Source organism: Aotus nancymaae, unplaced genomic scaffold (assembly GCF_030222135.1).
Source record: "Aotus nancymaae isolate 86718 unplaced genomic scaffold, 86718_ANA_hifiasm-v0.15.2.pri h1tg000059l, whole genome shotgun sequence".
Lineage (NCBI taxonomy): Eukaryota > Metazoa > Chordata > Mammalia > Primates > Aotidae > Aotus > Aotus nancymaae.
Genome location: NW_026988473.1, coordinates 57,638,240 through 57,769,677, shown reverse-complemented (window position 1 = coordinate 57,769,677; position 131,438 = coordinate 57,638,240). Strand labels below are relative to the sequence as shown.

The 131,438-nt window shown below is 42.0% G+C and overlaps 1 protein-coding gene, 1 non-coding gene and 1 pseudogene across 5 annotated transcripts; 1 reads left to right on the top strand and 2 right to left on the bottom strand.

The window, feature by feature from the left end:
* Positions 1 to 16,848: 16,848 nt before the first annotated feature.
* LOC135270251 (U6 spliceosomal RNA) lies at positions 16,849 to 16,954 on the bottom strand. Its single transcript, XR_010338419.1, has one exon. It is a non-coding gene; the product is annotated as a U6 spliceosomal RNA (small nuclear RNA).
* A 23,671-nt stretch (positions 16,955 to 40,625) lies between these two features.
* RAB6A (RAB6A, member RAS oncogene family) lies at positions 40,626 to 125,576 on the top strand. Of its 4 annotated transcripts, none has more exons than XM_021675077.2 (8): positions 40,626 to 41,137; positions 73,687 to 73,745; positions 86,021 to 86,074; positions 88,460 to 88,565; positions 90,791 to 90,902; positions 103,706 to 103,799; positions 121,719 to 121,785; positions 123,532 to 125,576. In XM_021675077.2, exons 1-8 carry the CDS (start codon positions 41,068 to 41,070, stop codon positions 123,594 to 123,596), a joined length of 627 nt encoding a protein of 208 aa, XP_021530752.1. In that variant the 5' UTR covers positions 40,626 to 41,067; the 3' UTR covers positions 123,597 to 125,576. The 4 variants fall into 4 exon arrangements, with proteins under 4 accessions (XP_021530752.1, XP_021530753.1, XP_064221348.1 ...); XM_021675078.2 differs by lacking the exon at positions 88,460 to 88,565 and adding an exon at positions 88,288 to 88,393; XM_064365278.1 differs by lacking the exons at positions 88,460 to 88,565; positions 121,719 to 121,785; positions 123,532 to 125,576 and adding exons at positions 88,288 to 88,393; positions 115,705 to 116,010 and having other exon boundaries at positions 40,950 to 41,137.
* LOC105720409 (ADP-ribosylation factor 1-like) lies at positions 54,653 to 55,227 on the bottom strand (annotated as a pseudogene).
* Positions 125,577 to 131,438: the final 5,862 nt, after the last annotated feature.

Sequence of the window (131,438 nt, the reverse complement as noted above, 5' to 3'; positions counted from 1 at the left end):
AGGAATGCGCCACCATGCCCAACTAATTTTGTATTTTTAGTAGAGACAGGGTTTCTCCATGTTGGTCAGGCTGGTCTCAAACTCCTGACCTCAGGTGATCTGCCTGCCTCAGCCTCCCAAAGTGCTGGAATTACAGGCATGAGTCACCATGCCCAGCCAATCATCTCTTAAATTGAGGTTAGAAGTCAGATTTCCAGTCCTGTGCCAGATGCTAGAATGAATTAATCAAACAGGATATCAGTCCTTGAGGAACACAATCAAATATGGAGAAAATATAGTAACAAATAGTTAGTATCTAGTATGGTAAGTGAAATACCAGAATTGTGTGCAAAGTACTGAGGTAACGCAGAGATGACAATTAATTCTACTTGGAAATATAATGGACCAGTCACACCTCCTCCATTACAGGGATTGAGTTTTGCCTAATAAAAGCTACTGGGGTTTTAGAAGTGAAATATTAAATAAGAAAAAAACAACAACAATGGGCCATGCGTGGTGGCTCACACCTGTAATCCCAGTGCTTTGGGAGGCCAAAGCGGGTGGATCACCTGAGGTCAGAGTTCGAGACTATGGAGAAACCCCATCTCTACTAAAAATACAAAATTAGCTGGGCTTGGTGGTGCATGCCTGTAATCCCAGCTACTCAGGAGGCTGTGGCAGGAGAATTGCTTGAACCCGGGAGGCAGAGGTTGCAGTGAGCCAAGATCGCACCATTGCACTCCAGCCTGGACAACAAGAGCAAAACTCTGTCTCAAACGAACAAACAAAAAATTCAATCAAATGCTAGTATGTGGCAGATCGGTTCATTTTGGGTGTATGAGTTCATTCAGTCTTTCCAATAACCCTATGAGACTGAGGATCATTATACCCATTTGTTTATTTTTTCTTCTTCTTTTCTTCTTTTTTTTTTGAGATGGAGTCTCACTCTGTCATCCAGGCTGGAGTGCAGTGGCATGATCTTGGCTCACTGCAACCTCTGCCTCTAGGGTTCAAGCGATTCTCCTGCCTCAGCCTCCTGAGTAGCTGGGATTACAGGCACATGCCACCATACCCGGCTAATTTTTTGTGTGTTTTTAGTAGAGACGGGGTTTCACTGTGTTAGCCAGGATGGTCTCCATCTCCTGACTTCGTGATCCGCGTGCCTTGGCCTCCCAAAGTGCTGGGATTACAGGCGTGAGCCACCACACCTGGCCCATTATACCCATTTCATAAATGAGGAACAGAGGTAGGAAGAAGGTACCTAGTTAACATAATGTTATATAAGTGGTGAGCTGTTTCATTTCAGTCCCTGTGTTTCATCTGTTTTATGGGACTGTGACTATATGTTTGCAAAAGGGTAGGTTGGCACCAGAGAGTTTCTTTCCTTGTCTAGTCCAGGTAAATACAATGTAATAAGATACAAATCCATCTTTGTGTTAATATACTCTCTGGGATAGGAAAGGTGAAAGGAAAGGGAAAAGGAAGAAGGAGATGGTTAGTCGTTTGTATGAAGATATAAGGACTCACAAAACAACTAGAAATTTTTTTTATTTTTTAATCTATTTTCTATCCTTAGAGGAGAACAGCTAGAATGATTTTAAAGGTCAGGAATCTAAAACCCAAAAGCAAGGTGAAATCAGCATATATAAATACAAAGTCACCTTAGCAAAATCCATGAATGTATTGGAATGGATATTTTTGTTGCCAAGCTCTGTTAATGATGTTATGTGTTATAAAGGAATGAGTTTACTGAGCTTCCCAGAAGGACAGTTTCATATAGATGTAAGCAGAAATCCCTGCATACCTAATATTCTGTAGCTTCTCTGGCTTATTTTGTCTTCAGCTAAAAACAAAGCCTCCTCACCCATTTGGGGAAACCAAGACAGCTCAACAGAGGCCACTTTCCAGGTACCAAGTTCTTCTGATTTTTACTTCATCCTTCTATAAATCATGAGCTCCACCGGGTGCAGTGGCTCACGCCTGTAATCACAGCACTCTGGGAGGCCGAGGCGGGCAGAACACAAGGTCAAGAGATGAGACCATCCTGGCCAACTTGGTGAAACCCCATCTCTACTAAAAATACAAAAATTAGCTGGGCGTGGTGGCACACGCCTGTAGTCCCAGCTACTTGGGAGGCTAAGGCAGGAGAATTGCTTGAGCCCGGGAGGCAGAGGTTGCAGGGAGCCGAAATTGCACCACTGCTGTCCAGCCTGACGCCTGGCAACAGAGTGAAACTCTGTCTCAAAAAAAAAAAAAAAAATCTCCTGATCTATCATGATCTATTTGATTTAAAAAAAAAAAAATCATGAGCTTTCCAAGGTTAAGGATATGTGTATCTTATTCATCTTTTATTGTTTTGTGGTTTTTGTTTTTTTTTTTTTTGAGACGGAGTTTCACTCTTGTTACCCAGGCTGGAGTGCAATGGCCCGATCTCGGCTCACCGCAACCTCCGCCTCCTGGGTTCAGGCAATGTCCTGCCTCAGCCTCCTGAGTAGCTGGGATTACAGGCACGCGCCACCATGCCCAGCTAATTTTTTGTATTTTTAGTAGAGACGGTTTCACCGTGTTGACCAGGATGGTCTCGATCTCTTGACCTCGTGATCCACCCGCCTCGGCCTCCCAAAGTGCTGGGATTACAGGCGTGAGCCACCGCGCCCGGCATGGTTGTTGTTTTGAGACAGGGTATTGCTCTGCTGCCCAGGCTGGAGTGTAGTGGCGTGCTCATAGCTCACTGTAACATCAAACTCATGGGCTCAAGTGATTCTTCTGCCTCAGTCTCTTGAGTATCCGGGACTACAGCCGTATACAATTATGCCCAGCTTAATTATGTATTTATTTTGCAGAGAGGAGTTTTGCTATGTTGCTCAGGCTGGTCTCAAACTCTTGACCTGAAGTGATCCTCCTACCTCAGCCTCCAAAAGCACTGGGATTACAGACATGTGCCACCACACCTGGCCAATACCTTATTTATCTTTGTATCTCCAGCATCTAGTCCAGGGCTCAGCCCATGGTAATATGCATCTGGTGAACTGAATTGAAAGCTCTCTCTTCTTTCTCTTTGCTCCTACCTATAACCCATTTCTACAATGATATTAGACACACAGGGATGGGAGAATATGCATAGAATATGGGCTTGGATTCATTCCTGCCTCTGCCATTTACTCACTGTGTGGTTTTGAAAAAGAGAGTGGTGGCCTAGCAAGGTGGCTAATGCCTGTAATCCCAGCACTTTGGGAGGCCGAGGTGGGCGAATCACGAGGTCAGGAGTTCAAGATCAGCCTGGCCAATTATGGTGAAACCCTTTCTCTACTAAAAATACAAAAATTAGTCGGGCGTGATGACATGCACCTGTAGTACCAGCTACATGGAGGCTAAGGCAGAAGAATCACTTGAACCCGGGAGGTGGAGGGAGGTTGCAGTGATCCTAGATAGCACGACTGCACTCCAACCTGAGCAACAAGAGCAAGACTCCATCTCAAAAAAAAAAAAAAAAAGAAAAAAAGAAAAAGAAAGTGGTGAATGTTTAGTTGTTTAGGGGACTTCAGGTTTGGCTGAAATGTAGATTTAGAGAGAAAACTATTGAGAAAAGAAATTAGAGAGGCAGAATAGAGTCAAATTGTTGAATGCCAGGCCAAAGATTTGGAGAGGCTTTGACCAATCAGGAACCAGTTAAGAGTGGAAAAGTGGAAGAGAGAACAGAGCCAGGGAGTCCAGCCAGAAGACTAAAGTGGTAATTTAAGTGACAAGGAGAAGGGCGTAAGTTAAGGCACTGATAGAGATGGAGAGGAATCAATACGAGAGATAGAATGGGCAGACTTTGGTGACTGATAAGATGTGAGCAGTAAAGGAAATTCTAAGTTATATTCTGAGATGAATATGGAGCATCGGTCTGCAGCTAGGTAGCAGTAAGCCAATTTCCCATTCTCCCAGGCACGTGACCACTTCTGCCCCTCTTTTTATTGCCCAGAAGACCTTTTGCCCATCAGCCTAGAGTGAGAAATAGAATGAGGCTCACCAAATGCCTCCTGAGCTCTCTAGTGGGAAAGAGAGAAGGAGAGGGCTGGAGCATGTGGATGCCACCTGAAAAGGGCTCCCTGAAGTCAGTACTTTGGGCCTAAATTCTGGATGGTTTTGTCCTTCATGATGAGTGGATATCAGAAAAAAGGCAGCTATGACCATAGGGTTAAGAAAGAGAGAACCAAATCGTAATTTGTGATCACTTCACTTTAAAATGATTTTGACAAATCCCTTTCTCTCCCTCCTCCAGGCCATATTTTTTTTTTTTTTGAGAGAGTTTTGCTCTTGTTGCCCAGGCTGGAGTGCAATGGCATGATCTCAGCTCACTGCAACCTCTGCCTCCCAAGTTCAAGGGATTCTCCTGACTCAGTCTCCCAAGTAGCTGGGATTACAGCCATGCACCACCATGCCCAGCTAATTTTGTGTTTTTAGTAGAGACAGTGTTTCTCCATGTTGGTCAGACTGGTCTTGAACTCCCGACCTCAGGTGATCTGCCTGCCTTGGCCTCCCAAAGTGCTGGGATTACAGGCGTGAACCACCTTGCCTGGCCATTTTTTTTTTTTTTTTTTGAGACAAGGTCTCACTCTGTCCTCTGTCACCAACATTGGAGTGCAGTGTTACAATCATGGTTCAGTGAAGCCTTGACCTCCCAGGCTCAAGCAGTCCTCCCACATTGGCCTCAGAAAATGCTGGAATTAAAAAAAAAAAAAAAGAAAAGAAAATGCTGGAATTACAGTCAAGAGCCACTCATGATTTCTGGGCCTTGGACAGTAGCAACACAAAGGATTCTTCCTAGTCCATAAGAAAAGGTTTTTTGTTTTTTTTCTTTTAATATATGGGGTCTTGCTATGTTGCCCAGGCTAGACTCGAACTCCTGAGCTTAAATGATCCTCCTACCTCAGCCTCCCTAGTAGCTGGGACCACCAGGTGCAGCCAACCATACCCAGCCTCTATGCATTCCTTATGCTATCAGAGTGATATTTCTTTTTTTTTTTTTTTGAGACGGAGTTTCGCTCTTGTTACCCAGGCTGGAGTGCAATGGCGCGATCTCGGCTCACCGCAACTTCCGCCTCCTGGGTTCAGGCAATTCTCCTGCCTCAGCCTCCTGAGTAGCTGGGATTATAGGCACGCGCCACCACGCCCAGCTAATTTTTTGTGTTAGTAGAGACGGGGTTTCACCATGTTGACCAGGATGGTCTCGATCTCTTGACCTCGTGATCCACCCGCCTCAGCCTCCCAAAGTGCTGGGATTACAGGCTTGAGCCACCGCGCCTGGCCTTCAGAGTGATATTTCTAAACATAAATATGACCATGTCACTTATGCCCAAGGTTGTTTAATGCCCTTCACACACTGCCTATAGCAGTGCTGTCCAACGGAACTGTCTGCGAATATGTAAATGTTCTATATCTGCTCTGTCCAATAGATAGCTATCAACCATATGTGGCTATTGAGTACTTGAAATGTGACTAGTGTGATTTAGAATCTGGATTTTAATTTAATTTTAATGTAAATAACCACATATGGCTAGTGGCTTCTTATAGTGGCCTATAGAATCACATCCAACCTCCTAAATACCAAGTCCTTTGCTCTCTATTTCCCATCTACCTATCTAGCCTTATTTCCACCCTTTTTTTTTTTTTTTTTGAGACAGTCTTGCTCTGTCACCCAAGTTGAAGTGCAGTGATGTGATCTTGCTCACTGCAACCTCAAGCTCCTGGGCTCCAGTGATCCTTTCACCTCAGCCTCTCAAGTAGTTGGGACTATAGGCACATGCCATTGTGACTAGCTGATTTTTTTTATTTTTTATTTTTTACTTGTGTAGAGATGGGGTCTCCCTTTGTTACTCAGGCTGGTCTCCAACTCCTGACCTCAAGCAATCCTCCTGCTTCAGCCTCCCAAAGTGCTGGGATTACAGGTGTGAGCCACTGAGCCTGGCTGGCCTTTCCACCCTTTTCAACACAAATATTACTCCACAGTCAATATTAAATCCTGTAATTCTCCAATCATGATATTCTCTATCACACCTCCCTGCCTTTTCTTCTGCAATATTTCTGCTGAAATGACCTTTTTTTTACTCATTCACCTGGAAAACTCCTACAGCTATTTCCAGACACAAGTCAAATGTTATCTTTCCTGTGTAGCCATTTCCAACCACTTCACAGGAATAATGTGGTCCTTTCTCTGCACTTCCGCAGCTCATTTCTCATACTCTCAACACAAACTATAGTAACTGTTTGTTCACTTGTGTATCTTCTCCACTAGATCTCCACTGGATTCACTAGAGGACTTTTAGAGGAATATTGTTCATTTCTCTTTCTATCCTCAGCATTTGGCACAGGTCATAGAACATAATGAAGCTCCAACAAATGTTAAATGAAATAATGAATGTATTTTTTAAAGGTCCTAGAAGCAAATATGGATTTTAGATTTTTATAAGATCTTGCATCACAAAAAAAGCATTGAGGATCTTTGCCTTTCTGGTTTTATTTTTACAGGCTAGCCTTCCTTTAAAGCTTTAAAAAAAAAAGAAAAAAGAAACTGTCCTGGTTCTCAGCATGACCACATCAGAGAATGCCTTAGGGAGCAAGAGAATAAAGGGAAGCTCTTTAGAAAGACTATGTTTGATCTCTGGTTAAACTTCCTTTAAAGTAATAATTCCATGATCATGTATTATAAAGTTTCCCCATAGTACCAAAAAGTTCTAATCTATGGCTTAAGTGAAAATATATACCTTAAGCTACCTCAAACTGAAAACTATTTTAGCTTCAGTAGAACTTTTCTGCTTCTATTTTTTGGTATGGTTTTGGTACAAAGAAAATCATACTTAAAAGGAAAAAAATATATAAAAGGCCAGAGGTGGAAGAGGACTGGCTACCTAGGAAACGCCAGAAAGTGATGGTGCTGAGTCCCCAGCCTGAACTTTATCAGGAGTTTTCTTCTTGTGCAGGGCTGGGCTGAGTGAGTGGGAATTACCTAACCCTAGAGAGAAGGTGCAAGGATGATGAAAGAGGCATGCAAGAGGAAAGCTTGACTGTTTAGTAAGATCACAGAAGCCTACAGGAAGGGGCAGGGCACAGTGGCTCACACCTGCAATCTCAGCACTTTGGTTGGCTAAGGTAAAGAAAAGTTTAAAAAATAACTAGGAGTGGTGGTACCAGCCTGTAGGCCTAGCTACTTGAGAGGCTGAGGCAAGAGGACTGCTTGAGCCTAGGAGTTCAAGGCTGCAGTGAACTAGGACCGCACCACTGTGCTTCCGCCTGGGGGACAGAGCCAGACTCTGACCCCCACCTTTTTTTTTCAGAGTCTCACCCTGTCACCCAGGCTGGTGTGCAGTGGTGCAATCTCAGTTCACTGCAACCTCTGCCTCCCAGGTTCAAGAGATTCTTCCACCTCAGCCTCCCGAGTAGCTGGGAATATAGGCACCCACCACCATGCCTGGCTAATTTTTGTATTTTTAGTAGAGATGGGTTTTGCCATGTTGGCCAGGCTAGTCTCAAATTCCTGACCTTTGGTGATCCACCCACCTTGGCCTTCCAAAGTGCTGGGATTACAGGCATGAGCCACCTTGCTTGGCCCAGACTCTGGCTCTTAAGAAAAGAAAAAAAAAAAGAAAAAAGAGGGAGAGGGTGCAGAGAACCACTCACCAGGCAGTTAGGTGTGCAACTTAAACAATAATCTTTGTGGAAGCCCAAAACCTGTGTTCTGGTTAGTCCAGCCCTGAGAGAGAACCTCTTGCACAGAGCTCCTCCAGCACAGGGATACTGTGACACCTGAGAGGCTATCCTTATCCACCTCTTCCCATCAGGTTGACCTGCACTGAACCATTTGTTATCACAAACACATTATTCAACATAAGAAAAATTTTCCTCCAGGTGCGGTGGCTCACACCTATAATCCCAGCACTTTGGGAGGCTGAGGCAGGAGGATTGCTTCAGCCCAGGAGTTTGGGATCAGCCTGGGCTATAGTGACACCCCCATCTCAACAAAACAAAACAAAACCCTTTTCTTATAGAAAAGTTCTTTGTGTTGCTGCTGTCTAAGACCCAAATATCATACAGGTACTGGAAAACAGAAATAGAAAAGTTCTAGTTCCACTCTAGCATACCACCCATAGCCTCTAGTGTAATTCTCCTGCCTGGCAGGCTGGGATTAGGAGACAGGGGTGCAAATTTTACAAAATCATAATGTGGAGGTAGTTTTTGAAATACATTATTCGGAGGATGGTAATAACTCCTTGACCTAATGAGATAGGCACTTCTGACCTCCATCTCCAACTATCCTCTCTATCTCTTCAATTGAATGCCCCTCCTCTTTACCTCCACATGTACTAGCCAAGGTCCATTTTCGTTATCTCCCATCTGAACTATTGTGCTGGCATAACTAATTGGTTTGCCAGTCTTTAGTCTCATTCCTATTCCAGTTTATTTCCAAAAACAGTTTCTTGAAGCATATTTCATAGAGATCATGATTTAAAAAGCAAAAAAAACAAAGAGGTGAGGGATCAAAGATGGCCGATTAGGAGCAGCTCAGGATTGCAGCTCCCAGTGAAAGCACAGAGCATGAGTGGATGCCGAATTTCCAGATGGATTTTTATTGCCCACAGACCAGGAGATTCCAGGCGGAGGAGCCCCATGGGTCGCCAGCGCGGCTGTTTTGGCTGGCGTGGCTGTTTTGGCTGGTGCAATTGTTTTGCCAGCGCCCCAGCACAGCAGTTCTCCATACAAAATACATGAGTCTGTGCACCATTTTAGCTGGCGATTGGAGCTCCAGGAAGGCAGAGTCACCCATTCATCTGATTAAAAAGTAGACTGAAACAGGGAGCCAGGCCAGGAGATTCCCAGGCAAAAAAGCACCACAAATCTCAGTGCCACTGTTTCAGCCAGCGCAGTGGGTCGCCGCACAGGAAATCACACAGATGCCGGTGGCTTTTCAACAGGCGACTGAAACACCTGGGAGAGAGTCAACCGTTCAACTAAAAAAAAGGCTCTGAGGCAGGGAGCCAGGTGATCAGGCTCAGCTGGTTCCCCCCTACAAAAAAACAGCAATTGGAAATGCTCTGGGTTGAGAGTTTCACAACAAGCACAGCTGAACCCAGAAAGGTCCAGCTCTGTGGGGGAGGGTTGTCCACCATTACCGAGGCACTCTACCACTACAGAGGTAGTCTGCCATTGCTGTGGCAGCCTGCCATTGCCGAGGCAATCTGCCATTACAGAGAGAGTCTGCCATTACAGAAGTGGGCCACCATTGCCAAGGAAATTCTAACTACACTCTTTTTATTTATTTATTTATTTTGAGACGAAGTTTCGCTCTTGTTACCCAGGCTGGAGTGCAATGGTGAGATCTGGGCTCACCGCAACTTCTGCCTCCTGGGTTCAGGCAATTATCCTATCTCAGCCTCCTGAGTAGCTGGGATTACAGGCATGCGCCACCATGACCAGCTAATTTTTTGTATTTTTAGTAGAGACGGGGTTTCACCATGTTGACCAGGATGGTCTCGAACTCTTGACCTGGTGATCCACCCACCTTGGCCTCCCAAAGTGCTGGGATTACAGGCGTGAGCCATCGTGCCCAGCCCTAACTACACTCTTATAAACAGGACTGCAGGGAAGTTCACACAGCAGGTCGGCAGAGCCCACAGCAGCTCAGCAAAGCCTCTGCAGGCAGACAGTGACTAGGCTGCCTCCTTGCTGGGCAGGGCAGCCCTGAAAAAAAGGTAGCAGCACAACAGAAACTCATAAATAAAGCCCTAACTCCCCGGGACAGAGCACCTGGGGGAAAAAAAGGGGTTTATGAGTTCTGCTGCAGCAGACTTAAACGTACCTGCCCAGAAGCTCCGAGTAAACAATGGAGCTCACAGCTCAGCACTTGAGCTCCTATAAAGGACAGACTGTCTCCCCAAGCAGCTCCCTGACCTCCGTATATCCAAAGAGTCACCTCATAAAGGAGAGCTCAGACTGACATTTGGCTGGTATCCTTCTGGGACAAAGATAGCAGCAGAAGAAACTGGCAGCAACTCTTACTGTTCTGCAGCCACTGCAGGTGATCCCCAGGCAAGGAGGGCCTGGAGTGGACCTCAGCAGTCCTACAGCAGAGGGGCCAGACTGTTAGAAGGAAAACTAAGAAGCAGAAAGAAATAACTTCATCATCAACAAACTGGACATCCACTCAGAGACCCAATCTGAAAGTCAACATCTACAAAGACGACAGGTGGATAAATCCACAAAGATGGGAAGAAACCAGTACAAAAAGGATGAAAACACCTGAAACCAGAACACCTCTCCTTCTACAAGGGATCACAACTCCTCACCAGCAAGGGAACAAGGCTGAATGGAGAATGAGTGTGATGAATTGACAGAGTTAGGCTTCAGAAGGTGGGTGATAAGAAACTTCTGTGAGCTAAAAGAACATGTTCTAACCCAATGCAAAGAAACTAAGAACATTGAAAAAAGATTTGATGAAATGCTAATGAGAATAGACAACTTAGAGAGGAATATAAGTGAATTGATGGAGCTAAAAAACAACACGAGAATTTCACGAAGCATGCACAAGTTTCAACAGCCGAATTGACCAAGCAGAAGAAAGGATATCAGAGGTTGAAGATCAACTCAATGAAATAAAATGAGAAGGCAAGATTAGAGAAAAAAGGGTAAAAAGGAATGAACAAAGTCTCCAAGAAATATGGGACTATGTGAAAAGACCTAATCTACGTTTGATAGGTGTACCTGAATGTGACAGAGAGAATGAATCCAAGCTAGAAAATACTCTTCAGGATATTATCCAGGAAAACTTCCCCAACCTAGCAAAGCAGGCCAATATTCAAGTCTAGGAAATACAGAGAACACCACAAAGATATTCCTGAAGAAGAGCAACCCCAAGGCACATAATCGTCAAATTCACCAGGGTTGAAATGAAGGAGAAAATGCTAAGGGCAGCCAGAGAGAAAGGTCAGGTTACCCACAAAGGGAAGCCCATCAGACTCACAGCAGATCTCTCAGCAGAAACCCTACAAGCCAGAAGAGAGTGGGGGCCAATATTCAACATCCTTAGAGAAAAGGACTTTCAACCCAGAATTTCATATCCAGCCAAACTAAGCTTCATAAGTGAAGGAAAAATAAAATCCTTTGCGAACAAGCAAGTACTCAGAGATTTCATCACCACCAGGCCTGCTTTACAAGAGCTCCTGAAAGAGGCACTAAACATAGAAAGGAACAACCAGTACCAGCCACTCCAAAAACATACCAAATGGTAAAGAGCATCAACACAATGAAGAAACTGCATCAACTAATGGGCAAAACAGCCAGCTAGCATCAAAATGGCAGTATTAAATTCACACATAACAATATTAACCCTAAATGTAAATGGGCTGAATGCCCCAATCAAAAGACACAGACTGGCAAATTGGATAAAAACCCAAAACCCATCGGTGTGCTGTATCCAGGAAACCCATCTCACATGCAAGGATACACAAAGGCTCAAAATAAAGGGATGGAGGAAGACTTACCAAGCAAATGGAGAGCAAAAAAAAGCAGGAGTTGCAATTCTCGTCTGATAAAATAGACTTTAAAGCAACAAAGATCAAAAGAGACAAAGAAGGATATTACATAATGGTAAAAGGATCAATGCAACAAGAAGAGCTGACGATCCTAAATATATAAGCACCCAATACAGGAGCAGCCAGATACATAAGGCAAGTTCTTAATGACTTACAAAGAGATTTAGACTCCCACAAAATTATAGTGGGAGACTTTTTAACACCCCATTGTCAATATTAGACAGATCAATGAGACAGAAAATTAACAAGGACATCCAGGACTTGAACTCAGCCCTGGACCAAGAAAACCTAATAGACATTTGCAGAACTCTCCACCCCAAATCCACAGAATATACATTCTTCTCAGCACCACATCGCACCTACTCTAAAATTGAACACATAATTGGAAGTAAATCACTCCTCAGCAAATGCAAAAGAACGGAAATCATAACAAACAGTTTCTCAGACCACAGTGCAATCAAGTTAGAACTCAGATTTCAGAAACTAACTCAGAACCGCACAGCTTCATGGAAACTGAACAACTGGCTCTTGAATGTTGACTGGATAAACAATGAAATGAAGGCAGGGATAAAGATGTTCTTCAAAACCAACGAGAATGAAGACACAACATACCAGAATCTCTGGGACACATTTAAAGCAGTCTCTAGAGGAAAATATATAGCAATAAATGTCCACATGAGAAGCAAGGAGAGATCTAAAATTGACACCATATCATCAAAATTGAAAGAGCTAGAGGAGCAAGATCAAAAAAACTCAAAACCTAGCAGAAGACAAGAAATAACCAAGATCAGAGCAGAACTGAAGGAGATAGAGACACAAAAAACCCTTCAAAAAATCAATAAATCCAGGAGCTGGTTTTTTGAAAAGATCAACAAAATAGACCACTAGCCAGATTAATACAAAAGAAAAGAGAGAATAATCAAATAGATGCAATTAAAAATGATAAAGGGGATATCACCACAGATTCCACAGAAATACAAACCACCATCAGAGATTATTACAAACAACTCTATGCACATAAACTAGTAAACCTGGAAGAAATGGATAAATTCCTGGACACTTGCATCCTCCCAAGCCTAAACCAGGAAGAAGTTGAAACCCTGAATAGACCAATAACAAGGTCTGAAGTTGAGGCAGCAATTAAGAGCCTACCACCCAAAAAAAGCCCAGGTCCAGATGGATTCACAGCCGAATTCTACCAGACATACAAAGAGGAGCTGGTACCATTCCTTCTGAAACTATTCCAAATAATCCAAAAAGAGGGAATCCTTCCCAAATCATTTTATGAGACCAACATCATCCTGATACCAAAACCTGGCAGAGACTCAGCAAGAAAAGAAGACTTCAGGCCAATATCCATGATGAACATAGATGCAAAAATCTTCAATAAAATACTGGCAAGCCAATTGCAACAGCACATCAAAAAGCTTATCCACCATGATCAAGTAGGATTCATCCCAGGGATGCAAGACTGGTTCAACATACACAAGTCTATAGACATAATTCACCACATAAACAGAACCAAAGACAAAAACCCCATGATTATCTCAACTGATGCAGAGAAGGCCTTTGACAAAATTCAACAGTGCTTTATGCTAAAAACCCTCAATAAACTAGGTATTGACAGAATGTATCTCAAAATAATAAAAGCTATTTATGACAAACCAACAGCCAATATCATACTGAATGGGCAAAAACTGGAAGCATTCCCTTTGAAATCTGGCACTAGACAAGGATGCCCTCTCTCACCACTCCTATTCAATATAGTACTGGAAGTTCTAGCCAGAGCAATCAGGCAAGAAAAAGAAATAAAGGGTATTCAAATAGGAAAGGAGGAAGTCAAATTGTCTCTATTTGCAGACGACATGATTGTATATCTAGAAGACCCCATCATCTCAGCCCAAAATCTCCTGAAACTGATAAGTAACTTCAGCAAAGTCTCAGGATACAAAATCAATGTGCAAAAATCACAAGCATTCCTATACACCAATAACAGACTTAAAGAGAGACAAATCAAGAATGAACTGCCATTCACAATTGCTACAAAGAGAATAAAATACCTAGGAATACAACTAACAAGGAACGTAAAGGACCTCTTCAAGGAGAACTACAAACCACTGCTCAACGAAATAAGAGAGGACACAAAAAGATGGAGAAACATTTCATGTTCATGGTTAAAAAGAATCAATATTGTGAAAATGGCCATACTGCCCAAAGTAATTTACAGATTCACACTATCCCCATCAAGCTACCAATGACCTTCACAGAACTGGAAAAAACCACCTTAAACCTCATATGGAACCAAAAGAGAGCCTGAATAGCCAATTCAATTCTAAGCAAAAAGAACAAAGCGGGAGGCATCACACTACCGGACTTCAAACTATACTACAAGTCTACAGTAATCAAAACAGCATGGTACTAGTACCAAAACAAAGATATAGACCAATGGAACAGAACAGAGGCCTCGGAGGCAACACAACATATCTACAACCATCCGATCTTTGACAAACCTGACAAAAACAAGCAACGGGGAAAGGATTCCCTGTTTAATAAACGGTGTTGGGAAAACTGGCTAGCCATGTGCAGAAAGCAGAAACTGGACCCCTTCCTGACACCTTACACTAAAATTAACTCCAGATGGATTAAAGACTTAAATATAAGACCTAACACCATAAAAACCCTAGAAGAAAATCTAGGCAAAACCATTCAGGACATAGGCATAGGCAAGGACTTCATGACCAAAACACCAAAAGCATTGGCAACAAAAGCCAAAATAGACAAATGGGACCTAATCAAACTCCACAGCTTCTGTACAGCAAAAGAAACAGTCATTAGAGTGAATTGGCAACCAACAGAATGGGAAAGAATTTTTGCAGTTTACCCATCTGACAAAGGGCTGATATCCAGAATTTACAAAGAACTAAAACAGATTTACAAGAAAAAAACAAACAAGCCCATTCAAAAGTGGGCAAAGGATATGAACAGACACTTTACAAAAGAAGACATACATGAGGCCAACAAACATATGAAAAAATGCTCACCATCACTGGTCATTAGAGAAATGCAAATCAAAACTACATTGAGATACCATCTCATGACAGTTAGAACGGCGATCATTAAAAAATCTGGAGACAACAGATGCTGGAGAGGATGTGGAGAAATAGGAACAATTTTACACTGTTGGTGGGAGTGTAAATTAGTTCAACCATTGTGGAAGACAGTGTGGCGATTTCTCAAGGACCTAGAAATAGAAATTCCATTTGACCCGGCAATCCCATTACTGGGTATATATCCAAAGGTTTATAAATTGTTCTACCGTAAGGACATATGCACACTAATGTTCATTGCAGCACAGTTTACAATAGCAAAGACCTGGAACCAACCCAAATGCCCATCGATGATAGACTGGACAGGGAAAATGTGGCACATATACATCATGGAATACTATGCAGCCATCAAAAACGATGAGTTCATGTCCTTTGTAGGGACATGGATGAACCTGGAAACCATCATTCTCAGCAAACTGACACAAGAACAGAAAATCAAACACTGCATGTTCTCACTCATAAGCGGGTGTTGAACAATGAGAACACATGGACACAGGGAGGGGAACATCACACACTGGGGTCTGTTGGAGGGAAATAGGGGAGGGACAGCAGGGGGTGGGGAGTTGGGGAGAGATAGCATGGGGAGAAATGCCAGATATAGGTGAAGGGGAGGAAGGCAGCAAATCACACTACCATGTGTGTACCTATGCAACAATCTTGCAAGTTCTTCACATGTACCCCAAAACCTAAAATGCAATAAATAAATAAAACAAAGAAAAAAACTTCAATACAGCTAGGTGCAGAGGCTTATGTCTATACTCCCAACACTTTGGGAGGCCAAGACGGAAGGATCCTGTAGGCCCACGGTTTTGTGGTTATAGTGAGCTATGATCATATCACTGTACTCTAGCCTGGTGACAGAGTGAGATTTTGTCTTCAAAAAAATTAAGAAATAATAAATTTAGGCCAGGCACACTGGTTTATGCCTATAATCCCAGCACTTTGGGAGACCAAGGCAGAAGAATTGCTTGATCCCAGGAGTTTGAGACCAGCCAGGGTAACATGGCAAAATCCTGTCTCTACAAAATATAAAAATAAAAATTAGCTGGGTGTGGTGGTACATACCTATTGTCCCAGCTATTTGGGAGGCTAAAGGTGAGAGGATAACTTGAGTCTGGGAGGTTGAGGCTGCAGTGAGCTGTGATTGTGCCACTGCACTCCAGCCTTGGTGAGAGAGCGAGAACTTATCTCAAAATAATAGTAATAATAATAATAGGCCAGGTGTGATGACTCATGCCTGTAATCCCAGCACTTTGGGAGGCCTGAGGTCAGGAGTTCAAGACCAGCTTGGCCAACATGGTGAAACCCCATCTCTACTAAAAATACAAAAAATTAGCTGGGCTTGGTGGTGGGCACCTGTAATCCCAGCTACTTACGAAGCTGAGGCAGAAGAATCACTTGAACCTAGGAGGCGCAGGTTTCAGTGAGCAGAGATTGCGCCATTGCTCTCCAGCCTGGGCAACAAGAACAAAACTCTGTCTCATAATAATAATAATAATAACAATAATAATGATAATAAAAGTTTAAAAACCCTTCAATAGCTACTTACAGCTCTCCAATTTAACAGTACACTCCTTACCCTGGCATTTATAGGTTTCATGATCTGTCTCCAATTTACCATTCAGCCATTTCTATTCAGATGCACATTGCACATAACATACCACACTAATAACTGTTCAACACATTTTCCTATACCTCCTCTATATATACTTTATAGTTTGTTTTATAGTTGTTTGAAGATGTGCTTTTTGAAACCACTGGACAATGCTCCTTGATTTTAGGATCCTTGTCTGATCCCATTCTGCATTTCCTTCAATATCTTTTTAGCATCTACACATTGTAGGCACCAGAAATAATTTGTGAATGAACAATTGGGCTTGCTGAAGAATACTAAGAACTTTGGCTCCAAGTTTTTTAAATCAAAATAAAGATGATTGTCATGATTAGCAACTCCTATTTTAGCTCCTGAGAGCTAAAATTCTTCAAAAAAGAAGTAATTAACTGTAATACATAATTAACTGTAATACATTTGGAAAACACAGAAAAGTAAAACAACAGCAAAAATCGACACAACCCAAAGGCAGCCAGAATGTTAACATTTTATATATTTCATTATGTTTCTCTTTCTTCATGTCTCTTTTTTCCTTTTTGAGAGAATTTCACTCCTGTTTTTTTTTTTAATAAAAAAATTTTAAAACATGGAACGCTTCACGAATTTGCATGTCATCCTTGCGCAGGGGCCATGCTAATCTTCTCTGTATCGTTCCAATTTTAGTCTATGTGCTGCCGAAGAAGCACGAGTTTCACTCTTGTTACCCAGGCTGGAGTGCAATGGCACAATCTTGGCTCATCGCAACCTCTGCCTCCCGGGTTCAAGCGACTCCCCTGTCTCAGCCTCCCCACTAGCTGGGTTTACAGGCATGTGCCACCACACTCATCTAATTTTATATTTTCACTAGAGATGGGGTTTCTCTGTGTTGATCAGGCTGATCTCAAACTCCCAACCTCAGGTGATCTGCCCACCTCAGCTTCCCAAAGTGCTGGGATTACAGGCATGAGCCACCGCACCCGGCCTCTTCATGTCTTTTATTATGATTATTTATTTTTGAGATGGAGTCTTGCTCTGTCTCCCAGACTGGAGTGTAATGGCGAAATCTCAGCTCACTGCAACCTCCGCCTCCCAGGTTCAAGCAGTTCTCCTGCCCCAGCCCCCCGAGTAGCTGGGAATAACAGGCGGGCTAATTTTTGTATTTTTAGTAGAGATGGGTTTTTGCCATGTTGGCCATGCTGGTCTCAAACTTCTGACCTCAGGTGATCTCTCCACCTCGGCCTCCCAAAGTGTTGGGATTACCGGTGTGAAGCACCGCACCCAGTCCATGTCTTATTTATTTATTTATCATTATTATTTTTTGAGATGAGGCCTTGCTCTGTCACCAGGCTAAAATGCAATGGCACGATCATAGCTCAGTGCAGCTTTGACCTCCTGGGCTCAAGTACTCCTCCTGCCTCAGCCTCAGCCTCTCAAGTAGCAGGGAATACAGGTGCATGACACTACACCCAGCTAATTTTTAACTCTGAGTAGAGATGGGGTCTCACTCTGTTGCACAGGCTGGTCTCAAACTCTTGGGTCCAAGTGACCCTTCTGCCTTGGCCTCCCTAAGTGCTGGGATTACAGACTTGAGCAACGGTGCCTGAACCCTTTTATCTTTAGTGGTTTTATGCATTTATTTATTTTACTTTATTCGTTTACTAGAGATGGGGCCTGGCTATGTTCCTCAGGCTGGTCTTCAACCCCTAAGCTCGAGTGATCCTTCCTTCTCTGCCTACCAAAGTACTGGGATTACAGGCGTGAAACTTGTCCTATAATGGTCTTAGATTTCATTGTTCTGCCATACATTGTTAATGATCCAGTTAGAAAACAATTGTATGGTTATTTCCATTTTACAGATGATGAGACTGAGCCTCAGTTTGAATGAATAGATTATCCATTAAGTCTGGCTGCAAGGAAACCAGACCTTCCACCTTTGTTGTGGTCCCTACTCTTTCTTGAATCCAGAACCACCCTCTTTTTGAATCCTAACTCTTTCTGAAACTGGGCTGCTTAGCATCTCAAGGCCCTCCAACATGCATATTTTTATAATGAAATGCACAACAAACTTTTACCCTAAACCACTTGAGATAACCTGCTCCTTAGCACCAAAATAACAATTCGTCATTTAAAACAAGTCACTCTGAGTTGATAATACTATTTTGGCATGAAAATTGTTCTGGCCTCAAGAACTATCCTATATGCTCAGCCATATAGGCCTATGGGAATTACTATTACCATTTGACTTTTGCCATACCTCCTCTTATAAATTTCTTTTTCTTTGCCTTCCTTCCTTCCTTCCCTCCTTCCCTCCTCTCTCTCTCTCTCTCTTTCTATCTTTCTTTTTTTTGAGACAGACTCTTGCTCTGTGGCCCAGGCTGGAGTGCAGTGGTATTATCTTGTTTCGCTGCAACTTCTGCCTCCCAGTTTGAAGTGATTCTCCTGCCTCAGCCTCTCAAGTCACTGGAACTGCAGGCATCCACCACCATGCCTGTCTAATTTTTGTATTTTTTTAGTAGAGACCGTTTTTGCTTTGTTTTGTTTTTTAGAGTAAAACTATTTGGTAGAGGCTTGGATTTGTTTTTTCAGAGGTCCTTACCAGCCCAAGATGTTACGATTCTGAGTTTCTCAATTGTACTACTTTAGAACCCTAAGATCCTAAATTGTTGAAAGACTCTAAAATCTTGTAATTCTCGTAGAACAACTTTGCAAAGGGAGCCTGAAGCTGTGGAATAGCCAGTTCTTAGCTGTCTCTCCTTCCTGACCTGCCCCACCTCCAAGAGGCTGTCCACTCAAAGTTTGGTTTATTTATTTATTTATTTTTGAAATGGAGTTTCGCTCTGGTTGCCTGGCTGGCGTGCAGTGGCACGATCTTGGCTAACTGCAACCTCCGCCTCCCAGGTTCAAGCAGTTCTCCTGCCTCAGCCTCCCAAGTAGCTGGGATTACAGGCATGTGCCACCACGGTCAGCCAATTTTGTAATTTTAGTAGAGATGGGGTTTCACCATGTTGGCCAGGCTGGTCTCAAACTCTTGACCTCAATTGATCTGCCTGCCTTGGCCTTCCAAAGTGCTGGGATTACAGGTGTGAGCCACCGTGCCAGGCTTCAAAGTTTAGTTTAAATGCTCAATGGGAAAATATAAAAATTATAGTATATTCATCCATGGAATACTTTAAATGAATCCTATACATTCAGTTAAAATTACAAAGAAAAACAATATGCGAACAATATATAACTTTTACAGCATTGTCCCAATTGTGTTAAAATAGATACACAGAGGGGAAAAAAGAATGACAAAAGTTAATCATGATTGTTTCTGGCTGATGGGACAGTAAATCACTTTTATTTCCATTACGCTTTTCTTAATTTCCCAAAATATCCATACATTTTTATAATCAGAAAAAAAGATTTTAAGCTCCAACGTGTCAGGCCACACCTGGAGCCGCCAATTTATCGCGTTGTTGGGATACAGAGATGAGTCATCTCAAAGGAGAGGGAGGGGCCAACAGGGCTTTGACTTGGGCTGGCTAGGAAGGGGAGGGACAAGCACTGGGTGGGATGGGATCTGATCAGCTCAGCAGGACTTTAGCCCGGAAGCGCTGACGGTGGCACACCACCAGGCAAAATCCACCTCAAAAGCTGGGAATAACGTGGCAGCCGCTGCGCAACAAAACCCGCCGGTCCAAGTCAACCTCACCGCCCTCCGGCCGATGACCCAGGCCAACCCCGCCCCTTGCCTCTCCCCATTGGTCTGCAGAAGCTCGTTCGGCTTCCCAGGGCCTGCCCCTCTGGAGCTGCGAGAGGAGGCGCGCGCCCTCTCCACTTAGGCGCCGGCGGCCATAATGAGTGTGGCATGTCTGGGGAGGGTGGGTCTATTCTCTATTTTTGCCACCGCTGACTCCATCCCACACACTCTGGAAGTGTTTCCCTTTAGTCGTGGGCTCTCGGGACCCGAAGTAAACAGGTGATTTACTACTGAAATGATTCTCACCTGGGAGCTGGGCGTTTGTGTGAAGTGCACACATCTTCCGCCCCGCCTCCATTTCCCTGGAGGCCAGTGGGTTCTGATTTTCTAGAGGTGATGTCATCGCAAAACCTTTCAAAGGTCCTAATGCCCGAGGTTAGGATTGCAGAACCGTTCACAATGAGAACCTAAGACTGGGTGACTGTATAGTTTACTGTTCAAACTGGGATAGCTTTGCGAGTCTAGGGGTATACTATCAATAATTACAATCCATACAACAGTAGTAAATGTGGACTGTTCTGGAGTTTATAGTCACTTTACTTAAAGTCACCCTACTTAGAGTCAGCTCTTTTTTGTTATCAAATATATATGGAAATTTCCACTTTAACAATATGTGTATAATTCAGCGGCATTAATTACATTCACAGTGTCGTGCAATCATCGCCATTTTCTATTTCCAAAATTTTTCATTACCCCAAGCAGAATCTCTGTGTCCAGTAAGCAATAACTCTCCATTAACCTCTCCCACCAGCCCCTGTTAATCTCCAGTGCCCTTTCTGTCTCTGTGAATTTGCCTATTCTAGGTATTTAACATAAGTGGAATCATACAATAGTTGAGGTTTTCTGTCTGCCTCATTTCACTTAGCATGTTTTCAAGGTTCATATATATTGTAGCATGTATTCATAATTTATTTTGTTTTCTAGTTAAGTAATATTCCCTTTTATAGACATACAACAATTTGTTTATCCATTCATCTGTTTACGAACACTTGGGTTGTTTCTACCTGTTGGCTATTGTGAACAAAGCTGCTGCAAACATTTTGTACAAATATTTGAAGGTCCCAACACTTTTTTTTAATTGCATTTTAGGTTTTGGGGTACATGTGAAGAACATGCAAGATTGTTGCATAGGTACACACATGGCAGTGTGATTTGCTGCCTTCCTCCTCATCACCTATATCTGGCATTTCTACCCATGCTATCTCTCCCCAACTCCCCACCCTCTGCTGTCCCTCCCCTATTTCCTTCCGACAGACCCCAGTGTGTGATGCTTCCCTCCCTGTGTCCAACACTTTTTTTTATAAGCCATCCTAGTAGTGTGAAATGATATCTTTGTGGTTTTGGTTTTCATTTCCTTAATGATTAAAAATGTTGAGGCCAGGCATGGTGGCTCACCTGTTTAATCCCAGCACTTTGGGAGACCGAGGCCGGTGGATCACCTGAGGTTGGGAGTTCGAGACCAGCCTGACCAACATGAAGAAACCCCCAAAATACAAAATTAGCCAGTGCGGTGGCACATGCCTGTAATCTCAGCTACTCAGGAAACTGAGGCAGGAGAATCTATTGAACCTGGGAGGCGGAGGTTGTGGTAAGCTGAGATTGTACCATTGCACTCTAGCCTGGGCAATAAGAGCAAAACTCCATCTCAGAAAAAAAAAAGACGAAAAGATGTTGAGCATTTTAAATTATTTATTTATGTATCGAGATGGAGTCTCGTTCTGTCGCCCAGGCTGGAGTGCAATGGCACAATCCTGGTTTACTGAAACCTCCCCCCTTGGGTTCAAGGGATTCTCCTGCCTCAGCCTACTGAGTATCTGGGATTACAGGCACCTGCCACCATGCCTGCCTAATTTTTGTATTTTTGGCAGAGATGGAGTTTCACCATGTTGGCCAGGCTGGTCTTGTGTAGGGTTCAACCCTACAGGGTCTTTTGAGCCCCTCTCTGCTGGTGTGGAGACCAGAAACTGTAGAAATAAAAGACACAAGACACAGAGATAGAGAAAAGAGAGTTTGGGCCCAGGGGTCCGCTGCCAACAAAAGTGCGGAGTCTGGCGGTGGCCCTGAGTGCCTGGACACTCTGACTTTTATTGAGTACAAAGCTGGGGGCAGGGTAGGTAGGGCGTGGCACTGGTGGTCAGTGATAGGGTTAAGTACATTACGTGTCATATAGGTAGGGGCCCAAGGCTTTCTAGTAGCCGAGATGAGGTAAGGAGCATAAATCATCAGCAGTTTTCCATACTTGTCAAGAAAGAACAAAGACATTAAGATTTATATTATTTTTACTGATTATCTCTTCTAAGAAAAAAGGAACCAGGTGCAGAAACGGAACATGAGAGTGGATCTGAAATGTGACCACTGAAGCACAGCATCACATAGAGACAATTAAGCCCCGGGATGTCTGCAGGCCTACCTGACCACTGTCAGGCCTACCGCAAGAGCTTGGAGGAGCAGCTTTTCTCCTAATGCCCCCAAGGAAGGAGACGTCTTGGACATTTTGAATATCTCCTTCCCTAGTTGGCTAAACATTGGGCGCTTTCCCAGTGCTAGCGCTACCACACAGCCAAGGTGCCCTCCAGCAGCCCTTATGTGGGTGTGACAGAGGGCTTAAAGTATCTTGCCTTAGGGTCATTCCTTTCACAATGTCACCCCAGGTTCACACTTCCAGACCTGAAAGGCATTAGTAAAAGAACTAAGATCTGGCTGGGCACGGTGGCTCAAGCCTGTAATCCCAGCACTTTGGGAGGCTGAGGTGGGCGGATCATGAGGTCAAGAGATCGTGACCATCCTGACCAACATGGTGAAACCCCGTCTCTACTAAAAATACAAAAATTAGCTGGGTGTGGTGGTGTGCGCCTGTAGTCCCGGTTACTCAGGAGGCTGAGGCAGGAGAATTGCCTGAACCCGGGAGGCAGAGGTTGCAGTGAGCAGAGATTGTGCCACTGCACTCCAGCCTGGTGGTGCCTGGTGACAGAGTGAGACTCTCTCAAAAAAAAAAAAAAAAAAAAAAAAAAAAGAACTAAGATCACATATGAATAGCTAAAATCACCTATTGTTGGGGGCCGGTGAGAACGGCACGTCTGCCGGGGTCTCTCGACCTGCAAGAGGATCCCAATACCTGGAAGAGAGAGTGCACGGAAGAAAAGAAAAGACAGGACAGCTGGAGTCTGGAGGGCTGGCCCTAAAACCAGCCACTTTATTGTACACTGAGTTAGTATATATATCTTTTCCTACCTCATTTTACAGGAACATTCTTTGCCCCACCTCATTTACATAAGCATTCTTAGTCCCATCTCAATTATCAGAACAGATGCCATTATCTTAATAAAGGGAAGAGAGAGCCATCCGGCTACAAGCTTAGGCAGCGGAAAACACACAATGGGTACAATCAAGTCACACAATGGGTACAATCAAGTCATGGAGGTGGGTCTCATTATCAGGGTGAGGAAACCTATAGTTAAAATGTTAATGATCTATGCAAGTCAGAGAGGCGATAGACCCATTAACTTTGCAAATAGCAGTCACAGGAACAAGCATGGGACCCATCAATAGAGGGTAAACAAAGTCATAAAACTAGCCCAGAGCAGGTACTTCAAGAAACAATGCCTAGTAAAACCACACAGCCTTCACCCAGCCTTTTAGGTCAGTGGACCAGAAATAGGCTTCTGCAAACTCAAACTTCTATTAAATCTCTCTTTCACTGGTCTCGACTGCTTCCAGGGGGTGAGAAACATGTCCGGGCTCAAGCTCCATTATGGCGGGGACACCGAGTGGTCTCAACGCTGGAGCGATCCCCACAACCTATGAATAACTAAGATCGTCTAAGAATACCTCTAGTTATGTTTTTCTTCATTATTTATATGGGAATAGGCTGAGGTTTCTGGCTCCTGCCTCGGCACTTGCGGAGTCTTCCTGCCTCAGCCTCTCAAAGTGCTGGGATTACAGGCCTGAGCCACTGTGCCCACCCCCATGCATTATTTTATGCACTATATTGGCCATTTGTATGTGTTCCCTGGATAAATGTCTATTCAAGTCCTTTGTGCCTATTGTTGGACTGGATTGTCCTTTTTTTTTTTTTTTTCTGAGACGGAGTTTCACTCTTGATACCCAGGCCGGAGTGCAATGGCGCGATCTTGGCTCACCGCAACCTCCGCCTCCTGGGTTCAGGCAATTCTCCTGCCTCAGCCTCCTGAGTAGCTGGGATTACAGGCACGCGCCACCGTGCCCAGCTAATTTTTTGTATTAGTAGAGACGGGGTTTCACCATGTTGACCGGGATGGTCTCGATCTCTTGACCTCATGATCCACCCGCCTCGGCCTCCCAAAGTGCTGGGATTACAGGCTTGAGCCACCGCGCCCGGCCTTTTTTTTTTTTTTTTAATGAGACAGGGTCTGGCTTTGTCAAGAGTGCTGGAATGCAGTGGGAGGATCATGGCTCACTGCAGCCTTGACCTCCCGGGCTCACGTGAACCTTCCACCTTCCACCTCAGCCTCCCGAATAGCTGGGATTATAGGTGAATGCCACCACGCCCGGCTTTTATTTTTTATTATTTATTTATTTTTTAGAGATGGGGTCTTGCTGTGTTGCTCAGGCTGGTATCAAACACTTGGGCCCAATTGATTGGCCCGATTTGGCCTCCCAAACCCGATTTGGCTGGGTTTTGGGTGTGAGCCACTGTACTTGGCCTTGTTTGTCTTTTTGTTGATGAGTTGTGTGAGTTCTTTTTTTCTTTATTTATTTTTTATGTTTTTGGAGACAGAGTTTTGCTCTTATTGCCCAGGCTGGAGTGCAATGTCGTAATCTCAGCTAACTGCAACCTCCACCACCTGGGTTCAAGCAATTCTCCTGCCTCAGCCTCCCAAGTAACTGGGATTACAGGCGTGCGCCACCATGCCTGGCTAATTCTGTATTTTTAGTGTAGACAGCGTTTCTCCATGTTGGTGACGCTGGTCTTGAACTCCCAACCTCAGGTGATCTGCCTGCCTTGGCCTCCCAAAGTGTTGGGATTACAGGCGTGAGCCATGGCACCCGGCCAAGTTGTATGAGTTCTAGATTCATATTCTGGATATTAAATCCTTTTTTTTTTTTTTTTTTGAGACGGAGTTTCGCTCGTTACCCAGGCTGGAGTGCAATGGCGCGATCTCGGCTCACCGCAACCTCCGCCTCCCGGATTCAGGCAATTCTCCTGCCTCAGCCTCCTGAGTAGCTGGGATTACAGGCATGCGCCACCACGCCCAGCTAATTTTTTGTATTTTTAGTAGAGATGGGGTTTCACCATGTTGACCAGGATGGTCTCGATCTCTTGACCTCGTGATCCACCCGCCTCGGCCTCCCAAAGTGCTAGGATTACAGGCTTGAGTCACCGCGCCCGGCCTTAAATCCTTATAAATATATAATTAGCAAATATTTTCTCCCATTATATGGGTTGTCTTTTCAATCTCTCTATAGTGTCCTTTGATGGACAAAATTTTTTTATTATAGTCAAGTCCAATTTATTTATTTTTAGTTGTCTGTGCTTTTGGTGTCATATTTAAGAAATCATTTTCAAATTCAAGGTCATACAGCCCATCTCATTTTATAGGTGTAGAAATTGAAGCCTAAGGCCAGGCACAGTGGCTCAAGCCTATAATCTCAGCACTTTGGGAGGCTGAGGTGGGCAGATCACCTGATGTCAGGAGTTCGAGACCAGCCTGGCCAAGATGATGAAACCCTGTCTCTACTAAAAATACAAAACTTAGCCCGGCATGATGGCCCATGCCTGTAATCCCAGCTACTCAGGAACCTGAGGCAGGAGAATAGCTTGAACCCAGAAGGTGGAGGTTGCAGTGAGCTGAAATCACATCACTGCACCCTAGCCTGGGTGGCCGAGCAAGACTCTGTCTCAAAAAAATAATCCCAGCAGTTTGGGAGGCTGAGGCGGGTGGATCACAAAGGCAGGAGTTCGAGACCAGCCTGACCAACATAGTGAAACCTCATCTCTACTGAAAATACAAAAATTAGCCGGGCATGGTGGTGCACACCTGTAGTCCCAGCTACCCAGGAGGCTGAGGCAGAATTGCTTGAACCTGGGAGGCGGAGGTTGTGGAGCTGAGATTGCGCCACTGCACTCCAGCCTGGGAAACAAAGCGAGACTCTGTCTCAAAAAAAAAAAAAAAAGAAAAGAAAAGAAAACAAATTGAATCCTATAGGGAAAAGACCTGAATATGCAAGATTTCTGGGAGTTAAGACAGCTGGGACTAAGGCCTACAGTGAGCTATGCATTCCAGCCCATGTAACAGAGTGAGACCATTTCTAAGACCTTGTTCTTTTCACAACCAGTGCTATAAAAACAACTTTAAAAACCAGGCGTGGTGGGGCACACCTGTAATCCGAGGACTTTGGGAGGCCGAGGCGGGTGGATCACCTGAGATCAGGAGTTTACGACCAGCCTGACTAACATGGTGAAACCCCATCCCTACTAAATACAAAAAAATAGCTGGGCATGGTGGCATATGCTTGTAATACAAGCTACTTGGGAGGCTGAGACAGGAGAATCGCTGATACCTGGGAGGCAGAGGTTGCAGTGAACCGAGATCACGCCATTGCACTCCAGCCTGGGCAACAAGAGTGAAACTCCATCTTGAAAAATAAAATTTAAAAATTATTAAGTAGAGTTTTATTTGTAATAATAATACGCTGTAATCAAGTAAATCTCAGAACAACTTTGCTCCTAGAATAAAGAGAAAAGGTTGTACATATAGTTCAAGTTATTAGGACAGTAGACTATTTGGATTGAGTAATTTTGGGGTCAGTATTAAGCAAACCAAGTTGCTGTTGTTGATAAAGAAACAAACAGGATTCTAACTTACCTCAAGACAAAAAACTGGCCAGGCCTGGGGGCTCACACCGTAATCCCAGTACTTTGAGAGGTCAAGGTGGGTGGATCACCAGGTCAAGAGTTCAAGAACAGTCTGGCCAACATGGTGAAACCTCGTCTCTACTAACAATACAAAAATTAGCCTGGCACAGTGGTGGGAAAGGAGGATCTCTTGAACCCAGTAGGCAGAGGTTGCAGTGAGCCAAGATCACGCCACTGCACTCTATCTCCAAAAACTTGCCATCACACCTGGCTAATTTTTGTATTTTTAGTGGAGACAGGGTTTTGTCATGTTGGCCAGGCTGGTCTCGAACTCCTGGCCTCAAGTGATCTGCCCGCCTCAGCCTACCATGGTGCTGGGCTTACAAGCGTGAGCCACCACGACTGCCACAAACAACATTACATTTATAATAATATACATAGAGCTGGCCAAAAATCTTTGCATTATATCTTTGGATTTGGGGTATTGGTTCTTTCCAGGTATTTGTATTTATAAGAACAACAGAGTCCTTCCTCTGTAGTACAGCTCTTAGAATCAGCATGGCTGATTGCCATTGCTACCAGAGCAGAAATATGTTATTGAACAAAACTATCTAACATTGCCAGGCGCGGTGACTCAGGCCTGTAATCCCAGCACTTTGGGAGGCCAAGGCAGGCAGATTATGAAGTCAGGAGATCAAGACCATCCTGACCAATATGGTGAAACCCCATCCCTACTAAAACACAAAAACTTAGCCGGGCGTGGTGGCAGGCATCTGTAGTCCCAGCTACTTGGGAGGGTGAGGCAGGGGAATCACTTGAACCTGGGAGGCGGAGGTTGTGGTGAGCCAAGATCGTGCCATTGCACTCCAGCCTGGCATCACAGCGAGAGACTCCATCTCAAAAAAAAAAAAACTCTCTAACATTTTAACTCTCCATAGTGTAAAGTGGGCCAAGATAGGAGAATTGAAGCCAGGAAAATCTTTTTTTTTTTTTGAGACAATGTCTTCCTCTGCCTCCCAGGCTGGAGTGTAGTGGTATAATTATAGATCACTGCAGTTTTGACTTCTGGGCTCAACCCTTCCTCCTACCTTTGCCTCTTGAATAGCTGGGATTATAGGCACGCACTACCATGCCCAACTAATTTTTCTTTTTTTCATGTTTTTTATTGAGATGCAAACCTCACTATGTTGTCCAGGCTTGTCTCAAACTCCTGGCCTCAAGCGATCCTCCTGCTTGGGCCTCTCAAAGTGCTGGGATTACAAGCATGAACCACCGTGCCTGGCTTTAAATAAATACCTTTTCTTCATTATTTTGAATTTGCTTTATTTTATGGTTGAGGTTGATCAATGATTTTTAGCTGGGCGCAGTGGCTCATGCCTGTAATCCCAACACTTTGGGAGGCCAAGGTGGGAGGATCACCTAAGGTCAGGAGTTCCAGACCAGCCTGTCTAACGTGGTGAAACCCCATCTCTACCAAAAATACAAAAACTAGCTGGGCCTAGTGGTGCACACCTGTAATTCCAGCTACTCTGGAGGCTGAGGCTGGAGAATCTCTTGAACCTGGGAGGCAGAGGTTGCAGTGAGCCGAGATCGCACCACTGAACTCCAGCCTGAGTGACACAGCGAGACTATCTCTCAAAAAAATATATATATGTGTGTGTGTGTGTGTGTGTGTGTATATATATATATGTATATGTATATATACATATATATATATATATTGTTGGGCACAGTGGCTCACGCCTGTAATCCAGAACTCTGGGAGGCCAAGGCAGGTGGATCACCTGAGGTCAGGAATTCAAGACCAGCTTGGCCAACATGGTGAAACCCTGTCTCTACTAAAAATATACATACATATGTAAAAATAGATGGGCATGGTGGTGGGTTCCTGTAATCTCAGCTACTTGGGAGGCTGAGGCAGGAGAATTGCTTAAACTTTGCAAGCAGATGTTGCAGTGAGCCGAGATCACGCCATTGCACTCTAGTCTGGGTGACAGAACAAGACTCTGTCTCAAAAAAAAATAAATAGTGGTTTGTTATGCTTTTGGTTTTGTCTTCTCTTCAGAATTTAGGCTGGGCATGGTGGCTCACACCTGTAATCTCAGCACTTTGGGAGGCCAAGGCAGGTGGATCACCTGAGGTCAGGAGTTCGAGATCAGCCTGGTCAACATGGTGAAACCCCATCTTTACTTAAAATACAGAAATAAGCCGGGCATGGTGGTGTGCACCAGTAGTCCCAGCTATTTGGGAGGCTGAGGCAGGAGAATTGCTTGAACCTGGGAGGCGGAGGTTGCAGTGAGTGGAGATCATGCCACTGCACGGAGATCATGCCACTGCACTCTAGTCTGGGCAACAGAGCAAGACTTCATCTCAAAAAAAAAAAAAAAGAATTTAATGGGGTTGAGTGTGGTGGCGGTTCACGCCTGTAATCCTAGCATTTTGGAAGACCAAGGTGAGAGGATCGCTTGAGCCCAGAAGTTTGAGTCTAGCCTGGACAACACAGGAGGACCCTGTGCTAACCTACACTGTGTTAGCCAGACAGACTCCATTTTGCTGAGAGTCAGATAGACTCCATCTTAACCTCCACCTTGCCCCTCCCACCATTTCTCCTTTGAGTGCATATCTGGGTCATGTTCCTGTGCTGGGTCATGCTGTACTTAGAACTATAGAAACAGCCGGGCGCGGTGGCTCAAGCCTGTAATCCCAGCACTTTGGGAGGCCGAGGCGGGTGGATCACGAGGTCAAGAGATCGAGACCATCCTGGTCAACATGGTGAAACCCCGTCTCTACTAATACAAAAAATAAGCTGGGCATGGTGGCGCGTGCCTGTAGTCCCAGCTACTCAGGAGGCTGAGGCAGGAGAATTGCCTGAACCCAGGAGGCAGAGGTTGCGGTGAGCCGAGATCGCGCCATTGCACTCCAGCCTGGGTAACGAGCGAAACTCCGTCTCAAAAAAAAAAAAAAAAAAAAAAAAAAAAAAAAAAAAAGAACTATAGAAACATATAACTGTTGTAACCATATCCTACTTGACAAGCCCACTCGCTATTGTGAATACCCCCTTGATTGATTATATGGGAAGTACTGAATGCCCCCTCCCCTTGGTAACCAGCAATCATGGGAACTGCTTGTGTATACCCTCCTTAGTTAATCAACAATCATGGGAGCCTCCTGCTGCCTAGTTACCAGCCTCCTCCCCTAACTTGCTTGTTCTGCTTCTGTAAAATTTCGCTTCAGCTAGGTTTCTGCTCCCCTTTCTTAAGGTATAAAAAGGAATCAAGCCCCTTCCTCGGGCCGAGAGATTTTGAGTGTGAGCTGACTCTCGGTCGCTGGCAATAAAGGGCTCACAATCAGATTTCAGAGTGTGGCGCTTTCCTAACAACTTGCTCAATATAACAACTCTGTCCCTACAAAAAAACTTTAAAAATTAGGGCCAGGCGTGGTGGCTAACGCCTGTAATCCCAGCACTTTGGGAGGCCGAGGTGGGAGGATCATTTGAGGTCAGGAGATTGAGACCAGCCTGGCCAACATGGTGAAACCTCATTTCTACTAATTAGTTGGGCACAGTGGTGGGCACCTGTAATCCCAGCTATTTGGGAGACTGAACCTGGGAGGTGGAGGTAGCTGTGAGCTGAGATTGAGCCACTATACTCCAGCCTGGACAGAGCAAGACTCAGTCTTAAAAAAAAAAATAGAGGACATCTGGTTATCTTATAAATACTAGAAATAGGAAGCATAACAGCACACAACATTTTTTCTTTTTTAAAAATACATATTATTATTATTTTAAAATAGAGATAGTGTCTTGCCATGTAACAGAGGCTATTCTTGAATTCCTGGGCTCAAGAGATCCTACCACCTCAGCCTCCCAAAGTGCTGAGATGACAAGTATGAGCCACCACACCTAGCCACATCTGTTATTAAATGAGAAGTTTTTTTTTTTGTTTTTTTTTTTTGAGACGGAGTTTTCGCTCTCATTACCCAGGCTGGAGTGCAATGGCGCGATCTCGGCTCACCGCATCCTCCGCCTCCTGGGTTCAGGCAATTCTCCTGCCTCAGCCTCCTGAGTAGCTGGGATTACAGGCACGCGCCACCATGCCCAGCTAATTTTTTTTGTATTAGTAGAGACAAGGTTTCACCATGTTGACCAGGATGGTCTCGAGCTCTTGACCTCGTGATCCACCCGCCTCGGCCTCCCAAAGTGCTGGGATTACAGGCTTGAGCCACCGCTCCCGGCCTGAGAAGTTTTTTTTTTTTTTGAGATGGAGTTTCGCTCTTGTTACCCAGACTGGAGTGCAATGGCGTGATCTCGGCTCACCGCAACCTCCGCCTCCTGGGTTCAGGCAATTCTCCTGCCTCAGCCTCCTGAGTAGCTGGGATTACAGGCATGTGCCACCATGCCCAGCTAATTTTTTGTATTTTTAGTAGAGACGGGGTTTCACCATGTTGACCAGGATGGTCTCGATCTCTTGACCTCGTGATCCACCCGCCTCGGCCTCCCAAAGTGTTGGGATTACAGGCATGAGCCACAGCACCCGGCTTAAATGAGAAGTTTTAAAGGACTCAACTTTGAAGAGAGATTCGTGTTAGTTAAACACTAGGAAAAGCTTCCAGATAATGAAGAACTGGAACAGGGCATAGTGGGAGAGTAGAGAGAGATTCTTCACTATATGTACTAAGGAATAAGTTGATGTTGTTATACCCAGAAGGTGATAGAGATGAAGTCCTATGGATATTCTCCGAGCTCAGTCATTCTGGAAATGGAGTTTGCCTAGAGACCAGGTGGGACCCTTTATCTGCTGTGCTGCTGTCTTTCCAACTTCATCCCAATGCCCGCCTGTTGTGGAACTTTTGTACTAAGCAATCTGCCACAGTTCCTACTTCTAAAACAAAAGGGAATAATTGTCTACTAGCTATATGGAGTCTTACCTCAAATGGAATATATCTAAAACTAAACTTACCACCTTCCTCCCCTTCTTGACCTTGTGGGTCTCTGTAGGTATTACTTTTTTTCTTTTCTTCGTTTAGAACCAATTTCCTTAAATGGAAGAGTCTTCACTTCTTGCCTCCATTTCTTCATTTCAAATTTATTCCTAAATCCAAATCTGGCTTCTTGTCTCATTACTTCATTGAAACTTTTCAGACCCAGGCCACCAATAACCCTCTTGAAAATACTGTTTTGGCCTGGTGCAGTGGCTTACTCCTGTAATCCACACACACTGGGAGGCAGAGGCAGGAGGATTGCTTGAGTACAGGAATTCAAGACCAGCCTGGGCAATGTAGCAAAACCCTGTCTCTACTGAAAATACAAAGTATTAGCCAGCTTTGGTGGCTCATACCTGTAGTTCCAGCTACTCAGGAGGCTAAGGTGGGAGAATCACCTGAGCCTGGGAGGTCAAGGCTATAGTGAGCTGAGATTGTGCTACTGCACTCCAGCCTAGGGATCCAGAGTGAGACCCTGTCTCAAAAAAAAGAGCCAGGCATGGTGGCTTATGCCTGTAATCCCAGCATTTTAGGAGGCTGAGATGAGCGGATCACCTGAGGTCAGGAGTTCTAGACCAGCCTGGCCAACATGGTGAAAACCCATCTCTACTAAAAATACAAAAATTAGCTGGGCATGGGGGCAGGTGCCTGTAATCCCAGCTACTTGGGAGGCTGAGGCAGGAGAATTTCTTGAACCTGGGAGGTGGAGGTTGCAATGAGCTGAGACCATGCCATTGCACTCCAGCCTGGGCAACAAGAGCAAAAAACTTGGTCTCAAAAAAAAAAAGAATAACCCTCTTTTGAGGTATTACATTCCACAAAAGTCACTCATTTTAAGCATACAATTCAGTGATTTTTAGTTAATGTGCAGAATTGTGTGATCAACACAGTATAATTTTTAGAACATTTCTATTACCCTAAAAAGATTCGTTGTCCCCATTTGCAGTCACTCACCTTTGACAGCAGGATGCTTTTTAGTCTTTGACTTTTTTGACTGCTCTGATGTATTTGACTCCACTGACTAAGCCTTTCCTTTTGAAACATTCTCTTCCCTTGTCTTTCTTGTCACCACTCTCTCCCCTGGTTTTCTACCTAACTTTCTGGCATTTCTTTTTCTTCACAACTTACTTTTTAAATTTTTTTTTTTGAGATGAAATCTCGCTCTGTTTCCCAGGCTGGAGTACAATGGTGCAATCTTGGCTCACTGCAACCTCCACCTCCTGGGTTCCAATGATTCTTCTGCCTTAGCCTCCCAAGTAGCTGGGACTACAGGCGAATGCCACCATGCCTGGCTAATTTTCGTAATTTTAGTAGAGATAGTGTTTCACATATTGGCCAGGCAGGTCTTGGACTTCTGACCTCATGATCCATCCACCTCAGCCTCCCAAAGTGCTAGGATTACAGGCATGAGCCACTGTACCCAGCCTAGAAAGGGATGGGTTTAAAACTGTTGTCTATACAATCATTAATACAATTCCCTTGTTTTTGTCCTTGCTTTATCCCTACTTTATGTGGTACCTGATATTTCACATTCCTGAGCAGAATTTCTGCAGTTCTTCTTAGCTGATTGGCTTGCTTCTTGTGACTTCATCCTTCAGTAATCACTTTATATGTTCTGTTTAGTCAGTTACCATTGCCCTATCTTTGTCTCCCATCTTAAAATGTTATGTCTCTGGGTTAGAGATGTCAAAGACAGAGTTTACATTTTAATTTCTTTTTTTTTTGAGATGGAGTTTCACTCTTGTTACCAAGGCTGGAGTGCAATGGCGCGATCTCGGCTCACCGCAACCTCCGCCTCCTGGGTTCAGGCAATTCTCCTGCCTCAGCCTCCTGAGTAGCTGTGATTACAGGCACGTGCCACTATGCCCAGCTAATTTTTTGTATTTTTAGTAGAGACGGGGTTTCACCATGTTGACCAGGATGGTCTTGATCTCTTGACCTTGTGATCCACCTGCCTTGGCCTCCCAAAGTGCCGGGATTACAGGCTTGAGCCACCGCACCTGGCTTAATTTCTTTATTCTCATTTTGGAATGGTTTCAGAAAGGGAAGACAGAACATCTTTAATCTAGCTTCCTAAAACTGGAAGTTAGTTTGTTTTCCCTATGATGTTGGGGCTTATGATCTCACTGGATATTTTGAGCGACAACTTCTATAATTATTTTGATATCTTTTGATTTTACATAAAATAAAGTCCTAGTCACTTTTTGTTAATTGAAAAGCTGAAGAAATGGCCGGGCGCGGTGGCTCACGCCTATAATCCCAGCACTTTGGGAGGCCGAGGCGGGTGGATCACGAGGTCAAGAGATCAAGACCATCCTGGTCAACAAGGTGAAACCCTGTCTTTACTAAAAAATACAAAAATTAGCTGGGCATGGTGGCGCATGCCTGCAGTCCCAGCTACTTGGGAGGCTGAAGCAGGAGAATTGCTTGAACCCAATGTAAGGCCGATTGCCTCATTGGGAGCTCGGACGCACAACCCCCACTCCTTTTATCCCAAAAGCTCGGACAAGCTTGGGCATGTTACCTTCTCCCCTTCTCGCACAGCCTGGCCTTCCCTTAAAGAACCTAGTATGCAAGCAGGGTCTTGTGATTTTAGCCAATAGCAGCCGAGTCTTTCTAGCCAATAGCAGCCAAGCCTTTCTAGCCAATAGCGGCCAAGTAATTCTAACCAATAGCAGCCAAGTCCTGTATGCAAACAAAGGCTTGTAACCTTACCCAATAGTAGTCCTGCTCTCCCACAACCAATCGAGCTCCTTCACTCCCTATAAAACCCCACGTCTGAGAGGAGTCTGTGCGACTTCTCCTGCCTTTCCTGTTGGACTGCAGAACCTCGCCCGGGACCCTGAATAAATTCCTTCATATTGGATCTTCTTGTGTTGGCCTCAGTTTCTTCCGTTTAAACTCGGCAAGAACCCAAGAACAAACTTTACACCCAGGAGGCAGAGGTTGCGGTGAGCCGAGATCGTGCCATTGCACTCCAGCCTGGGTAACGAGCGAAACTCCGTCTCAAAAAAAAAAAGAAAAGAAAAGCTGAAGAAATATTCGCAGAAAGATACCTTCTCTTGGCTTCTTCGGCAAGTTACAATTTGGCTGTGCATTCTGTTGGTATTTCAGTGCAAACAGTGTTGGTCTCACTTTTCTATCCTAAGATGCTCTGTTCTTTATATAATAAACAGCAGTAGAGGCAGTTGTTCTCTTCTACTCTGAGTGATTATCACTTTAGTAGCAGGTGGAGTGATTCATTCTCTGGTACATCTTGGAGGAGACTTTATTATTTGTGGGGTTTAGAGTGTGGGGAGAGGAGAGCTCCAGCAATGTGTCAGATTTTATACATTCTGGATTAGCATAAAAAGCAAGTTCTTCCCCCACTGCAATTTCAAAGCCTGGAAGTAACACCACACTTACAAGGCTTTGAGAAATCACATTATTCATAATGGGGACCATGATTCACATGAACAGAACAAAATGGAATTATCAAAAATAGATTCTGTAGATCAATCTGTAGCAAAAATATCTTCTGACTTAGCTATTAATTGGCTGTAATTACAGGAAGGACCATTCCATTTAAATTCTACCACCTTCTCCACTTTGACAGACTAATCTTTATTCTCAAATGGCATGTCCTTATAGGTCAAAGTATTTGGAAAACAGGTTTTAACATGACTCCTTCCCCCTTTTTTCTTGTGGTCTTTTAAAAATGAGACTTACGGGCTGAGCATGGTGGCTCACGCCTGTAATCCCAGCACTTTGGGAGGCTGAGGCAGGTGGATCACGAGGTCAGGTGTTTGAGACTAGCCTGGCCGACATGGTGAAACCTCAACTCTACTAAAAATACAAAAATTGGCCAGGCCTGGTGGTGTGCACCTGTAATCCTAGATACTCAGGAGGCTGAGGCAGGAGAATCACTTGAACCTGGGATGCAGAGGTTGCAGTGAGCTGAGATTTCACCACTGGACTCCAGCCTGGGTGACAGAGCGAGACTCTGACTCAAAAAAAAAAAAAAAAAAAGAGACTTAATTCAACATATCTTGTGTTAATTGTACTCATTTAATTGGTCACCTTGAATTACTTGTCATTTTTATGCTTTGTATATTGACCCACTATTATTTTTAGTAGCAATGATTATAATAACCTGCAGTGTGGGTTAGAAGGGCTTGCATTTGATGCAATTTGAATTCCTGCCAGAGCTATTATTTGTTTCAAATGTGAGCAGTATGGTTTCAGTCCTTTTACCTGGACGGTTTTTCTCCTTCTATTGATTTCCTGCCTCTCCAACATAATAAATCCCTTTTTAGGGAGTAGTAAACAGAAAAAGGCAATTCCAGTTTGATAACTACTACTTTATATATACACATACAATATTGAGTGCCCAATATTCAAGCAACTATGCAAGGTGTTTTAAGGGATCTAAAGATAAGAATGTCAGCTGCTTTCAGCTGCGAGTAATAAAAAAATACAAAGACACATAAAGGCATTATTAAATATAAAGACGTTTATTATGTTAGTAAAAAGAAATCTAGAAGAAGGCCAGTTCCAGGGTTGGTACAGTGGCTCAATGATGTCTTTTAGCTTCCTGCTTAGCTATCATCAATGGATTGGCTTTTTTCTTTAGAATTATATATTAATGTCCAGAAGAGCTATCTTAGCTCTAAATATCATTTCCTTACACAGCCACATCAATGGCAGAAAAACGGCAGTCTTTTTCTCATTTATTCCTTTTCATCAAGGAAGAAAATATATTTCTCTCTCTTCTTCTCTTAGAAGAAAAAAGCCTCTAACACATTTCCTTCATCTCCCACTGGCTCAGATGGACTCATGTACCTACTATACCTTAGCTGAAGGAAGGCTGGAAACATATCTGTTATCTCTAGTATATATGGTGGAAGTATGTGTGTGTGTTGTGTGTGCATTGCTGAATATGCAACCAATAGTGTCTGTCACTAAGAATAAGATGAAATTGGCCGGGAACAGTGGCTCATATCTGTAATCTCAGCACTTTGGGAAGCCAAGGCAGGCAGATCACTTGAGGTCAGGAGGTTGAGACCAGCCTGGCCAACATGGTGAAACCCTGTCTCTTCTAAAGATATAAAAATTAGCCAGACATGGTGGCACATTTCTTTAATCCCAGCTACTTAGGAGGCAGAGGCAGCAGAATCGCTTGAACCTGGGAGGTAGAGGTTGCAGTGAGCCGAGATCGTCCCACTGTATTCCAGCCTGGACAACAGAGTAAGACTCTATTTCCAAAAAAAATAAGAAAGAAATTTCAGTCCTCCTGCAAGAAGCTTTGTGTTGCTCAGGGCAGAAGATAAGCTACAATTTTATTATAATTTCTGTGTGATAGATTCCCTGCACAGTCATGGGCTTCAATTTAGATATAACCTTTCAATTGATAGTGAAAGCTGCTTTAGGTACTTCGAATTTGGAGCTGTGAAGCCTGTCCTCTCCCATTGTTCCTAATTTTTAGTTACAAGATCTGCTCTGGCCATCTTTTTCATAAATAATGGTTTAGGAATGAAGTACCAAATTACATATTTTTAGGTGATGCTCTCTTTCTCCAAAATGCTCTTAACTTCCTTCTCTGCATGCCCAAATGCCATTTATCCTTCCAAGATAGTGAAAAATAATTCCTGTTTTATTTTGTCAACAAACATCTGCTGCGTGCTAACTATGTAGTAAGCACTCTTCAAGCAGTGGGGATACAAGATGAGATCTGACCTCATGGAGCTTACAGTCAAGTAGGGAAGACCGACAATGAACAACAATTAAGAATAGGGTACAATAGAACAGGCAAAGGTACTTATACTGTTGGTGGGGATGTGAGCAGAAGGGAGCAAGACTTGTAGTGTAGACCGAATGTTTGTGTCTCCCTAAAATTCATAAGTTGAAACCATAGTCCCCAATGTGATGGTATTAGTAGGTGGGGCCTTAGGTAGGTGATTAGGTCATGAGGGTGGAGCACTCATAAATGGGATTAGTTCCCTTGTAAGAGGGACCCCAGAGAGCTTTCTTGATCTCTTTCTGCCATGTGAGGGCACAGTGATAAGATGGTTGTCTATGAACCAGGAAGCGGGCCTTCACCAGACACCGTATCTTCTGGTACCTTGCTCTTGAACTTTCCTGTCTCCAGGTGTGAGAAATAAGTGTTTTGCTGTTTAAGTCAACCAGTCATGGTATTCTGTTATAGCAGCCTGAATGGACAAAGACAGCTTCTTTAACTGCTAAGTGATTTAAAAGAAAAAAAAAGACAATTTTTTTTTTTTTTGAGAGGGAGTCTCACTCTGTTGCCAGGCTGGAGTGCAGTGGTGTGATCTCGGCTCACTGCAACCTCCACCTCCCAGGTTCCAGTGATTCTCTTGCCTCAGCCTTCTGAGTAGCTGGGATTATAGGCACACACCGCAACACTCAGCTAACTATTGTATTTTTAGTAGAGATGGGGTTTCACCACATTGGCCAGGATGGTCTTGAGCTTCTGACCTTGTGATCCACTTGCCTTGACTTCCAAAGTGCTGGGATTACAGGCGTGAGCCACCGTGCCTGGCCAAAAAAAAGACAAATTTCTTTAACTGAAGGATGGGTAGGAATTGGGGAAGGGTGGGGAAGGGAGGGGAATAGTGTTTGCGGTAAAGAGAAGTAAGTGTAGGAAATCATGAAGGTGAAAATTCTCTTGAAAAGGGCCTCTCTAATTCCTCTTTCTCTTTTTTTTTTTTTTTTTTTTCCTTAGGCCCTTCTCTACCTGAAAATTCCTCTTTCTCTTAGGTAATTTTTCCATTTGCTATACCCTATAGCACTTAATATGCAATGTTTAGGCCATAAAGTCTCTGAAGACTAAACTTACACAGAGTGCGTGATAAATATGAAAGCAGCTTCAGAGGCTAATGAGGCTGTATATGTGTCAATGCAAAATGAAAGCTTAAAACATTAAAACATTTTAGGTAAGAGGTGGACTATACCATATGGCCCTTCAAAATGACAGAGAATAGTACCACCTGTCTAGGTGACTACAGAGACCGAAGTAGCAGGGAGGACTGATTCATAAAGTTCTGTAGGAAGTACAAAGTAATTATAGTTCCAATCCTCAGATGTTACTTTAAAGTCTATTTCAGGAAACATAATGAAAACCTGGTACCCATCAGAAGGAAAATAGCTACTCACTTTTGTTTGCATAAGCTTTTTTTTTTTTTTTTTTTTTTTTTCCACCATATTGGTCAGGCTGGTCTCGAACTCCTGACCTCAGGTGATCCGCCCACCTCAGCCTCCCAAAGTGCTGGGATTACAGGTGTGAGCCACCGCACCCAGCGGTTGCATAAGCTTTTTAAAAAGTTTCTTTGTTTAAACTGTTCTTTATATGTGCCAGGGTCTGGACTAATGGTGGAGGGGACTCTATTAGACCTGACAAACTGCTTGTAAAATCAAATGTCCATGCCACAAGTCAGGTTTTTACCAGTTTTCTTTAGATGCATATTCTACCTGCACGTGGCTGGCAGAGGAAACAGAAGGGAGTAAATTTTGATAGCGAGTGTTTGAGGATAGAGCTGTTGTCTTGACAGGCCAGAACAGATGATATTTTAAGAACTTCAGTTCCTCCCCGTGATTTATTCTAGGTCAGCAATTCATCCTTGGGTCTGAGAAAGCACTTTTTTGATCCTGTCATTTCTACAGCTAAGCAAATAACTACCCAGTAATGAGAAAATGTACATAAATGTTTTTGTGAATTATATAAGATACTGTACACAAACGTAAGGACTTTTTTTTTCTTCACCTGGCAAGTTTTTTTTGTTTTAAAAGACAGGGACTTGTTTTGTTGCCCAGATTTCAGTGTAGTGGTGACATACTACAGCCTCCAAATCCTGGACTCAAGCAATCCTTCTGCCTCAGCTTCCTGAGTAGCTGGAACTACAGGCGTGCACCACGACATTCGGCTAATTATTTTATTTTTAGAGATAGTGTCTTGCTTTGTTGCCCAGCCTGGTCTCGAATTCCTGGACTCAAGCGATTCTATCGCCTCGGCCTCCCAAAATGCTGGGATTACAGGTGTGAGCCATCGCGCCAGGCAGCTTTATGGATTTTACAAGTCATTTTTTACCTCTAGGCTTCGGCTTTCTCATCTGCAAAATTGGGAGGCCCTGATTCTGACAGTTATAAACTTCCTGGAAGTAATGGAAAAGAATGTTATTTAGTAAGATGCCGTGTGAGGAATTATGATAAGGTGGAGAAGGTGGGGTGTGTGCAGGGGTGAAGGACAGATCCGAGGACTGTGAGGCCGACTGAGGGTTTAGGAAAGAGGCTCCTATTACAAATCTTAGGGCTATAGGACCCCACTCACACTTTTTGGGGGATCATTCCACCTTAGTCCCGGCCCCGCCTCAGCCTCACCTTTGTTCCGCCTCCGCCCCATCCCTTCCCCTCCCCTTCCCTCCCTTCTTTTCCCCCTCTCCTCAGGCTGAGAAGCGCCACACTTCATATGGCCGCCACCGTGCTCCGCTTTCGACTGCTCGAGGGCTGCGCGCGCTCTCACGCCGCCACCTCACTCGCGTGTCGACCCGCCCTCAGCCCCTTCCGATTGGCTTAATATGTAAGTGACGTAAGGACTCCATCCACCCGCTAACTTATCCCTGGTTTGCCCCGCCTCTTCTTGGCTGCTGACGCGAGTGGAAACTGAACCTGCCCCGCCGCCGCCTCACGGGAGGAAGGCGTCCAAACCAGGAAGGCGATGGCGATGGCGGTGGCGGTGGCGCGCACGCACGCACGCACGTACGCCAGCGGCCGGCGGGGCAGCAGGCTCGCGCCCGGGCTCGCCCCGCGCCGCGCCAGAGGCTCGCGCACTCAGCAGGTCGGGCTGCGGCGGCAGCTGTGGAAGCTGAGGCGCTGTGCGTGAGAGGTTGCAGACAGGTCTGCGGTTCCGGCTCCGCCACCCTCCGCCTCTCTCACCCAGGTCTCGGAGCCGGGTGCTGAAGGAAGGAACGGCCCTAGCCTTGGGAAGCCAGAGCACACCCCTGGCTCCTGCCGACACCGCCCTCCTTCCCTTCCCAGCCGCGGGCCTCGCTCAGTGCTAGGCGACTCTGCAGGGAGGCGGCGGCAGCGGCGGCGGCTGCCAGTCTGTGGAGAGTCCTGCTGCCCTCCAGCCCTGCTCCTCCGCCGGGCCCTGCAGGGGCCGAGAGAGCTCGGCTCCCGCCCTTCCGCTCGCCTTTTTCGTCAGCGGGTTGGAGCAGCGTCGGTCCGGGAGGTCTCTGGGCTGAGGCGGCGGCAGCTCCTCTGGTTCCACCATGTCCGCGGGCGGAGACTTCGGGAATCCGCTGAGGAAATTCAAGCTGGTGTTCCTGGGGGAGCAAAGCGGTGAGTGCGTGGCTCCCCCACTCCTGGCAGCTGGCCGCAGCGTCCCCGCACCGCCCCCGGTGCGGCCTTTCCGTCCGCGGAGGCTCCCTGCTCGCGTCGCGCTGCGCTCGTTGCCACCTCAGCCCTTCCCGATGGGCCTGCGGTGCCACCGGCCCTCCGCCTGGATCCGTCGGTCGAGTTTTTACCCTGTTCCCCGGGCTCTTCGGTCCTTGACTCGCCGTCTCCGTTCTCCGCAGCCCGGCCATCTCCGGTCGATCTGCCCTCCCTCCCCAGCCCTCACCCCGCCCAGCCTCTTGTCCATCCCTTTCTTCCTCCGGTCTCCGTCGTCTCCCCTACCTCGGCCTTCTTTCTTGAGCCCCACCCTTATTCTTTGCCCTTTTCCCAGTTCCTCGGCTCTGTGAGGCCCACTCAGGGAAGCTCCACTCCTGAGAGCGGGCCCTCTTCAACCTTGGCCAAGGAGGGTGGGATCTGGGCGTTGTTTTCCCCAGAGGCTTGGCCCTGAGACGTGCTATGTCTTGGAAGGTGGGAAGAGGGGTGGTCGTAGAAAAAAAATATTACATGGTTTTCACCTGAGTGGGAAATTAGTCTGGAGGAAAACATCTGAATTGGAGGCGACTTGAGCATGGGGTAGTTGGGGGTGAAAGGGGTAGTAGCGTCGGCAGAGGAGATTTTTGCCCCTTAGGTTAAATTGTGCTGTGGCTTGTCGGAAAACCTCATTTTGTTCTCTTGACTTTCATCACTGACAATTCTTTTGGCAGTGTTGATTTTTCAATCTCTGCCAGATGCTATGTCATGATCATTTTACTTGGAATTTTTCTCATCTCACCTCCCCTTTTTCTCGTTTCAACATGAAGCAGCGTTTGAGTCTCATGGTGGTACAAATGGGAATTACTGGGGAAATGTTAATTATTCATTTCTTCTTGAGTATTTTCCAATGATAGATTTTTTGAGGATTCATGAGAGAGAAGGCTTGGAATAACAAACATCTTTGTTTTCTCGGATTTCCTTTGGAAAATGGAGTAGAGTAGGAATAGACTCATCATCTAGTTATCTGAATTAGATTTACATACGATTTGGGCTAAATGATTCTTTTATGCTTAATATTTCTTACTATCTGATGAGTGAAATTGTTATGTCATTTACCTGGTCAGGTTCTGTTATCACTGTACTTTCGTAATAGATACAAGAATCTAATTTTGTGATGGTTATTTCTACGATTACTTCGTGTAGTAATTCCAGTTTTCTGCTGTAGTATGCAAACTTGACACTCGACAGTTCAGAGATAATTACCCTCCTTTGTTTTTCCCACACTTTTCATGACCATCTTTAAAATTCAGACATTGAGAGATTAGTTCTGAGTCATCAAACATTGAATTCCTACTAGGTGTTTTAGGTGAGGTTATAGAAAACATTAGTTATTTGTTTCGACTGGAAGGCATATAAGTGATATAAATTCATAGATTTTATTACTACTTTGAACTACTTATACTAATTTGTATGCCATGACAGGTTAATACTCTTGAAAAATTGCCTCCAGTTAGAACTAGGAAATAATTTTCTTCTTTCATATGTAGATCATCCTCCCCTCCTCCCTTTTGGGAAAAAAATCCAATCTCTCTCCGTTTTGCTTATGTATTTTTCTGAAGTAAGTATAAACTTGTGTCTTTAGGTGAGTAACTTGGTAGAACCTATGGAGTTGATTCTGGTCCAGCTATTATATGTCAACTTCAGGATAGTTCTCAAAGATAAACTATAGTTTATTGGTCATTATTGATAAAAAGGATCCAAAGTGCTTATTGTGCATTCTAGGGATATTATTGCCTTCCTTATGTTGCGATGCACAGCTATTTAGTTTGCATGAAAAACCCATTAATCTCCCTGTCTAAAAAGATTTTAGCATGAATGGAGAGCTTAATTTCCTATCTTCAGGTTTCCTTTGAATTTCTTATTTGTATATGTTCTAATTCATAATGAAGAGTTTTATGGCTTCTGATTTCTTACCTTGTTTAAGCCTCTACTACTCTTCCCCCTCCATTACTGAAGCTTGGTTAGATTTTTTTGTAATAGATTTCATTTTTTTAAACAGTTTTAGACTTACAGAAAAATTGAAAAGATTGCAGAGTTCCCATATACCCATATATCTAGTTTCCCCTCTTATTAACATCTTGCATTAGTATGGCACATTTGTTACAATTAATGAATTAATATTGGTATGTTATTATTAACTTAAATCCATAGTTTATTCAGATTTTTAGTTTTAACCCAATGTACTTTTCCTGTTTCAGCATTCAATTCATGATATGAAGTTAAGTATCTTTTGAGGTTACTATATTGCCAAGTAATGCCATTCAGTAGCTTTGACAATGAAAGATTGATCTCTGTTTTCATGATCAGTGTCTATAGTTTTCTTATGTGTTAGTAGAGGTCGGTAGACTCTATGTCGTTTTGATGTAACTCTTCGTGAATTATTTATTTTTAGGTCTGTTAGAATTCCACAATCCAGCTTTCAAAGACTGTAATCTGTGGCAAAGCCTTGTTTTGTTCCTTAATAGCATTTGCCACATTTATAGTTATCTGATTTTTTTTTGGTGTTTATTTCCCACAAAAGAATGCAAATCCCATGAAGATAAAAACTATTACCTTTTTTGTTCATTGTATCCCCATTGCCTAGCATAGTACCAGGCTCATAGTAGCTGCTCAGACATGTTGGATGAATGAATGATGGCTGAATCTAATAATAACCAAAGCTAGTAGCCTATATTACAGTTTTTGCCATGTTGAAATTCACATTTTTTCCTTATGCAACTGATAATTTAACAATACTTAAAACTTACATCATTTGATTGTATACAGGAATATATCAGACACTTAAGAGAGTGGAGAAACCAATCATTTAGAGGCCCAACCATTAAATTTGAAAAATAGGACTGACCTGAATTTTGTACTTTTTTTCTTGAGTTGAGCAAATAGCCTTCGTTTGTTAAAGTTGTTGTTAAATTATTTGCTGTTAACATAACACATGAAAAGTATTCAAGTTATACTAATGATGTACTCATGTACTCATGGAACTGATTTGAAATTAGGTTTTATTTGGCTTATCAAAAATTTAAGATGCTAGGGTGGGCACGGTGGCTCACACTTGTAATTCCAGCACTTTGGGAGGCCGAGGTGGGTGGATCATCTGAGGTCAGGAGTTCAAGACCAGCCTGGCCAACGTGGTGAAACCCCGTCTCTTAAAAAAAAAAAAAAAAAAAATCTATGTGTATATATATATAGGGGTGTGTGTGTGTGTGTGTGTGTGTGTGTGTGTGTATATATATATTTAAGATACTATGCTCTGTAATGAAAATGGATTGTGTCAGTACATGAAGCAGATTGGGTTAATGACATCAATCTTAACCTTGGATAAATTCTTACAGTTTAATTAAGGAATATTCAGCCAGACATGGTGGCTCATGCCTGTAATCCCAGCACTTTGGGAGGCTGAGATGGGTAGATCATCTGAGGTCAGGAGTTCGAGACCAGCCTGGCCAACGTGGTGAAACCCCATCTCTACTAAAAAGATAAAAATTAGCTGGGCGTGGTTGCGTGTGCCTGTAATCCTAGCTACTAGGGAGGGTGAGGCAGGAGAATAGCTTGAATCTGGAAGGTGGAGGTTGCAGTGAGCCAAGATCTCCCCACTGCACTCCAGCTTGGGCCTCAGAGTAAGACTCTCTCTTATAGTTGTGTATTTCAACATTCTTTTATTTATTTATGAGACAGAGTCTCAAGGAAACTGTAAGTTTCCTTGAGAAGTCTCTTGTGTTATGACCTCTGGCTATTGTCTTGAGATGCAGAGGCACTTTTAGTAATGTCACTCAGTGGTTTACAGTAGAAAATTATATATATATATATGTTACCAATTATAAATTAGGAGATGTAATGGCAGAGAGAAGCACATACTCAGCCTGCTACTGCTTTTTCCCTTGTATATTGCTTTTTTTTTCTCACATCAATTCTGATCAAATTGCAATATGTTAGATAAGGAAAAGACATCTTACTGTTAGAAACCAGCAGTACTGACCAGTTGTTTTTTTTTTGAGACAGGATCTGGCTCTGTCACTCAGGCTGGAGTGCAGTGGTGCCATCTTGGCTCACTGCACCCTCTGCCTCCCAGGCTCAAGTGAGCCTCCCAAGTAGCCCAGACTACAGGCTAATCTTGTATTGTTTTGTAGAGATGGGGTTTTATCATGTTGCCCAGGCTGGTCTCAAACTCTTGAGCTGGAGAGATCCTCCCGCCTCAGTCTCCCAAAATGCTGAGATTATAGGTATGAGCCACCACACCCAGCCAGTACTAAACATTTTATATTGGCTAGATTGGTGGTTTTTAAACTTTTTTTCCCCAAGACCTCTTTCTGCTCTTAGAAATTTTTGAGGATGCTAAAGAACTCTGTTAATGTAGTTGTTGTTCTTCCTTCTCTTTCTCTTCTTCCTCCTCCCCTTCCTCTTCCTCCTCTTCCTTCTACTCCTCCTCCTCTTTTCTTTTTCTTCCTCTTCCTTTCCCCTTCCTTCTCCCTTCCCCCTTCCTTCTCCCTTCCCTCCGCCTTCCCCTTTTCTCCTTCTCCCTTCCTTCCTCCTTTCCTCTTCCTCCTTTCTTCCTCCTTCCCCCTTCTCCTTGGATGCAGTGACTGTTCACAGGGGCGATCATGGCCCACTGCAGCCTTGTGTTAAGCTCTCCTCCTGCCTCAGACTCCCTAGTAGCTGGGACTATAGGCACATGCCAGTGTGCCGGGCTTTTGTTTATGTAGTTTATATCAACATTTACCATACTGAAAACAGAAATTTTAAAAATATTTAATAGATTAAAAAATAATAGGGCCGAGTGCAGTGGCTCATGCTGATAATCCCAGCACTTTGGGAGGCTGAGGCAGGCAGATCACTTGAGGCCAGGAGTTTGAGACCAGCCTAGCCAATATGATGAAACCCCTTCTCTACTGAAAATACAAAAAAATTAGCCAGGCATGGTAGCGGGCACCTGTAATACCAACTGCTTGGGAGGCTGAGGCAGGAGAATCGCTTGAACCTGGGTGGCAGAGGTTTCAGTAAGCTGAGATTGTGCCTTTGCATTCCAGCCTGGGCAACAAGAGCGAAACCGTCTTGAATAAATAAATAAATAAATAAATAAAATAATAGTAATAAACCCATTGTATGTTAACTTTTTTTTTTTTTGACAGTCTCCCTCTGTTACCCATGCTGGAGTGAGTGCCTCCCGGGTTCAAGTGATTCTCATGCCTCAGCCTCCTGAGTAGCTGGGACCACAGGCACACAGCACCATGCCTGGTTAATTTTTACTTTTTTTTTTTTTTTAATGTATCTTTCTTGACGATGCAAAGGCAATGCCTGTTTAATTTTTTGTCCTTTTAGTAGAGACAGGGTTTTGCTATATTGACCAGGCTGATCTCAAACTCCTGGCCTCAAATGACCTTCCTGCCTTGGCCTCCCAAAGTGCTGGGATTACAGGCATGAGCCACCATGCTCAGCTTTCATGTTAACATCATTTTTGAAATGAAAAATAAGTATTTTCCAGACAGAGATACAGTGAGAGTGGCATTGTTTTACATATTTGCACTCTCTGTAATACCTGACTTAATAGAAGACAATTGGATTCTCATAGCTGCTTATGCATTCAATCCTGTAGTATTACACATCATATAGGCACTGGGAAACTCCATAATACATTACAAGAGAATAAGAGTGAAAAAATCAAATAACGTCTTTTTAAAAAAATTATATATTTGTTTTCCTCAGAACATGCCACTTTAAATAACATCTTAATATTATGAAAATGGTTTTGACATCCAGGAGTTTGTGGACCTCCTGAAGGTTCTTGGAAGATCCCAAGGGGTCAGTGGACCACTCTTTGTAAACTGCTGGGTTAGGTAATATCAAGCCAATTGTGTCTCCTATTACCATGTTGCCAGTTTTTCATATCTTGTTGTGAAGCCTTAAAACTAAACAGTAGAGTTAATGATTTAGAGCACTAGAGGACTAATAGAGATGGAGAGTGAATATAGGTTTCATGTTTCAGCAGTGGCTACTAACCTTTGGCAGATTACTCAACATCTCATTATGTTTCATTTTTATCTATGAGATAAAAGATAATAGACCTATCATAGAGTTATTGTGAGGTTTAAACTAGTCAAATATTGCAAAACATTTAGAACAGTGCCAGGCACATGAGAAGTGCTCAGTAAGTATTTTAATTTAGCAAATGTTTATTGAAAATTGCTACAGTGTCAGGTGATTTGGTGCCTACTCTTAAGAAATTTACATTTTATCAGGGAAGAAATATACAATACCTAATACTGTATAGTATGATGAGTGCAGCTGCTTTTAAAAGTAGAGCTAAGACTGGGTGCGGTAGCTCACACCTGTAATTCCAGGACTTTGGGAGGCTGAGGCAGGCCGATTGCTTGAGGTCAGGAGTTGGAGACCATTCTGGCCAACATGGTGAAATCCTGTCTCTACTAAAAATATAAAAAATTAGCTGGACATGATGGTGTAATCCCATCTACTTAGGAGGCTGAGGCAGGAGAATCACTTGAACCTGGGATGTGAAGGTTGCAGTGAGCCAAGATCAATCCATTGCACTCCAGTCTGGGTGACAGAGTGAGACTGCATCTCAAAAAAAAAAAAAAAAAAAAAGTAGAACTTAAAGCTACATAGGAGTAATGCAAGCATTGAGTTTTAGGGAAGGGACATTTACTAATAGTTTAAGCCTATTTAGTTGAAATTCTTGAATTGGAGCATTCCAAAGTTAGAGAAGACTGAGAGAGATCATCTAATCCATTTGTCTTAGGGTTTTAAACTGGGCCACTCTTTATTTTTCTCTACCTTCATTTTTAGTGGGTAATATAATTACATATTTTATAAATCAAAATTATATAAAAATATATACAATGAGAAAATTTACTTCTGTTCCTGTGACCCTGTTTTCTACCCTGAAATTTTCTTTTCTTTTTTTTTTTTTTGAGATAGAGTTTCACTTTTATCATCCAGGCTGGAGTGCAATGGCACAATATTGGCTCACTGCAACCTCTGTGTCTTGGGTTCAAGCGATTCTCCTGCCTCAGCCTCCCAAGTAGCTGGTTTTACAGATGACTGCCACCACATCCATCTAATTTTTATATTTTTAGTAGATATGGGATTTCACCATGTTGGCCAGCTTGGTCTCGAACTCCTGACCTCAGGTGATCCACCTGCCTCAGCCTCCCAAAGTTCTGGGATTATAGGTGTGAGCCACCGTGCCCAGCCAACCTTGTTTCTTTTTAGTAATTACATATATTAGTTTCTTCTGTATCGCAAGGGTTTCTACAAGCCAATATGAATATAATTTTTTTTTTTTGAGATGTAGTCTCACTGTGTCACCCAGGCTGGATTGCGATGGCGCAGTATCAGGTCACTGCAACCTCAGTGTCCTAGGTTCAAGCAATTCTCCTGCCTCAGCCTCCCGAGTAGCTGAGACTACAAGCCCGGGTCACCATGCCCAGCTAATTTTTTGTATTTTTAGTAGAGACCGGGTTTCACCGTGCTGGCCAGGCTGGTCTTTAACTCCTGACCTCGTGATCTGCCCACGTTGGAAGTGCTGGGATTACAGATGTGAGCTACTGCGCCCGGCCTGAATATAATTTCTTCTTCTTTTTTTTTTTTGTTGAGACCAAGTTTCGTTCTTGTCACTCAGGCTGAAGTGCAGTGGTGGGTGCGATCTCGACTCACTGCAACCTCCCCCTCCTGGGATCATGAGATTCTCCTGCCTCAGCCTTCTGAGTACCTGGGATTACAGGTGCCCACCACCATGCCTGGCTAATTTTTGTATTTTTATTAGAGACGAGATTTTACCATGTTGGCCAGGCTGGTCTTGAACTCCTGGTCTCAGGTGATCCATCCACCTCAGCCTCTGAAAGTACTGGCATTATAGGTGTGAGCCACCACACCGGGCCTTATTCTCTTTTTCTTACATAAAATGTATCAGATTTTTTTTCACTTAACAACATATCCTATTAGTACATATGAAAAGATCTCTAGGATATTAGTACATATTAGTACATGACTTTCCCATTGTTTTTTCTAAAATAAATTTTATTTTGGAGTAGTTCCAGATTTACAGAAAAATTGGATAGTACAGTTTTCATACACCCTACACCTAGTTTTCCTCTATTAATACCTTTTTTTTTTTAATAGAGTCTTGCTCTATCACCCAGGCTGGAGTACAGTGGTGTGATCTTGGCTCACTGCAACCTCCACCTCCCAGCTTCAAGCAATTCCCTGCCTCCCAAGTACCTGGGATTACAGGTGCCCGCCACCACGCTCTGCTAATTTTTATATTTTTAATAGAGATGGGGTTTCACTATCTTGTTCAAGCTGGTCTTGAACTCCTGACCTCGTGATCCACCCACCTTGGCCTCCCAAAGTGCTGGTATTACAGGGATGAGCCACCGCACCTAACCTTAACACCTTTCATGTATGGTATATTTTTCACGTTAATGAACCAATAGTGATACATTATTATTTACTCAAGGCCATATTTTATTCGTGTTTCTTTAGGTGGTGGGTTTTTTTTTTTTTTGAGACAAGGTCTCACTCTGTTGTCCAGGATGGAGTGCAGTGGCCAATCTTGGCTCACTGCACAGTCACTCCCAGGATCAAGTGATTCTCATGCCTCAGCCTCCTGAATAACTCAAACTACAGGTGCACACCACCACACCTGTCTGATTTTTGTATTTTTAGTAGAGACAGGGTTTTGCTTCTGACCTCAGGCCATCCACCTACCTGTACCTTTCATTTAATGAATGAGTTAATTAATTAACACTCTTTGAAATGATAAGGCCTGGAACGGTGGCTTATGCCCCTTATTCTAGCACTTTGGGAGGTCGAGGCTGGGCGGATCATATGAGCTCAGGAATTCAAGATGAGCCTGGGCAACATGGCGAAATGCCATCTCTACCAAAAATAGAAAAATAGCTGGGCTTGGTGGCACATGCCTGTGGTCCCACACCACTGCACTCCAGCCTGGGTGACACAGTAAGACCCCAGCTCAAAAAAAGAAAAAAGAAAAGAAAAAAGAAAAATTAAAATGATAGCAGAAAAAAATAATAGAATGGAAGAAAGTTGAGAAAAATCTTATGAGAATTAAAACAGAAGCATAAGAAAATGGAAAAGAGACCAGATGAAATAAAATCAGGAAGTCTAATAAAATGTCCAAACAAGGTGAGGTGGTACATGCCTGTAATTCCAGAATCAGGAGGCTGAGGCACGAGAATCACTTGAGGCCAGGAGTTGAAAACCAGCCTGGTAACACGGCAAGATGTCGTTGCTAAAAAAGTTTTTTTTTTTTTTTTTTTATCAGCCAGGGCCAATGACGTGTGCCTCTAATCCAAAATATTCCAGAGGTTGAGGTGGGAAGATCGCTTGAATGCAGGAGCTCAAGGTTGCAGTGAGCTATAATGGCACTCCTGTACTGAAGCCTGGGTGAGAGAGCAAGACCCCATTTTTTTTTTTTTTTGAGTGGGAGTCTCACCCTGTTGCCTAGGCTGGAGTCCAATGGCACGATCTCGGCTTACTGCAACCTCTGCCTCCTGGGTTCAAGCAATTCTGCTTCAGCCTCCTGAGTAGCTGGGATTACAGTCGAGTGACACCATGCCCAGCTAATTTTTTGTGTCTTTTAGTAGAGATGGGGTTTCACCATGTTTCCCAGGCTGGTCTTGAACTCCTGATCTCAGTCGATCCACTTGGCCTCCCAAAGTGCTAAGATTACAGGCGTGAGCCACCCATACCTGGCCTAGTGCTCAACTCTTAAATAGAAGCAAATAGCCAAGAAACATTAGTTTTTTGAAGACTACATCAAACAGGAAATAGAGATCCACCAGCCTCGGCCTCCCAAAGTACTGGGATTACGGGCGTGAGCCACTGCACCTGGCCAACAATTTTTTAAGCTCTTGTGTGGGTTTGTGGGTCTTTACTGCAGAATGATCTTGCTGAGTTCCTTTTTGGGAGTCTCTGATGTTAGGTCTTTAAGTGTTTGTGCTGGTCAGATTCCCTAAAGAAGAATTACTCATTGCCCTGCTGGAGAGAATCTTGGTTGTCAGTGTTCTTGGAGCTGAATGGAGAGAGGGTTTGAAGTCATAACATACAGTAAGTAGATTTGGTCTTCTTGTTGTTAATATTGTTTGTACTCTGTCCTTCAATTGTACCTTGTAATCTCTAGTCCAGAAACCTTGTTTTTCTTTCTGAGCAGCATTCTGATGAGATGGAGGAGGGACCCAGCTGTGCTGAACAGAAGAGAAGATAGAAGAGAGTGTTAATCTACTTGTTAAATAGACTTTTATCCCTTCCTTCTGTTTTTAGCGACATCTTCACCTTTATTTCTAGATGTACTTGGCCCAGACAATTCCTAAGCCAGTTGGGGTTCTGTGGTCCAAATCAGCTTTCTCAGTTTGCCCCATTGTTGGTTTAAAATTGATTATTATTGAGACTATTACGTCAATTACTACTTTTCCATTTGCTTTCTATCTTCTAACTTGGATGATTTAGATTTTCTTAGAACCAACACTTAATACTTGCGTAGGGTTTTTTGAATTTCTGTTTTTTTTTTTTTTTTTGAAACAGGGTCTCTCTGTGTTGCCCAGGCTGGAGTGGAGTCTATTCACAGGTGTGATTATAGCAAACTACAGCCCTGAACTCCTGGGTTCAAGTGATCCTCCTGCCTTGGCCTCCTGAGTGGCTGGGACTAGGCTCTCTTCTTTTTTAAAAGTACATCTTGGCTGGGGGTCATGGTGGCTCACACCTGTAATCCCAGCACTTTGGGAGACTGAGGCAGGATTGCTTGAGGCCAGGAGTTCAAGACCAGCCCGGGCAACATAGTGAGACCCTATCTTTCCAAAAAATAAAAAAAATTAGGTATAGTGGCACATGCCTATAGTCCCAGCTGCTTGGGAGGCTAGCTTGAGCCTAGGAGGTCAAGGATGCTGAGTCTTAATTGTGTCACCTCATTCTAGCCTGGGCAACAGAGCAAGACCTTGTCTCAAAAAAAAAAAAAAAGTACGTTTTATAAAATTAAAACCAACTTAGTTACCCCATATTCATAGCAGCATTCACAGTAGCCAAAAGGTAGAGGTTAATGAGTATCCATCCGTAGATAAATGAATAAACAAAATTTGACACATTTATACCGTGGAATATTAGCCTTAAAAAGGAAGGAAATTGCCGGGCAGGTGGATCACCTTGAGTCAGGAGTTTGAGACCAGACTGGCCAACGTGGTGAGACTCCTTCTCGACTGAAAACAAAAATTAGCTGGGCAGTTGGTGGTGCATGCCTGTAATCCCAGCTACTAGTGGGGCTGAGGCAGGATGATCACTTGAATCTGGGAGGCAGAGGTTGCAGTGAGACAAAATCATGCCATTGTACTCTAGTCTGAACAACAGAGAGACTCAATCTCAAAAAAAAAAAGGAAATCTTGGCCTGGTGCGGGGGCTCACGCCTGTCATCCCAACAGTTTGGAAGGCCAAGGTGTGAGGATCACTTGAGGCCAGGAGTTTGAGACCAGCTTGGCCAACATGGAGAAGCCCCACCTCTACTAAAAATAAAAAAATTAGCTGGGTGTGGTGGCACGTGCCTGTAATCCCAGCTGTTCTGGAGACTGAGGCATGAGAATCATTTGAACCTAGGAGGCAGAGGTTGCAGTGAGCTGACATCATGCCACTGCACTCCAGCCTGGGTGACAGAGCACAACCGTCTCAAAAAAAAAAAAAAAAGGGAAAGGAAATCTGACACATTCTACAATGTGGATGAACCTTGACGACTTTATGCTAAGTGAAATAAGGCAGTTACAAAAGGATAAATATTTTACGATTTTTAAAATTAATAAGTACTAAATAAACCTCATTGTTATTCTGTCCATTGTGAGATTGAATAAAACCCTGCCAAAACATCCCAACAGACTTCTCTTTTGAGATGAAATCCAAGGCCAGGCGTGGTGGCTCAGGCCTGTAATCCAAGCACTTTGGAGGCCAGGGCAGGCAGATCACCTGAGGTTGGGAGTTCAAGACCAGCCTGACCAATATGGTGAAACCCCATCTTAAAAAAAAAAAAAAAAAGATTAAATCCAGACTCTCTTGTCTGAGTTAATGCCTTTCATAGTCTGGCTTCTACCTTCCAATCTCTCTTACTTCTCACTTATCTCACTTCCTATCTCACTTATTTCTAACACTCATCTTTACCTGTTATTATAAGGCAGATTTTTTAAAAAATTATTTTTTAATTCTTTTTTTTAATAATTAAGAGATTTTATTCTAATAGCTATAATTACAGTGCTTGTTTTTCGAAATGAAAACTGAAAACAAGTATACAAAATAGTTGGTTACTAATCGTGTATTGAAAACAGTAAGAGGTTCCACGACACCAAATAGACCAGTTCTGAGGTTTCCCCAAGATAAATTTAACAGCTCCAGCTTCTTCAGTGTTTATCAAAATACCAAAGAAAAAAGTAGAGGTTGTCTTTTTCGATGGCCAATCGGACCCTTGCAGGCTGAGGGAAAGAAAGCTATGTCACACACGGAGGTGGGGTGCTCCCGAGGGGCTGTGGGTCTAGGCATACCGCCTGCCCAGCTTGCACGCGCTCCTGCTGGTAAGGCCCCAGACATCCTGCCAAAGTGTCTGAGTGAGCACGAGTACTGGGGACGACGGACTCACTCTGGCCACATGCTGACTGAGGGACAGGTGGGGCCCTGCCTCCCGTAGCCTGCCTGAAGGTGGGTGGGGCGGCCTGTGGGAGAGTGAGGCGGTTGTGGGCTCCCAGCCTGGCCCCTGGGAACCATGGGGGCACAGGGACAAGCACATGGCTATGGAATGCAGGGTGACCCAAGGACAAGCAAGTTGCGGGGATCTCTATTGTGACCATGCAGAATTGATCGTGGTCTGCCATGCCGCCGCCTCATGTTCCCAAGGGGAACAGCCGGGCCGGCGACTGGCATTCAGGCCATAACTGCAAATCTGTGCTAGGCAGGGTCTCCCTTCTGTGTGTTCAAGTGTTCTTGACTTGGATTTTTAACTATTTAAAAAAATGCACTGAGTTTGGGTTAAAAACCAACCACCAAAATGGATTTCAACACAGCTCTAAAGCCAAGAGCGTGCCTGGCTCTCCCAACATAGCGACTCCTGGAGGCCAGGTGCCCATAGGCCTACATCCCCTCTCAGCACTGAACAGTGAGTTGATTTTTCTTTTTACAATAAAAAAATTTGAGTGATAATGCATAGGAGTACCAGAAACTGCCTCATTGGAAACAAAAACTATTTACATTAAATAAAAAGCCTGGCCACAGGCTGCATCTGCCACATTTACAGCATGGTGCGATGCACATGGTGACCAAACCACGGAGGCAGCTTCTGGCACTCACACCACGAGCTGCATGTTTGCCACAAGAGTGAGAGGAGTGAGAGGGAGGGGAGTCGCATTCACTTCTGGTTCCCAGTCCAGTCCTTCATAGAGCCCGTCGCTGCTGGTGGTGCAGGTGGCCTGAATGTACCAGTTCCTGTGGCGTTAGGAAGTGCAGCCCCAGCTTGTCTGTGATCTCGGCTGCATTCATGGCTTTGGGGAGGTCCTGCTTGTTGGCGAACACCAGGAGGACAGCATCCCAGAGCTCGTCCTCAGCCAGCATCCTCATGAGCTCCTCACAGGCCTCGTTCATACACCCTCTGTCATTGCTGTCCACCACGAAGATCAGGCCTTGTGTGTTCTGGAAGTAGTGGTGCCGCAGAGGCCTTATCTTGTCCTGGCCACCCACATCCCACACAGTGAAGCTGATGTTCTTGCACTCCACAGTTTCCACATTGAAGCCTATGGTAGGAATGGTGGTCACGATCTCGCCCAGTTTAAGCTTGTACAGGATCGTGGTCTTCCCCGCAGCATCCAGGCCCACCATGAGGATGCGTGTTTCCTTTTTGCCAAACCTCCTTGAAGAGGTTGGCGAAGATGTTCCCCATGCTTGTGGACAGGTAGGAGGACACTGGCCAGGGACGCCTCAGCGGCTGCTGCTCCAAGCCAGGTGTTGGTTTCGCTCCCACCTATTTATTTTATTTTATTTTTTTTTTTTTTGAGACGGAGTTTCACACTTGTTACCCAGGCTGGAGTGCAATGGCGCGATCTTGGCTCACCGCAACCTCCGCCTCCTGGGTTCAGGCAATTCTCCTGCCTCAGCCTCCTGAGTAGCTGGGATTACAGGCACGCGCCACTATGCCCAGCTAATTTTTTGTATTTTTAGTAGAGACGGGGTTTCACCATGTTGACCAGGATGGTCTCGATCTCTTGACCTCGTGATCCACCCGCCTCGGCCCCCCAAAGTGCTGGGATTACAGGCTTGAGCCACCGCACCTGGCCCAACTCCCACCTGTTTTTTTAAATTCTTGTTTAAAAATGTTATATTTTTAAATATAACAAGATTATATTGCCCATGTTGGCCTTGAACTTCTGAGCTCAAGTGATCCTTCTGCCTCAACCTCCTGAATAGCTGGGACTACAGGCATATGTCACCACACCCTGCCAGTTGGTTTTTTTCTTATGGTCAGAGTCTTGCTCTGTTGCTCAGGCTGGAGTGTAGTGGTGTGATCATAGCTCACTGTATCCTCAAGTTCCTTGCTGGGCTTAAGCATTCTTCCTAGCTTAGCCTCCTGAATAGCTAGGACTACAGGCACATACCACCACACCTGCCTGATTTTTAAGTTTTTTAATAGAGAAATAGCTCTTGCTTGATTGACCAGGATGGTCTCAAACCCCTGCCCTTGAGTGATGGCCTTGGCCTCCCAAAAGACAGATTACAGGTATGAGCCACTGAGCCCAGCCTAGTTTGGGTTCTTAAATTGTCATTAAGGTGTATACTGTACAGAACATGTCTCTGCTTCTTATTTTTATTTCAATTGTTCTAGGGAAACAGGTAGTGGGTGTTTGGTTGCATGGAAGAGTTCTTCAGTAGTGATTTATGAGATTTTGGTGCACCCATCACCTGAGCAGTGTACGCTGTACCCAGTGTTTATGTAGTCTTTTTTTTTTTTTTTTTGAGATGGAGTCTTGCTCTGTCTCCCAGGCTGGAGTGCAGTGGCGCAGTGTTGGCTTACTGCAACCTCTGCCTCCTGGGTTCAAGCAATTCTCGTGCCTAAGCCTTCCGAGTAGCTGGGATTACAGGATTGAGCCACCACGCCCAACTAATTTTTGTATTTGTAGTAGAAATGGGGTTTTACCATGTTGGTCAGGCTGGTCTCGAACTCCTGACGTCATGATTTGCCTGCCTTGGCCTCCCAAAGTGCTGGAATTACAGGCATGAGCCACTGCGCCTGGCCGTATGTAGTCTTTTATCCCCTCTCACTTCCCCCGAGTCCCTGAAGTCCATTATATCATTCTTTTGCCTTTGTGTCCTTGTAGCTTAGCTCCTGCTTATAAGTGAGAACATGCAATGTTTGGTTTTCCATTCCTGAGTTACTTCACTTAGAATAATGGTCTCCAACTCCATCCAGGCTGTTTCGAATGCCATTACTTCATTCCTTTTTATGGCTGAGTAATATTCCATGGTAGCTATATACCACCTTTTTTGTTGTTGTTGTTTTGAGATAGAGTCTCGTTCTGTTGCCCAGGCTGGAGTGCAGTGGCGTGATCTCAGCTCAGTGCAAGCTCTGCCTCCTGGGTTCCAGAGATTCTGGTGTCTTAGCCTCCCTAGTAGCTGGGATTACAGGCGTGTGTCGCCATGCCTGGTTAATTTTTGTATTTTTAGTAGAGACAGGATGTCATTATATCGGCCAGGCTGGTCTCAAACTCCTGACCTCAGGTGATCTGCCTGCCTCGGCCTCCCAAAGTGCTGCAATTACAGGCTTCAAGATAGTTTTGGTAGAGTTTTTTCGGGATGAAGAAGGATTCAGAAATAGACAACAGGTATAAATGGCATATTTAAAAAGTGAACTTGTGATTTATTTATTTTTAATTATTATTATTTTTTGAGACAGAGTCTCACTCTGTTGCCCAGGCAGGAGTACAGTGGCACCATCTCGGCTCACTGCAACCTCCGCCTCTCAGCTTTAAGTGATTCTCCTGCCTCAGCCTCCCAAGTAGCTTGGATTACAGGCTTGTGCCACCACGCCCAGCTAATTTTTGTATATTTGGTAGAGACAGGATTTTACCATATTGACCAGGCTGGTCTCTGACCTCAAGTGATCCACCCGCCTTGGCCTCCCAAAGTGCTGGAATGACAGGTGTGAGCCACCATGCCCAGCCTATTTTCTTTTTTAATTTTGTTTTTCTTTTTAAAATCACATCCCCTTCTTGTCTATCTTAATAAAAAATTAAAACAAAATAAAATGAAGTTTTTAAGATTTAATTTTTTTAGATCAGTTTTAGGTTCGCAGCAAAAGTGAGAGGAACTTATATTTCCTGTTACTGCCTGCCTCTACACGTGCATTAACCTCCCCGGTAATCAACATCCCCTGCTAGAATGATACATTAGTTAGTCAATGAACTGACATTGACACATCATTAATCACCCAAAGTCCATTGTTTGCATTAGAATTTATTCTTGGTGTTGTATATTCTGTGGGTTTGGACAAGTACATAATAACATATATCTACCATTTTATAGTATTAGATGGAATATTTTCACTTCTCTAAGCATCCTCTGCTCTGCCTACTTCTCCCCACTCCCAACCTCTAGCAACCACTGATGTTTTACTATCTCCTCAGTTTTGCCTTTTCCAGAATATTATATAGTTGGATCATGTATGCATTCCTTTTCAGATACAGTATTTTTATTTAATAGTTCACATTTTAGGTTCTGCCATGTCTTTTTATGATTTGATAGCTTATTTCTTTTTAGTGCTGAATAATATTCAGTTGTACAAATACACCACAGTTTGTTTATCCTTTCACCTACTGACGGACATCTTGATTGCTTTCAAGTTTTGATTTGGCAGTTACAAGTAAAAAAGCAGCTGTAAACATCCATGTGCACGCTTTTTGTTTTTTTCTTTTGGTGCAGATTTTTGTGTGGACAGAAGTTTTCAGCTCTTCTAGGTAAATACCAGGAACATGGTTGCCGGATCATATGTTATGAGTAAATTTTGGGCCAGGCGCGGTGGATCATGCCTGTGGTCCCATTACTTTGGGAGGCTGAGGCGAGTGGATCACCTGAGCTCAGGAGTTCGAGAATAGCCTGGCCATCATGGTGAAACCCCGTCTCTACTAAAAATACAAAAAGTTAGCCGGACGTGGTGACAGGAGCCTGTAGCCCCAGCTACTCAGGAGGCTGAGGCGGGAGAATGTCTTGAACGTGCGAGTTGGAGATTGCAGTTAGCTGAGATTACACCATTGCACTCCAGCCTAGGCCATAAGAGCGAGACTCTGTCTCAAAAAAAAAAAAAAAAAAGGCCGGGCACGGTGGCTCAAGCCTGTAATCCCAGCACTTTGGGAGGCCGAGGCGGGTGGATCACGAGGTCAAGAGATCGAGACCATCCTGGTCAACATGGTGAAACCCCGTCTCTACTAATACAAAAAAAAATTAGCTGGGCACGGTGGCGCGTGCCTGTAATCCCAGCTACTCAGGAGGCTGAGGCAGGAGAATTGCCTGAACCCAGGAGGCGGAGATTGCGGTGAGCCGAGATCGCGCCATTGCACTCCAGCCTGGGTATCAAGAGCGAAACTCCGTCTCAAAAAAAAAAAAAAAAAGTACATTTTCATTTAATAGTTCACATTTTAAGTGAACTATTAAATAGGTGAGCTATTTCACTATGAAAGAGTATATCTTATATATTATTTATTTATTTATTTTTTAATGAGATGGAGTCTTGCTCTGTTTCCCAGGCTGGAGTGCAATGGCCTGATCTCGGCTTACTGCAGCTTCTGCCTCCTGGGTTCAGGCGATTTTCCCGTCTTAGCCTCCCTAGTAGCTGGGACTAAAGGCGCCTGCCACCACACCCTGCTAATTTTTGTATTTTTAGTAGAGACGGGGTTTCACCCTATTGGTCAGGCTGGTCTCGAACTCTTTTTTTTTTTTTTTTTTTTTTTTTTTTGAGACAGAGTTTCACACTTGTTACCCAGGCTGGAGTGCAATGGCGCGATCTCGGCTCACCGCAACCTCCGCCTCCTGGGTTCAGGCAATTCTCCTGCCTCAGCCTCCTGAGTAGCTGGGATTACAGGCACATGCCACCATGCCCAGCTAATTTTTTGTGTTAGTAGAGATGGGGTTTCACCATGTTGACCAGGATGGTCTCGATCTCTTGACCTCGTGATCCACCCGCCTCGGCCCCCCAAAGTGCTGGGATTACAGGCTTGAGCCACCGCGCCTGGCCTGGTCTCGAACTCTTGACCTCAGGTTATCCAACCCGCCTTGGCCTCCCAAAGTGCTGGGATTATAGGCATGAGCCATTGCGCCCAGCCTATTTTGTTTGTAAGGTAAATATTTTTTGTTTTTACTTTGGATGAATCTGTTTCATCATGCTGGAAACTCGTACTATAGATCTAATAAATATTATGGAGAAATCACTTTTATTAAAAACAACGTTTGAACCGTAGATATGAAATTACTTATTTTAACAAAGTATCTCTACAACCAAATTTATTCTCTCCATTTAAAAATATTGTACAAGTGTAATGTAGTGTAGTGTATTTTTTGTTTGTTTGTTTTAAAGACAGAGTCTCACTTTGTCACCCAGGTTGGAGTGCAGTGGCGAGATTTTGGCTCACTGTAACCTCCGCTTCCCGGGTTCAAGCAATTCTCCTGCCTCAGCCTCCCGAGTAGCTTGGATTACAGGTGTGTACCACCACATCCGGCTAATTTTGTATTTTTAGTAGAGACAGGGTTTCACCATGTTGGCCAGGTTGGTCCCAAACTCCTGACCTCAGATGATCTGCCCTCCTTGGCCTCCCAAAGTCCTGGGATTACAGGCATTAGCCACTGTGCCCAACCAGCTAGTTATTTTTGTTTTTTAATTACCTTTAGGAGAAACAAAAAAATCTTGATTCAATTTAGGTCTTTTAGAGAAAGGCTACTAGATTTTTAAACTTCAGTGTTATTGACTAAGCTACATTGAAGTAGCATTACCTTGGTTTAATTGATTTTGTTTTCCTCTAGAATTGTGTCACCTAGGTGAGATGCCTTTGGATATGATATTGCAGTGAGGTTTGCTTGCAGCTGAGCTTTTCTGTTGTGATCCCTAGGTACTTTTCTCAACTATCTTTGTTACCAGGATGGAACAATGACTACAGATAGTGTTTTTTGCTTAGCTTTGTTACTACAATCATAGCATATGATTTAAACTACTATTATGATAGCACATTAATCTTTTGTAGCTTTTTTATGGGAAAAAGTCAGAAAATATAAATATCTAATTGGTCTAATTCAATATTATCTTGCCAATGTTATTGACCAAGAATTATGATCAGGTCATAATTTATCATAGTTCGTAGACTAATTGATACTTCTCCTTTTATGCAAATACATGTCTTAGATTCTGTGAATCCTAGGTATCCTTCAGGAGTATATTATGTGAGGACTTACTTTACCACTTATAAAAAATTATCTTCTAAGTTAAAATCCCTTGGTTTTGTTGAGGCCCTAATAATTAGTTTCTCTAACCTTTAATAATCAACCTTAGAGGTGGGAGGATTGCTTGAGCCCAGGAGCTTGCCACTGCAATGAGCCATGATTGGTGTCACTGCACTCCAGCCTGAAAGAGCAAGACCTTGACTCAAAAAAAAAAAAAATGGGGGGCCGGGCCACCCCTCCCACAGCATGAATGCTCTCTCATCCCCTCCCTGCCCCTAGTTTAAAAAAAAAAAAAAAAAAAAAAAATCAGGCTGACTGCATTGGTGGCTCATGACTGTAATTACAGCATTTGAGAGGCTGAGGCAGGCAGATCACTTGAGCCCAGGAGTTAGAGACCAGCCTGGGCAATATAGAGAGACTCTGTCTCTTAAATTTTTTTTAATCAACCTTTTTTAGTTTACTTTTTAGTTATCTTTGGTGTCCCAATATTATATATATTATATATATATATATATATATATATATATATATATATTTTTTTTTTTTTTTGGCAGAGTATCACTCTCCCAGGCTGAAGTGCAGTGCTCTGATCTTGGCTCCCTGCTGCCTTCGCCTCCCAGGTTCAAGTAATTCTCATGCCTCAGCCACCTGAGTATTGGAATTACAGGCATGCGCTACTACACCTGGCTAATTTTTGTATTTTTAGTAGAGGCAAGGTTTCACCATGTTGGCCAGGCTGTTCTTGAACTCCTGACCTCGTGATCCACCCGCCTCAGCCTTCCAAAATGCTGGGATTACGGGCATGCGCCACCACATCTGGCTAATTTTGTATTTTCAGTAGAGACGGGTTTTCTCCATGTTGGTCAGGCTGGTCTTGAACTCCCAACTTCAGGTGATCCTCCCATTTCGGCCTCCCATTACAGGCATTTGCTACCATACCTAGCTAATTTTTGTATTTTTAGTAAAGATGAGGATTCACCATATTGGCCAGGCTGGTCTGGAGCTCCTGACCTCAAGTGATCCGCCCACCTCGGCCTCCCAAAGTGCTGGGACTACAAGCATGTGCCACCACATCTAGCTAATTTTGTATTTTTAGTAGAGACCAGGTTTCTCCATGTTGGTCAGGCTGGTCTCGAACTCCCGACCTCAGGTGATCCACCTGTCTTGGCCTCCCAAAGTGCTGGGATTACAGGCGTGCACCACTACACCCAGCTAATTTTTGTATTTTTAGTAGAGATGGGATTCACCATGTTGGCCAGGCTGGTCTCGAACTCTTGACCTTAAGTGATCCACCCACCTCGGCCTCCCAAAGTGCTGGGACTACAGGCATGCGCCACCACATCTGGCTAATTTTGTACTTTTAGTAGAGATGGGGTTTCTCCATGTTGGTCAGACTGGTCTCGAACTCCCAACCTCAGGTGATCCTCCCACCTTGGCCTCCCAAAGTGCTGGGATTTTAGGCATGAGCCACCCTGCCAGGCTGGCTAAATTTCCTTTTCTTTTCTTTCTTTTTTTTTTTTAATTGAGGTGGAGTCTCGTTCTGTTGCCCAGGCTGCCAGGCTGGAGTGCGGTGGCAGGATCTTGGCTCACTGCGACCTCCAACTTCTGGTTTCAAGTGATACTCCTGCCTCAGCTCCCCTAGTAGCTGGGATTACAGACATATGCCACCTTACCCAGCTAATTTTTGTATTTTTAGTAGAGACAGGGTTTTGCCACGTTGGCCAGGCTGGTTTTGAACTCATGACTTAAGGTAATCCTCCCACCTTGGCCTCCCAAAGTGCTAGGATTACAGGCGTGAGCCACTGCGCCCAGCCATTAATTTTTAAAGAATGTTTTTGGAGATGGAGTTTTGCTATGTTGCCCAGCTAGCCTTTGACTCTTAGCCTCAAGCAGTCCTCCAGCTTCAGCTTCCCGAGTATCTGGGATTACAGGCAGGAGCTACTGTCCCTGGCCATTTTAGCCATTTTTAAGTGTGTAATTCAGTGTGATTAAGAACATTGACATTGTAGTATTGGCTAGGCATAGTGGCTCATGGCTGTAATCCTAGTACTTTGGGAGGCCTTGGTGGGAGGATTGCTTGAGCTCAGGAGTTCAAAACCAGCCTGGGCAACATAGTGAGACCTTGTCTCTATTAAAAAAAAAAAAAGTAAAAAATAAATAAAAAAAAATTCACATTTAGTACAACCATCACCCCCATAAATTTTTTATAACAGCTTTACTTTGATAAGGTTTACATATTATACAATTTACCTGCATCAAGTGTACAGTTTAGTGGTTTTTAGTATGTATTAATAATATGTGGTCTTTAGTGACTGTCCTCTTTCAGTTAGTGTAGTGTTTTCAAGGTTCATTCATTTTGAAGCATATTATCAGTACTTCATTCCATTGTATCTGTATACCATATTTTATTTATTAGTTGATGGACATTTGACTTGTTTTTGCACTTTGGCTCTTAAGGGTAGTGCATACCGTAAGTTATAATAATTTCATTATTATTTAGCTCAGATGATGATGATTTTTAGAAACAGGGTCTTGCTTCATCACTCAGGCTGGAGTGCAATGGTGTGATCATAGCTTACTACAGCCTCAAATTCCTAGGTTCAAGCAATCCTGTTTTGGCCTGCCAAGTAGGGAACTACAGGTGCACGCCACTACACTCTCGGAGTTTTTACATTTTTTGTAGAGATAGGATCTCGATTATTATCCCAGGCTGATCTCAAACTCCTGTCTTCAGTTGATCCTCCTTAGTTTCCCAAAGTGCTGGGATTACATACATGAGCCAATACACCAAGCCTAAATTTCCATTATATGTTCTCGAACCTCTGGGTTAGAAGTTTATTACTTTATTTCCAAACATTTCATCATTTTCTGGATATCTTTTAATTATACATTTTTTGTTCAGTTTCACTGAGGGTAGAGAACACGTTCTATATGATTTCAAACATTTGAAATTTGTTGAGATTTACTTGGTGTCCCAGCAATTGTTTTCTTTCTTTCTTCCTTTTTTTTTTTTTTGAGACAGTGTCTCACTGTGTCACCCAGACTTGACTGCAGTGGCATGATCATGGCTCATTGTAGCCTTGACCTCCTGGGCTCAAGCAGTCCTCCCACTTTAGCCTCTCAAAAGTATCTGGGACAACAGCATGCACCACCATATCTGGCTAGTTTTTTTTTTTTTTTTTTTTTTGTCAAGACAAAGTCTCACTCTGTTGTCCAGGTTCAAGTGCAGTGGCGTGATCTCGACTCACTGCAACCTTTGCCTCCCGAGTTCAAGTGATTCTCCTGCCTCAGCCTCCCAAGTAGCTGAAATTACAGGCATGAGCCACCACTCCTGGCTAATTTTTGCATTTTTAGTAGAGATGAAATTTCACCATGTTGGCCAGGCTGGTCTCAAACTCCTGACCTCAGGTGATGCACCCATTTCAGCCTCCCAAAGTGCTGGGATTACAGGCATGAGCCACCACGTCCAGCCAGTTTTTGTATATTTTGTAGAGACAGGGTTTCACCGCATTGGCCAGTGTGGTCTCGAACTCCTGACCTCAGGTGATCCACCCACCTCGGTCTCCCAAAGTGCTAGGATTACAGGTGTGAACCACCTTGCTTGACCACTTGTTTTCCTTTTTCTTTCTTTCTTTTTTTTTGAGTTAGAGTCTCAATCTGTTGCTCAGGCTGGAGTGCAGTGGCACAATGTCAGCTCACTGCGACCTTGTCTCCCAGGTTCAAGCAATTCCCCTGCCTCAGCCTCCCAAGTAGTTGGGATTACAGGTGTCTGCCACCGTGCCTGGCTAATTTTTGTATTTTTACTAGAGATGGGGTTTCACCATGTTGGCCAGGCTGTTCTCAAACTCCTGACCTCAAGTGATCCACCCATCTTGGCTCCCAAAGTGCGGGGATTACAGGCATGAGCCGCCGCACTTGGCCTTAAAAGGGTGAATTTCTTCTATCTGTAATTCCAGCGTTTTCTGTCTGTATAGTGTTTGCTACTCAGGAGGCTGAGGTCAGAGGCCACAGTGATCCATGATCATGCCACTGCACTCTGTTTAAAAAAAAAAAAAAGTAGGTGAATTATATGGTATGTAATTTCTCTCTCACACTCTTTTTTTTTTTTTTAAAGGCATGGCTGGTATTCTGGAAACTGCCTCCTCACATACTGCTTATTGTCTCAAGTAGACTTTTGAGGTTGGGATAGGTTTGATATTAGCGCAAAATCCTATTAGATGGCCTGTAACTTCAAGGTTATATCCTGGATATGGCTTGTTACAGATTTACTTGTCTGATTAATTTTGAAGAATTTAGGTAATCTCAATAAGTAGAGTTACATATTTAAATTTCTTTCTCTTTTCTTTTTTTTTCTTTTTTTTTTGAGATGGGAGTCTCACTTTGTTGCTAGGCTGGAATGCAGCGGAGCAATCTTGGCTCACTGCAACCTCTGCCTCCCAGGTTCAGGCGATTCTCCTGCCTCAGCCTCCTGAGTAGCTGGGACTACCGGTGTGAACCACCACACCAAGCTAATTTTTGTATTTTTAGTAGAGACGGGGTTTCACCGTGTTGGCTAGAATGGTCTCGATCTCTTGACCTTGTGATCTGCCTGCCTCAGCCTCCTGTAGTTCTGGGAATATAGGTGTGAGCCACTGTGCCCGGCACATATTTTAATTTATTTCTTTCCAAATAAGATTGGAAAAATAAAGTTTCCTAAGTTAGTTCTCTAATAACTCATGGTACTTGTTAAAGGCCTGAGGTATCTTCTCTTTCTTCTAGCTAAACTCTCTCCTACAGACCTCAGCTTTAAAGTTACTTTTCTCTGGAAAGTTTTCTTTATCTTCCAGCCTCCTTATAGAAGACTGCCCCCATTTACAACATACTCGTGTACTTTTTATCACACTGCATTAATTTTTTGTCTCTCTGACTCAACTTTAGCAAGTATTATGTTCTGATTGTTTTTATATCCCCAGCATAGTTCAGTCCCTGCATATTCTCATTAAAATGAAGAAATTGTACGTTCTCATTAAAATGAAGAAATATAATTGAGTAGGATTATTTTTCTGTTATATTTGCCCTGGGCCACAAACATTTCAAAGATTTAGCCCTATCATTTGAATTAGGATTTATACCCAAGTTGTTTGCCGGTGGTTGTTAATACACTTAAATGGAATGTGAATTCAACTGAGATCATTGTCATGCCTGGCCTTCACAGAATTACACAGTGTGTGTAATTAGTGTGGTGCAGATGGTGTGATTTCAGGAATGTTATTATAAATGTTGAAATTGTGCTAGAATTTCTATTTTGTTTCTGGAGATTGCATTTAAGAAGGATAGTGAATGCTAATGTTGTTTTTAAGAGATGATTTACAAATACCTGCATCAAAATCTTATATTTAGGTATGACTTTCAAAGGAAAAGCTCATTGGAGCATTTCTCATTTCAGGCTTTTGGATTAAGGATGCTCAAGTATAATGCATGTTTTCTAAAATCTGAAATACTTAATGGTTCTGAGCATTTTAGATAAGAGATATTCAACCTGTAGTTGTCTTGTTCCTACCAACTTTTACTGAGAGATATTCTTTAGTTTTTTTCTCCTAGGTTTTGGATTTCTTCTGTTAGGAACCAGGCCTCAATGGCAGGAGGTGAGCAGTGGGCCTGCACTCCACCGCCTGTAAGATCAGTGCTGGCATTAGATTCTCATAGGAGCGGAAACCCTGTCTATGAGAACTGTCTGTGCAAGGTATCTAGGTTGCTTGTTCCTTATGAGAATCTAGAGCCTGATGATCTGAGGTAGATAAGTTTCATCCTGAAATCATTCACTATTCCACCTCCCCCACACCCATAGAAAAATTGTCTTCCATGAAACTTGTCCCTGTTGCAAAAAAGGTTGGGGGCTGCTGCTGTAGATTATCTCCAATTTGGGTTTGTCAGGTTTTTTTCCTCACTATTAAACTGGATAAACTGGCTGGGTGTTGTGGCTCACGCCTATAATCCCAGCTCTTTAGGAGGCTGAGGCAGGCAGATCATATTCTGTCAGGAGTTCGAGACCAACCTTGCCAACATGGCGAAACCTCATCTCTACTAAAAATACAAAAATTAGCCGGGCATGGTGGCACGCACCTGTAATCCCAGCTACTTGGGAGGCTGAGGCAGGAGAATCACTTGAACCCAGGAGACAGAGGTTGCAGTGAGCCAAAATCGTACCACTGCACTCCAGCCTGGGCAACAGAGCGAGACTCTGTCTCAAAATGACCAAAAACAAAAACTTGATAAACTGGGTAAATATTTCTCCACTATTAAACTGGAGTTTTTCTCACTTCACCAGGTGAGGTGCCCTTCTTGCCACAGTATATATCATGGGGTACTTGATAGCCACATAAATATATACACTTTTTATTGGGAATGATACATATGTAATAAAGTATTTTACTCTTTCAGAAAAAGATTTTCTTTTTTTAAAGAATAACATCCAGTAAAGGACATAAAGTAGACAAAGCTTAAATATGTGGCTTGTTGGAAATTTTACCTTTTTATTCACCCTTAGAACTATTAATACCAGCACTTAGAAGATTCCTTGGGTCCCTTTCTCAGTTAGAAACCCCTTACAACTTTTCTGACTTCTATCAGCATTAATTCTGCCAGTTTTGAACTTCATATAAATAGAATCATAGAGTATATATTCTTTTGTATCTGGCCTGTTTCACTCTACATAGAGTGATCTGCCCACCTCAGCTTCCCAAAGTGTTGGGATTACAGGTGTGAGCTTCCACGCCTGGCCTTATTTATTTATTTGTTTAATTAATTTATTTATTTACTTTTCGAGATAGAGTCTTGTTCTGTCGCCCAGGCTGGAGTGCAATGGCATAATCTTGGCTCACTGCAACCTCTACCCCCAGGTTCAAGTAATTCTTCTGCCTCAGCCTCCTGAGTAACTGGATTACAGGCATGTGCCACCATGCCTGGTTAATTTTTGTACACTGCAACCTCTACCTCCTGGGCTCAAGCCATCCTCCTACCTCAGCCTCCTGGGTAGCTGGGACTACAGGGTGCACACCACCGTGCCTGGGTAATTTTTGTATTTTTTTAGAGACAGAATTTTACCGCATTGCCCAGGCTGGTCTTGTTCTTATGAGCTTAAGTGATCTGCCCGCCTATGCCTCCCAAAGTGTTGGGATTACAGGCATGAGCCACCATGCATGAGCCGCCATGCCCGCCCATAAAATAAACTTACTTAGACCTTAGATCTTACTGCAGTTTTAGAGGCAAACTCCCAGAACAAGGATGTGATCTTTAATTCTAGGTGTGGGTTTCATCAGTAGAGTGTTTTTAAAAGAATTGGGGCAGTAAGGAAATAGGATCAATTTAAGATTTCTCTGAGGTCATCTTTTCTACCTATCAGTTAAAAAAATTCATTTGATCAGATTAACTATATAGCATAATCCCATTCCAGTGGTACTTTTTTTTTTTTTTTCCTGAGATGGAATCTTGCTCTTGCCCAGGCTGGAGTGCAATGGTTCAATCTCAGCACACTGCAACTTCCACCTCCTTAGTCCAAGCAATTCTCCTGCCTCAGCCTCCCGAGTAGCTGGGATTACAGGTGTCTGCCACTAAGTGTTGGGATTACAAGCATGAACCACTGCACTTGGTCTATAGCACTGGTTTGAACTGCAAGGGACCACTTATATAAGGATTTTTTTTCAATAAATGCATTGAACTTTTTTGGCAATTTGTGACACTTTGAAAATTTGCAAACTGCGTAGCCTAAAAATATTGAAAAAGATTAAGAAAAAGGTATTTTTGAATGCATAAAATATATTTAAATACTAGTCAATGTTACCATTTATTACAATAAAACATAGACAAATCTATTATTAAAAAATTAAAATTTGGCCTGGATTGATGACTCATGTCTGTAATCACAGCACTTGGGAAGCTGAGGCAGATAAATCACTTGAGGTCAGGAGTTCGAGACCAGCCTGGCCAACATGGTGAAACCATGTCTCTACTAAAAATACAAAAATTAGCTGGGTGTGGTGGCGCAGGCCCGAGATTCCCACTACTCAGGAGGCTGAGGCAGGAGAATTGCTTAAACTCGGGAGGCGGAGATTGTGGTGAGCTGAGGGTGTGCCACTGTATTCCAACCTGGGCAACAGATCGAGACTCTGTCTCAAAAAAAAAAAAAAATTAAAATTTATTTATTTATTTTTTGAGATGGAGTTTTGCTTTTGTTGCCCAGGCTGGAGTCCAATGGCGCAATCTCGGCTCACTGAAACATCTGCCTCCTGGGTTCAAGTGATTCTCCTGCCTCAGCCTCCCTAGTAGCTGGGATTACAGATGCCTGCCACCACGCCTGGCTAATTTTTGTATTTTTAGTAGAGACAGGGTTTCACCACGTTGGCCAGGCTGGTCTCGAATTCCTGACCTTATGTGATACTCCTGCCTCAGCCTCCCAAAGTGCTGGGATTATGGGCATGAGCCATGACACCCAGCAAAAATTAAAATGTATTAAAACTTGCCGGGCGCAGTGGCTCACGCCTGTAATCCCAGCACTTTGGGAGGCCGAGGCAGGTGGATCACGAGGTCAAGAGATCGAGACCATCCTGGTCAACATGGTGAAACCCCGTCTCTACTAAAAATACAAAAAATTAGCTGGGCATGGTGGCGCGTGCCTGTAATCCCAGCTACTCGGGAGGCTGAGGCAGGAGAATTGCCTGAACCCAGGAGGCGGAGGTTGCGGTGAGCCGAGATTGCGCCATTGCACTCCAGCCTGGGTAAAAAGAGCGAAACTCCGTCTCAAAAAAAAAAAAAAAAAAAACGTATTAAAACTTATATATACACTATGCTTACAGACCATATATGGCACCGTTCACAATGGAGTGAAATATAAATAAACATAAAGATGCAGTATTAAATAATAACTGCATAAAACTAACTGTAGTATATACTGTAATTATTTTGTGGCCACCTACTGTTGGTGTTGTGGTGAGCCTAAGGGTTGTGCGTATCTGTTTAAAATGCCTGTGACTCTAATCATCTCCAGGTGAGCAGTTGTCTCTCCAGTAAATAGCATATTGCAGTAAAAAGTGATCAGAATAATTGATCTCTCGCAGTTCTTTCATTTTTCTCATCGTGTTTAGTGCAGTACCATAAACCTTGAATAACACACTGGGACCCATATGAAGTGCCACTGGTGATGCTGGAAGTGCTCCCACAAGGCAGAAAAAAGTCAGAACATTACAGGAAAAACTTATTGAATTGCTTGATATATACCGTAGCTCAAGGTCTGCATCTACAGGTACCTGCCATTACAAAGTGAATGAATCTAACATAAGGACCATTTATTTTTTAAAGGGAAATTTGTGTAGCCATCACTGTAGCTATGCCAGCAGGTAAAAATCTTGTACTTTTTTCTTAAATACAAAAAGTCCTACATTTAAAAATACAGCTTTTTTTTTTAGACGGTGTCTTGCTCTGTTGCCAGGTTGGAGTGCAGTGGCGAGATCTTACCTCACTGCAATCTCCATCTCCTGCGTTCAAGCAGTTCCCTGCATCAGCCTCCTGAGTAGCTGGGGCTACAGGCGTGTGCCACCACGCCCGGCTAATTTTTTGTATTTTAGTAGAGATGGGGTTTCACTGTGTTGGCCAGCATGGTCTCGATCTCTTGACCTCATGTTCTGCCTGCCTTGGCCTCTCAAAGTGCTGGGATTACAGGTGTGAGCCACTGTGCCTGGCCACAGCTTTTATATTTTATTTATTTATTTATTTTGAGATGGAGTCTTGCTCTGTCGCCCAGGCTAGAGTACAGTGGCCTAGTCTTGGCTCACTGTAATCTCTGCCCCCGGGTTTAAGCAGTTCTCCTGCTTCAGCCTCCCGAGTAGCTGGGACTACTGGCGTGTGCCACCATACCTGGCTAATTTTTGTATCTTTAGTGGAGACAGAGTTTCACCATATTAGCCAGGCCGGTCTTGAACTCCTGACCTCATGATCTGCCCTCCTCGGCCTCCCAAAGTACTGGGATTACAGGCGTGAACCGCCACGCCCAGCCTAAAATACAGCTTTTATGTGGGTGCAGAATTGATATAACAATATAGACTCTAATATGATTTGAGAAAAAGTGAAATCATTATATGACACTTAAAAGGAAGGTGAAGGATCTGAAGCTAGAGAATTAATTCCAGGAAGGGATGGCTTGATAATTTTTGTAAGATTTGGCTTAAAAAAAAAATAGGCAAGATAACAGCAGAATCAGCTTGTGTCAACTAAGACAAGTTTCCAGATGCCGTTAAGAAAATAAATGAGGCCGGGTGTGGTGACTTAACACCTGTAATCCCAGCACTTTGGGAGGCTGACCTGGGAGGATCACAAGGTCAGGAGTTCGAGACCAGCCTGGACAACATGGTGAAACCCTGTCTCTACTAAAAATAAAAAAAATTAGTTGTGATGGTGTGCACCTGTAATCCCAGATACTTGGGAGGCTGAGACGGGAGAATTGCTTGAACCTAGGATGTGGAGGTTGCAGTGAGCCAAGGTCGTGCCATTGCACTCCAGCCTGGGTGACAGAGCAAGACTCCATCTCAGTTCGGGGGTGTAGGGGGAGAAAATCATTGAGGAGAAGGGATAGCATAGCTGCCTAAACATGTCTTTTTGTTTGTTTGCGTGCTTGCTTTGAGACAGAGTCTCACTGTCTTGCCCAGAGTCTCACTGTGCCCAGACTGGAGTGCAGTGGTGCTCTCTGGTCTCACTGCAATCTCTGCCTCCTGGGTTCAAGCGATTCTGGTGCTTCAGCCTCCTTAGTAGCTGGGATTACTGGCGTACGCTCCCACACCCGGCTGATTTTTATATTTTTAATGGAGATGGCATTTTACCATGTTGGTCAGGCTGGTCTCGAACTCCTGACCCAAGTGATCCACCCGCCGCAGCCTTTCTAAATGCTGGGATTACAGGCATGAGCCACCACGCCCAGCCTGAACAGGTCTTTAATGCAGACAAAAATGCCCTATTTTGGGGAAAAAAAAATGCCACAAAGAACATTTATTGGTAAGGAAGAGAAACAAGCACCAGCATTTAAGGCAGGAAGGGATAGGCTAATTCTACTCTTTTGTGCAAATGCAGTTGAGTTTATGATCAGGACTGCCCTTGTCTATAAAGCTGCTAACCAACCCAAGCCTTGAAGAGAAAAGGTAAACACTAGCTGCCAATCTTTGGTTGTACAGGATGGTCTGGACAAGAACTCTTTTTCTGGAGTGGTTTCATTGATGCTTTGTTCCTGAATTCATTTTAAAGTTCTTTTGATATTGGACAATGCCCCTGGCCACCTAGAACTCCAGGAGTCTCAGTAAAGAATACTCCAGGCCGGGTGTGATAGCTCATGCCCATAATCTCAGCACTTTGGAAGGCCATGGCAGGCGGATCACTGGAGCTCAGGAGTTGGGGATCAGCCTGGGCAACATGGTGAAACCCTGTCTCCACCAAAATGCAAAAAATTAGCTGGGCATGGTGGCACATGTCTGTGGTTCTAGCTACTTGCAAGGCTCAAGTGGGAGGAGTGCTTCAGCCTGGGAGGCAGAGGCTGCAGTGAGCCATGATTGCACTACTGCACTGCAGCCTGGGTAACAACAGATTGAGACTGTCTCAAAGGCAAAAGATAAAAAAGTGGCTTCTTCCCAAACATCAGTTTTGCTTTTGGCTAGCATCTAGGGAAACTAGTTATAGCTCTTCTTTTCAGCCTGCTATTTTAGGCTCTTCTGAATAAGACATTTTGGAGTAGATAATTTTGTGGGCCTTTTTGTTGTTTGGCCCAGTTTTTTCCTCAGGTTTTCATATGGCATATAAGAAGGGGATAGGTAGAGGCCAGATCTGGTCTCTAAAAACTGGTTTGAAATCAAAAGTTACTTAATTCACAATAAAATATGACTGACTATGTATGGTTCTTAACTGCCCAAAAAGTACATTTTGGGGAGCATTAGAGATGTTGATTTACCCGGTTCCTTTCTAATTGATACATTTTTTGCATTCATTTTGTATTTTGAGTCATTGCCAAGCCACTGGCAAAATAGAAAAATAATGAAATATGGTTTTTGCCCTTGGAGAATGTGCTCATTGGTAAAGAAATTGCCAGCATTCCACTGCTTTTGACCTTGTCACACTTTCATATGGATTAACCTAAAATTCAAAGTAAAGTTATGGATCTTTGAGAATTCCCTGCCAGAGAGGTAGAGGGATGTATTTGATTTTGAAATGATTTTTAAAACAGCTTCTCTTGTCACTTTTTCTCAGTTTTTTTTTTTTTTTGAAATGGAGTCTCACTCTGTTGCTTGGCTGGAGGCTGCAGTACAGTGGCATGATCTCGGCTCACTGCAACCTCTACCTTCTGGGTTCAAGCAATTCTCCTGCCTCAGCCTCCCAAGTAGCTGAGACTACGGCACGTGCCACCACACCCAGCTGATTTTTGTATTTTCAGTAGAGGCGGGGTTTCACCATGTTAGCCAGGATGGTCTTGATATCTCAACCTCATGATCCGCCTGCTTCAGCCTCCCAAAGTGTTGAGATTACACGAGTGAGCAACTGTGCCTGGCCACTTTTTCTCACTCTTAAACAGTGTTGTTCTTGTAGCCCTCATACCCCTTCTAAGACTGTCTTTTGCCTTTCTACTCCCAAGGATTATACTTTGATTTGTTAGATGAAGTGGACCTAAGCCTCCCTTAATTCTTTTTTTTTAAGGCCAAGTAAACACCTACTTGGCCTTTTGTGAATTAGGAATGTCAAATATAATAACAGAGTGTTTTCAACTTTTAACTATATGCTGTTTATCTGTGCTTTTAATTTGGGTGATTGTTGTCTATGTTTGGAGAAAGTCATTTTGACAATCTTGGGGCTACATGGTTTTTAATTATTTTGGTAGAACGATTGCAAATATTTCCCATTGACTTTAATTGCAGTTCTCTGTAGAAAAATTTTCTGAGAACCCAATGTAATGTGTTCACTGAGCAAATCTGTTTTTCTTTTCATTTCAGTTGGAAAAACATCCTTAATCACCAGATTCATGTATGACAGTTTTGACAACACCTATCAGGTATTTTGTTTTTGCCAATTTATTTGTTGTCTATTTTGTGTTATAAGTAATATTCAAGATATTTTTAAAAAATTATTTACATGCAGTTATGGATGTAAAAGTACTTTCTATAATCTGTAAAATGCTGTATAAATACAAAGTATAAATGATTTTTTCCAGTCCCAGGATAAATCACTTTATTATTTGATTTCTTTTGTCTCTTCCAAAGTCTGTTGAAATATATCTCTAATATCATCTAGGATGGCATTAGAAGTAATGGTGGATATTCTCTATAGATTTTGTCCAAGTCTAGGATTCTGTGACTTTCTTTTTTTTTTTTTTTTGAGATAGAGTCTCTCTCTGTTGCCCAGGCTGGGCTGGAGTGCAGTGACACGATCTCAACTCACTGCAACCTCTACCTCCCGGGTTTGAGATTCTCCTGCCTCAGCCTCCTGAGTAGCTGGGATTACAGGCGCATGCCAGCATGCCTGGCTAATTTTTGTATTTTTAGTAGAGATGGGGTTTCACCATGTTGGTAAGGCTGGTCTTGAACTCCTAACCTTGTGATCCACCTGCCTTGGCTTCCGAAAGTGCTGGGATTACAGGTTCTGTGGCATTTTTATCTACACTTGAAATTAAGAATAAATGAGTAATGAAATTAGAAATAGTTAACAGAAAGAAATTTGGGAAATTCATAAATCTGTGGAAATTAAACAATACACTCCTTAATAATTAATGTCAAAGATGAAATCACAAGAGAAATTAGAAAATGCTTTGAGATTAATCAAGAAAACACAGCATCAAAACTTACGGTATACAACTAATGCAGTGCTATACAGAAAAGAAAAAAGATATTAAATAAATAGTCTAAAATTCTACTTTAAGAAACTAGAAGAAAACCAAACCCAAAACAAACAGAAAGAAAAGGCTACTTTAAAATGGAGGTTTTATTATTATTCCTGTATGGTGAGGTCAATAGATCAGGAGGTGATTGCCATTGAAAAAATAGTTTATTATTCTCACAGATCCTGAGGAGAGGGCATGCCATGCTAAAGCAGGCCACATGGGGAAACACTGGGTCATTTAGAAGGCAGGTGGTTGGGGAAATGTGGGCAAAAGCCTTGATTGTGGTTTCAAAGGAAAGAGGCACACAAGACAGGGTAAGCAGGTTTAGGATTAGCTAGTTCAGATGATTTCAGGGGTTCTGGGATCGAGGTGCTATTTCTAGTTGTCTAGTACTTGGCCCAGGTGATTAGGGCAGTGTAGTATTGGCCCTCAGTGTCATAGAGGAGATGGCACTGTATTGACTTTAGTATGGTTGGTTTGCCTATGAAAGGAGTACTCACAGGTGAGTTCACTATCTGTAAGGAAAAAACTAATCCTGGCAGGGGCAGTCCCTCCAGTGTTAGCAAGGACCCTGATGTCAAAACATCAAAACTATAGAAAGTAAAAAGATATGCTTAATACAGAAGCTAATAAAGGTTAAAGCAGAAATATGTGAAAGAGAGAACAGAAAAACAATGGAGGAAATCAATGAAACTAAAAGTGGTTCTTTGAAAAGATCAACAAAATTGACTATAGCTAGACTGATGAAGAAAAAAAGAAGACTCATTTTCTAAAATCAGAAAAGAGGGAACATTGCTGCCAACTATACAGAAATAAAAAGGGTTGGCTGGGAGCAGTGGTTCAGGCCTATAATCCCAGCACTTTGAGAGGCTGAGGCAGGTGGATTATCTGAGGTCAGATGTTCAAGACCAGCTTGACCAATGTGACAAAACTCCATTTCTACTAAAAATACAAAAATTAGCTAGGCATAATGTAATCCCAGTTGCTTGTGTAGCTGAGCCAGGAGAATCACTTGAACCTGGGAGACAGAGGTTGCAGTGAGCTGGCATCGTACCACTGCACTACAGCCTAGATAACAAAGAGATTCTATCTCTTAAAAAAAAAAAAAAGATCTCTGCACAGCTGAGATATAAAAAAAAAAAAAAGAAAGAAAGAAAAAGGGTTATAATGGAATGCTATGAACAATTACATACTAACTAATTAGATGACTTAGATAAAATGGATGAATTCCAAGAAAGACACAGTCTACTAAAACTATCTCAAGAAGAAATAGAAAATCTGAATATATCTATAATAAGTAGAGAGAATTAGTAATAAAAACTTTTCTGATCACATAGAAAATTACAGCATCAGATAGTTTCATTGGTCAATTCTATGAAACCTTTAGAGAATAACATCAGTAGTTTATAAAACTCTTCTGAAAAATAGAAGAGAACACTACCCAACTCATTCTGTGAGGTCCGTGTTACTCTAATACTCAACCCAGACAAAATAATCAAAATTAAACTACAAACCAATATCCCTTATGAATATAAACACAAAAATTGTCGATAAAATACTACCAAACTGAATCCAGCAACATGTTAAAAGGATTATACACTATTATTTTTATTATTATACAGTATTATTTTATTATTATAGGCCAGACCACACCTGGCCTGTGTATCATTTATCAAGTGGAATATACAAAAAGCAATCAACATAATACATTATTTGAATAGAATAAAGGACAAAATCACATGATCGTTTCAATGTACATGTAAAAAGCATTTGACAAAATCCAGCAACCTTTCATGATAAAAGCATACAACAGCAAACTAGGAATAGAAGGAAACTTCAAAATGGTAACGAGCGTCTATAAAAAGTGCCTCATCTAATATACTTAATGATGAAAGGCTGAACGCATTCTAAGATTAGGAACAAGAACGGATGTCTGCCCTCACAACGTACACAGTTTCAATACAAAAAAAAACACAAAGAACAAACAAAAAGGAATAAATTTGTAATCTTAAGAGCAAGTACTTTGAGGCACTAAGCACACTGAATCTTTTACCATATTTAAAAAAAAATTTTTATTTTATTTTTTGAGATGGACTCTCTCTCTGTTGCCAGGCTGGAGTGTGGTGGTGAGATCTTGGCTCACTGCAACCTCCGCCTCCCAGATTCAAGCAATACTCCTGCCTCAGCTTCCCGAGTATCTGGGACTACAGGCACGTGCCACCACGCCCAGCTAATTTTTTGTATTTTTTAGTAGAGACGGGGTTTTACCATGTTGGCCAGGATGGTCTTGATCTCTTTACCTTGTGATCCGCCCGCCTCGGCCTCCCAAAGTGCTGTGATTACAGGAGTGAGCCACCACGCCTGGCCCATGTTAACTCTTTGTTTTTTTGTTTTTTTTTAAATAGAGATGGGGTTTCACCATATTGGTCAGACTGGTCTCGAACTCCTGACCTCAGGTGATCCACCCGCTTCGGCCTCCCAAAGTGCTGGGATTACAGGTGTGAGCCACCGTGCCCGGCCCCATATTAACTTTTTGAAAAAAAATTTTCTAAATTACCATTACTTTTCAATTATAAAATGTTTTTATTAAACAGTTGAGGAGCATAGATTCAAATTGTCTTATTAAAAAAAATTAAGTTAAAAAAAGAAAAATTACTCAATCTACTTATCCATTTTACACATATTATAATGTAGTTAGCATAAAAACTTGATTTCATTTCTCATCATTCTATAGATTAAAGAAAAAAACTTGTCTTCAATTGCTTTGTCTTAGTAATATAGCAGATGTTAGTCTGATCAAAGGAATGGTTAATTTCCATAGAGTTATTAACTGGTGCTGTCTCGATTATTATCAAACCATTTTTATTTTTCAGAAAGGTTTTAGGGTAAACTTAAAATCCAAATCCTCTTAGTATATATATTTTTTACATTTGAAGTATTTATTTCAGGAATATGGCTTCTGAATTGAATCTTCCTGAAGAACAAAAACATGGGCATTTCTTTCTAGGAAAACTATATAATGAGCCTTAGAATTGGAAGCATCTTTATTTACATCTTAGTTCTACCATTTGGTAGTTGGATGGGTTTAGACTAATTATTAAAATTTTCAGAATCTGTATTTTCACATTTGTAAAGTGAGAATCATATATGGATGATGACTCTATTCTTTTTTGGGAAAAAAACTATTCTTTTTCTTTTAAGAGATGGGAGTATTGCTTTGTCGCCCAGGCTGGAGTGCAGTGGCATGATCATAGCTCATTGCCACCTTGAATTCTTGGGCTAATGGGATCCTCCTGCCTCAGTTTCCCAAGTAGCTGAGACTACAGATACATGCTGCCACTCCCAGCTAATTAAAAAAAATTTTTTTTGGCCGGGCGCAGTGGCTCACAACTGTAATCCCAGTACTTTGGGAGGCCAAGGCGGGTGGATCACAAGGTCAAGAGATCGAGACCATCCTGGCTAACATGGTGAAACCCCATCTCTACTAAAAATACAAAAAATTAGCCGGGCATGGTGGCACATGCCTGTAATCCCAGCTACTTGGGTGGTTGAGGCAGGAGAATCGCTTGAACCCAGGAGGTGGAGGTTGCGGTGAGCCAAGATTGAGCCACTGCACTCCAGCCTGGACAACAAGAGCAAAACTCCATCTCAAAAAAAAAAAAAAAAAAATTTTTTTTTTTTTTACAGATAGTTTTTGCCATCTTGCCCAGGTCTTGAGGCTCAAGAGATCCTCCTGCCTCAGCCTCCCAAAGTGCTGGGATTACAGGGATGAGCCACCACACCTGACCAAAAGCTCTATTCTTTTGTGATTATCGTCATTTACCATTGAGAACAACATTGTGTTCTTTCTTTCTTTGCATACTTTAGCACTTGTTTTCATGGTACTCTTCTTCATTATAATCTGTCAGCATTTTAGACAACTATAATGTTCACATAGACCATCTACTAGCCTTCTGTACTTTTCATTTCCATAATCTCAACCTTCTCCAAAAATCATATATTGTCTTCTCAGACCTCAATCTTCTGTCCTTCCAATTTTTTTTATTCAGGTACTTTTACTATAATAGTTTCTACTCTAGTGGATCACATTAAAACCTTCAACCCATTGTTTCCTCCGTGTTATTTTAATTTAATTTTTTATTTTTTCATTTTGTAAAAAAAACACTTGTTTTTAATTTTTTTTTTTTTTTTAAGACAGGTTTCACTATGTCACCTAGGCTGGAGTGCAGTGGTGAGATCTTGGCTCACTGCAGCCTCTGCCCACTAGGCTCAAGCGATCCTCCCACTTCAGCCTCCTGAGTAGCTGGGACTACAGGTGTGCACAACTATGCCCAGCTTTTTTTTTTTTTTTTGAGATGGAGTCTCGTTCTTTCACCCAGGCTGGAGTACAGTGGCTCGATCTCGGCTCACTGCAACCTCCGCCTCCTGGGTTCAGGTGATTCTCCTGCCTCAGCCTCCCGAGTAGCTGGAACTACAGGTGTGCACCACCACGCTTGACTAATTTTTTTGTTTTGTGTTTTGAGACGGAGTCTTGCTCTGTCGCCCAGGCTGGGGTACAGTGGCGCAATCTCGGCTCACTGCAACTTCCCACTTGAGGGTTCAAGCAATTTTCCTGTCTCAGCCTCCTAAGTAGCTGGGATTACAGGCATGTGCCACCATACCCGGCTAATTTTTGTATTTTTAGTAGAGACAGGGTTTCACCGTGTTGGTCAGGCTGGTCTTAAACTTCTGACCTTGTGATCTGCCTGCTTCGGCCTCCCAAAGTGCTGGGATTACAGGACTGAGCCACCATGCCTGGCCATTTTTGTACTTTTAGTAGAGACAGGATCTTGCCATGTTGCCCAGAATTATGGCAAACTCCTGAGCTCAAGTAGTCTGCCTGCCTCGGCCTCCCAAAGTTCTGGGATTATAGGCATGAGCCACCATGCCTGGCCCTTCCATGTTATTTTTAAACATCCAGTCCTATGTCTTCTGTCTTACCTTTCTCCTTTTTTAGCTTAGACTCCCTGGGAAATTCTTTAACTTTCTAGCCTCTTGATATGATTTGGCTATGTCCCCACTCAAATCTCATCTTGAATTGTAGCTCCCATAATTCCCATGAGTTGTCGGAGAGACCCAGTGGAAGTTAATTGAGTCATTGGGGGTGGTTTCCTATATACTGTTCTCATGGTAATGAATAAGTCTCACGATATCCGATGGTTTCATAAAAAGGGAAACCCTTTTTGCTTGGCTCTCATTCTCTCTTGCTGCCACCATGTAAGAAGTGCCTTTAGCCTTGCACTATGATTATGAGACCTCCCCAGCCACGTGGAACTGTAAGTCTATTAAACCTCCTTTTCTGTATAAATTGCCCAGTCTTGGGTATGTCTTTTATTAGTGTAAAACAGACTAATACACTTCTCTTTGGTTCAATCACCTATCTGGCAAAATCTGTGTTATGAACCTAGTCATCTCATTTCTCCTCATTGGTTCTAGAATACATTAATGTCGCTAGTGTCAACTAGTTTATGAGTTTACCAGGCACTCTTCACAGAGTAACTATTTCATACTTATTCTGTACTCCTCAAACCTGAACTTTACCACTTTATAACTCTTCTTTGACCCTTACTTTGAAGACTTTGCTTCTTAGAGAAATGGAAGGTATAAGGCAAGAATGCCCTTATTTATTTTTCTTACCACATCAGTTGTGTACATGAAACAGTATTTGTACCAATCCTCTTTCATTCCAGTATACTGCAGTAAATGCCCTCTTCCTATCAAAAGCTAGTCTCTAACTGTGCAAAGTCTTATCTTCTCTGGCATTTATCATTCTCAACACCTCAATTATTCTTTATTTCCTGGAGTTTTTGTTATATACCAGGCACTATTCTGTACCCTGGGAATACAGCATACTGCAGTGAACAAATAAACCAACCTTACTGTCATGGAACTTCTTCTGGGGAGAGGTTGGACAATTAGCAGTCATAATTTATTAATCTAGTCAAAAGTGCTGTAAAGAAATATATTTAGGAAAACATGTTCTTAGCATGATAATGATTGTGGCCTTTATAGTACTACCTAGCTGCATAATTTGTAAGTCACAATTTGCCATTTTTAGAGGAGGAAGAAAGTACTGTTCTTTTTTATTATTATTTATTTTTTTAATTGCATTTAGGTTTTGGGGTACATGTGAAGAACATGCAAGATTGTTGCATAGGTACACACATGGGAGAGTACTGTTCTTAACTTATATATTGGAAAATTTACTTTCAGTCAGCTTTGTGATGTTGCCTATTTATTTTATTTTTTATTTTTTTATTTTTTATTTTTTTGAGACGGAGTCTCGCTCTTGTTACCCAGGCTGGAGTGCAATGGCGCGATCTCGGCTCACCGCAACCTCCGCCTCCTGGGTTCAGGCAATTCTCCTGCCTCAGCCTCCTGAGTAGCTGGGATTACAGGCACGCGCCACCGTGCCCAGCTAATTTTTTTGTATTAATAGAGACGGGGTTTCACCATGTTGACCAGGATGGTCTCGATCTCTCGACCTCATGATCCACCCGCCTCGGCCTCCCAAAGTGCTGGGATTACAGGCTTGAGCCACCGCGCCCGGCCTGTGATGTTGCCTATTTATATCAATAAATGTACTTTGATATATTCTCAAGTGAATGTTTTTGTCATGAAGAGAAAATGAGTGTTCAGTGGGATATCTTTCTTTGCTTTTGAAATCACCTTTTGAATTGCTGTCGTTTTACATGCTTTACATAGCTGTTCTTTTTTGTTTTTGTTTTTCGAGATGGCGTCTCGCTCTGTTGCCCAGGCTAGGGTGCAGTGGCGCGATCTCAGCTCACATCAACCTCCACCTCGTGGGTTCAAGCGATTCCCTGCCTTGGGCTCCCAAGTAGGTGGGACTACAGTCACGTGCCACCACACCTGGCTAATTTTTTGTATTTTTGGTGGAGATGGGGTTTCACCGTGTTAGCCAGGATGGCCTCAATCTTCTGACCTCATGAACCATCTGCCTTGGCCTCCCAAAGTGCTGGTATTACAGCCATGAGCCACCGTGCCTGGCCTACATAGCTGTTCTTGAGTGTGAACTTTCTGCAGCCTATATGCAGCGATCCCATATTAAGTCAAAGTGAATGAGAAATGTATAAGCATTTATATGGAATTTGAGAAACAGTTTTTTCTTTAAAAACCTATTTGTTAGAAATATTTACTGCACAGGAATTGACATACATAAAGTTTTTGGTATTTATATGACTAAAAAGCAAAAGAAATCTTATGTATTGAAATGCAAGGTGCTGGTTTAGAGTATATAGATATGTGGGTAGGGGTGGTGAGAGTCATTTTCTTAGCCTTTATTGAGTATTCCTATCTAAAAATATTGACACAATACCATAATATTTTCTGTTGTCCTTTTCCTGTTTTTTTTTTTTCCTCTTATACTACTCTCTAACATACTATTTTACTTAATTAGCTTACTGTTTGTCTGTCTTAGCAGACTGTAACCTCTGCAAGGGCATAGATTCTTGTCTGCTTTTTATTCTTTACCACAGAATTCTCAGCTCCTAATGACGGTGCCTAGCAGGCAATCAATAAATATTTCTTTTGGCCAGGCACAGTGGCTCACGGCTGTAATCCTAGCACGTTCGTAGGCCAAGGTAAGGGCAGATCACTTGAAGTCAGGAGTTCAAGATCAACCTGGCCAACATACAGTGAAAAACCCATCTTTACTGAAAAATATAAAAATTAGCTGGGCTTGGTGGCACACACCTTTAGTCCCAGCTACTTGGGAAGCTGAGGCAAGAGAATTGCTTGAACCCAGGAGACGGAGGTTGCAGTGCGTCAAGATTGCCTCATTACACTCCAGCCTGGGTGACAGAGCAAGACTCTATCAAACAAGAAATAAATCCACCCCCTCCCCGCCCCAGTATTTGGAAGGACTAGAGTTCAGTAAATACTACTGATGAATATGGACAGGTTTACATGATTTTTAAATGTCTACCTTCCAGTTTGGGTAGAGACCAACTGCATGCTTGTTCATCACTATCTCTAGTACCTTACACAGTATTTGCAAGTACGTCCTTAATAAATATTTGATGAACAAGCTGGGGGCATTGGCTCATGTCTATAATTCCAGCACTTTGGGAGCCCGAGGCAGGGGAATCACTTGAGGCCAGGAGTTCAAGACCAGCCTGGCCAACATGGTGAAACCCCATCTCTTCTAATAATACAAAAATCAGTGGGGCTTGGTGGTGAATGCCTGTAATGCCAGCTACTTGAGAGGCTGAGGCAGGAGAATTGCTTGAACCCAGGAGGCAGAAGTTACAGTGAACCAAGATCATGCCACTGCACTCCATCCTGGGCGACAGAGCTAGACTCTGTCTCTAAATAAATAAATAAATAACAAATAAATAACTAAATGAGGCAATGTGTATAAATTGGCACTTAGTAGATACGTAATTTACTGTTCCTTTCTTGTTTTTCTTTTTTCTTTTGAGAAAGAGTCTCTTGCTGTCGCCCAGGCTGGAGTGCAGTGGCACGATCTCCGCTTACTGAAACCTCTGCTTCTTGGATTCAAGCAATTCTCCTGTCTTAGCCTTCCAAGTAGCTGGGACTATAGGCACCCGCCACCACGCCCAGCTAATTTTTGTATTTTTAGTAGAGACGGGGTTTCACCTTATTGGTAAGGCTGATCTCGAACTCCTGACCTCAGATGATCCCTCTGCCTCTGCCTCCCAAAGTGCTGGGATTACAGGCATGAGCCACTGAGACTGGCCTCATTCTTGAATATATGTGAAAACGTGTAAAGACTTACCAACATTGCATTGGTTTGTCATATAAAGATACTATCTTTAGGCGGGGCGCAGTGGCTCATGCCTATAATCCCAGCACTTTGGAAGGCCAATAGGGGAGGTTCTCTTGAGCCTAGGAGTTCCAGACCAGCCTGGACAACATAGCAAAACCCTGTCTCTACCAAAAAAATACAAAAATTGTTGGGGTGTGGTGGCATGCACCTGTAGTCCCAGCTACCCTAGAGCATCACTTGAGCCAGGAGGTTGAGGCTGCAATGAGCCAAAATCACACCCCTGTATGGTAGCCTGGGCAACAGAATGTGAGACTCTGTCTCCAAAAAAAAGATAATACAAATGTTATTTAAATTTTATTTACAGGCTGGGCGCGGTGGCTTATGCCTGTAATTCCAGCACTTTGGGAGGCCGAGGTGGGCAGATTGCCTGAGGTCAGGAGTTCAAGACCAGTCTGGCTAACATGGTGAAACTCCGCCTCTACTAAATATACAAAAAAATTAGCTGGATGTGGTGGCATACATCTGTAATCCCAGCTACTCGGGAGGCTGAGGCAGGGGAATTATTTGAACCAGAGAGGTGGAGGTTGCAGTGAGCTGAGATTGTGCCACTGCACTCCAGCCTGGGTGACAGAGCAAGACTCCATTCCAAAAAAAAAAAAAAAAAAAAATTACTTGCAGAAGCATCAGAAAAGAATAAAATACTTAGGAACAAATTTAACAAACAGCATAAGACTATATAAAACACTGCTGGGAGAAATTAAAGAAGACACATGTATTAGTTCGTTCTGATACTGCTAATAAAGGCATACCTGAGACTGGGTCATTTATAAAAGAAAGACTCACAATTCCACATGACTGGGGAGATCTCAGGAAACTTACAACTATGTCAGAAGGGGAAGCAAGCATGTCCTTCTTCACATGGTGACAACAAGGAGAAGCACAGAGTGGTAAAACCATCAGATCTTGTGAGAATTCAACTATCACACACACAGAGTTCTATTTTTTTGCCAACAGAAATAAAATCCCCAATTGGATGGACCACTTTCCTGATCTAATTTTTGTTTGTTTAAGAATTTAAAATTCTTAGGCCGGGCGCGGTGGCTCACACCTATAATCCCAGCACTTTGGGAGGCCGAGGAGGGTGGATCACGAGGTCAAGAGATCGAGACCATACTGGTCAACATGGTGAAACCCTGTCTCTACTAAAAATACAAAAAAATTAGCTGGGTGTGGTGGCACGCGCCTGTAGTCCCAGCTACTTGAGAGACTGAGGCAGGAGAATTGCTTGAACCCAGGAGGCGGAGGTTGCGGTGAGCCGAGATCGCACCATTGCACTCCAGCCTGGGTAACGAGAGAAACTCCGTCTCAAAAAAAAGAAGAAAAAAAAAAGAATTTAAAATTCTTAATAACTCATATTTTAAATGCATAGTCTCAACTAGTTTCTGTTTTAAGGAATAGGGCACAGAGGTATTTAGGGGAAAAATATGTATGTACACACACATACATATATACATAGCATATTTGCACACAAACATTTATTAATGAGATGATTAAACTTCTAAAATAGAGTCCATATCAACTTCCTCTTTCTTGAATCATTTGTCTTTCTTCCATTCTTTTTCTTTATCTCCCCTAATTAATTTTGGACTTTTTTTTCCCTTCTTTTTTCTAGTCTACCTTCTTTTTCTTCTCTTATTATTTCACCATTTTCTCTTGATAGGGAAAATAGCAGCTAGGCATAGAACTTTACATGTGTTTTCACCACAGAAGGAAGCTATCATTGTGCGGTAGAGAGGAAAACTTATTTTCCTTACCTAGTGACTTTTATTTTATATTGGAAAAATCATGTCTTTTATGGAATGTTATAATGTTTGTGAGTCTCTGGCTGTCTATGACATCAGGACAGTTGACAAACCACTATGTAGGAGGTCAGGCAGAATAGTTGTTTATATCAGCAATATTTTATAAAACCGCTGTTGGGGCAAATATGTGCCATTCTGAGTGGGGAGCAATCAGATATTCAAACTAGAGTTCAAATACAAATATTTAAACTAAAGTTGTCATTATCTTATTATTTGTAAAATGAGAAAAATAGGGATGAGAAAAAACTACTGGCAGGAATGTATAAAGATTAGAGATGATCATGTAAAAGGCTTAAAACAGCTGGGTGCGATGGCTCATGCCTGTAATCCCAGTACTTTGGGAGGCTGAGGCAGGTGGAACGCCTAAGGTTGGGTGTTCAAGACCAGCCTGACCAACATGGAGAGACCTCGTCTCTACTAAAAATACAAAAAATTAGCTGGGTGTGGTGTCACATGCCTGTAATCCCAGCTACTCGGTAAGAGAATCGCTTGACCCTAGGAGGCGGTGGTTGCCATGAGCCAAGATCGAGCCACTGCACTCCAGCCTGGGCAACAAAAGCAAAACTCCATCTCAGAAAAAACTAAAACAAAACGAAAGGCTTAAAACACGATCTCCAACATGAAGCAAGTGCTGAATACATGGAAACCATTATCACTTCAAATTTTGTTTGTTCTTAATTGGCTATGTTGTATTGGTTTGTTCATTATTTCTTCTACAATCATGGATCCCATTTGAATCTTAAACTACTGGTCACCATTAAACTATTATTATTTGTTAACTTCTTTGTTTTGTTTTACAGGCAACAATTGGCATTGACTTTTTATCAAAAACAATGTACTTGGAGGATCGAACAGTGAGTAATATTTTCAGTGTGCAATTTTTTGCAACATTCCAGGTTTGGAAACTGTGATCAGAGTTATAATCAATGATTGTCACCATGAGAAATGCTTAGTAAAGTTACCAAAGATAGTTACAGTTGTTGAGAAAAACTCTTATTAGAGTAGTACTTGGCAGTCATCTTGATTTGGAAAAATGAAAACAAAGAGCTTTAATTTTTATGAAGAAATTAAAACTGCTAAAGACCTTCTAAATGCCACTCTTAAGGCATTCAAAAATATTTCAATTTGTGAACTTCAAGATTTTTTTTGTCAGAGTAGGACGTGTATGAAAGTAACTGACTACAAAGAGGTAATGTGGGCCAGGTGTGGTGGCTCACTCCTGTAATCCCAGCACTTTGGGAGGCCGAGGTGGGTGGATCACCTGAGGTCAGGAGTTTGAGACCAGCCTGGCCAACATGATGAAACCCCATCTTTGCTAAAAATTAAAAAAAATTAGCCGGACGTGGTGGTGGGCGCCTGTAATCCCAGTTACTTGGAAGGCTGAGGCAGGAGAATCGATTAAACCTTGGGAGTGGGAGGTTGCAGTGAGCTGAGATCACACCACTGCACTGCAGCCTGGGCAACAAGAGCGAAACTCTGTCACACACACACACACATACACACGTAATATGTAAATGTATAAATTACTTGTTGGATTTTTGTCTTCCATCCTTTGGAATGTTTTCTTTAAATACAATGTAAAATCTGTATTCTAGCCACTATCCCTTGAAGAGATTCTTGTCACCTAAATCTGTGAATATCTTAACGCAGTATTTTGAGACCTGTACCCAAAAACATTATTTTATTTTCAGTGTTATTTCTTAGATTTATTTGTTTTTTTCCAGAATGTTCTCTTTTATGTTTTGATGTATAGCATGTCATTTCTTCAAATTTGAAAGCGGCCGGGCGCGGTGGCTCACACCTGTAATCCCAGCACTTTGGGAGGCCAAGGGAGGAGGATCACATGAGGTCAGGAGTTCAAGACAAGCCTGACCAACATGACGAAACCCCTTCTCTGCTAAAAGTACAAAAATTAGCCAGGCGTAGTGGCGGGCGCCTGTAATCCCAGCTACTTGGGAGGCTGAGGCAGGAGAATCGATTGAATCTGAGAGCAGGAGGTTGCAGTGAGCCGAGATCACGCCACTGCACTCCAGCCTGGGCGACAAGAGCGAGACTCTGTCTCAAAAAAAAATTTTTTTTGAAAGCTTGGAAACAATTTTATCATGATGCAAGAACTTGATGCTTATTTTCAGGCTTTTCTTCCTGTTAAATAGATGTGAGATAGTAGATAAAGAAATTTTTATGTAGGGCTTCAAAAAGGTATTCCTCCTTTTTGTTACATTATACAGACACACACACATACATACACACACACACACACACATTCTCTCTCTCTCAGGCTTTTCTTCCTGTAATACAGATATGAGATAGTAGGTAAAGAAATGTTTATGTAGGGCTGCAAAAAGGTACTCTTCCTTTTTGTTACATTACACACACATTCTGGGGAGAAATGTATGGGAGAAATAATATAGATATGAGATAGTAGGTAAAGAAATTTTTAAGTAGGGCTGCAAAAAGGTATTCCTCCTTTTTGTTACAGTACACACACACACACACACACACACACACACACACACACACACACACACACACACACACACAGAGACTCTGGGGAGAAATGTATGGGAGAAATACAAGCACAGTAAAGACCCAATTTCAAAGTGTTTTAGAGGAAAGTGACAGTTTAGCTTGAGAGCTTTCAAAGAAGCATTAAGTCCTTTACTCTGATAGCTTGGGCTGCTCATTGACATCTACCTTAGTTGGTTTTTGTTTTTTTCTCTATATTTAAGCATCAACTTTTCACCACCTGGGAAGACATAGGGATTCAAATAGGTTTTAAGTAGGGAAAAAAGGAAGCCATATTTCTGACTCTGTGAAATCTTTCCCAGTGACATTTTCCAGTCATTTACTTTCAGAGTACACAAATTTTTAATATTTCTCCCTTTTGAAAAAGGAGTTTTGTGTTATTTTCATTCCTCACTCCCTGCAACCTCTTGCATGAATCTTCTTTCTACTTCCTTCCCACCCTCCCCCTTAAAAAAAAAAGAAAACCCACATTGTTTTTTTTTTTTCTTTTTAGTATTAGTTTGGTTTTTTTTTTTTTTATTTATTTTTTCCCATCTCACAGATCAGGCTTCAGCTGTGGGATACTGCGGGTCAGGAACGTTTCCGTAGCCTCATTCCCAGTTACATCCGTGACTCTGCTGCAGCTGTAGTAGTTTACGATATCACAAGTAGGTATATTGCAATGGGTTGACCTTTCATATTTTTCTTGCTTGTTTGACTGATTTTGTTGTTAGGTACGATTGCAATTATGGGACACAGCAGGTCAAGAGCGGTTCAGGAGCTTGATTCCTAGCTACATTCGTGACTCCACTGTGGCAGTTGTTGTTTATGATATCACAAGTGAGTGGGGGGAATTATGCATTTCTAATCTTCTTTCAACCTTTAGCTTAGCTGCATGCATGTTCTTGTCTTGTGCTTGTTTTCCTTACTGGCATGTAAAAATAAGTTTTATCATAGTAAATCACATACCAGCCAGGTCAGAAATACTTGCTTTGGTGTTTGTACCAACGTGCTTTAAATCTAACTGTGCCAGGTTTTTTGCCCCAGAAATTTTCTTTTGGGTCCAATTACTAATTCTCTTCAAGGGTTTCTTAGTATCCTGTTATTCCTACGCCATACCATAATTATAGTTGGAGGAATGTCTCCTCTTCACTTAATTTGATCTCAGATTTCTCTAAAATAAAATAATCTGCATTTAAGTCTCTTGCCAAGTTTTCCGAATCCTCCAAGGTTTCTATTGAGGCTATTACAAGCTTCTGCTAGCCAGCTTTTCTCTGCTTTCCCCTTCCAGCCATTCTCTCTCTGTAGAGGAAGACAGAGAAAACATAACACATAGTTTTCTATTAATCTTTTTTATTTGAATCATATTTTGGTTTTGTGACTGACTGACTTTATTGCTAACAAATTACACTTTTATTTCCCTCCAAGAAAAAAATTTTAAATGAGAGGTGAAACAACTAGTAGGCTTTTTCTTTTTTTTCTGAAGATTGAATAATGCCTGTGGCCTTTTAAGTGACTGTGAATTTTCCATGAAGTATTGGTGACTGACAAGAAAATGCTTTGTGATTGAAATTGCCTTTGTAAATTGGTTTATGACATACATTAGGCAATATTAAACATTATTCCATATAGTGGTTTATAATTTATAGGAAAACCAGGGTCTTGAATTCCTGGGCTTAAGTGATCCTCCTGCCTCAGCCTTCCAAAGTGCTAGGATTAGCCTGGGCACAGTGGCTCACGCCTGTAATCCCCTCACTTTGGGAGGCCAACCAGGGCAGATCACCTGAGGTTGAGAGTTCGAGACCAGCCTAACCAACACGATGAAACCCCGTCTCTACTAAAAATATAAAATTAGCCAGGTATGGTGGCACATGCCTGTAATCCCAGCTACTTGGGAGGCTGAGGCAGGAAAATTGCCTAAACACAGGAGGTGGAGGTTGCAGTGAGCCGAGATGGTGCCATTGCACTCTAGCCTAGGCAACAAGAGTGAAACTCAGTCTCAAAAACAACAACAAAGTGCTAGGATCACAGGCATGAGCCATTGTGCCCAGCCCTTTTTAAGTTTTTTAAAAGGGGCTTTCTTTTTAAATTTTTAAAAAATTTACCACTCTACACAGATGTCGTATCTTGGGCTAAAAAAAAATCTTACATAGACAAAGGATCTATTCATTTGGACTAGTAATACTGTTACTATACATTTTTTGATATCTCCTCAATCTGGAGTCATATCTAATAAAGAATAATTGTGCTGGAAAATTAGAAGATTGCATTCAAGTACTTTTTTTTGAGATAGGTGCTATATGCAGTCTTTTTTCCTTTGCACCTTTACTTTGGGTTGCTGTTTGTTTTAAAGAAGTATGTTCATATTGTGCATTGACAAGTTTTGTAGCTTTAAAATGTTTGTGCTTACTTTAACCAAAGCAAGTGAAACCTGGTGTATTTTTTTTATAATTCCACAAATGTGATTAAAATATTAGTAGTATATTGTTTTCTTTAGCTGCTGTAATAAGTGTTGAAGTACTCTTAGAATCCAACCCTAGAAAAAATAAATTCTGTTGCAAATGTTTCTGGTGCATTAAACAAATAAACTTTAGGTTAAAGTGATCACAAACTGAGGAAACAGTGCAAACAGTGGTGTTGAAAACTATTGAAAGGCTTTAAAAATTTTCTGGATGTGTTGGGACTTACTGGCTGACATACTTTTGAAAATGCTTTCTTTGTCACGTTTGGTATGTGTAAGTGATCAAAAAAGCATTGTGGCAATGTGACACCATATTATCTGCCATAGCTGTCCCTATATTTCAAGAAGTTTTTTTTTTTTTCCAATTAAATACTACATTGAACTACTCTTAAAAGGAACCTTGAAGATTTTATTCTTGTAATTTGTTTAAATTGCTGACAGTTGTAATCAGATAAAATGGAGTTATGTTGCAGGCACATTAAAAGTGGGGTACTAATGTGCCAGACCCCTTCCAAGTTTGAGGGCTTTTTTGGAGGGAGGTGCCCACCACCTGGGGAGGCATTTTTCAACAACACTAATCTCTCTGTCTACCCTCCTATGCCAGATGTTAACTCATTCCAGCAAACTACAAAATGGATTGATGATGTCAGAACAGAAAGAGGAAGTGATGTTATCATCATGCTAGTAGGAAATAAAACAGACCTTGCTGACAAGAGGTATGGAGTTATTTTATGTTTGTGTAATGTTTGATTTCTGTGTTATGCAGCCTTTTATTTTTGTTCACTGAAAACTTATTTCAGAGGAGACATGCCTAATCCTTAAGTTTATGTCCTCCCCTACTTTTCTTTAGCATGGGAACCTGAAATACAAATGTAAACATTAAACACCCAGTCCTTAAGGGAAAATGAATTTTACTTTGTTTAAGCCCATATGTAAATAACTCTTGTGCAAGATTGTTTAGACATGAAGCCAGTAAATATTTTGCATTTTTTTAGATCTCATAAGCATGAATAGTGTTTTGTTAAAGAGCAAACCCTTTGGAAAACAAACCTTATCTTTAAAAATTATTCATAATGATTAAATGCAGACTCTTAGTAGTCTTCTTATAAACATTCATTATAATTCAGTGGTATGGGATTTTGGTTTTTGGGTGTTTGTTGTTTTAAATTGTGTGGTTGAGCCAGACTCTGTAGTTGCACTGAATAGCTTGATTGTGATACCTTAGTCAAATGAGCAAAGCAATATTCAAGTCACAGGATGCAAATCACTGTAGAACCCTTGGCTTGAATATTTGCTTTCAGCATTCTTAAGGGATTTACTGCATATTCTTTCTGCTTCAAATAGTTTTGACCATACTACTTGATAGTAAGAGCTTTTACTAATTATTAGTTGTTTATTCATGAGATGGATATTGAAATTTAGGTAATGAACTTGTGATATTAATTCAAATGTTGCAAAGAAAGCCAGTGTTAAAAGACTTGTGGAGATTTCAAGCCCATTTATGCCTATGGTACTTCAATTAGAATTGGTCGTACAGGCTGGGTGTGGTGGCTCATGCGCGTGATCCCAGCACTTTGGGAGGCCGAGGTGGGTGGATCACCTGAGGTCAGAAGTTCGAGACCAGCTTGGCCAACATGGCAAAAACCCATCTCTACTAAAAATATAAAAATTAGTCGGGAGTGATGGCAGGTGCCTGCAATCCCAGTTACTCGGGAGGCTGAGAAAGGAGAATTGCTTTAACCCGGGGGGCAGAGGTTGCACTGAGCCAAGATTATGCCACTGCATTCCAGCCTGGGTGACACAGTGAGATTCCATCTCAAAAAAAAAAAAAAAAGAATTGGTAGTACAGTTGCAAAAAAAGTCTTTCTTAATTTAAAAGTAAATTCAAAGTGATTTCATCTTAGGTACCTTCCTTTTTTTTTTTTTTTTTGGGAGATGGAGTCTTACTCTGTCATTCAGGCTGGAGTGCAGTGGTGTGATCTGAGCTCATTGCAACCTCCACACACCACCCCTCCCACCCCAGGTTCAAGTGATTCTGTTGCTTCAGCCTCCTGAGTAGTTGGGATTACAGCTCCCACCATGCCTGGCTAATTTTTGTATTTTTAGTAGAGATGGGGTTTCGCCATCTTGGCCAGGCTGGTCCTGAACTCCTGATCTTGTGATCCACCTGCTTTAGCCTCCCAAAGTGCTGGAATTACAGGCATGAGCCACCATGCCTGGCCAGTACCGTCATTTTTAAATAGAAAAATTGTATATCTGAATTGTTTCCCTCTATAGCCAGAGTCATCTGAGGAGGATGGTTATAAGGATTAGTTTTTTTTATTGCTTAATATTTCAGTTGAGTACACAAATGATAGAAACTTATCAAAATTATATATTATATGTTTTTTTGTTTGTTTGTTTGTTTTTGAGACAGTTTCACTCTTCTTGCTCAGGCTGGAGTGCAATGGCATAGTCTCGGCTCACTGCAACCTCCGTCTCCCAGGTTCAAGTGATTTCTCCTGCCTCAGCCTCCCAAGTACCTGGGATTACAAGAGCCCACCACCACATCTGGCTAATTTTTGTATTTTTTGGTAGTGATGGGTTTTCACCATGTTGTCCAGGCTGGTCTTGAACTCCTGACCTCAGGTGATCCTCCCACCTCGGCTTCCCAACGTATTGGGGTTACAGGGGTAAGCCACCATGCCCAACCCCAAATTATATTTATAATAATTTTTCTTTAAGGTAACATTTGTCAGCTGCTTTGAAATTACCATCTTTCTTGGTAATCTTTGCCAGACTATCATCTCTCAGCTGCTCACGTTTAAGAGAAACAGAGCTTGTTCATTCCACTGAAATGACTTTCAAATGGGTAAAAGACTTAATTTTTCTTATCATCTTTATATTTTGACCTTTTATAAGCATGACATGAAATCCCGAAGACATAAAGGGAAAGATTGATAAGTTTGAATACATAAAGAGCATATTCACCTATTAGATCGACCACGATTCAGAAGATTTAAATGCTCAGTAATGTTAAGAGGTTGAATAAATAAGAACTCTCATGCTCTGAAAATGTATATACAATTTTAGGGAGAAACAGTTGGATTATATTAAACTTTAAAATAATGTTATCGACCCAATATCTCACAGATGGTCCCACAGAAATGTGAAAAGGTGACCATACTGTTTTGCAACATTATTTGTAATACGAAAAAATAAAAATCAATCTAGATGTCCAACAGTAGTAGATTGAAGATATAAATAGTATAAAATGCTCTTTATACCATTTATATATACTATTTAGTATTTAAATATTAGTATTTAGTATTTGAATATTTAAATAGCATACTATTTATATACTATTTATATATTTAAATAGTATTTTATACTATTTTATATCTTTGTAGCCATTAAAAAGAATGAGAGGAATTTATTGATGTTTTAACATATATCTAACACATGAAGCTTAGGAAAACAGTTGATCAGTGTTTATAACACAGTATCTTTTCTACTTAAAGAAAGATGGTAGGCCAGGCAAGATGGCTCATGCCTGTAGTCCCAGCACTTTGGGAGGCTGAGGTGGGCAGATCACTTGAGGTCAGGAGTTTGGGACCAGCCTGGCCAACATGGTTAAATGCCATCTCTACTAAAAATACAAAAATTAGCTGGGCATGGTGGCATGCGCTTGTAATCCCAGCTACTTGGGAGGCTATGGCAGGAGAATTGCTTGAACCTGGGAGGCGGAGGTTGCAGTGAGCTGAGATTGTGTCAAGATCACACTACCACACTCCAGCCTGGGTGACAGAGTAAGACTCTGTCTCAGAAAATAAAAAAAGACGGTAGTGATATATTTGTTTGCTCTATTAGAAAAAATCTGAATAAGAATACAGGAAACTTAACTGTGGTTCTTTTGGGGAAGGGACTGGGATTGTGGACGATTTTATTGATTCATCTTTGAAAAATTGATTGCTTTTATAGTCAGAAGAATATATTTTAATCAAAACAAAAAATTCAAAGTTAAATATCTTTATTAACTTTCTTTGAGAGTGAATAAAAGACTTAAGTTTTAGAAGTTTTGATACTACCCTTAGATACTATGATTTAGTGAGCCTGGAGTAGGGCCCACGAATCTATATTTTGAAGAATCTTCCTAGGTGCATCTGAGACAGTCAGACCACAATTAGGACCATTACTGTAGCTAACCTCCAACTATTTTATTAGGACCATCTTAGTGGATATGATCAGGAGTCTAAAACCAGTAGGGATTTCTGTCCTGAATCCTCCATGCATAGGCTTTATAGACTAGTGAGCACTCATTCAAGAAATATTTGTTGGTATCACTTATGTTCCAGATGCATCTGCACTAGCATACAGTAGTGAACACAAAAGACAAATTTTCAAGGAACTTTTATCACAGAGAGCAATCCAGAGAATAAATAAGTCAATAAAATATGTAATATGTTAGATAGTGATAGATGCTAACAGAGAAAAATGAAGCAGGGAAAGGGGACATGAAATGCTAAGGAAGGATTTGAAATTTTAGATACGTTGGCAATGGAAGACCTCAATGAGAAGGTGACTGGTGACTTTATGAAGAGGGGGAAATTAGCTATGTAACTATCTTGAGGGGGGAAAGGTTGTAGGCAAAGGGCTCAGAAAATGAAAAAAATCTCTGAGTCAGTGTATTAGGGTTCTCGAGAGGGAAAGGCCTAATAGGATAGATGTATATACGAAAGAGAATTTTTTAAGGAGTATTGACTCACACAAACACAAGGTAAAGTACCACAATAGGCCATCTGCAAGCTGAGGGACAAGGCAGCCAGTTCGAGTCCCCAGACCTCAAAAGTAGGGAAGCCGACAGTGCAACCTTCAGTCTGTGGCCGAAGGCCCAAGAGTCCCTGGCAAACAACTGGTGTAAGTCCAAGAGTCCAAAAGCTGAAGAACTTGGAGTCTAATGTTCGAGGGCAGGAAGCATCCAGCACAGGAGAAAGATGAAGTCTAGAAGACTCAGCCAGTCTAGTCCTTCCACTTCTGCCTGCTTTATTCTAGCTGCTCTGGCAGCTGATTAGATTTTACCCATCCAGATTGAAGGTGAGTCTGCCTCTCTCAGTCCACTGACTCAAATGTTAATCTTTGGCAACACCTTCACAGACACACCCGGGAATAATACTTTGCATCCTCCAGTCCAATCAAGTTGACACTCAGCATTAGCCATCACAGTCAGTAATACACTTAGCTGATTCAAGGAACAGCAGAGACTTATATAACTGGATAAAGGATGATGGGGCCGGGCGCAGTAACTCACGCCTGTAATCCCAGCACTTTGGGAGGCTGAGGTGGGTGGATCACAAGGTCAGGAGTCTGAGACCAGCCTGACCAACATGGCGAAACCTCGTCTCTACTAAAAATACAAAAATTAGTCAGGCGTGGTGGTGCACACCTGTAATCCCAGCTGCTTAGGAGACTGAGGCAGGAGAATCACTTGAACCCAGGAGGCGGAGGTTGCAGTGAGCTGAGATTGTGCCATTGCACTCCAGCCTGTGTGACAGAGCGAGACTCTGTCTCAAAAAAAAAAAAAAAAAAAAAAAGATAGAAAGTAGTAGGCAATAAGGCAAACAAACAAACAAATAAACAGATCAAATGAAGGCCAGATCACATACAGCAAAGTAAGGGTTCACTCTTAATGATATTAGAGAGTTTGAGTAGAGGAGTAACTTTGTGGATCACTGTTTGTTCTATTGAAATGAAAAGGGTAGGGCAGGCATGGTGGCTCACACCTGTAGTCCCAGCACTTTGGGAAGCCGAGGCAGGTGGATCACTTGAGGTTAGGAGTTCAAGACCAGCCTGGCCAACATGGTGAAACCCCATCTCTGCTAAAAATACAAAAATTAGTCGGGCATGGTGGTGTGTGCCTGTAATTCCAGCTACTCAGGAGGCCGAGGCAGAATTGCTTGAACCCAGAAGGTAGAGGTTGCTGTGAGCTGAGATCGTGCCACTCTACTCCAGCCTGGCCATTAGTGAGACTCTGTCTCAAAAAAAAAAAAAAAAAAAAAGGCTAATCCAGTCTGTCATCCAATCAAGAAATTAGGACCTGGACTAAGACATTGATAGCTTATACAGTGATAAGTGGTTAAATTCAGATATATTTTGAAGATAGAGCTATCAGGGTATACTTATGCAATGGATGGAATACATACTGATGCGTGGAATGTGGGGTGTGAATGAAGGAGTAGTCGGGGTTGATACCTAGATTTTTGGCCTGAGTAACTGTCATTAACTGAGTAAGAGCGACTGTCTAAAGAGCTGTTTTGGGAGAGAACATGACCTGAGTTTTGGTCTTGTTAAGTGTAGAATAGCCATTAGAAATCTTAGTCAAGATGTCAGATAGGCAGTTGGATTGTCTGGGATTCAGAGCAACTGTCCAGGCTAGATACATAAGTTTGGGAGTCATCAGCATATAGATGGTATTTAAAACCATAAGACTGTATGGGATCAACAAGGTAGTAATTGTAGATAGAGAAGAACACCAAGGAGTACATTTTAGGGCATTCTTTTTTTTTTTTTTTTTTGGAGACATAGTCTTGCTCTGTTGCCAGGCTGGAGTCCAGTGGTGCTATCTTGACTCACTGCAACCTCCGCCTCTCGGGTTCAAGCGATTCTTCTGCCTCAGCCTCCCAAGTAGCTGGGACTACAGGTGTGCGCTACCACACCCAGCAAATTTTTTTGTATTTTTAGTAGAGACAGGATTTTACCATTTTGGCCAGGATGGTCTCGATCTCTTGACCTTGTGATCCACCTACCTCAGCCTCCCAAAGTGCTGGGATTACAGGTGTGAGGCACCGTGCCTGACCATTTTAGGGCATTCTTTATTTAAAACAAGGTGTTTCAATCTTGGCACTGTTGACATTTTGGGCCAGATAATTCTTTATTGTAATGAATTGTCCTGTGCATTTTAGGATATTTAGCAATATCCTTGGCTTCTACCCAGTAGATTCCGGTAGCACACACATAATCAGGTTGTGACAACCAACCTTTCTCCCAAAATTACCCCTGGTTAAGATCCACTGACTGAGGAGTTAAGAAAATGAAGAGGAACTCGTGAAATAAATAAGAAATAAATAAATAAGAACACTGTATCCTCCTGGTTTTCCTCCTACTTCTGTGGCCAGAAGTAGGAGGAAAACCAGGAGGATACAGTGTTCTGAAAGCCAACTCAAAATAAATGTTCTAAGGAGAAGACAGTTATTAACTATGCCAAATGCCCTTTAAGGTCAAACCAAATGAAGACTGAGAATTAATCATTGGATTTAGAAGTTTGGAGGTTACTAATGTTGACAAGTAGTCACACTGAAGTGGTGGGGTTGAAAATCTCACTATAGTGAGTTCAAGACAGAATGCTCCCTCACATCTGAAGTTATAAGATAAGATGAACAAGATGACCCTATGTATATTAATAATAGTAAAAGAAAAATCTGGCCAGCGTGGTGGCTCACACCTGTAATCCCAGAATTTTGGGAAGCCTAGGCAGGTGGATCACTTGAGGCCAGGAGTTCGAGACCAGCCTGGCCAACATGGCGAAACCCTGTCTCTACTGAAAATACAAAAATTTGTCAGACTGGGTGGCACATGTCTATAATCCCAGCTACTTGGTTGACTGAGGCATGAGAATCACTGGATCCCAGGAGGTGGAGGTCAGTGAACTGAGATCCTGTCACTGCACTCCAGCCTGGGTGACAGAGTGAGACTCTGTCTCAAAACAAAAACAAAAACATAAAGCCTCTATAATTAAAGCAATGTGGTCTTGGTGCACAAACAGTTACGGAAAAGTAGAATAGAGTAGAAATACTAGAAACAGACTCAGTTTCATATGGAAAATAAGTTTCAAAGTGGTACCTCAAATCACTGGAGAAAATGAACTAGGTAATAAATTGATTGGAGTAACTGGTATAGAAAAAGTATAGAAAAAGATAAAATTGGATCAAGTTCTCATATTACACTAGGACAAGTTCTAAAGGGATTAGAGATTTAATTGTGAAAATAAAATAAGGACTAACTGAATTTGGTTCCTTTTTCTTTTTTTCTTTCAGACGGAGTTTCACTCTTGTTGCCCAGGCTGGAGTGCAGTGGAGGGATCTTGCCTCACTGCAACCTCCCAGGTGCAAGCAATTCTCCTGCTTCAGCTTCTGAGTAGCTGGGATTACAGGTGTGCACCACTGCACCTGGCTAATTTTTTGTGTCTTTAGTAGAATTGGGGTTTCACTATGTTGGTCAGGCTGGTTTCAAACTCCTGACCTCAGATGATCCGCCCACTTTGGCCTCCCAACATGTTGAGACTACAGGTGTGAGCCACTGCGCCTGGCCTGAATTCTGGTTCTTAATGATACTAATCCTATGACACAAAACAAGAGAAAATGTTAATAAGTTTGATTACATAAAACATTATAAACAAAGCGAATGGCAAACTACAGAAAGGTGTTTGTCAATCATATCAAAAATTGCTAATATCCCAAATATATAAAAAGCTTCTTTCCTGCTGAGCAGTCTAGGGAGGGAGAAAGAATGAGTCCAATCTGCAAAGAGCAGGTATTTCCATTGGGTGACAGACTTAAATCTCCTCTGGAAACTACCCTGAAAATGCAATGGTTGGTGTAGCTTTTGGGAATTCACCCTGAGGAAGTAAGGACTGATTGTAGAATAATCAGTATTCTCCCCAGACTTTCTGGAACAATAAATTTAAAATAAAAAAGAAAAAAGCTTCTAAAAATAGAGAAGGCAAAAGACAAATAGCACTATAGAAAAAATGACTAGAAATATGAACAGTTCATGGAGAAAGTAATATAGCTCTTAACTATCTGAAAAGAAGCTCAATCTTGCTCTTAGTGAAGTACAAATTGAAACTACACTGAGAAATATTTTTGCCTCAGATTCAAACTGCCAGAATTTCAAGTTTGTTGAAATCCTCTGCTAGCAAGGCTGCAAGGAAAACAGGTACTTTCATAAATTGCTGAGGCAATGCAGTTGTCAGTGTAGGAGAGAGAGTTGATTTTTGGCAATATCTAACATAGACATTTAGCCTTTGACCTGGAAATCCCACTTCTAGGAATCTCCTCAAGATACATTGGTAGGAATACAAAAAGACAGGCTGGGCACAGTGGCTCATGCCTGTAATCCTAGCACTTTGGGAGGCTGAGGTGGGTGGATCACAAGGTCAGGAGTTTGAGACCAGCCCGGCCAATATGGTGAAACCCCGTCTCTACTAAAAATACAAAAGTTAGCCAGACATGGTGGCAGATGCCTGTAGTCCCAGCTACTCGGGAGGCTGAGGCAGGAGAATTGCTTGAACCCCGGAGGTAGAGGTTTCAGTGAGCCGAGATTGCACCATTGCACGCCAACCTAGGCAACAGAGCGAAACTCCGTCTAAAAAAAAATGACATATATACAAGTCTATTTGCTATAGCGCTATTTGTAATTTCTAGCAATATTTGTAATGTCTAAAGACTATAAACAACCCAGGTGCCCACAAAAGGGAAGTGGTTTGACAAACTTACAAACATCCTTTTATTTTTATTTATCTATTTTTTTCCATTTCACCCAAAGTAGAAACAAACATCCTTTTAAAGGAGTACTAGACAGGTATAAAAAGGAATGAAGAATGTATATTACTGTGGAGTGAATCTTAAGGATATATGACTAAGTGAAAAAATGCAAAGTGAAGTAGTATGTAACATATGGTATAGTTTACTTAAGAGAGAAATACAGATGTATATACACATTACTCAAAACAAAATGAGGACCCTACTGGGCTGCCATCCCAGCTGGACTGCTGCCGTGGAGCTCAGCATCAAATACCTCCAGAAGCTGCAGCAGGGCCTGGAGGCAGAGCATGGTAGAGGTAGAGGATACAACCCTCACACCACTGTGCTGTATGTTCATCTTGCAAGTCCTGGTTGTGCCCGCAGAGTTTGAAGGGAAACAGCTGCTTCAGAGATACCAGCTGGTAAATGCATGCCTAGCAGAAGTGCTCTCCTGTGCATGTATGCCTTTGAGCAGAAAACCTTTGAGTCTCGATTAGTGCACCCATGAGTGACTGAAAGGAGGGACTGGGACCTGTATAGTCAATGAACTATAAATCAGGACCTAAAAGGAAAGATAAATTATAAGTTTAAATAAATTAGGCTGGCCATGGTGGCTTACACCTCTGTTCCCAAAAGAGGCCAAAGCAGGAGGATCATTTGAGGCCAGGAGTTTGAGGTTATGGTGAGCTACAATCCTGCCCTGCACTCATATGTATAACAGAACAAGACCCTGTCTCAAAAAAAAATTAACTTTTTTTTTTTGAGACTGAGTCTTGCTCTGTCGCCCAGGCTGGAGTGAATGGCGTGATCTTGGCTCACTGCAACCTCCGCCTCCTGGTTCAAGTGATTCTCCTGCTTCAGCCTCCTGAGTAGCTGAGTCTGTAGGGATGCACCACCATGCCCAGCTAATTTTCATATTTTTAGTGGAGTTAGGGTTTCACCATGTTGGCCAGGCTGGTCTCGAACTCCTTACTGCAAATGATCCACCTGTCTCACCTTCCCAAAGTGCTGGGATTACAGGCGTGAGCCACCACAGCCAGCCAGATCTTTACTGTTCGTAGTAAACATGTTGGTGATGATGTTGGGTATTCTCATTTCAAAATGATTTTGTGTATTCTGCATAAAATAATGAATACTTTGCTTAATAATTGTCTTTGGGAACTGAGATTTTGGAAATGGGAGATGGAAATACAGATATAAGATTAATAAAGTTAAATATAAATAACAAATATAAGCATGAATTCATTACTTTTTTTGTTTTTTGAAACAGAGTCTTGCCCTATCGCTAGGCTGGAGTGCAGTGGCGCGATCCCAGCTCACTGCAACTTCTATTTTCCGGTTTCAAGCAATTCTCCTGCCTCAGCCTCCCCAGTAGCTGGGATTACAGACACCTGCCACCACGCTCAGCTAATATTTTGTATTTTTAGTAGAGATGGGGTTTCACCATGTTGGCCAGGATGATCTCGATCTCTTTCTTTTTTCTTTTTTTTTGAGACGGAGTTTCGCTCTTGTTACCCAGGCTGGAGTGCAATGGTGCGATCTCGGCTCACCGCAACCTCCGCCTCCCGGGTTCAAGCAATTCTCCTGTCTCAGCCTCCTGAGTAGCTGGGATTACAGGCACGCGCCACCGTGCCCAGCTAATTTTTTGTATTTTTAGTAGTCGATCTCTTGACCTTGTGATCCGCCTGCCTCGGCCTTCCAAAGTGCTGGGATTAGAGGCGTGAGCCACCACACCTGGCCTTATTACATTTTTTAGCATTTGAAATTTTAAAATATTTTCTAGCTCTATCTACTGAATAGACTTAAACCAGGAGGAATGAGCCCACATTACTGTATGTAAATACCATTTCTCTCCAAAGGAACCAGGGCTACTTGGAGAAATGACAAGTTTGGCATCTGGGCCAGAAAATGTAAACAGTGGGCCTGGAACATCATGTATCACAAATCAAGGAAGACCATTGGGGTTATATCAGATTCAGGAGAGCCAACTCAAAGAAGCTCTACTGGTCAAATTGTAGGAAAATTTGAAAATCAGTAATTACTGTAAAATTTGTTTAAATCCATGAGTTATAATAATAGGGAGAAAACTCATTGTTCACCTTTGGAAGATGCCAGAGACTGACTTGAGCATTTATTCTCCTTTCCTCTCCCTCCCTCTGTCACTCCCTTCCTCCTTGTTCTGAGTACCTCAGGATAACCAAATAATTGAGAAAGTTTCTTTTCAAAGAAGTATGTAATTTGCTATAGAGGACATCGGAATAATTGCCAGTAAAGGACATCATTGGGATAATGTCCTGTAGGTTCAATGATGGTATGATATTGATGTTAATTTCCAAATTTAATAATTGTACTGTGGTTGTATAAGAGAATGTCTTTGTTTTTAGGAAATCCACACTGCTGAAAAATTTAGGGCTAAAGGTCTGCAGATGGGCAGTTTACTCTCAAATGGTTTTTTAAAAGTGTCTTAGAAAATTTATATACACAGAATGAGAAGATAAAACAAGCAAATGTAAAATCTTAACAGTTGGAGTGTTATGTAAGAGAACGTTCTTGTTTTTAGGGAGGGGAGAATTCTAGAATAATTTCTTGTAGACAAGAAGGGAATGGGATCTAATACATAGGTGTAAGTTTTGAGAATAAGGACAATTCTTCTGTAGTATTAGGACTAGAGGTACAATATAAGGGCACACATGCAGGTAGATGGGAGCTTGTGGAAATTCTTTTCCGTTGCCCAGGTTTCTGTGTTGTAGGAAGCAGGGTTTGTCAACTGATAATTTATCTAATTAGAACATTTGTATATTTATGGAATTAGTATCTGCCAGCTTAGGCATTAGGGATACCAATATAAATGAGATAATCTTGCACTTGAAGAGCTCACAATTTGAGACACAGTGCTAATTGTAATGCATCACAAAATACCTTGTAAAAGAAATATTAAAGTACTAATATTTTGTATCTAGAGGCTTTAACATATATGTCTTTGACTCACTCCACTTACAGAAATCCACAAAATTGGCCAGGCACAGTGGCTCATGCCTGTAATCCCAGCACTTTGGGAGGCCGAGGTGGGTGGATCACCTGAGGTCAGGAGTTTGAGACCAGCCTGGCCAACATGGTGAAACCCCATCTCTACTCAAAATACAAAAATTAGCCAGGCGTGGTAGTGGGCTCCTGGAATCCCAGCTACTCGGGAGGCTGAGGCAGGAGAATTACTTGAGCCCCCCAGGTGGTGGAAGTTGCAGTGAGCCAAGATCGCACCATTGCACTCCAGCCTGGGCGACGAGCAAAACTCCGTCTCAAAAAAAAGAAATCCACAAAATCTAACCTAAGAAAATGATTTGCATTACATAAAATATTAAGCACAGAGATATTAAGGGCAACAATTTTTATAGTAGTATGAAATTCAAAACAAATTGCATTCTAATAGTTTGGGAATGGTTACGTAAATTATAGGAGCAAGTTGACAAAAATTAGCTATAAAAATTATTTTACACAAAGGTTTGAATTATAAGGCTAAAAGCCTATGGTCTAATATTAAGGGAAAGAGGCAAACTATTAAGTGTTTTTGTTTTGTTTTGTTTTTAGGTTTTTCTTTTTTTGAGACAGGGTCTGTTGCCCAGGCTGGAGTGTGGTGATGTGGTAACCTGATAATGGCTCACTGCAGCCTCAACATCCTGGGCTCAAGCAACGCTCAAGCTATTAAGTTTTTAAAAGTAAAAAAATTACAGGGTGATCCCTGTCAAGTAAAAGCAAATCGGTAACAAAAAAAAAAATAAAAAATGTTAAGTGTATACACACAGAAACACACAAATTTTAAGTGTGTTGCATATTAATGAATTTTCAAACTAATCTGACCTGTATAACCAGTCCTTATATCAAGGAAAGTTATTTTCAGAGCTTTCTTCATAATCTTTATCGTACTGTATCGTGTCTCAAAAGTAAGAAGTTTGTTTTTTTTACAGGCAAGTGTCAATTGAGGAGGGAGAAAGGAAAGCCAAAGAGCTGAATGTTATGTTTATTGAAACTAGTGCAAAAGCAGGATACAATGTAAAGCAGGTAAGTTGGGTTCAGGTCACCAAATTGAAAAAACATGAAATAATTGGTGAGTATTCTATTCTCTGGTGTACGGTTTTCTTCCACCTGGCAAGAGCAGGCCTTACAAACCAGCAGTATATTTTCAAGCAGTGAAAAATATAAATATGGCATAGTTTTTGGAAAAAGAGAAAAGACTTGACAAACTTCAGATTGTGCACAGAAATATTGCAAAGTTGTAAATCTGCCATACTCTCACTACATTCCTACTTTATTGCTTTAAAGGTACATTTTCTGTTTTTCTTTCTTTTTTTTTTTTGAAATGGAGTTTCGGTCTTGTTGCCCAGGCTAGAGTGCAATGGCGCGATCTTGGCTCATTGCAACCTCCGAATCCTCAGTTCAAGTGATTCTCCTGTCTCAGCCTTCTAAGTAGCTGGGATTACAGGCATGCATCACCATGCCCAGCTAATTTTGTATTTTTAGTAGAGACGGGGTTTCTCCATGTTGGTTAGACTGGTTTCGAACTCCCGACCTCAGGTGATCTGCCCGCCTCAACCTCCCAAAGTGCTGGGATTACACTGTGAGCCACCGCGCCTGCCAGTAAATTTTCTTTACTTCAGAATTTGTTGCCAAGACTGAGATAAATGAAAGCAAATATTTGTTGTCATTAATGGTGTTCTGCTTCATGTTGTAAAAGTAAATTCTGGTTACTTTATCCTTAATAAACTGCTAGTGTTTGAACAATGTTTACAACAGGTGTTTTTGGGGAAGGCAGGAAAATATAGGGAGATGTCACATTATCAATCCATTTTCTACAAGATAGGTCAGCCAGAGATTCACTTGCTTAATTCTTCAAGGCTATATATCATAGAGTAGTGTTCCCAGATTTATGAGATTTATAGACCAATAATTTTCTTAATTGAGGGTGATCAACCGAGGGTAAAAGTAACATACTTTAAATAATTAAAGCTTTATGAAAAAATCTTTTTATTTTTATTTTTTACTTTATATCCCTCCATGCCTTGAACCATTATGTAAGTAATATCGAATGTTCACTAATTCTTTCCTCATTAACATTGTTTCATGGTTCCAAATTTTTGCTCATGCTTTTGTTCCCTTTGCTTATAATGTTCATTTTTTTTCCTTTCCTAATTGTATTCCTTATAAGTTTCAGTTTAGATGTCAGCTCTTCATCAGCATTTTCTCTGACATTCCCATCCTACCTCCTGTCTATGACACCCGATTCTCTTCTGTGTTTTCACAGACCTGATCTCAGCAAAAACAGTATCATTACTTACCACAGTATATTGAAAATCTCTCTCTCTTTCTTTCTTTCTCTCTCTCATCAGAATTACATATTCCCAGAACCTAGCAATGTGTATGGAATGTAGTAAATGATAAGTAACTGAACCCATAGAAGCCACAGACAGTTAAATAATTTGTGTAATACCATTATATTAGCCATATGCCACTATTCTAAGACAAAGCAGTGGGTAGCTTCATCTGGGTTGCTCTTTTCTATTTCTTATATGTTTTTTCTCTTATATTTATTTATTTTTTTGTTTGAGACAGGGTCTCTCTCTGTCACCCAGGCTGAGTGCAGTGGTGCAATCTTGGCTTACTGCAACCTCTGCCTCCAGGGTTCAAGGGATTCTCATGCCTCACATTTCCCAGTAGCTGGGATTACAGGTATGCTCTACCATGCCCGGCTAATTTTTGTACTTTTAATACACACAGGGTTCTACCGTGTTGGCCAGGCTTGTCTCAAACTCCTGACCTCAAGTGTTCTGCATGCCTCAGCCTCCCAGAGTGTTGGGATTACTGGTGTGAGCCACCATACCCAGCTGGCTTTCTCTTTTACAGACATTTTGATAAGAGTGTGAGCTAATTGCTTGTATATCCTGCTACAAGCTATCCTTTTCTTGGTTAATAGATAAAGAAGACATTGCTATAGCCCCCAGCCATGACCCTAAGTGGCCTCATAGGTTTAGAAGCTCTAGAATTATCAGATAGCGTATAGTGAACACTACTGATGTCTAGTATCTTCATAATGTTTGATTCCTTCCAATTTTATTTTTATTTTTTTAATTTTATTTTTGAGACAGTCTCACTTTGTTGCCCTGGCTGGAGTACAGTGGTGCCATCTTGGCTCACTGCAACCTCTGCCTCCTGGGTTCAAGCAGTTCTCCTGCCTCAGCCTCCTGAGTAGCTAGGACTACAGGCACACTATGCCCGGCTAATTTTTTGTATTTTAGTAGAGATGGGATTTCTCTGTGTTGCCCAGGCTGGTTTCGAACTTCTGAGCTCAGGCAATCCATCTGCCTTGGCCTCCCAAAGTGCTAGGATTACAGGCGTGAGCCACAGTGCCCGGCTATTTTTATTTTTTTGAGATGGGTTTTTGCTCTGTTGCCCAGACTGGAGTGCAGTGGCATGATCACAGCTCACTGCAGCCTTGACCTCTCAGGCGTGAGTGATTCTCCCACCTTATTCTCCAGAATAGCTGGGACTACAAGCACACACCATCATGCTCAGCTAATTTTTAAGTCCCCCCCCCCCCCCCCGGAGAATAGATTCTTGCCATGTTGCCCAGCTAACCTTGAACTCCTAGACTCAGGTGATCCTCCCACCTTGGCCTCCCAAGGTATCAGGATTATAGGTGTGAACCCCTCTGCCTGGCTGATTTTTAGTAAATTTATCTGATGTTAGAACATTTTTATTTCTAGGTATATATTTTTTTAATGAAATCTGACCCATACAGACAGATACAGCTATCTAGTGATAATGAGGAGAGATTTCTTTTGCAATCTTGTCCTGAATTCAAAACCCATTTTGTGGCTGAGTGCAGTGGCTTACACCATGTAATCCCAGCCCTTTGGGACACTAAGGTGGGAGGATCCCTTGAGTCCAGGAATTTGAGACCAGCCTCAGCAACCTAGCAAGATGCCTGTCTTTATATATAAATCCAAAAATTAGCTGAGTGTGGTGGCACAAACCTGTGGTCCCAGCTACTCATGAGGCTGAAATGGAAAGATTGCATGAGTCCAGGAGTTTGAGGTTGCAGTGAGACATGATTATGCCACTGAACTCAGCCTGGGTGACAGATTATGCTACTGAACTCAGCCTGTGATCCAACCACCTCAGTCTCCCAAAGTGCTTGGATTACAGGCGTGAGCCACTGCGCCCAGCCTAAAGACCCTGTCTCAAAAAAAACAAAGCAAAAAAACCTACCATTTGCTACTTTATTATTTTTCCTTATTTAGATTATCTATCAGAACATCTCATTTTGGTAAAGTTCCTGACGCTATTGGGACTTGATTTTATTGTCTTTTAAATATAAATGTAACAAAAATTTCTATTTCATAACTTTTTAAACTAAGTTGACTTAATTTTGTGTAGCTTCCTTGTTAACTCACAAAAACCATTGCTTGTCTTTCATTTTGTAACAGAGTGCTACAGTATTTTATTTCACTATTTATAGAGACTATGTTTTGTATGCTCATATAGTTCAGTCAAGGAAGAAAAAGTCCTGGAACCCCCAAATGAGAAAATGAAACCAAAAGAATTAAAATCTTAGGTTAATAAGCACATTTAGGCCAGGTGCGGTGGCTCATGCCTGTAATCGCAGCCCTTTGGGAGGCCAACACAGGCAGATCACCTGAGGTCAGGAGTTCTAGACCAGCCTGACTAACATGGTGAAACCTCGTCTCTACTAAAAATAAAAAAAATTAGCTGGGCGCGGTGATGGGCGCCTGTAATCCCAGCTACTCGGAGGCCGAGGCAGGAGAATCACTTGAACCTGGGAGGTGGACCGAGATCAAACCATTGCACTTGAGCCTGGGCAACAAGAGTAAAACTCCATCTCAAAGAAAAAGCACATTTAAATAATTGGTTAACATCTTCCCCTTTCAACTGGCAGTGATTGCAGTGATCTTACAGAATATATTTCTGTCATTTGGGAAAATGACTTGCTGATTTGAAGTATGAGCTAACAAACAAATTACTTTTTTATGGGTTGATTTTTGTTTGTTGAATTTTGAATTTTTGCTGTTTTTTCTTTTAAAAATTCTTTTCTTTTGTTTTTATTTTTTCCAAATAACCTTTCTATAAAAGTTTTTTTTTTTTTTGGCTGTTTTTTTTTGAGGCAGAGTCTTCCTCTGTTGCCCAGGCTGTAATGCAATGGCATGATCTCTGTTCACTGCAACCTCCCCTCCCAGTTTCAAGCAGTTCTCCTGCCTCAGCCTCTGAGTAACTTTGATTACAGAGTTACTGATTACCACCATGCCCAGCTAAGTTTTATATATATATATATATATATATTTTTTTTTTTTTTTAGCAGAGATGGGGTTTCACCATGTTGGCCAAGCTAGTCGTAAACTCCTGACCTTGTGATCCAACTGCCTTGGCTTCCCAAAGTGCTCAGATTACAGGCATGAGCCACTGCGCCCAGCCTAAAAGTTGTTTTTTTTTTTTTTTTGAGACGGAGTTTCGCTCTTGTTACCCAGGCTGGAGTGCAAGGCATGATCTCTGCTCACCGCAACCTCCGCCTCCTGGGTTCTAGCGATTCTTCTGCCTCACCTTCCTGAGTAGGTGGGATTACAAGCATGCGCCACCACACCTGGCTAATTTTGTATTTTTAATAGAGACTGGGTTTCTCCATGTTGGTCATATTGGTCTCAAACTCCTGACCTCAGGTGATCCCCTCGCCTCAGCCTCACAAAGTGCTGGGATTACAAGCATGAACCACCGCACTTGGCCAAAACAAAATTTTTAATAAAAAACTTAAATATTTAAATGGCTAGAAATGAAAGAAATGTTTAACTTTTCTCTTTTAGTTTCACTACAAATCATCCCAAAATTTAAAAAAATCATGGCCTTTGATATCATTTCATATATAAGCTATATACAAAAATTCAAATTTTCCTAAGTTAAATCTAAACAAATCTGCAAATAACTATAGTCCAACTCTTTATTCTAGACAATGCACTAAATGTAGTAGGAGTTCTGTGTGTATATTAGAAATCTAATGTTTACCCTGCCATTGGAAATTTTAATAGAAAAAGATATGATGAAAGTTTTTTATAAGACGTATTTTTAAAGACATATAGTTAACCATTGAGGCTAGGAATGTCATTTTCCCTGCCTCTGCTGTCCTTGGCAGACAGAATACCTAATATCCAGACAACAATAAAAAAGGACAGAGGTTTTAGGCCTGAGCATGATGGCTCACTCTTTGGGAGGCCAAGAAGGGAGGATCACTTGAGCCCAGGAATTCAAGCCTAGCTACTTGGAAGGTGAGGCAAGAGGACCCACTTGAGCCCAGGAGGTTAAGGCTCAGTGAGTCCTGATCGTGCCACTGCACGCTAGCCTGGGTGACAGAGCAGGACCCTGTCTCAAAAAAACCAGAAAGGACAAAGGTTTTAGAATGGTAAGTTTTCCCTAAAATGAAGATCGGAGAATAGTTTAATGGGTCTAAACTTTAATATACGTAATTGTTACCTGGAAGTTTATTTAAGATACAGGTTCTCTCCAGGCATGGTGACTCACACTGTTGTTACTATTGTGTGTTTGTCCAGCTATGTATGTTTATAAGCAGAACTATTTTTGATTTTTGCCTTGCACTCATTTTATTTGACAAAATCATGCCTTTTCACCAGAAGATACACAGAAGTCTTTCTGTATATAAGGTATATATTTATCAGTACTAAAGGTACCATGTAGTTCTACTTTTCCGTATGCAGAGATGTTTCCTAGCTTTCTGCTAATCTACTAATTGGATTCCTATTCCCCATTCCCTCATTTACTAGATTATAATGCACATCATATAATAAAAGCTTAAAAATGGGCTTTCTCCGTTGCTTTCTTTTTAAATAGTTGTGAGAGAGCTTTTGCATAATTTATTATCTGATCATAATTCAAGTGACTAGGCCATAGCACCCAAGAACCTTGACTTACAACAATTTGTTCTACCTAATAATACTACTTTGCCTTCTTATTTTAAAATGTCTTGTCCTTAACCCTGTTGCTCTTTATTTTGATTTAAACATTTGACCCTAAAGTCCTGCTTCTGCTTACAGGATATTGTTGTCATTTTTAAAATAAAACAATCAGTACTAGACTAGCATAAATGTAATATAGTAATATCTAAAATGATCATTTGTATTATATAGGATATTTAAGTAAAATGTTTTTCATTCCATTCAGTATTTCATAAAAAGACACCCTATGAAAAATAGTTTTATGCCTTATATTTCTCATTCTCATTCTCTCTCTCTCTCTCTCCCCACCCTCCGCCCACCCCTATCTCTCTTTAAATTTTTGAGACAAGGTCTTGCTCTGTCACCCAGGCTGGAGTATAGTGATGTGAACACATCTCACTGCAGCCTTGAACTCCAGAGCTCAAGCAATCCTCCTGCCTCAGCCTTTTAAGTAGCTAGGACTACAGGCACCCAGTATCATACCCAGCTAATTTTTTATTTTTCCTAGAAATGAGTCTTGTTGTGTTGCCCAGGCTGGTCTCAAACCTCAGGCCTCAAGTGAGCCATCAACCTTGGCCACCCAAAGTGTTGGGATTACAGGCATTAGCCATGGTGCCTGGCCCAAATTCTTGTTTTTAAATACAGAAGTATTACTTTGTTTTTGAAACTGGTATGGTGTTTAAATTACTGAAGAAATGATAATGATAAGGTGATTACTTTAGCTTTCGCCTGACTTTTCATCTGGGAATTAGTACATTCTTTTAGTGAAGTATTAAGTGTATGATGTCACCTTTCTTATTATATATTTTGTAATACTGAAAAATGGAAAAAGAAAAGAAAAACGTCGTTTTGTTTTGTTTTGTTTTTATTTTGAGATGGAGTTTCACTCTTGTCGCCCAGGCTTTAGTGTAGTGGCACAATCTTGGTGCACTGCAACCTCCACCTCCCGGGTTCAAGTGATTCTCCTGCCTCAGCCTCCTGAGTAGTTGGGATTACAGGCATGTACCACCATGCCCAGCTAATTTTTGTATTTTTAGTAGAGACGAGATTTCGCCATGTTGGGCAGACTGGTCTCGAACTCCTGACCTCAGGTGATCTACCCACCTCAACCTCCCAAAGTGCTGGGATTACAGGTGTGAGCACCGTGCCTGGCTGAAAAACTCCTTGATCTTAAACTTCTAAAATCATTAGTACTTATAAGAAGAAGATTTGTTTGAAAGAGAGGAGAAGACTTTGTGAGAAAGTAGTGATAGCTGATGGGCATCAGCTCTAACAGGTCAATGAAAGCTTGTATACATATTACCCGTGGAGTTACAATGACATATATGTGGGAAAATTATTTTATATTGGCTGAAATAGTATTTGTACCTTATGCATTGGTGGTGATCATATCTTTTCCACATCACTATGTCTCCCATGTCTACCACAGTTGGCTTATAGCAGGTATTAATCTTGGACTTTTATTATGTACCTTAATCCATAGGTATCAAGTGTGGTATGCTAGACCACCGTAGGTACTTTGGAAAATAAAAAGTTACATAAAATGTAGTTTCTAACTTCAAGAAACTTATGATATTGTTGGGAAGAAGAGTCACATTCTTGTGAAGACTGTGTAGTAAAGAATGGGTCATACATAATAAATGCCTAGCAAATGCTACAGACAGCAAGACACACAGTAATTATTGAGAAGCAAGACCAGGCATAGTGGCTTACAGCATTTTGGGAGGCTGAGGTGGGAAGATTGCTTGAAGGCCAAGTGTTTGAGACCAGCCTGGGCAACAGAAGGAAAACTCACCTCTATAAAATAATGAAAAATAAATAAAAATTTAAAAATTAGCGAGCTGTGGTCGGGTGTCTGTAGTCCCAGCTATTCAGAAGCCTGGGATGGGACCGTCACTTGAGCCCAGGAGTTGGAGGTTGCAGTGAGCTATTAGCATGCCACTACATTCCAGCCTGGGTGACAGAGCAAGACCCTGTTTCAAAAAAAAAAATGAAAAGGAGAGAAGCAGAATTAATGCTGGCATGAAGGCGTTTATTGAATAATTGAGTGAGGTCACATATAGTTAGAATGGTCAAGAAATGCTTTGTTTAAAAAACAGCATTATTGGCCAGGCGCGATGGTTCATGCCTGTAATCCCAGCACTTTGAGAGGCCGAGGCAGGTGGATCACCTGAGGTCAGGAATTCAAGACCAGCCTCACCAACATGGTGAAACCTTGTCTCTACTAAAAATACAAAAATTAGCCTGGTATGGTAGTGCACGCCTGAAGTCCCAGCTACTTGAGAGGCTGAGGCAGGAGCACTTGAACCCGAGAGGCGGAGGTTGCAGTAAGCTGAGATCACACCATTCCTGGCAACAGAGTGAGACTCCATCTCAAAACAACAACAGCAACAACAACAACAACAGCAGTATCTGAACTGAACTCAGTTTATTTTATTTGGATGGGTAACTGGGGATGCTTCTAAGAAGAGAAATTAACATGTATGATACAAGACCACCTAGCACACATAGTGACAATACTATGCCATGAATATTAACTTTAAAATCTTTCATTATTGCCTTCCTAGCAAGCACTTTATATATAATATCTAGGTGCTTAGATACTTGTTGAATACAAGAAGGAATCCGTGTAACAATCCTATGAATGAGCTGCTATTGTTGCTCTGATTTTAGGGAGAAAATCTGAGGCATAGAAATTATATAACTTTCCCAGAATTGCCTAAATACCATCTGCTAGAGCCACTTAATGTACCAAGTGTTTAACTTAATTCTCACAATATCCTTATGAAGTAGATAAGCATATTCATCTTATTGACATGAAACCAAAGTTTTAGAGGCCAAGTAACTTGCTTAAGATTATAACTTAAACTACAATATGAGCCCAGATCTATTTAGTTACAAAATCTGAGCTCTTCAGCCTTATATTATTCTGCCTTTCTCAAATTTAACCTCACCCCTAATTTATCCTCTTGTGCTTCATATCGTTAAAACAGTAGGACTTTAATATCACTGATTGGTCAGAAATCTATATGATGAATATGAACTGACAGATAAATTATATTGATCAGGTTCTATTCAGTCATTAATTAACTCAGATATTTGTTGATCACCTCCTGCATGCCTAGTTATGTTACAGGCACTGGGGATACAATAGTGAACAAAACACCTAACCATTCCATTATGGAGCTTACATTTTGGTATGGAGGGTTAGACAAAAAGTGAAATATAATCCTTAAGGTGATTACACATTCTATAGAGAAAATAAAGTAGGGGCCAGGCATGGTGGCTTATGCCTGTAATCCCAGCACTTTGGGAGGCTGAGGTGGACGGATCGCTTGAGGCCAAGAGTTCAAGACCATCCTGGCCAACATGTTGAAACCCCGTCTCTACTAAAAATACAAAAATTAGCCAAGTGTGGTGGTACACACCTGTAATCCTACGTATTCTAGAGGCTGAAGCACAAGAATCACTTGAACCTGGGTAGCGGAGGTTGCAGTGGGCAGAGGTTGCAGTGAGCAGAGGCTGCAGTGAGCTGAGATGATGCCACTGCACTCCAGTCTGGGAGACAGAGTGAGACTGTTTCTTTTTTTTTTTTTTTTCTTTTGAGACTCTGTTTTAAAAAAAGAAAAATAGAAAAATAAAGTAAGAAGGATAAAGAGTACTGGTGAAGAGAATGATGATATATTGATGTCTTATAAAAGGTAGCGAAAACCTGTCTGATAAGGTACATTTGAGCAAAGAACTGAAGGAACTGAGAAAGTGAGCCATTTATACATCCAGGGAAGAGCATTCCAAGCTTCAAGTGCAGTGACAAGTTCAAAGAAACTTGGCATGTTTAAGTAATAGTAAGGAAATTAGTAAGGTTGAAGTGAAGGAAAGGGCATATGATAAGAGCTCCCAAAGATAGTTCTGGAGAACAGAGGTCTAAAACCATGTAGTCAGTAGTGAGAATTTGGCATTTTATTCCCAGTGAGAGAGGAAGCCATTTTCATCAAAGATTTGACAGGATCTCACATACGATTTAAAAGTAATCAGGCCAGACATGATGGCTCATGCTTTGTAATCCCAGCACTTTGGGAAGCCAAGGTGGGAAGATTGCTTGAACCCAGGAGTTCAAGACTAGCCTGGGAAACATAGGGAGGCCATATCTCTGCAAAAAAGAGAAAAAATTGCCGGGCATGGTAGTGTGAGACTAATCCCAGGTACTCAGGAGTTTGAGGTAGGATCGGTTGAGCCTGGGAGGATGACGCTGCAGTGAGCCATGATCGTGCATGGGAGACAGAGCAAGACCTTGTCTCAAAAAAGGAAATCACTAGCTGTTCTGTAAAAAATGATCTGTGAAGAGTAACTGAAAAAATAAATACAAGTAATAATAATCTTTAAGAAATACCTTACTACCAAAATTAAGATGGAGATCTATCAAAAAGTCAAAAGCAGCTGGGTGTGGTGGCTCATGCCTGTAATCCCAGCACTTTGGGGAGGCTGAGGCTCGGGAGGATCACTGAGGTCAGGAGTTGAAGACCAGCCTGACGAACAGGGTGAAAACACGTCTTCTACTAAAAATACAAAAATTTGCTGGGCATGGTGGTGGGCACCTGTAATCCCAGCTACTCAGGAGGTTGAGGCAGGAGAATTGCTTGAACCCAGGAGGTGGAGGTTGCAGTGAGCTAAGATCATGCCACTGCACTCCAGCCTGGACGACAAGAATGAAAATCCATCTCAAGAAAAATAAAAATAAAGTCAAAAGTCCACAAATAACTTAACATTCCTATGAGAATTCAGTATGTATAAAACACTCCTTACTCTTACATTTACTTTCATAATGGAATTTTTTCTGTAAGTTGGTGAAACTGATTAGTTTGCTCTTTGAACAGTGGTATTTCTGCTTATAAAATACTTAGTTAATTTAGTAAGAACTGGTAGTCATAGTGATTTTGAAGTCTCCTTCTCCAGTGTATCCCTTTACATTAAAATTCATTCCTAAAAAATTTTAGCTCTAAAATTATGGCCTAAAATATTCAACTTGAAAGTTTCTACAGAGAGCCAATATTCAGCTTGTCATCATCCCTGAACTAAGTCCTGTACTAGCCGTCACTACAACTTAAATATGCCTGTTGCCCCCTAGAAATTACAAATAAAATACCATACACCTGGAGGTCAGGGTGGAATTAATAAGTTTCTTAGGAAAAGAAACTTACACCAAGGAGGCCTAGAATGTCTTCTAGAAAGTGGGTACTCAGTAAATATGAGGATTTTTTTTTTTAAGTATTACAAACTGTACTAGCCTCATACTTAGTCATCGGTGATTCCTAATATAGCAGAAGCCTTTGTTAGCATATCATTGGCATTTAAGAAATAGATTTTTTCTTCTTCTTTTTTTAACCAAGAAGTTAAGTTTGAATCTGAAAACCTTTGTAAAGTTTTTTTTTGTTTGTTTGTTTTTTGGTTTTTTTTTTTTTTGCCTATTTTGGGATGTCCTGAGTTGAGTGTAGGTTAGTGGCACTGATTCTTTTAATCTAATTGGAATATTTTGGAGAAAGCACCAAGTTTGTGAAATATATTGACTAAAACTATAAATTAAATTAAAACAATTTGGTATTTTTTATTTATTTATTTTTTGAGACAGTTTTGCGTGTAGCCCAGGCTTAAGTGCAATGGCACAATCTCAGCTCACTGCAACTTCAGCCTCCCAAATGCAAAACGATTCTTGTGCCTCAGTCTACTGAGTAGCTGGGACTGCACGTGTGTGGCACTATGCCCCACTAACTTTTTGTATTTTTTGGTAAAGACAGAGTTTTGCCATGTTGGCCAGGTTGGCCAGGCTGGTCTCAAACTCCAGGCCTCAAGTGATCTGCCTCCCAAAGTGCTAGGATTACAGGCATGAGCCACTGCACCTGACCTAGTATATTTTTAAAATAATTTTCTGTGTAGAAACAGGATGTCCTTATTTCCAGGCTGATCTTGAACTTCTGGGCCCAAGTGATCCTCCCGTCTTGGCCTTCCAAAGTGCTGGGATTATAGGTATGAGCTTCCAAAGTGCTGGGATTCTAAGCATGAGCCACCACACCCAGCCTAACGTTTCTGTCATTAAAAAATGGATTTTTTATGTCTGTCATTTATGTGTAATAGTAGTATTTTACAAAACATTCTTCTTACCCAAGATTGTTAGCTGTTTCTTCACGTACCCTTTTCCACAGTGCTTTCCATATAAAAAGTACTCCATGTGTACTAAGCAGCTTAAGTAGCCTTAGATTTGTATAAAGTTCACTTCATATAAGTGAACTCATACAATATTTGTTCTTTGTGTGTGGCTTGTTTTACTTGCATAATGTCCTCACGGTTCATCCATATTGTAGTAGGTGTCAGAATTTCTTTCCTTTTTAAGGCTGATTAATATTGCATTTTATGGATATACTATGTATAATATAGTATATTATATTATGTATATTATACTATGTATATAGTATAATATGTATATACATATACTATGTAATATAATATGTATATTATACTATGTATAATATAGATATACTATGTATAATATTTACATATTATATAGCACATGGGTTTTCACCTTTTGGCTATTGTGAGTAATGCTGCTGTGAATGTTGGTGTGCAAATATCTGTTTAACTTCTGCTTTCAGTTCTTTTTTTTTTTTTTTTTTTTTTTTTGAGACAGAGTTTCGCTCTTGTAACCCAGGCTGGAGTGCAATGGCACGATCTCGGCTCACCACAACCTCCGCCTCCTGGGTTCAGGCAATTCTCCTGCCTCAGCCTCCTGAGTAGCTGGGATTACAGGCATGAGCCACCATACTCAGCTAATTTTTTGTATTTTTTTTAGTAGAGACGGGATTTCACCATGTTGACCAGGATGGTCTCGATCTCTTGACCTCGTGATCCACCCGCCTCGGCCTCCCAAAGTGCTGGGATTACAGGCGTGAGCCACCGCGCCCGGTCAGACTTTTTTTTTTTTTTTTTTTTAAGGCGGGGTTTCACCATGTTGGTCAGGCTGGTCTTGAACTCCCGACCTCAGGTGATCCGCCCGCCTTGGCCTCCAAAGTGCTTGGATTACAGGCGTGAGCCACTACGCCCAGCCAGTTCTTTTGGATATATACCCCAAAGTAGAATTGCTGGACCATATGTTAAGGAATTTTAAAATAGATGTTATGAAGCAGTATATGTATATATATAATGAAAACAGGTAGATACGTGTGAATATAACGGTACTTGCCCTGGAATACTTTGTTAGTTAGATACTTTTCACTAAAGAGAATCTATTTTAATTTTTTAAAGGTCTCAAACTTGTAAACCTAATTTTATTCCATTTTCATAAGCTCTACTCAGAAAGTAGCCAAACCTTTCCTATGCCTTCCTCTTGAAAAGATTTACAGTTTTCAAGGTAGCCGAAAATAAACCTGTTTTGTTTTGTTTTGAGATGGAGTCTCTGTTGCCCAGGCTGAACTGCAGTGGCACAATCTCAGCTCACTGCAACCTCCGCCTCCTGAGTTCAAGTGATTCTCCTACCTCAACCTCCCAAGTAGCTGGGATTATAGATGCCTGCCCCCATGCCTGGCTAATTTTTGTACTTTTAGTAGAGATGGGGTTTTACCATGTTGGCCAAGCTGGTCTTGAACTCCTGACCTCAAATGATCCACCCACCTTGGCCTCCCAAAGTGCTGGGATTATAGGTATGAGCTGCCTAAACCTGGTATTCTTAAGGGCCAAAAAGATTATGCATCTTGAATAGGCAAGCAGTTTAATAAATATTTCATGTCAGAAGCAAGTATATTATGGGTACAATTTCTAGATATTCCTAAGAAAGTTTCAGTTCTGCTCTAATATTTTTAAAAGGTCTTCCCCAACCTCCACACCTTTCCTACCAGTTTTTTATAGTTTCTTCTTAAAGCAGAATTAAGCCTGTGGGTGTTTTGCTGTAGTCCTAGAATTCACTGCAGAGTTGTATAACATTTGGCAAAATTATCTGTTCTATAATCCTACAGGCCCATGAGAGTTCATTTATCTCTGATAGGGTTATTGTCTCTGGTAGAAATAGAGCTGGTTTTTTTTTGTTTTTTTCTTTGAGACAGAGTTTACTTGTTTCCCAGGCTGGAGTGTGGTGGCAGAGTCTCGGCTTACTGCAGCCTCCACCTCCCCAGTTCAAGCAATTCTCCTGCCTCACCCTCCCGAGTACCTAGGATTACAGGCATCTGCCACCACACCCAGCAAATTTTTTTTTTTTTTTTTTTTTTTTTGTATTTTTAGTAGAGACTGGGTTTCACCATGTTGGCCAAACTCGTCTCAAACTACTAACCTCAGGTGATCCACCTGCCTTGGCCTCCCAAAATGCTGGGATTATAGGCATGAGCCACCTTGCCCGGCCGGTCAAAAGTAAACATCTCACCAGGCTGCTTTTTTTTTTTTTTTAAAGAAAGACTTTCTATATAGCAGGTCAGTCTTAAACACTTTGCATAATTATTTTCCTTAACTTTCACAATAATCTAGTAATCTAGTCAGGCAAATGTACTGTTATTTTAAGCCCATTTTTATAGATCAAGGAACAGAGGAATGAAGATTACATGATCTGTCATATAAGTGGCCTACCTAGAGCCCAAACCCAGGTTGTTAACTACTACACTGTACTGCTATCCACACTTTACCTTTTAGTTTTTTGCCATTCTACCTTAATGACTTTCAATTTCATTATGTGATTTGTATGTCTCTTTAGCCATATTAAGCCAATGAAAGTCCGAGAGCAAACTACTATTTTTAGTGGGTTCCTTTGCCCACAGGATGTAAAGGAAGATCTTTATTAGTCTGGCCTCCGATATATATATCCTATCCTGATCCTTTTACATATTCTATGCTCGAACCAGTCTGGACTACATAACCATTCTTAAGTATACCTTGTACTTTTCTATTTCTCAGTATGTGTTCAGGAAACTCTTCCCTGTGAAATCTTTCCTGCCTCTTTTTCTTTGCCTTCATCTCTACTGAAAGAGAAATGTGCTGAATGTACATTCTGACTAGATGGCCAGGTGTTAAAATCATTGAGGCCACTGCATACAGGTATACCTCAGAGATACTATAGTTTGGATCTAGATCACTGCAATAAAGTGAATATGTCAATAAAACCAGTCAAATGGGTTTTCTGGTTTCCAGTGTGTGTAAGTTTTGTTTATACTTTACTGTAGTCTATTAATAGCATTATGTTTGTAAAAGCAACATACGTATGTGGCAGGACATGGTGGCTGAGGTAGGTGGATCACTTGAGGGCGGGAGTTTGAGACCACCCTGGACAACTTGGTGAAACCCTGTCTCTACTAAAAATACAAAATGTAGCCAGGTGTGGTGGCCAATGCCTGTAATCCCAGCTACTCAGGAGGCTGAGGTAGGAGAATCGCTTGAATCTGGGAGGTGGAGGTTGCAGTGAGCCGAGATCATGCCACTGCACTCCAGCCTGGGCAACGGAGCAAAACTCTGTCCAAAAAAAAAAAAAAAATCATAACAATGTATATATCTTAAATAAAGAATATTGCTAAAAATGCTAATGATCATCTGAGCCTTCTGCGAGTCAGTATTGTTGTTGTTGGAGGGTCTTGCCTTGATGTTGATGCCTGCTGACTGATAAGGGTAGTACTTGCTGAAGGCTGAAGCGTCTGTGACAATTTCTTTAAATGAGACTGTTAATACAATGAGGTTTTCTGCATCGATTGATTCTTGAAATCACAAATGCTTTCTCTGTAGTATCCGATTGTGTTTCATAGTATTTTACTCATAGTAGAACTTCTTTCAAAATTGGCATTTCAGGCCAGGTGCACTGGCTCACGCTTGTAATCCCAGCACTTTGGGAGGCTGAGGCAGGAGGATCACCTGAGGTTAGGAGTTTGAGATTAGCCTGGCCAACATGGTGAAAGCCCGTCTCTACTAAAAATACAAAAATTAGCCCAGTGTGGTGATGCACACTTGTGGTCCCAGCTACTCAGGAGGATGAGGCAGGAGAATCACTTGAACACAGGAGGCGGAGGTTGCAGTGAGCTGAGATTGCGCCACTGCACTCCAGCCTGGGTGACAGAGACTCCATCTCAAAAAAAAAGTGCCACCCAGTGTGGTGGCATGCGCCTGTAATCCCAGCACTTTGGGAGGCCAAGGTGGGCAGATCACTTGAGCTCAGGAGTTGGAGACCACCCTGAGTAACATGGCAAAACCTCTTCTCTGCAAAAAAATACAACAGTTAGCCAGGTATGGTGGCAGCAACTTGGGAGACCAGGGTGTGGGAGGATCGCTTGAGCCCAGGAGGTTGGGGCCTCAGTGAGCTGTGATTGTGCCACTGTACTCCAGCTAGGATAACGAGTGAGACTGTATTTCCCACAAAAAAAAAAAAAAAAAAAAAGTGCCTATATCGCCATTATATTATAGAATGAATTTCTGTATACAAAAATAAATTAAAAACATATCCTCAAAACGCTGTTAACATTTGATATAGTGTCACATTGTCAGCTACTAGATTGTTTCTGCAGTCACTATACTTAACATTTGTGATAATAAAATACTTACTTATATTTGTGATAATAATAGATGGTTATTTTTAAGTTTTCAGCTGATATTGTTGGGAGAACACATTTTTTTGACTCAATTTTATATTGTATGCTTAATTAAAAGATAAATAATTGAAATAATCAGGCAGTTTCACTAGCTATTGTACCCAGTGATTGTATGCCTAAGGTTCGGACAATATAAGAAGTATAAACTGTTGTTCCATCATCTGTTCTCATATGCCTCTCAAATGTAAACGTCTCTCCAGGCTTGAGTGCCTTTCTTCTGTTGAAGATATTTTTCATAGCTTCATGCCTCAAACACAAGCCAATTATTCCCACTGGCACTCATTCCAATGATAGAAGAAAAGCCAGCTGTGTTGGACTTGAGGGGTGGTATATTAATCTCTAGCATTGTGCTTTTCTAAGGAATGATAAAGGGTAATTTTGACTGGACTAACTTTCACAATATATTATACACCGACTTCAGAACCTAATTCTTTCCTCCACCGCCTGCCCCCTAAACCTGGTGCTCTGTTGCCCAGGCTGGAATGCAGTGTTACAATCTCAGCTCTGTAACCTCCGCCTCCCAGGTTCAAGTGATTCCCCTGCCTCAGCCTCCTGAGTATGGGATTACAGGCGTGTGCCACCACTCCCAACTAATTTTTTGTATTTTTAGTAGAGATGAGGTTTCACCATGTTGGCCAGGCTGGTTTTGAACTCCTAACCACATGATCCACCCACTGTGGCCTCCCAAAGTGCTGGGATTACAAGCATGAGCTACCTGCCTGCCTCAGACCCTAACTCTTTACATGAAAGATAGGAATGCTACTATACAGTTTTGTTACATGAATGATCTGCTATTTTTCTGCGTTTCTGTAATCCTTTATTACTCAAATGACATTTTCGCTGCTTATTTGTTAACAGTTATTTGTTCATGTCTTATCAGTTAAAAAGCAGGAATCATGTCTTTATATTTCTTAGTAGTTGTCATACTACTTTTTATAATATTTATAGGATGAATAGACATTTATTTGTTTGTTTATTTATTTATTTATTTTTGAGACAGAGTCTCGCCCTGTTGCCTGGGCTGGAGTGCAGTGGCATGATCTTGGCTCACTGCAGCCTCCACCTCCTGGACTGAAGCAGTCCTCTGGGCTCAGCCTCTCCATTAGCTAAGACTACAGGCGTGCACCACCATGCCTGGCTAATTTTTGAGTTTTTTGTAGAGGCAGGGTTTCACCATGTTACCCAGGCTGGTCTCAAACTCCTGACCTCAAGTGATCCGCCCACCTTGGGCAGATCCCAAAGTGCTGGGATTACAGGTGTGAGCCACTGCGCCCAGCATTAGACAGCTCACTGTACAGTGATCATAAACCCCAATACCCTTTGCTAAATGTTGCCTCTCAATTATCACTTTTCTGTCTTTCCCACAGCTCTTTCGACGTGTAGCAGCAGCTTTGCCTGGAATGGAAAGCACACAGGACAGAAGCAGAGAAGACAGTATCCTTTTTCTTTAATCGGAAATTATTCATTGTTAGCATTAGTCTTTAAAGTCCTGCTTGCTTGGCTAAAGAATATTGTGCCATTACCTTTTACAAACCAGGAACTGATGGCTTAGGGGCATAAAATTCAGAGGTTTACTATAGCAAATGGGGTCTGGTTATCCAAATGCACACTTTGCAGTCTGCTGCTCATTGTTAATCAGTGAGAGGGCTTGTGTGTGCTTGCTTGCTTTTTAATGAGGAAGAAACTCTCAGAATGCCTGTCTCCTTGCCTCTTCATTTTGAGTCCCATTGACTCTGGGCTTTTTCCTCATATAATATCATATTTTCATTTCTTACTTTTTCTGACACTTGAGCTTTCTACTTGACACAGGCAAGAAATAGAGTGGAGCTTTATTGTAGCCTCTGTTTTCAGAAACAGGACATAATATTAGTTCATTTCCAAGGATTAGAACATCTAACATTAGTTAATACTAAGGATTTAATTTGATGTGTTCCATGTTTCATATTTACCTTCTAGTGTTTTTCCATATGCAGGCATTTTTACTAAGCCATATAGTTCATAGCACTTTATATTCAGCTCTTCCCGCTTGTAAATGTTTTGTTTTCATAAAAAACAGAATTGTTTTAAAAAAACATAATATGGCCGGGCGCGGTGGCTCACACCTGTAATCCCAGCACTTTGGGAGGCCAAAGCGGGTGGATCACGAGGTCAAGAGATCGAGACCATCCTGGTCAACATGGTGAAATCCCGTCTCTACTAAAAATACAAAAAATTAGCTTGGCATGGTGGTGCACGCCTGTAATCCCAGCTACTCAGGAGGCTGAGGCAGGAGAATTGCCTGAACCCAGGAGGCGGAGGTTGCGGTGAGCCGAGATCGCGCCATTGCACTCCAGCCTGGGTAACAAGAGCGAAACTCCGTCTCAAAAAAAAAAAAAAAAAAAAAAAAACACATAATATGTTCTTTGTATCATATGCTTTGTAATATGTATCATGTTTCAAAAAAAAAAAAACAAAACAAAACATAATATGTTAACTATTGAGTTGAAGTTTGTCCCTCATGCCCTTATTTTATTTATTTTTTTTTTTGAGGCAGTGTCTCACTCTGTCTCCCAGGCTGGAGTGCGGCGGTGCAGTCTCGGCTCTCTGCAACCTCTGCCTCCCGGGTTCAAGTGATTCTCCTGCGCCTCAGCCTCCCAAGTAGCTAGGACTACAGGCACAAGCCACCATGCCCAGCTAATTTTTGTATTTTTAGTAGAGATGGGATTTCGCCATGTTGGCCAGGCTGGTCTCGAACTACTGACTTCAGATGACTCAACTGCCTCAGCCTCCCAAAGTTACGGGATTACAGGTGTGAGCCACTGCGCCCAGCCTGAAAGTCCCATTATTTATTACATGTTTCCCCTGCTGTTGGAACTGTCTTATAGGCTATTTTTAGATTTATATTATAGATAATTCTATGAGGAACATCATCTTCATGTCATTTCTTGCTCCTGCAGAGGTTCCTTAGGATAGATACCCGTAAATAGAGCTTGTACCTCATTCTGACCCTTGTTGCATATAGTAGATACAAGCAAGTTTATTCCATTTGAGCACCTTATATGGTGAGGTGGTTATGTAGAAAATAGTGATTGTGTAGGCTCTGAAGTCAAATAGGAATACAAGGGCCATCCCAGAAATCCTAGTGTTTGGAAGAATTGAAATTGTACTTTCCCATTTATGGCTCCTTAACTTTTGTTTCAGTGATTGACATAAAACTGGAAAAGCCTCAGGAGCAACCAGTCAGCGAAGGAGGCTGTTCCTGCTAATCTTCCATGTCATCTTCAACCCTTCTTCAGAAGCTCACTGCTTTGGCCCCCTTACTCTTTCATTGACTGCAGTGTGAATATTGGCTTGAACCTTTTCCCTTCAGTAATAACGTATTGCAATTCATCATCGCTGCCTGTCTCATGGAGATGATCTTTTAGCTTCACAAGCACAAAAAAAGTCAGTGTCTTCACTATTTATATTTTACAAAAAGCCAAAATATTACAACATATTCCAGTGATAACTTTAAAAATTAGATACATTTTCTTAACATTTTTTCCTTTTTTAATGTTATGATAATGTACTTCGAAATGATGGAAATCTCAACAGTATGAGTATGGCTTGGTTAATGAGCAGTATATTCACAGCGTACTTGATCTCTCCTTGCTTTTCTTACGTCTCTCTTACCCCCTTTCCCTGTATCTTACCTAGCCTCCCCTACTTCCTCAAAACAAACGAGATGGCAAAGCAGCAGTCAGACAAAGCCCATTGGAATTATCCTTTAATTTTACAGATACCACTGGCTGTAGGCCATGGGCCAAGATGTCCAAAATTATTCTTGAGCACTGATATGAATTACTTAGATCTTCTTTGGGATCAGAATTCAGCTATGGTGGTAGGCAGTGCTTGAATGAGAAAAGGGTCCTGGTGCATCTTCAAAATGAGTCCTAAAGAACATAGTGAGTACTTGTAAGTAGAAGAACGTAAAATGTATTTCTGACTAAAACAAATGGCCCTTTCATATGTGCTTTATTAGACTCTGGGAGAGAAAAGTAACCAAGTGCTTCAGAACAGGTTTTTAGTATTATTCATGGTAAAATAATGAAGTTCTAATGAACTGTTTCTCCCAAGGTTTTAAAATGTTGAGTTATTCTGTTTGTTTAAAAATTAATAACAAACCTCTTTAAGCAATAGATTTTGCTTGGGTTTTCTTTTTTTAAATAAAAAAAATACTATGTAGGCAAGGTACTGTAAAAGTTCAGTTCCTTTCAGAAGAACCAGTGGAAGAATTTAAATTTGGCACTATGGTCAAAACTACTAAATTAGTAGAAGTAACGTTATCTAAAGCTTACCAACAAAAGAATCGTCAGGAGAATAGCAAAAACTTTGCTCAGGACATTTGAGGTCAAAATGAAGACAGAAACCGTTTTCTTGTAAGCCCCTAGAGGCAGATCAGGTAAAACATGCATAGAGGGAAAGGAGAGAATGGAAATAGAACTCAATGTTATGCAGATTTATGCCTTATTTTTTAGCATTTTTTAATGTTGGGTCTTTCAGGCTGGTTTTGGTTTGTATTAGATCTGTATAGTTTAATTAACTAGTGATTTAGTTTTATATTTAAGCTACAATTAATCTTTTTTCTTTGGTGATATTTATTTCTTTGCCTTTTTTTTTTAACAACTTTCAATTTTTAGATGTTTTGTTGAATCTATTTAGAGCTTCACCATGGCAATATGTATTTCCCTTAAAACACTGCAAACAAATATACTAGGAGTGTGCCCTTTTAATCTTTACTAGTTATTGTGAGATTGCTGTGTAAGCTAATAAACACATTTGTAAATACATTGTTTGCAGGAAGAAAACTTCTGAGTTACAGCTCAGGAAAAGCCTGCTGAATTTATGTTGTAAGCATTACTTAACACAGTATAAAGATAAAAAGACAACAAAAATACCTTCATACTTCCTTATCCCCTCATTGCAACAAAACCTTAAACTGGGAGGACCTTAGTCCCCTCTCTTTCCTTTCCTCCTCCACTTCCCACTTATTGTCACCTTGTAATATTCAAAGAGCACTTGGATTATGGATCTGAATAGAGAAATGCTTACAGATAATCATTAGCCCACATACCAGTAACTTATACTTAAAGATGGGATGGAGTTGTAAAGTGCTTTTATAATACAATATAATGTTAAAAGCAAGGGTTGACTCTTTGTTTTATTTTGACATGGCATGTCCTGAAATAAATATTGATTCAATATGGCAGATGGGTCATATTCTTTATTTGAAAGAAGTTGTGACTTCTGACACGGGGGTGATTGTCTTCCTACACTGTTGCATTTGATTCTTTTTATGTATTTTAAAGAAAATAACCAGTTATGCTGCTTTTAACATTGGTCTTTTTATTAGGCTTGGAGTTCTTCAAAGCAGTCAAGTGTGTTCGTAGTCCAAATTTTTTTTTTAATAAACAACTTTGCGGCCAAAAATATATAAATAAAACACAAAAGAAAACAATTATTGACTTGGTTTCCCATTCCTACCAAGATGGTTAATTAGCATAAGCTTCTCCCTCCCTAGACCTATACCAGATATGGATGGAATCCAGAAAAATTTAACAAAAAATGTGAGGAACTCCTGGGGAGTCAGAAGACTCTTTTTTTTGATGGGGGTACTGTTGGAGGGTAGGGGAGAGGGGCTGCAACTTGAAAGATGTAGCCCTGGTGGAGGCAGTAATAGGACATATTAAGGAAAGTATCTTAAGTTCTGCTTTTGCCTCCTTACTCCTAATTATAATTTTGCCTTGGGACAAAAGCCAGCAAACTTGTGTCCTTCCCACCAAATCCAGCCTGGTAGCAGTTTAAAAAATTAAGTTTTATTGGAACTCAGCTATACTTTCTTACTATAATGGCAGTTTAATAGCTGCAATAGACTTTGGCCCTAAAAGCCAAAAAAAAAAAAAAACGTTTACTATCTGGCTCTTTATAGAGAAAAGGACAACCGTAGCTGAACCCCTTACTGTAGAAATGAAGGCCAGAGGCCAGAATACTAGTGCAGGTGTCCACAAGAGTAATATTAGGGTAGTAAAAATCCCCAATAAGCTGATGGAAATAAAGGCAAGGCCCTGAAATAAGTTGTGGCTTGGGGTGATGATACTGATAGTGAATGGGAGTGATTACATGTGGTCTTATAGTTACTAGAACTCCTTGCCCCAAAGTTTATCCCCTCCTCTCCTTAACTTGACAGTCTTGTCTCCTGTGCCTTCCATACTAGTAGCCTATACCCCAAGGGGAATTGGAACTCACACAGCAATGTAGTTAATACCTAAAAACTGCCTCAAAAGTGAAAGTGAATATCTGAAGCAGAAGTACATTGGGAAAGATGACCAGTAATTTAAAGATGACCTGATAAATACTAAGGAGATAAGATATGAAACATTTAGAATCATAAATTAAGTATGAAATTTTTTAAATTGTTGAAATGATGAACACAGCCAGGTGCAGTGTTTCACACCTGTAATCCTAGCACTTTGGGAGGCTGAGGTAGAAGGACAGTTTGAGCCTAGGAGTTGAAGACCAGCTTGGGCAACATGGTGAGACCCCATCTCTACAAAAAATTTAAAAATTAGGTGGGCATGGTAGCACACACCTGCAGTCCCAGCTTCTCAGAAGACTGAGGTGAGAGGATTGCTTGAAAACAGGAGTTCAAGGCTACAGTGAGCTCTAATCACACCACTGTCCTCCAGCTTGGGCAACAAAGCAAGACCCTGTTTTTTTAAAGGAAAGATACAGAACACATAGATAGTATAAATGGTAGAATGGATTCCATTGACTGAGTTAGACAGCTGGAACATTAAATTGAGGAACTCATTCATTAGGAAACAGAAATAGCTTTCTTGTTCTTGCCATGTGATAAAAAGCAGGGCAAAGCTCCCTCTTTGCCTTATTGTAAGCTTTTTGAGGCCTCACCAGAAGCAAATGCTAGCACCATACTTCTTGTACAGCCCACAGAACTGTGAGCCAATTAAAACCTTTTTTTTTTTTTTTTTTTCAGATGATGTCTCAGTCTGTCATCCAGGCTGGAGTGCAGTGGTGCGATTTCAGCTCACTGCAACCTCTGCCTCCTGGGTTCAAGCGATTCTCCTGCCTCATCCTCCCGAGTAGCTGGGATTACCAGTTTAGGTAGTATAAAAAATATGAACTTTGGAATCTCAGCTCTGCCATTATTTGGTCTATGGCAAATACTTCTTTAGCCTTAGATTTTTGTAAAAATTTTTTTACAAAAAGGTGTGGTAGCAGGCGCCTGTAATCCCAGCTGCATGGGAGGCTGAGGAGCAGAATCACTTGAACCAAGGAGACAGAGGTTGCAGTGTGCCTGGATCGTGCCACTGCACTCCAGCCTCGGTGATAGAGTGAGACGCTGTCTCCAAAAATAATATGTTACTCTTCTTACCTACTGCCTTTTCATCTCTATTCTTAGAAGGAAGTATCTATGTGCAGCCCATACTTAAGGAATTGGGATTTGTTTTGTTGTTCGTGTTTTATACGGAGTCTCAGTCTGTTGCCCTGGCTGGAGTGCAGTGGAATAGTCTTGGCTCACTGCAACCTTCGCCTCCCAGACTCAAGTGATTCTCCTTGGGTAGCTGGGATTACAGGCACCTGCCACCATGCCTGGCTAATTTTTGCATTTTTATTAGAGACAGGTTTCATCATGTTGGCCAGGCTGGTCTCGAACTCCTGACCTCAGGTGATCTGCCCGCCTTGGCCTCCCAAGGTGCTGGAATTACAGGCGTGAGCCACCACACCCGGCCCATGAACACTTTTCTACCTACTTTTTGGTGAAGGTAAGTACACATTTCTCTTGGGTGCACCCTAGGAATAGAATTGATTGGTTGTAATGTATGCATATGCTTGGTCTTGCCAGTCAGTTTCCAAAGCAATTGTACCGATTTAACTTTACACTCATTCCAGCAGTTTAGGAGACTCCAGTTGTTGCATATCAGTACTTAGTGTCATCTGTCTTTTGCATCTTTGGCCATTTTAATTCAGAACCTTTGAAACACCATGTGCTGATCAGACAAAACAATTTGTGGGCCAGATGTAGTCCATAGGCCACCTCCAGATTAAACTGGTTTGTCTGTGAGGATTAATGTCTGTCTTAATGTGTGTGTGAATAGTTTAAAAATTGTCTACAGCTGGAAGAATTAAAAATTCATGTTGCAGTCCTACTAGTGGGGAGATTTTGAAGCAAACTGCATCAGGAATATCCATTTGCATTCATTGCTTTGTTCAGTGGGGCAACTGGAAAGCACCATCAGCAGAAACGTGGGGAGGTTTTTGGAGAAAGCCAGAACAGAAGACAGGATTGAGATGAGGAAGTTGGAACTTCTGCAAGTGAACTAAAAACTTGTCCCCTTACAGGGGGATAAAGAATAATTTAGTTTTATGTTTTCATTTCCTTCTTTTTCCTTTGTTACTCTACCTTTTCTGTGAAGTCTGATGCACATGCTTTGATGGGGCTGGTGGTGACGGGGAGAATGAAAACTAGATCAGTAAAGGAAAACCATCCCCATTGATCCCATACTTGGTGTCCAGGTGGAGAGATCAGGCATCCATTTAAGAGAATCTCGCTAAGATGTTCAAATGGTGACCAGTGGGTCCAGACAGACTAAGGTGTTGGGGAGAGCAGCTGGCAAGTGGAGAAGGCCTCCTTCCTTCCCACTAATACAGTAGAAGAAGGTGACTTTTTTTTTCTTTTTTTTTTGAGAAGGAGTCTTGCTCTGTCACCCAGGCTGGAGTGCAGTGGTGCCATCTTGCCTCACTGCAACCTCCACCTCCCCAGTTCAAGCGAGTCTCCTGCCTCAGCCTCCCGAGTAGCTGGGATTACAGGTGCCGCCACCACACCTGGCTAATTTTTGTATTTTTAGTAGAGACAGGGTTTCACCAGTTTGGCCACGCTGGTCTCAAATTCCTGACCTCAAGTGATCCACCCGCCTTAGCCTACCAAAGTGCTAGGATTACAGGTGTGAGCCGCCATGCCACACCTGGCCAGAAGGTAACTATCTTAGAGGACAGAGGCTAACATCTGCTTTGTAGTTGGAACTCTTTCTATATTTAGCACATGTTCCTTCCTAAGCATATCCTGGCCTCAGCTTGTTACCTCTCTCCATCCCCAAGGCTGGTGACCAACCTAGAAAGGGTCAAACCTCAAGGTTCTGTGCTTCAGGTTTAAGGGTGTTAGACTGATTGGACCATGATTCTGACAATGAAGTCTTCTGATGACCACTTATGTTTCCAGACCTCTGTGGGAAGCTCTAAGGTCTGTGATCTGAAGTCAGAAGTAAAGCTGGGACCCAACCTGGGCGTTCTCAGGAGGCAGATCTCAACTCAACTGAGAAAGGAGGTTCCACAGACTGAGCTGTCCCAGAAGGGCAGGAAAAGGAAAGGGTAAGAGAACTCCCAGTCCCTATGGGTGGCAGAAAGCAGTAGAATCATCCTTATTGAGTGGGGCAGAGGGAAGAGGAATCCGTTTTAGAGGGCATCTAGGGTCATTTCCAGCCAGGTATTCTGGATGTAGGGCTCTGGTTCTGAGACTGAGTCATATACCTGCTTTTGGAGAAGTGCTCACTGCCGGGCTGCAACAGACCCTCATTGTCTACAGAATCTCCTCTAGTAGGGGCTGATGGAGGCAGGTAGTCTCAGGAACGTATGTAGAGTTGAACACCCCCAGTGCGCTGGCTATGAGTGGCTAGGCAGTACCTGGGCTGCCCAGACAGTTTGCAGAGATGATTTCTGGGTTGAGACTGTTTTCTATGAGAACTGTCTTTGTGTGTGAGATCGAACTTCTGGGTTCAACCATGTTTCCTTTGCTTCAAATCTTTTGGAGAGATTCCATGGCCTGGGAGTAAGTATATAGTTCAGGCTCCTTCCCTAGCATTCAAGGCCCCTGATGATTTGACCCTGCTGACCCCCTTTTCTACCCATCACACTGCAGATCCGCCTCACCCAGAGCACTCTCAGCACTGAGTGCTGCTTTAGTTCTTGTTTCCTCTTTAAGTTAGCAACTCCCTCAAGACCATAGTTGGAAGAGCATTTGTCTTTACAGCCAGCTTAAGACACTTCCATCCATACTTAAATCAAGGCTCCTTTCTCTGTGCCCCTATAGCCTCAGGGATACCAGTTCCCACAGCCCATGTTGTCATAGTCTGTACCCATGCCTGGGACAGACACACACACACACACACACACACACACACACACACACACACTCCTTGAATGTAGAGCCCAAGTGTCACTCATCTCCCAGTACCCAGCTCCCAGCCCTGTCTGCCCACAAAACCTATCAGGAAAGTATTTGCTAAAGGAAAAGAGAAGAGGTGTTTGTGTTACACAGTTGACCTGCTTAAAGTGGCCCTGGTCTCCTCTCTGGGAATTATTTTCCTGCCAAGTAATGAGCCACACAGGATATAGTGCAGAAGCAGTGTGGTGTGGTGGACAAGGTCAAGCTACTTTCCTTCTCTGCATCTGCTTCTTTGTAGGTAAAATAAGGATAGTAACACCAGGCCCATGGGGTTGTTGCAAAGACCTATGAGATAAAGCAGGGGAAGCTTTGGGCAATGAATGTCAATGCCCCCAGCTCTGTCTGATCTCAAGTGCCCTGCCTAGCCAGCTCCCTGGCCCTTGTTTACCCCACATTCTGGGAAAGGACTCCGGATAGCTTGGGCTTTTCTTACATACTGATTTCTAAAAGCCCTGAGACTGAACCCGAGAGTAAGAGGAAAGGTCATTCCCAGAACCAAACTCAGAGATGTCTCTGCAGGAGCATGCAGGATACCCTCTAATGAGATGGCATAATGGGGATGCTACTAAAGGGGAGGGATGGAGGGAGGGAGGGGAGGGGAGAAGAAAAAATTAAGGTTGCCGTGGGGGAGGGGAGGGGAGAGAAACAAAAGAAAAGAAAAAATTAAAGCTGAGGTTCTAAATCATGGACTGGGTGTGATACACTGCTGGGTCCCCTGAACACAGTACAGGCCTTGTGACATCCAGGGTATGTGACCTCTGACTGCACAGATGCTGACAGACCTTGGTCTTCTCAAGAGGGTCCTTCTTGCATCCATGCTTGTCCTTAA

Coding starts and splice junctions, on each gene's coding strand:
- RAB6A (XM_064365278.1), top strand. CDS start 41,068: ATGTCCGCGGGCGGAGACTTCGGGAATCCGCTGAGGAAATTCAAGCTG. Junction 73,746..86,020: donor GTTTTGACAACACCTATCAG/GTATTTTGTTTT, acceptor TTTGTTTTACAG/GCAACAATTGGCATTGACTT. Junction 103,800..115,704: donor CAGGATACAATGTAAAGCAG/GTAAGTTGGGTT, acceptor CCTTATTTCCAG/GCTGATCTTGAACTTCTGGG.